The sequence below is a fragment of the Siphateles boraxobius genome, unplaced genomic scaffold (assembly GCF_051911475.1).
Source record: "Siphateles boraxobius isolate OS27281-9 unplaced genomic scaffold, OSU_SipBor_1 6, whole genome shotgun sequence".
Taxonomy (NCBI): Eukaryota; Metazoa; Chordata; class Actinopteri; order Cypriniformes; family Leuciscidae; genus Siphateles; species Siphateles boraxobius.
In genome coordinates, this window is record NW_027509186.1 from 36227364 (window position 1) to 36371542 (window position 144179).

The 144179-nt window shown below is 39.2% G+C and overlaps 5 protein-coding genes across 6 annotated transcripts in view; 1 reads left to right on the forward strand and 4 right to left on the reverse strand.

The window, feature by feature from the left end:
- Positions 1 to 5515: 5515 nt before the first annotated feature.
- rab38a (RAB38a, member RAS oncogene family) lies at positions 5516 to 13912 on the reverse strand. Its single transcript, XM_077207089.1, has 3 exons — positions 13382 to 13912; positions 10215 to 10495; positions 5516 to 6372 (listed from the first exon to the last, which is right to left on the reverse strand). The coding sequence occupies exons 1-3, from the start codon at positions 13581 to 13583 to the stop codon at positions 6220 to 6222; spliced, it is 636 nt and encodes a 211-aa protein (XP_077063204.1). The 5' UTR covers positions 13584 to 13912; the 3' UTR covers positions 5516 to 6219.
- A 2637-nt stretch (positions 13913 to 16549) lies between these two features.
- On the reverse strand, positions 16550 to 26273 carry ctsc (cathepsin C). The gene is made up of 7 exons (XM_077207045.1): positions 25889 to 26273; positions 24940 to 25085; positions 21772 to 21935; positions 21470 to 21625; positions 20398 to 20513; positions 19125 to 19256; positions 16550 to 18365 (listed from the first exon to the last, which is right to left on the reverse strand). The coding sequence occupies exons 1-7, from the start codon at positions 26040 to 26042 to the stop codon at positions 17866 to 17868; spliced, it is 1368 nt and encodes a 455-aa protein (XP_077063160.1). The 5' UTR covers positions 26043 to 26273; the 3' UTR covers positions 16550 to 17865.
- An 18072-nt stretch (positions 26274 to 44345) lies between these two features.
- Positions 44346 to 119021, reverse strand: grm5b (glutamate receptor, metabotropic 5b). Its single transcript, XM_077209075.1, has 8 exons — positions 118358 to 119021; positions 88997 to 89246; positions 57490 to 57725; positions 53549 to 53795; positions 53178 to 53346; positions 51773 to 51899; positions 49322 to 50261; positions 44346 to 46075 (listed from the first exon to the last, which is right to left on the reverse strand). The coding sequence occupies exons 1-8, from the start codon at positions 119019 to 119021 to the stop codon at positions 45130 to 45132; spliced, it is 3579 nt and encodes a 1192-aa protein (XP_077065190.1). The 3' UTR covers positions 44346 to 45129.
- A 10967-nt stretch (positions 119022 to 129988) lies between these two features.
- tyr (tyrosinase) lies at positions 129989 to 139108 on the forward strand. The gene is made up of 5 exons (XM_077207072.1): positions 129989 to 130825; positions 133145 to 133361; positions 133437 to 133584; positions 134901 to 135082; positions 136978 to 139108. The coding sequence occupies exons 1-5, from the start codon at positions 129989 to 129991 to the stop codon at positions 137214 to 137216; spliced, it is 1623 nt and encodes a 540-aa protein (XP_077063187.1). The 3' UTR covers positions 137217 to 139108.
- Positions 138808 to 144179, reverse strand: part of nox4 (NADPH oxidase 4) — a 31042-nt gene continuing 25670 nt past the window's right edge. For both annotated transcript variants that reach the window (XM_077207028.1, XM_077207029.1), the window contains 6 exons: positions 143813 to 143891; positions 142613 to 142732; positions 141820 to 141928; positions 139893 to 139961; positions 139617 to 139717; positions 138808 to 139521 (listed from right to left, as the gene is read on the reverse strand). In XM_077207028.1, coding sequence (XP_077063143.1) covers positions 139401 to 139521; positions 139617 to 139717; positions 139893 to 139961; positions 141820 to 141928; positions 142613 to 142732; positions 143813 to 143891 — 599 coding nt within the window. In that variant the 3' untranslated portion in view covers positions 138808 to 139400. The remainder of the gene's footprint in view (positions 139522 to 139616; positions 139718 to 139892; positions 139962 to 141819; positions 141929 to 142612; positions 142733 to 143812; positions 143892 to 144179) is intronic.

The following is a 144179-nucleotide window of genomic DNA, read 5'->3' on the forward strand; positions in this document are numbered from 1 at the left end:
TGGTGGAACCTCAGTTTCTACGGGCCGGTGTTCCCCTAGAACGAGTTTCCAGGCATGTTGTTGTCTCCACAGATGCCTCTTCCACGGGCTGAGGCGCCATGTGCAACGGACATGCTGCCGCGGGCTCCTGGACAGGACCCCAGCGCCTTCTGCTTGTCAATTGCCTCGAGTTGCTGGCAGTACGCCTTGCCCTGCACCGTTTCCTCACGTTGCTCAGGGGTCAACACGTACTAGTCCGTTCAGACAATACCGCGACTGTAGCGTACATCAACCGTCAGGGTGGTCTACGCTCCCGCCGTATGTCGCAACTCGCACGCCACCTCCTCTTATGGAGTCAGAAGCACCTGAGGTCCCTTCGTGCTATCTACATTCCGGGAGATCGGAACTTTGCAGCCGACGAGCTGTCACGGTTTCGGCCCATCTCCTGCGAATGGAGACTCCATCCCCAGTCGGTTCAGCTGATTTGGGACCAGTTCGGGGACGCACAGATAGATCTGTTTGCCTCTCACGACTCGACCCATTGCGCCCTGTTCTATCCCCTGACTGAGGGCTCTCTCGGCACGGATGCACTGGCGCACAGCTGGCCGCGGGGCCTACGCAAATATGCGTTTCCCCCAGTGAGCCTTCTCGCACAGACCTTGTGCAAGATCAAGGAGGACGAGGAGCAGCTCATTCTGGTTGCGCCGTATTGGCCCACCCGGACCTGGTTCTCCGAACTGGTACTCCTCGCGACAGTACCTCCTTGGCCAATTCCTCTGAGGAAGGATCTCCTTTCTCAGAGACGGGGCACCCTTTGGCACCCTCGACCCGATCTCTGGAGGCTCCACGTGTGGCTCCTGGACGGGACGAGTCAGGTTTGAGTTCCCTGCCACCAGCGGTGGCGGCTACCATCACTTCCGCTAGAGCATCGTCCACGGGACATGTCTATGCGTTGAAGTGGAACCTCTTCGTCAACTGGTGCTCTTCTCGTCGAGAAGACCCCAGGAGATGCTCGATCTCTGTCGTGCTTTCCTTCCTGCAAGATGGGTTGGAGCGAAGGCTGTCTCCCTCCACCCTGAAGGTGTATGTGGCCGCTATCGCCGCATATCACGAAGCAGTTCAAGGTAAGTCTCTGGGGAAGCACGACCTGATCGTCAGGTTCCTGAGAGGAGCGAGGAGACTGAATCCTCCTCGCCCTCCTCTCGTTCCCTCTTGGGACCTCTCAGTGGTCTTAAATGCCCTGCAGAGGGCTCCCTTTGAGCCTCTGCAACCAGTTGAGCTTAAGTTCCTGTCTATGAAGACAGCGCTCCTGGTTGCATTGGCCTCCATCAAGAGGGTAGGGGACCTGCACGCATTCTCCGTTGACGAAGCGTGCCTGGAATTCGGGCCCGGTCACTCTCACGTGATCCTGAGACCCCGGCCTGGATATGTGCCCAAGGTTCCCACCACTCCCCTCCGGGACCAGGTGGTGGACCTGCAAGCGCTGCCCCGGGAGGAGGCAGACCCAGCCTTGGCACTGCTCTGTCCAGTACGCGCTCTCCGCGCTTACGTAGACAGAACGCAGTGTTTCAGGACCTCAGACCAGCTCTTTGTCTGTTATGGTGGGAGACTGAAGGGAAAGGCTCTCTCAAAGCAGAGGTTGTCTCACTGGATAGTGGACGCCATTGCTTTGGCTTACCAACAGCAAGGCCGACCGTGCCCCCTTGGTGTGACAGCCCACTCCACTCGGAGTGTGGCTTCCTCTTGGGCTCTAGCACATGGCGCCTCGCTGGCAGACATTTGTAGAGCTGCAGGCTGGGCGACACCCAACACATTCGCCAGATTCTATAATCTCCGAGTGGAGCCTGTGTCCTCTCGTGCTGGACCCGCTCAGGTGTCTTCGCTTGCTCGCCATTCCACTCCACGGACTGGATACGTGCGATTATTCCTTAGGTGAGCCTTCCTCTTTGAAGCCCTGAGTTCCTCCTGCACTGTTGACGCTGGCGCCAGTGTCTATTGCCTGGGCGTCGGCTAGGTGCCTCCGTGTGCATGGTTCCTCCCTGAGTAACCCCCACATGTGTATTTCCACTGTAAGCCTCCTTGAGCATGTGTCTTTCCCTTGGCAAGCCATCTTGCCCTCCTGGAGTTGAAAGTTGCCACCCCTCGGGCTGGTCACTTCAGTGTTCACCCATATGTAGCCCTCCGGCCATATGTGTATCTTAAGTCCTCCCTACGGGTAGGCATGCTGCGGCATATCTCCTCTGAGATATGCTTCCCAGTGTACCTTGGTATTCCTGTGTTAAGTAGGACTCCTTCGTCTGTGCCAGTATCACGACAAGGGGATCAGACTTTCGCAGGGCACTGGAAGACAGCTGTGAAGGTGGCGTGATTTCACGGGGACCCCCATTCGTCGTCATCCGACGTAACTCGGAGTGACTACGAAAGGGAACGTCTCGGTTACGTATGTAACCCTCGTTCCCTGAGTAGGGAACGGAGACGTTACGTCTCCCTGCCACTTCCGCTGTACCGCTGGGCAGACGCCTGAGTTCAGTCTCGGCTCCTCAGCGAAGACATACCTGCATGTTGCCGGCGTCCTCCTTTATACCCACGCGGTGGGGCGGAGATACGCTATGCAAATTCCGCAGACCCATGGCATTTCATCGCCATTGGCTCGTTTTGTAATACTCGAAGTCGATAGGTGTTCTAAGCGAAACCCCCATTCGTCGTCATCCGACGTAACGTCTCCGTTCCCTACTCAGGGAACGAGGGTTACATACGTAACCGAGACGTTTTATTTTCATGTTAATAACTGGGTTTAAAAAAATTTTATATACCTCTTCCGGGTCAAAATAGACCTGAATGCATTAGTTTGACAGACAATTACGCCTTGCATTATGTTTATTTGTTTGGGTTAAAATTGTGTAATTGAAATGAATGGATATTTTATGCATTTAAAATACATGAATATTACATTTAGGCCTCTTCCTCTTTCTCTCTCTCTCTCTCTCTCTCTCTCTCTCTCTCTCTCTCTCTATATATATATATATATATATATATGTATATATATTTATTTGGCATTTAAGGCAGTAATAAGTGGATTTGGAATGCAGCCAAATGGGAAAAAAATTGTAGTGATGTTTACATTACAAATTCTATGTGAAGTTTTCAGAGAAAGATGGAGAGAAGAAAATACATGAAAGAGATTTTCCGGAATCGTAACCAAATCATAATCATTAATTAAATGCAATAAAACCCTCACAAGATCCATGACTAGGGCATGTGTAGGCCAATCATATCAACCCACCACACCAGAGAGAGAAAGTAAATTACTCGTTGACCTATTGGTCATGCTCTAGTTTGCATATCAAATGAATCCTCCTCTCTGTGTGTGTCAGGTCAGGGATAAATTGGCCTGGAATATCTCGGAACCAATTTATTTCATTGGGAGTCTCGAGACCGGGACCACATGGCCTGAGTGAACACACACGCTGAGATTTTCTGTAACTCAGTGGATACGACAGTCCAGTTCATTGGCAAATTATACCACGAAAATCAATTAATAGTGTTTCACTCTCAACATACAACACAATTTATATTATTTCTGTCTGCAAACATCCTGCCCCAAACACAACACTTCCTTTGGTTGTGACAATGCTTTTGAAATGCTATAGGCTTGCAATACTAACCCTAACCCTGGACAATCAACTTATACTCAAAAAATATATTAGGCCTAAATTTAAGATTTATGTACGTATTTGAATTGTAAAATTTCCACCCATTTGGATTTAGACAGTTTAAACATAAACTATAATAAACATAATGTGACATAGTTGTCAGTTATACATAAATGAAACAGGTAAGAGTTAATTATTAACTATATTTGCATCTATTTGATTTTATTTAAATGCATTTAAATTCCTTAGAATCAGCGTAAATCTTTTCACTGTGAGAAAAATGACTGCTTAATTTACCTATAACTGACAAATATGCATCACATAAGTTTATTAGTAATCCAAATAGATGGAAATTGTATATGCAGTTCAAATATATAAATCTTTAAATTTAGGCCTAAATATAAACAGTTTACTACATCTTCAAATAGGATACAATAAAAAAAAGAATCAAAAACTGACTTCATCTTTAACATGCCTTCACTAAAATTGCATTCCACTATAGATGTTCATTACTATAATTTCGTCTTCTGTTCTTTATAACTGAGGAGTAAGTCAGAATTATTGCCTGCAGTTGTTGATAGGCATAGATTTAGTCTATATTCACATCATTCACTAACAGTGTCTGTCGTGCGCTGTTGTTGCTCTCAGCTGAGTTTCTTTAACCCTCTGGTGCTGTTCGGCAAGTTTTGACCGAAAAATTTTAGGTTTTGTTTTAGAATTTTTTACTCCTTTGGAATAGGACAAAACTTGGTAACGGTTTTGACACTTGCTGTGTGAACACCAAAAAAAGAAAAAATAATAATAACATAAACATGATTTGATACTTGTATTGTTCGCGGTCAAAAATGAGCGCATTATAAATGAATTGAGGACGAATTTCATCTAGTGGAAGCGTTTGGTACTGCACACAAACAAACTCTTACTGAAAGCTCATTTTTTCAAATATCAACTTCAAATTTGGAACACAGCTTTAGATTTATGGCTTTGATTTTCTTACAGTTTTAGAGTAAAACGTGTTTTGGAAAATACATGTTTGATTTAAAAATTGAAATTGGTAGTTTTGTGCATTTTTAATAACAATATGTGTCAAATTCTATAACTTTTTTCACTTCTGCAATAATATCCAAGTGTCGTCTTTAAGAAAAGACCAAATTGAAGTTGTTTCTGAAGAACAGAAGAAACTTCATTTTCAGGTCCATGCTCAAAAAGTTAATAAATGGATAATAACTACTGAATAAATAAAATTTAGTAATATAAAATAAAATAAAGAATATTATCAAACTAAAATATAGTATATTTTTGACCGACACACGAACAGCAGAGGGTTAAGTGTTTAACCAGCATTGGCTTAAAAAATAAAATACACACATTTCTGGATTTTTTTTTTTATGAATTCAATTAATTAGACATACTTTTTGATTATTTCAATTTAATTAAACCATTAAAATGGAATCTAAAAAATTTAAACCGGTAACACAGAATTTGGTAAAAATTAATAAAAAGGAAATAAAATGTATTTCATAGGGCCCTAAACATGTAATATTTGTTAAACTTTGAATAAATTGTTGTTAAATGCTTTTTGATATATTTTTTTTACTAAAATTGTATTTAACAATTAAAATAGAGTAAAACAAATATATATATATTTTTATATAAACTAAAATATATATATATATATATATATATATATATATATATATATATATATATATACATTATATATAAACTAATTTGGATTTTTTTTTTTACGGAAAAACAGAATTTAGAAAAAATTTAAACAGAATGTGGGAAAAAATAAAACGTATTTCATAGGGCCCTACATTACATTGAACATGAACAAATTTAAATCCCAGAAATACAAGCGTAGAGGGAACACGTAAACACTTGAGTAAATATTGTTTATTAATACTTTAACTCTGAACCGTTTTGCTGTATACTGGGTAATACAGGGGTATTTACACGACATCACCTCATATTCTCTGTTAAAATATATATGAATGTGACACTTGATAAATAAAAAGAACAAATGTTGCCGGTTGATGGCACTGTAGTGTTTAAAACAAATGACACATTCTAAATAAGAACATTTTAGAATCATCCGTGTAACCGCACGTGTTGAGCACACCAGCAATATTTATATTCATCAATATTTTTAACACCAGCATACACAATTCATTAGTAGCAAAATATTAAGTTTCACTCTGCTCAGTGGCCAAAAAATAAAATGTTTTTAATTAGTTGGTTTTGCCTATTCAGCCATTTTCGGTAGGACAATAAAACTAATGAATTAAAAGCTAAGCAGTAAAATGTGAATGAAATGAAGGAACCTCAGATGCTCAAACTGGTCTTCCTGACGATTCAGCAGGAACTTCTCGTGAATTCTCACCGCCGCCTCTTTCTCCTGAAACATTTTCTGCTATGCAGAGTGTTCGATAAGTCTGTTACCATGGAAACCGAGACATGGTGGCGGCAGGGTTGCTGACACGGATAAACGAGAGGAGACATGAATGAGATGTGAGAAGAGAAGAACGAGATGTGAGAACGGGAAGAGAGTTCCTCTGGGACGTCCGGTCTGGATTTCAGGACTTCAGGACCTGAAACACGCTGAGCATGTTCCTCCTCGGGTGGGCTCCTGCTGCGGAGAGATGATTTCTGAAACCTCGGACTGCAACAGATCCTTCTCATTACATATAATGTGCTTCACCAGGCAGTGTGCCGCCTCATCTATATTAATATTCTCCTAGAGAGAGAGAGAGAGAGAGAGAGTCTTCACACACCTTGTCTCTGCCTGTGACTACATTAATTAGCTGGTGAATATTCATGAGTCATCATGACACACTGTAGCAGAAGAACTGTGAGTCAGCAGAAAGTGTTGATGAGACAATCACACTTCTCACACCCGATTCGCTACACATGATCATCCGTAAAACAGCCTGGAAGGTCAGACAGCAAACGGATAGTTCAAGTTCTGTCACCATTTATTCAACCTCGAGCCTTTCCAAAGACTTCTTTTCATCAATGGAGCACAAAAGGAAGAATTTAACAGCGTTTCAGCTCACTCACTTTGCCGGTCAAAGGATTTTTTAAATACTTTTTACGGAGCAAGGACGCATTTAAATTGATCGAAAGTGACAGTTATATTCTACAAAAGATTTTTATTTGAAATAAATGCTGCTCTTTTGAACATTCTGTTCGGCAAAGAATCCTGAAAAATAAAATGCATCATGGTTTCCACACAAATACAAAGCAGAAAAAACGTTTTAAACATTGATAATAATAATAAATCTCTTTTAAAGGGTAACTAAACACTAAAAATACTTTTTTAGTTAATGATCTGTAAGAATGGAGCTTCATAAATGCTGTTCATTGATTTAAGTAATTTTTTTGACATTTGGGTATAAAGTGTTTTAATTTTCAAATATATGGTGTAAAACGTATGAGTGCTGCCCTCTTCAGGTTACACGGAAATCTCCTGAATTAGGGGTACTCTGTGACGTAGGGGTACTCTGTGACGTAGGGTACTCTGTGACGTAGGGTACTCTGTGACGTAGGGGTACTCTGTGACGTAGGGGTACTCTGTGACGTAGGGTACTCTGTGACGTAGGGTACTCTGTGACGTAGGGGTACTCTGTGACGTAGGGTACTCTGTGACGTAGGGTACTCTGTGACGTAGGGGTACTCTGTGACTCAGGGGTACTCTGTGACGTAGGGTACTCTGTGACGTAGGGTACTCTGTGACGTAGGGGTACTCTGTGACGTAGGGGTACTCTGTGACGTAGGGGTACTCTGTGACGTAGGGTACTCTGTGACGTAGGGTACTCTGTGACGTAGGGTACTCTGTGACGTAGGGTACTCTGTGACGTAGGGTACTCTGTGACGTAGGGTACTCTGTGACGTAGGGTACTCTGTGACGTAGGGTACTCTGTGACGTAGGGGTACTCTGTGACGTAGGGTACTCTGTGACGTAGGGTACTCTGTGACGTAGGGTACTCTGTGACGTAGGGTACTCTGTGACGTAGGGTACTCTGTGACGTAGGGTACTCTGTGACGTAGGGTACTCTGTGACGTAGGGTACTCTATGACGTCACTCTGTCACGCCCTTGCTGCGAGCTCACCACGCCCTTGGCAGCCCCTGGTATAAAAGCATCTGGTTCCGTCAAAACTACTGTAGCGAGTCAGGAGTTGGAATTACGAGTAGGCCTATTGAAGACGATCAGGATAATTTATATTTAAAAATCAACAAACAACAAATAAAAACCAGCAGCTCTAATCACTTTTTAAGGCAAGATTCTATTCTGTGGCATTTCCTTCTGACCGTCGTCAATAGCAACGCATAACACAGCGCAAATCCATGCATCACAACGGGCGCGCTCTCTCGTTTCATTCAAATACAACATGCCGTCTTGCGTCTCCGTTTTTGATTGTATTGAAAATGAAATCAGAGTTAATTTATTGTTAACAGAGTTTGATAATATTGTGATCATCTTGTCTGGACGATTGTTTTGTACGCTGTACAAAATGGATTTATAAACAGGTAAGATTTAAAACATGCAAACTTTTCTTTGTGGAAGCTTCACGTTCATTTCAAGTGAGTGAGATAAAATATTTAAACTCAAAACAACATTTTGAAGTGTATTGCAGTGACTTTTTTCTGTGCATCTTCGGCAGACAGGGTGACCATCATCGATTAAGTTTCCCTCAGGACTTTTGTAAAAGCCGAAATATGAGCACACCCTCAGATTTGGTCCTCTTAAAAGGCAGAAAAATCAGGTGAAGGTGGGGAAGAAGACTTCAAATGACGCTCTGTTGCAAAGCTACTTGCGTCACTCCAGTTGCTCTCCATTTTAACGAGTTTGACAACAGCTGTCAATTAATCCCTCACTGCGGGTCTCAGGTGCACGCCCACTTTTCCAGCATTTTTCAAATATTGCCAGTCGGTGGAGTCAGGCTCTGACCAGGGGTTTAGTTACCCTTTAAGCTGCAAATCATCATATTATAAGCTACTGATTTCTGAAGGATCATGTGACACTGAAGACTGGAGTAATGATGCTGAAAATTCAGTTTTGATCACAGGAATAAATTACATTTTACAATATATTAACATAGAAGACATGTTTTAAATTGTAGCATAATAATATTTCACAATATTACTGTTTTTACTGTACTTGTATTTTTTATTTTCATATAAATGCAGCCATGGTTAGCAGAAGAGACTTCTTTCAAAAACATTAAAAAAAAATTTACCAATCCCAAACGTTTTAAACAGTATTTTAGTTTAAATACTTAAAGGTGCAGTGTGTAATATTGACAGCTAGTGGTTGAAATGGGAACTGAGGTCCAAATTCAAAATATTGAAGAGAGTTGTTTTCCCCCTCCTCCTCAGACTCAACGCTCACGAGAGTTGCCAGATTTAGGAGGTTTAACATGAAAAAAGCGCAATTGACAATGAAAGGCGACGAGCCGTAAACTGCAGGTTGAGTTGATTTACTCATGTTTTAATATGCCTCTGTTCATAGAGCTTTTTCTATGGATGCTGCAGCTTTTTAAGTTTGTAATGAATCTGCGATCTCTGACCCAGTTTGTTTGCTGGCTTCCATCACAGTGTTTTCTGCCAACTGGCAACCAGGGGTGTTGAAATACTATTGGTTAAAGTGGCAGTGGGCGGAGTCACACACACCAAAACAAAAACAGACATTCCAACACAGAAAACACATTTCAAAGCAGAATAACTGGCTGTAGAATTGTTTTTCAGAGAATCAAACTTAGCATGTTTCCTAAATTTCTAACTTTACTACATTAAAAAAATATTACATACAGCATTTTTGAACCTTTCTTGTCATTTAAAGGGATAGTTCACCCAAAAATGATTCCATAATTTACCAACCCTCAAGTCATCCTAGGTGTATATGACATTCTTCTTTCAGCCAAACACAATTAGAGTTATATAAAAAAATATCCTGACTCATCTAAGCTATATAATGGGAGTGAATGGTAACTTACATTTTGAAGCCCAAAAAGCGCATCCATCCATCATAAAAGTAACCTTATGACACCCAGGGGTTTAATAAAGGCCTTCTGAAGTGAAGCGATGCGTTTGTGTAAGAAAAATATCCATATTTATAACTTTATCAACTATTCATTAACTCCAATTATGAAGCTTGGAAGAGCCAGGATATATTTTAATATAACTCTGATTGTGTTTGGCTGAAAGAAGAAAGTCATTTACACCTAAGATGGCCTGAGAGTGAGTGAATTATAGCATAATTTTCATTTTTGGGTGAACTAACCTTTTAAGGAGTTTGCACATTCATAAGCTTCTCCATGTGTCCGAAAGGTTTGAAATGACATGAGGATGAGTAAATGATGACAGGACTTCATTTTTTGGTGAATAAACAATGTCTGAGATTCTTGACCCAATGAGTGTGCGCTGTGTGATATAAATGAGTCTTTCAATTAAGCCACAAACAGAATAGAAACTAGATATCCTAATTAACCTCTGTACACATTGATCTTGAATCATCTCAAATCAGTGTTTGTATCATTATCAGCTGTCTATAAATAAGCTCTTCAGATGTTCGTTACCTTGGCTGAAGTTTCAAACCATCCCACGAAGCCGTTCTCCTGGCAGAACTGCTCCATCTTGATGCCGTTGTTGGTGAGGACGTCTCTGCCCTGATCGCACTTGTTGGCGAGCAACACGGCCGCCACGTGTTTCCCGTTGGATAAACTCAGCTTGGCGTCGAGATCCTCCTTCCATTTCGTTACCGCCTCGAACGACGACGGCCGCGTGACGTCAAAAACGATGAAAGCTCCCATGGCCTCTCGATAATAAACCCGCGTCATGTTCCCGAAACGCTCCTGGCCTGTGGAAGCGATGGAGTCGGAAGAAACCACATGAGAGACACAGTCTTCTGTAACAAACTTATACACACATTCACTGACTACAAATACAACAATGAGATGTTTATTATCAGTTGAAGCCTTAGGTGAATTTGAGAGGATTTCAGTCTTTTTTTTCTCCCTGATCCATGTGATCGCACTTTGGGATTCTTGTACACATTTTCCACGGGTCCGAGCTAAACCCTGGATATCATTAATGAGGAAAAGCACATTCCAGCAGCTCATATTGATCAACTCCACTGAGCTCCAGCCTCACGCCGTTGAACTTAAAGCTCTGATCTGGGCCACGACTCAATGCTCAGGATTAGTGTCAGAAGTTACTGGAGTGAAGTCTGAGAAACACTGAAGCAGAACACCACAAAACAAAAGTCAGAACACTCTGTTTTTGCGTTAAATCTTGAAATTATACAATCTAATTTAAATTAAAAAACAACTGCTCATTCTACATGTGTAGCAGCATCATTGTTTGCATCATGATTCATATGTAGTGGTTGCTTCTAATTCCAAATGGCTTCAGATATTTTTTTTGTTTTTATTATAGTGCAAATGAACAACAAATAAATCTGAAAAAAAACGGCAACCTGTATCGGAATTTGCTTATAAAAAATTGGATTCCGCCATGAAAAATCATAATCGAGACACCCCTAGTAAAAAAATATTAAAGAAAACATTATTTTACAAATTTAAAGTCCCCCAATGGTGAAAATCAAGGTTTTAATATTTTTTATTTGTGATGCTTTAAAACAAACCATGTGCAAACTCATAAGTCAACACCATTGCTGAGTATTTTCTCTTTAAAGGGGTCATTTAATGGTACATGCACTTTTACAAGTTGATTGTACTGAAATGTGTGTTGGCAGTGCCTGTACACAACCATCATATAATGATAAAAATCCATCCAGTGTTTTTGTTTTAATCTCCTTATATGTTTTCCCCTGACTCAAATTGAGCCGTGCGATCTTGTGACGTCACTAGATCGGAAGCCCCTCCCACAATTGATAATGGACTGCAGTGTTTCAACACAGACCCGCCCTGGGTTGCGTTTCCCAAAGCCAACTATGGTCGCAAGTTCCGTCGTTACCAATAGAGTTCAATCGAAATTGCGATCATAGTTGGCCAACGATGCCTTTGGGAAACGCACCCCTGAGCGACCTGTCATCATAGTCCGCCATTGTTGATACACTGGAGCAGAATGGCGTCTAAACGGTTGTGGTGTTCTGTTCTTGGCTGTAATAATAAACACAGCAGTCATTTTAATGTTCCTAAACCGCTGAAGACGCAGTGGCTGAGTTTTATTTTTGAAGGGAACATTCCCAACGATTAACGTGAATGCTTTTATGTTTGCGCAGATGTGTCCTCGGAGACTCCCGCTGCCATTCTTGTTGCAAAATATACCCTCAACTGTTGTCAAGGCAACAATCCACTGAGTTCAGAGGCGGAGTGAGCAAAGCTCATTTTCATTTAAAGGCATATGCACTGAAACAGAGCTGTTTTTGACCAGGTAAAATGAGTGTTTTCTTACAATACTAATGAGAATTTTTAATAAAAGTATATTACAAAGTTTTCATTTAGACCCTAAAGATTCATATTAACTTGTACAAAAATGGCCTTATATGACCCCTTTAACACTGCAGTGAACCAAAGACAGTCTCAAAAACACGGTTTGAAATCGTTGGTGTTTCTGACGTCACAAACTACCTTGTAACCAATCAGATCAACATGTGATCGTCAACGAGTGGATCTCTGAGCCGCTGTGAGTGAGTGGAGGCGGGGGTCATTTGCATATTCACAGAATGCGTTCACTAAATGGGGCAAGGGTATAGAGTTACATTCAAGCTATTTTAAGGCATGGAGAATTTTTGTAATTTAAATATGTAATTTTGATGATCAAAGATGAGTTTTAAGGGATAAAATGATCGACAACAGGGGGACTTTAATAAAGTCTTTTCACTGTAAAATACAGTTTTCACAGAGCAGTGTGATTTTTTTCTAGATTTCTTGAAAATTAATTTGTAGTTTGTAATGTTAATATTAATGTAAATTATAATAAAAGTTTTAAAATAAGGTAATTTGGCCTGCACATGGTTACACCCATGAGTGACATTCAAGCTATTATTACAGGAAAAACATTTAAATCAAATAAGAGTTTTAGGGGATAAAATGATTGACTACAAGGGAACTTAAGATGTATGATTAAAAGGTCAACATAGCATAATATTTTTTTCTGTAAAGCTGCTTTACAACAATGTGTAGGCTATTGTGAAAGGCTACTACAAATACATTTGAATTACATTACTTTCTACCGTGAACGATTTCACAATGACAAATCATGGTCCTGTCTGATGTCCCTGTGCATTTCATCTCCCATTTACAATGACGTTCCTGTATTCCTTCTTTTGAAAATCTCCCTCACATGAGCGGCGAACACATGACCGCGCAGAGCGCGCGCTCGCGCGTGAGGAAAGTTATTCAAAAGAGACTTGAATAAAACAATGCGGCATCGTAATTAGATTACAACATATTTGAATACGATTGGCCCACATAGCAATATTAGACCAAAATATTATAAAGTGCCTTTAATTGTGTATAAATAATTTGTCTGTTTATCTATAATACGCAGAAAATATTATATAAGTTCTTCACATCTTTCTGTGACAAGTCAAAAATAAAAACATTTTCTTTTTAAATCACGCACATAATAAATAGCCTATGGCCTACATTTTAGCCTACTATATAAATAAATACAATTTATATTAATATATTGTGTGATTTAAATTAATTTTAAACAAACTTTGTCCCAGAAGAAAAGAGTAAATCATTCAATGAAATTAAAAATAATTAAAAATTACCGGCTATGTCCCAGAGCTGCAGTCGGACGGTCTCCTGCTCGAGGTTCAGGACTTTGAGCGCGAAATCCACGCCGATCGTCGCGCGGTAGTTTGGTGAGAAGTTCTGGTGCACGTAGCGCTTGATGATGCTGGTTTTCCCCACACCTAGATCCCCGATCACCAGGATTTTATACAGGTGTTCCTTCAGGTGATGGTTCTGCATGGTTGTGTGAGATGGAGCCGAACATGGACGCGTGTGATCTTCAGTAAGACTCTGAGGGAAGAGAAAGAAACGCCCCGCGGAGAGAAAAGTTCAAACTTGTGACTCGTCAGTCGAGCATGAGACCAGAGACGTGAGGGGTCGAGAAGAGCCTGGATAAACTTAAGAAATTCAGAATGGTAAGTATAGTTTTCTAAAAAATAAAATAAAAAGATAATAGTTAGGTACTACTAAAGTTAGACTGGACACTAAGAAAAAGCATCAAAACTTACAAATGCTCTGAAATGATCCTGATAAATGTTTGTAAGGGTGTGAGGACCGTCTATGCCCCCAATAACTGACTAGTTTTTTACACTAATTATAGTGCAAAGAGTCTTTAAATGTGGAAAGACTGAAGTGTAGGCCATATTATAAGTTTGTACCGGCTACTACCCTAAAATATACCATGTCTACTGACTGTTAAACAAGCTGTTATCAGTTAAATAAACGGATGCTTTTGGACATAATGTCATAGTACCATGGTATTTTTTGAGTAGGACATTTAGTAATTATTCAGTACCATGGTGGTATCAACACAGTACATTTTTGTAATCGGTTGCAATCATAGTAAATTTACATGGATCTTCTTACCACAAGAGTGGTTAGAGATTGTGCCGTTTATCAATACATGTAAACTGAGAAATTATAATTCATGTAACGCCTCCTCAAAACCAAATTCTGAAGCTAGCGTCCTTTAAGCTCTAAACAAGTGGTCTTCCCAGAGAGATCATGTAAGCTGTTCGTAACGTAACAAATACCATTTCCGGATCCAATTGAGAATAAGTTTAGAGTAAAATCTCAACTGCTGTTCATTTATATTACACATTTAAGCTAAACGTTTAATAACTCATTGAGTGCACTATAGTGTCCAGGCTCATGGCATCCCGGACACCAATGGGGGTTATGTTGTGCATTCGGCAATCCGTATAAGAACGTTACAAATCACACTGTACAACACTGATCTAATAAACTTGGGTACGACATGTATGTAGACTTTATATGATGTCATCATAAAGAATAAAAGGTCATCGGCATGAGCTAGTGGTAAAAACAGAGTAAGATTAATCACATTTTGGCAATTGTGGTTTTTAAGTGCGCTGAAAAAAGAGAGAATAAAGCAAAACAGTCATGGCCAGGGAAAAGAGGCCACCTTGGCATGCCAATTTTGCAAATGGAGCTTGAGGGAAGTAGTTTTAAGTTTTAGCGCAGTGTCGTGTTGATCAATACGACATTTCATGTTGCATTTTTATTGGCTAGTCAGTATCACTGTCACACTGTGAGATGATCATGCCTTGTTCTTTGAACCTCTCTCACTGTAAGACCACTGTTTCGCCACGACTGGTCATCTTTCATCTGGGAAAGCCCAAAAGTGTACCGGGCATAACAAGGGTTGCATCGCTTCCCGATAAGGGTCTTTTGTCTGCGCTCCGCTAGATATAGCCTAGAGCGGTTTTTCTCAAGATGCTTTAAAAGGAGCTACTTAAAGAGGAGCATAACCAATGTCCATCGCATATGCAGATTGATATCTAAGAGCTTATTTTTCATCTTATCACTGTCATTTGGATATTAAAATTGAATAACACTCCAATAAAAACTAGCTAGGTTAGCGGATTAAAAAAAAATCCATAGACTATCATTCATACTGCTGTTAACACTTTCTCTGACAAGCGGATGCAATGAGACCCATTTTCCGGTTTGTTCACGTGACTCTCGACAAAGCCTATATTCTAATAATTCATAAAAGAATCTTTAAAGGACAAGTTCAGTATTTTACACTTAAAGCCCTGTTTTAAGATCGTTTCTGATGAAATAGAACGGTTAAGATTGAAATTTGGACAAATGCTGCTGTCCCGAGAATTTTCGGTTTCTGTGGTAGCAGCACCTCGACAATGGTTTCATAGGTGCAGCTTGAACAATCATTCATAAAACTTTAGTTTACAAAGACGTGAAACTCACCGAGTGGTCTGGGGTGTTCACTGCTAGGCTCACACAAAAATCGCTACAAAAGATACTTTCCAACAGGTTTTATCGCAGTTTTTGTCCAACTCCGTTGACTTGTATTGGATGTTCTGTGAGGTACGTTATTACTCCGCCGACAGAAACGAAAACGGGGTTGTTTGTATTCTTTCTGTAGTTATGCAGTCGCGGTATCGTAGGCTACGCTATCCAAACATTTGCAAAGGTGCATTATCGCCACCAACTGGGCTGGAGTGTCTATTATTAAAGCTCTCAACGGAGGAATGTCCGGTTGTGAGGCGTTTGAAAAATAGGTCCACAGTTTTACAACGAATGGCAAAACACCTGTTGGAAAGCATCTTTTGCAGCGATTTTTGTGTGAGCATATCAGTGCACACCCAGACCACTCTGTGAGTTTCACGTCTTTGTAAACTAAAGTTTAATGCGTTTTATAAATGATTGTTCCAGCTGCACCTATGAAACCATTGTGGAGGTGGGGGGGTGCTACCACATAAACTGAAAATTTTCAGGACAGCAGCATTCGTCCAAATTTCAATCTTAACCGTTCTATTTCATAAGAAAACAGGGCTTTAAGTGTAAAATACCAAACTTGTCCTTTAACATAAAAAGCTGAAATTTCATTATGAAGATAAAGGTTAGGATCCTGTTTTTTCAGTAGTATCACAGCACACCGCGAGTTTATATTAGCAAAGTTTGTCGTTGGCTTTTGGCATCTGATATAGTGTTTGGACCTGGAAAAGCGATGCATGACGTCAGACTTAACAAGCAAATAGTTCTGATGCAAATGTCAGTTGCATTACATCCGAAATGATTAAAACCCACTTAAATTCAATTTGGTCAAAGAGTCAATTTGAATTGGATTTTATATAATTTATGGGTGTAATTTATACCATTCTGATCTCATGTATTAAGCATTGAGGCAACACAAAGTCAAGTACACCTGAAGTCAAACGTATCATTAAAAGCAACTTTATTAAAGATCATGAAACAGACACAGATACAAAGACAAATATTCCATTTTAACCAGGCAAATAACCTGACAGGACTCAAAATATAGTGCACATCCCTTTAGTCTATTTCTATTCGAAACCAGAAGTATGGATTTTCCTGAGGACAATTGCCAACTTGATATTCTCGGAATACAAAATGAACTTGTCCAATTAAAACAGTGGTGCAAAAATGTATGCAGAAGAGTGCAAAAGTGACATTCAGAGCTCACATGGATCAACGAAAATCTAAAATCCCTTTTTTTCTAAAACACACTTTAAGAGGTTAGGCTTATCACCGCACCTTAAGGCACCCAACTTCCACTAGCGCAGATCCAGCAAGAGAAAATTAAATTGCCAATTTCTGTCATTCACAGTTTTGGGGGAAATCCACACTAACAGAACAAAAACAAAACAGGACAGGAGGTCTCTTTCTCTAAGAAGGTCAGTTGCAACAAAACAGCCAAACGCATGTAGGTCTTGCCTCTAGATTAAGCTCAATTTAAAGCCATAAAAAGACTAGACAGGGTTGTTTTTGGCCGACAGCAACAATTGGAAACACACGTGACCCAAGACAAAAACATGACAGACTGAATCATAGCGACAGTTTTTCCAGGTATGCAGGCGGCTCAGTGGAAAAGAGGAAGATGGCATTTGGGGGATTTTCAAGCTCTAAGATTCATTCTCATGTGGATCTGTGCAAAAAAGAACATCTTGACTAGATACTGCGAGTTGAAGGGACGGAAACAGAGTGGCTCCACTATTGTTGTGTAAAAGGGCCGCTGACAACAGAAGGGTCTGTAAATGGCACAGATGAAGAAATTGCCCTGAGGCCAGCGACAGGAAAAGTCAATGCTCTGGAAACAGAGCTGACGTCAAATGTTACATGGAACCAGACCAAAGAGGAGAACCTCGAAGCTTAAAAATAAAATAAAAAAACGCTGAATTTGGTTTAATGTTTGAGAAATTAGACTGAATTAAGTCTATCGGGTCTTGTAATTTCACACCGTTTACTATTAAAAGGAACCTGAAAGAGAGAAAAATGAATTACAAGACAGTGAAGTTACTATTCTACATGGCTTCTTTCATCACCTAACCTGTGCTGGAGGTCATGGAGAAAAATAAACAGGTTTTCAAGAAGTTAACAACTTGGCAACACAGTTAAAACAAAAAAAAAAGCACCGTTTTCCCTTTTTTTAGGCTGCAGAATTGTGATTATAAAAATGCTCTGAAATATGACTTTGACTGTGCTCGTTTCAACTGACCAATTCGTTTACATGCACTTAAAGCTTGGAGATTGGTGTAGTAGCTACAGCAATGCTCTCAATGGCACACTCATCCGTTCCACGACGGATTTTGAAAAACCCGTTCTCGCCCCAGTTGGATCCCCAGCTGTTCTTCACGATCCAGTATTTCTCCCCGGTCTTATGGCACTTCCCATACCCCACCAACAACACGGCATGATTGGTCAGCTCAAAGGGATTGTTGGAGTCGCGGAGGAAGGTGTGATGGTAGATGCCCTCTTTATAGTTCATGAAATCTGGGTACACCTCCAGTGCCACTCCCATGGGTCCGTTCTTGACCAGCTCCAGCATCATGGCCTCCTCGCTGCATCCCCCGTAAAAACCGCCCACATAGTGATACTCGGAGGCATAGTAACGTGTGCATTTCTCAGGTACTTTGCAGGGAGAATCAGCTCCGGTGTACGGGAAACAGTTCTCCTCCACAATGCCGAAGTCCTGGATGTATTTACCAATCAGGTACGGAAAACCTCCATCACAACCTGCACACAAGACAAAACCCTTAGAAGTCAAAAATAAACTGTACTTTTTTCTTTTTCATAATTGGGCAATTAAATGGATGTTCTGCATTTTAAATGTTATACATTTGATTATGATACACTGCATGATTGCAACAAAGTATACAATAATTTGTATGGTATATAACTAATAACAGAATTGTTGCCATTAATAATTATTACAACCATTATTATTAAAAACAATACCATTCGCACAAAAAAAATGAATCTAAAAACGAACATAAACATCCTTTCAAGCAGAGTTTGTTCATTCCTCTCCCAATTTGAATGTAGTTAAATGGAAAAAGCGTTTATCCCGAACCTTTACACACCAAACAATTATTTCTTTTCATTAAAGCTTTGCAATGTATAAAAGCATACATGTCTATATCCCTAAAGAAATTTACTAACACTACCACTACTACTACATAGTTTAGGATAAGGGTTAGTTGCATGTAATGCATAAATTACTGTTGTTACTATAGTAAGTACATGTAACAAAGGCACTGTAAAGGCAACTTTCTTTTCTTACAAAACCTACAGGGAGGGAGGCACAAAGTCAAACATTTGTGCAATGAATCCATTCTGATCTCAATCGGATTGTGTAACCATAATCCTGAGGGTATAGGAAAAGCAAACAGTCACAGTTTTATAACTGCAAATACGCAGACAGGCCCTCTGAAGTTCAGCACAGATACGGGTCATATTAAACATTTGCCTCAGGGCTTCAGTGCATGATTTTACCTTGAGAATACTGGGAGCAGGACACCACTTGCTGAGGACTGAACACTGGCTGCTGGGTGTTGTTCGTCTGGATTCGGACTCGAGCTTCAAGCATTCCCATAGTGGCAAAAGAGTAACAGCTGCCGCACTGAGCTTGAGAAAGAGAGAGAAGAGAAGAAATCACTTACAGATGAAGGACAATTCACAACCTCATTTCCTCATCCTACAGAAACATCCTTTAATCCGCTCTCCGTCCTTCTCTAATGCATCCAGAACATCTGAAGGAGCTCTTAACAAAAGGCATACACTATCGGACTCTGAAAGGAAAGAGCCACTCCAGACACGGCCACCAGCGCCTGAAGAGCAGATCATCCACTCGCACTTATTTCTCATGTCTTCTCTCTGAAATAAGTGCGTTTCTCTTCGACTGTACCAGCAAGCTAGGGAAGATGAGACTGTAAACCCAAGAGCAAGTGGAAACATACAAATCCAAAACACACTGTGATACAAACCTTTCCAGGGTCAAAAAAGGTCAGATATGTTACGAAAAAGTCAAGGCTTTAAAGTGCACAAATTAGTGACAACACCCAATCAACTTGCTAAAAAGGACCGCAAAACTTCAGTACACAATATTTCACATTTAAAAGCTGGTAAAACATCCACTAGCCTAAAATAAAATAACTAGCAAAATGTTTCTTGCCAAAAATGCTTCCTCCTTTTAATACATAGCCAATTCTCAATGGAGATACATTTATAAAAAATGAAAAAAGTTACACCCTTTTATCCAAAAGATGGAAAACTTATACATCATAATAGTAATACTACTGATATAAGACAGGCATTAAAAACATCCCAGCACTTTTTATGAGGGCAAACAGAAATGGTGGCTTCTCCAGAAACTTAAATTCAATCATTTTTATACACTTACATTTTAAAATAAATAAATTATTAAGCTTTATAAATAAATAAAAGTTTGTTGGGGAAATACATGAGAAACAGCCAAACACAGAATAGAGAAAGAGCTTGTAATTTCCTGGTAGTGTTTCTAGCATCATTTGTCAGGCTGTTCCAGTAAGAAGAGCTACATCACTGTCAATAACACACACACTCCTAGGATTTCAGATTCAACACAATCAATAGTAGCATATTGAGGTTTATCCCAGGACTGACTCAACTGTAGGTGGTAAAGCACTGCCTTGAAGACGTTTTTTTATATAGTGACATGTTCAGCTCTGAGCAAACACTGACTGAAGCAACCGTTTTGGTTGCAGTATTTCTTCTCACACACACACACCTTGGTTGCGGACAGGGCTGACATAACTGAGTCCGTTCACGTTTCTCCAGTCCCATTGTTCTGGAAGACCAGCTGCCATCTTACTGTCTGCAGCGACAGTCACAGGCCTGATACGGCTGAGAGAGAGAGAGAGAGATGCGTTTATATTTAAAAAATAACTTTATTCCATACTATCAATTTTGACAAATTCCAAAACAACAGTAGACAAAAGTAAACACCACAATGCAAAAAAAAACAAAGAAAGTTAAATCCCCTTCATCACAGAGCAGAAAATATTTTTATAGCACCATTCCATTTCAAAAGATGTCATAGCATTCATTAATTTATAGTACTTAAAATCAACAACTCTAGACTTGACATAGGCTTTAAATAGACCATATATTGTCCCGGTCTATTCTATTTTTCCTACTTGTATTGAAAAATATTTGTTTGTATACTAGAAAGAGAGATAGAAATCATTAATTGCCCATTTATCTTCATAATACAATTTTGCTGCTATTATTATTATTAGTATGTAATATGGAAGCTTGTTTCCACCACAGAACACATACAAAAAAAAAAAAAGGTAATTGAGAGTTTGCATCTCGCAAAAGACTTCTTTTCTCAAACTTGCGTGATATAAAAAAGTCAGTCTTTATTTCCTCACTATTGGACTTTATAACTTGCAATTACAAGTTTATATCTCACAAGAAACAGAAAGAAAAAAAAGTCAAAATTGCGAGATAAAGTCGCAATTACCTTTTAAATTGTTTTATTCCGTGGCGGAAACAAGCTTCTATTCTGTAATCAATCGATTAATTTGGGGATGTATTTTATACAGTCAGTCAGTTTAGTGAAGTTTTGTTCATGCATTAACTGAAATCCACACGGACTAAAAGACTTAATTTTTTTTATTTAATAACATCAGTTAATCAAAGTGAGAATAGATAATAATCGAGAAATCATTATTTTTTGGCCTAGCCCTACTTCTAAATAAATTGCACCAGATATTTTGAGCTTGAAATCAGTTTTAAAGGCATCAATTATTCATTTACACACAGAAGCCTGACTGCGCCAATGAAAGTGTGTGTACCGTGGGATCTTGGAGGCACGTCCTCCTGATCTTCTCAGCATCTCCTGTATAGTGAAGGTCTCATAGAGACTGTACGACGTCGCTTTCCAGGACTTCTGGACGGAGTTGATTTGATCCACAAACTCGATGTTGTTTGTGTATGGCAACTTCATGAGCCTAGAGATCATATAAGACGTTTGTTACCAATAAACATCAATCATTCATTCATGCAGTGCAGGGGAGATGAAATCACATGAGATCTTATCAAGAGAGACAGCGAGATAAGAGGCAATCACAAACACAGCTGACAATCAAACACTCACAGTTGGTGATCGAATCCAAGCATGTGATTGTGGTCGATTCGGGGTGGGATGGGCTGCACCTTCTTCCCAGTAAAACAGGCCCAGTTATTCCCCAAAACATCATGAACCCAACCAGGCAGCGTCTGATCGCAGTAACTGGTCACCTGTGAACCCTGTTGGGTGTACTAGACACAGAGAGAAAACAAATAAAGTGACACTTTCATTTAGGGTCCAATTCTCACTATTAGTTGCTTACTAGCATGTAGATTACATTTTGCAGATGCTTTTAATTTATTTTATCCAAAGTGACTTACATTGCATTTCAAGGTACACATTTACATTCTTATCAGTTCTTGCATATTATAGAATATTGGCTGTTTATTAGTACTTAAGCACATATTAATGTATGAAAATATTCTATAGCCTTAATCCAACCTAAATTTAACTACCCTACTAACTATTAATAAAGCAGTAATTAGGAGTTTGATTCAAAGGTCATAGTTATAGTCAGAATTGGACCCTTAACTAAAGTGTGACCAAAAAAAATACTTGAAGACAGACATTTTATGTAATTCCCAAGCAACATCATGATACAAGGGTTTGTAAATTTGTATGTGAAGGCACGGTTCTGTTGAGTCCATATGGTTTGGACTGTTATTGTTAACTGAAACCATCAAAACTTGTGCAGAGATATACAGACCAATACGTCAGCATGTTTTACTAATTTGTTCCCTTGTTTTAAAGGTGCAGTCGGTAAGAATGACTACTAGCGGTTGAAATGGGTACTGCAGTCCAAATTCAAAATATCGGAGATCGTAGTTTCTCCCGCCTCCTGCTCCTCAGACTGGACGGCGCTCACACATGTTGACAGCACATGCAACAGGAACGAGCGCAATCGACAATCAGTAAATTGGCAACATGCATTATCACATACCAAAACAAAAACAAATATTCCAGCCTGGAAACGCACATTTCAAAATAATAAAAAAATGGCTTTAGAAGTTTTTTATAGAGAAACGAGTATGTGAACTTAGCATGTTTCCTCAATATATGCAAACATTATGGTATCTTTATGCTTTAGTAGAGTGAAAAAAAAAAGTTACATACAGCACCTTTAAGAAAATTGTGCACACAATATAATAATTTGTTCCCTCGATTTACTAAATTGTGGCCACGTTGTAAGAATTAATTCAACATGACAACGATAGTAGGGCTGCAACTAACGATTATTTTGATAATCGATTAATCGGACGATTATTTTTTCGATTAATCGATTAATCTGATAGAAATTAAATTAGATTTTTTTTTATTATAACTAAATAAAACCGTAAATCAGGGTATTTATGTGTAAAAGTGTACTTTAAAAAGTGCAAAAGCGACACATTGAGTTTTACTTATATCAATATTTGCATTGTTTTTAATGATAATTGCTGATGGCAAGTTGACATTTGACAAACATGATTATTGTTAAAAAAATGATATCCATCATATTATGTTTTAACACAATTTTTGTTAAAACAAATTTACACAGACATGTTGTTCAGATGTGAATATCTGAACTAAAAACATCTAAAATATATAATTCATTTAATTTTTATTTAAAATTAATTATATATAAGGAATATAAGGATAAAGTATATTATATATATATAATATATAAAAGAATATAATATAAGGATAAATTGATTAAATAAATATAGAAAGACTGAAAACAATTGTGTGAACGTAGAGCCGCAGTAGATCGCGTTTGAAAAACAATTAAAACTTAGTAGACAAATGCTATAAAAAGAGAACGGAATGGAGGTAACGTTACCCAGCAAGCTAACAGGCTTGAGTAAAGGACAGGAGAAATTATGCATTAGTGCACAAGCATTCGCTGAAAACCACTGAGTACAGTGACTAAAAAACAATATTTTACTGCTGCTGTTATTAACTGCCTTTGTATTTAATGCTTCACTTTGTAAACACCGTTTTAATTTAACCTATTTCTGCGGTAGCGCTATTTTAATCCATCACTTACGTTGCGAGCGAACTGATTGCACAACCTGATGCTCGAGACAAAATACAGACATCCCGGAAGTCCCGGGAGTCTCCCGCATATTGATTGCGGCTCCCTGACGCCCGCGAATTAGTTCAAACTCCCGAAATCTAGAGCGCGCAAGCAAGAGCGCACATGCGAGACAGAAGAGACTGCTCCAAACAGTGTAGCGCGCGCGCTCGGCAGAGCGCCTGAGGGAGAGAGACCTTGCGTGTGTGTGCTTACCAGTAAACGCTCCCCGTGACGTAAGCAGACCAACTAATCGATAATGACATTCGTTGACAACGATTTTCATAATCGATTATAATCGATTTTATCGATTAGTTGTTGCAGCCCTAAACGATACTAAAACAAGGGAACAAATAAATAAATTGTGCGAATTAACTTAATTCGGTGTCACAATTTAAGTAAAATACCTGAATGAATTCTTAATTTGTGGACACTAGGTTGTAAAAATACACGCATTTGTACCATTTGTACCATGAATTTTTGGTAGGTCTTTCGGTACGCATGTGTACACAACTATTAACCAACAATGATCGCAATAAGCTCTGTGTTTTGTTACTTGAGAAGCAAAGTCTCATATGTCAAATTCTGTCCATTTTATCACGAAATTCAAACAATAAATGCCATTGACGCTCTCTGATGTGACGTGACTGATCAGTTCAAGCTGCAAATGAATGCGATCATCCCTTCCTCTTTAATACTAGTTACAGAATGAACATGAATGAGTACAACAACTGAAATAAGTGGAAGTAATAAAATGACAAACTAAAGGAGAAAAAAGCTAAAAGATATTTTTTAAAAAACGATAAGAATGACAAAAAGCACAAATTGATAAAACTTAAACTAAATTAAAAACCGTAACTATAGATTAAAAACTGAAAATATAAAATTAAAAGCCAATGCAAAATATTACTAAATACTATAATAGTCATAATACTAAAAAGACCAGATCTAGTCTTAAAAGAAAAAAGATAGTATTTGTAAAATCATACCACATTTATGGAGCTAAAAACAGCTGTCCAGACCAATGAAACACAAAAGAGCTGATGTCAGAATTTCCCTTCTCTTGTGAAACCCCAGTCATCTGATCAGCCATGTGATCTGAGTCATGTCATCTGAGACTAAAAGTGTCTCATCACGCTTACCTTGAAAAACCCGAACCATTTGTAGTCATTGATCACCACTTCAAACCCCTGGTTATAGATGAGCGTGAAGAACCCAGTGTGTCCGAGATCATCCACAGCTAGAGACAACTTCTGCAGGTCCACAGTCACCGTTCTCACCGGCTTCCCTGTTCAACAACAGTCAACCAAGTTTATATTAGAGCATTGAATGTAGAGAACACATACTGTATGTAGAACATTGAGTAATTAAAAGTTTGTTTAATACCTTTAGGTCTAACACTATTGTAGTTAAATGGAGTTTAATTGGTTCCGTAATATAAAAATACCAGATTAATAATATGAACAATAAGCCTTGTGCAAGGGAATAATATTCTGAGTAAGTTTGATACCTTTAGTTCAAACGGTGTTGTAGTTTCATGGTTTTACAGAATTTAATACACTTAAAATTCCAAAATTATCATTAAACATAAAATGCTAATTCCAAAAACAGAGCCCTGTGCAATAAAATGGATTTTTTTCTTAAGATTTCTATTAGTTTGATATCACAATATTATACATTTTAATAGTTTTTTAGGGCTAATATACATTTTATTTTTCTTGAAATTAAGCCTTGTGCTATGAAAAGGGTATGTTTATGTATGAGTTGGTTTGGGCCGATGAATTCCCGTTAAAAAAATTCAAAGATGGCGCTGCGGCGAATAAGGTCTAATAGTCTACTCATGGTATAAATTCAGTAGTAGCATGGTACAAATTGTGAGGCTAAAGTAATTACCATTCTGATCTTATCACTGTAGGCTACTATGGTACCAAAACAGTCGCAGAGTTGTGTTGTTGTAGGTATAGTAATGCATCCAAAACAATAGGGCAATTATATGAAAAAGATGCACAGACTTTTCTCAACACAAAACCGAAAGTAAATTTGAACTTCCTTGTTGAAGAGAAAAGCGCACTGAAGGTCGTGTGATCTGACCTGTGCTGGAGCAGTCGATGGTCCGGTCCTGACCCACATCAGACACACTGAAGATCCAGGTGCCCAGCAGGTCCTCATAGGTGCAGTTTGCAGGAGTATCGGCCGCGGACCCGCCGATCAACACAAACAAAACAATGACGGAGAGCGCGCGCATCCTTATGACGGCCCGACTGCAGATATAACGGTATAAATGATCGAAAGATACAGCGCGCAGGGTTTTTTTTAATAATGATCGGACGCAAGGAAACTGGTGTGTGTCCTTCTCGTCCTTCAGCGTATCTGCAGGACGGAAACTCTCTGTTGTTGAACAGCCGCGTGCTAATGAACTTATACAGCAATGATCATATGACACAAGTCATGTGACATGCCAGCAAGCGCGCGCACAAAAGTAATTATCACTTCCACAAAAACCCATTTATCATACAAACAGACGCATATGATATATCACACACATAATAATTAACTGTCATGACATACACACATTAACTCAATCACATAAGTATACACTCACACACAAACACATGCATACACATATAAACCTATTCATCACATGAAGAGAGACAAACACATTTATTTGGTCATGCACATTGACAGGACACTGACATAATCACAACAATTTACACACAAAAACAACAACCCTATTTCAGTCTGAAATAATCACACTACAGAAGTAAAGTTTATTGTAAATGTTGTTTCGTGTTGAATTTGAATGTTTTCACCAAATGTCTCCAAAGTATCTTCGAATTAAAAACATTTAGTGAAGTGAAAATGCATGACCTTTGAAACCTGAGTCACACATTTCTGATTTTATAACTGATTTATCAGCAAAACAACCAAAGGACATGTCAGTGAGGATTTACTCGTTTCACTTCTCACTCATTTAAAATGTTTGATTGGTCACTAACTGTTTTGGCCCCTGTGAATGAAAGTTTCAGCTCTTTGCTTAAACATTTCATTTTTTAAGGGTATGTTTAAACGACAACGATGTACTAAAAACTGAAGCAGTTTTCCTTTGTGTTTTTCACGTACAGGCAACGACGTTGTCAAAACAATCCGCAAAAAACGACTTAAAACTCTTCGTTTCCATTCATTTTTGTGACGCGCTCCACAAACTTCACGAAGGGAAACCGGGCTGGCAGAGAGTGCATCATGAATGCTTTCTTTATTTTACAAAAAAAAAAAAAAATGTTTTTTATTGTGAGTGTACGTAAGTAAATTATATGAATTATGTCTTGCTCGTATCTGTATGACCGTAAATAACGGAGTATTTTAAGATGTTTCCGCTGTTATAATGAGTTTCTTGCTCATCTTTCCATGATTTCTTGAAAAAGTGTAATATTGAACCTTGTGCATCTGCCATGGTCAACGCATGTTAATGAACTCTCACTCGCAAAAGAAAAATGCAAAAACTAATCTCTGCACAAGTTTTATTTTACCATTTATTTTGTAGCCTTTTGATATAATAATACTTACAATCATCAGCCCTACAAAACAATTAAAAATAACCGGTGCAAGAGTTCATTCTGTTTATTTCTTAGCGCTTAATAAAAGGTAGCTGTACTGTAGGTGGAACAAACTGTAATTTCCACTACTGTCTGCTCAAAATAAATGAAAAGAAACCTAGCATTGGGGATTTATTGCTTTTTCCTGTTGTAACGAACTCGTATCGAACCGTGACTTCTGCACTGTTACACACCTACTTAATATGCATGTGCACAACGTCACTGTATCCACAAATGTGCGTTTTTTTTGTGTACACGCAGACAATAACGGTATTCATTTAAAAAACTTGCACTTTGAAACCCTTTTTGTGAAAAGTTTTCAGGCCCACAAAAAGTAGTTGTCGTGTACATGAATGTCCAAAATGCATAAAAGGTTTTCAGCTTTTAGTTGAAAATGTTGTCGTGTAAACAGCCTCGTAAGGCCACTGCTCATGTAAACATTTTATGCAAACAAAAATCAGCACACTACCACTGCGGCTAACCAAAATACATTTAAAAACATTCAGTTTTTTTTTTAAACTATTAATCATTTATTAAATAATAAATAATGATTTTATAAATAAAATAGTTTATTCTTTAGTGAAGTGTTTTATCTGATCGTGCACATGCCTAAAGTTTTTAGATGTGCGCATAATACTACTTCGAAACCATTTTATGCAAAGCTACATTTTGTGCTTTTTAAAAAGTTTATTGAAATGACCCTGGGTTAACATATATTATTTTAAATCCACATTCTCCATTATCGTCATGTTAAGGTCAGTTTAAAACCACGTCAATAAATACGAGTTCTGGAAAATCCAACACTTTAGCATCATAAGCAGCATAAACTTCTGATGGCAAATTTGGAATTGAGATAAAAGTCGTTAGACATTGTGTGAGTTGCAACAGCTTTTCTTCAGTAGATGGTTTGATTTTATTGCGCTTCCATAGACTCTCATTTCCTCGATTTGAAAAGTAATGATGCAGTTTCTACTGAACACAGTGACAACCAATCATAAACTTGTCAATGCTTGCCCCATTAAATATTAATGTGCTTTGAACAGTTACCAGAACAATCAGATGCAAGTTTTCAGCACCTGAGGGTTGAAAAACATCCAAGAGACTTTCAGTAGGATGAGAAAAAAAAGGCTTCTTCCGTAGGGGGCATAAAACACACACACACACACACATTAATTCATTAGAAGATTTTTAGCAGCATTGCACACATTTTGACCTTCGGGAACAATAATGTGCCCCGCTGTTATATGAATGCAAACTTCCTCGGGCCAATAGTGGTTTAAACACGTAATGATGCAGTAAACAAACTTAATGTATGAAGTGTTCTTTCTTCCTAAATGCTATTGGCTGATTAAATTTAGAGCTGTTTAAGACAGAAAAGGCCATCTGACGTCCCCCTCTGAGCTCAGCTGTCTCTTCTACTGAATGAACAAGCTGGGGCTTTTAATGAGCCTCATTAACCAATCAGAACAGAGGGGGGTGGGGGAAGACAAAGAGGAGCAATTACCACAACGACTATGATTCACACGCTCCATCCCAACAGCCCAGAATAGACCGCACAGAAATGCTCAAATGCACAGGAATTAGTCACTCAGGCTATTTAGATACAGCACTGCAGTGAGTGTGTGTGTGTGTGTGTGTGTGTGTGTGTGTGTGTGTGTGTGTGTGTGTTAGGAGGAAGACAGTGATAAACAGAAGGAAGTGAGAGTTTGAGTGTGTCCACTTTAAAACAGCTGTTTTATTTGGAGTCCTGGTGTGGCACTAGGGTTTCGTCTGCCAGAAAATTGTTTTCAATCGTTGCCGTATCAGTGACACTAATGAGAAGATTATTTCAGAGCAGTTTCCTGTCGCTGTGAAATATAAAATGGGAAATTAATAGAAGAGATCACACTCGCATACTGCACTGCATACTATTCATCAAATAATACATCAAACAGAATGCAGGCAGTAGTTGGCATCATTGTTGTCATATGACATCATTATTTAGCATTTTTAAATATCTTAACTTTTGGCAGCTGGATCAAATAATGAGGTGAAAGAGATGTCACCTTTGGTTCAGTCGTCACACTGGACATGATTGCATTCTGGGATAAATTGGGATGGGATTCCCAGCGCAGCATGCTCTATTGTATACTGCACATATTGGTAAATGTGGTACATTTACATTCATGCATTTGGCAGAATGTGAAAAAGTAGTGTGCTTATGTACATTGAATGTGCACTTGTAGTGTAGGCTACTTCAAATCATAAAAGTATATTTTTAAAAAACTGTACTTGCAGATAATATAATATTAATTAAATAAAAGGCCATTGAAGTGTACTTAAAGTGAGTACTCTAGCATGACTATGGGCCCTATTTTAACAATCTAAGCGCACGGTCTAAAAGGGCCGTACACATCGGGACGAATATTGGCGCGTTATTCGCCAGCGTTTTTCAACGCGTTTTTTGTGTTCACACCCAAGCGATTATCGCTGACGATGAGCTGAGTGGACATGCAAATTCATTCCCTGACATTAGATGGCGCTTATGTACATGAAAGACATGAAAACCTATGTACATGAAAGACAATTAAGTGAAATGAAACTCACCATCAAGGCCCATTTGCTCTGCAATACCACTCCATAACAGTTCTCTTTTATCAATATTTTTGTAGTCACTGTCGCGTTTGTCATACAGTTCCCTTATGTTCCGACACCAACGAGACCAGCAGCTCTACATTTATCTTGGCTTGCATCTTCCTCGTCTTTTTCCCGGCAGTGTGTAGACGTTTTGTGTTTGAGCGCCCCCAAGTTGTGTTTTACTGTAACTTCAGAAACTCCAGACACGTGAGCAAAAGCGAGGCGTTAAACGTCGGCGAATATCGCTCGCGAAATTCGTCCCTGGTGTGAACAGGCCTTAAAGCGCAGGGCGCAAGTGCACTTTGTGCGTGTCCGAATCTACTACTAGTCTTGTCTCCCATTCCCTTTAAAAGCCAGTTGCGCTCGCGACATGGCGGATTCGTTATTTCCATGGCGGAATTTGCAATAGGAAAAACTGAACTTCTCTAATGAGGAAACTAATCTGCTTGTGCGCGAGGGGCAATCTATGGGACAAAATGTACGAGCATTGTGCTCCCGCATATAGACACACATTACTAACAGGCTCTTTAAATAACAAAAAGAATACTGAACTAGTGTGAACAAGGTGTTTTCAGGCGCATTGTTGGCACGTTGCTATTTTGAGGTAACTGAAATAGGCTGCACCATTGACTAACTGATAAACCTGGTCTAAAGTCAATGTCTCAGTCTATTTCAGTTTCCTCAAAATAGCAACGCGCCAACTTTGCGCCTGAACACACCTCGTTTTTAGACCAGCTGCCCATGGGCGCACAGATGGGCACAAATGCATTTGCTACGTGGCGTAGGACGTGAAAATGATAACTGCGTCAGGCTGATATTAAAAAGTTTTAATTTACATTTTAAATAAATAATTTAATCTTTTTTCATGCTTGAAAGTAGGCCTACACTTATTTTGATCTGTTGACCAACATACTAAAGCACATAAAAAGTATTATAATTTTAACTGTGTGTATTATTTGATATCACATTTAAAGTTAATATATTTTAAATGTACTACATTGCAAAAGAAAATTCTCATAATTATGAATTTACATATAAAGATGTAGTTAAGTCCTGCTTAAATGGTTCAACTAGTTGCATTTAAAGTCCCCATGTGGTGAAGTTTTTAATGTTGTTTATATGGTGTTTTTACTGTTTTTCTCCATTGGTTTGGCTCATTTCTTGAAACAGAAATTACATTCTCAAAACAACATGGACAAACCTCCAAACCACTTGGCAATTGTTCACAACAGAATTGAATTTCTCATTCATTTCATCAAATTGCAAATGTCTAAGTACATGTCTTAATGTCTCAATACATCTTTGCAAATGATTAAGTCCTGGTGCCTACATTTAGCACAATTTCCAAGTGAATAGATCTTGTTGATCTAAACTGATTGTTGATTCTCAGTCTAATGGTTGTTCGCTCCAAAACGTGTCAGCGTCATTTCATTGTATAAGTCATCATCACATGCACAATAGTCTGTTCAATTGTCAAAATTAGGCAAGAACATAATACCATGAATACCATATATGAATCCCTTGGAATATTTGATGAATTTATTACAGCAATTGACAGTCAGGTGAAACTAAAACTTGACTAACGAAGGAGGAGTTTCACACATCTCAGATGACCAATCAAACAGTATGTTTAGTTTCCATGACTGTGAATGCTGCCAAACATGTATGTAAAGAGCTTGACCATGCAGGAGTAGTACAATTTCTGAACATGGAGGCACCTGGCCAAGAAAAATAAAAAAGGGCAACTACCTGCTTGAGGAAGAGGAAGAAGAAGAAGAGGAGGAGGAGGAGTAAGGGTGCGTGGTGATGGAATAGGGGGAAGAGGCCGAGGAGCACGAAGACACCATGCTGTCCCGGATGAAATTCGGGCCACAATTATAGACCATGTCATCAACCATGGCCTCACAATGGCGGAGGCAGGTCGCCGAGTGCAGCCTAATGTGCCTCGCTCTACAGTCTCCTCCATCATCCAAACCTTTCGCAGGGAAAACAGGTATGTGGTCAGTCAGTGATGGAATTATATGTTGTAAAGGACAGGACACTGTGCATAGAGTAAGAAATATATTTATTTACACATTTACATATTCATTTAGTGTGTGTGTGTGTGTGTGTGTGTGTGTGTGTGTGTGTGTGTGTGTGTGTGTGTGTGTGTGTGTGTGTGTGTGTGTGTGTGTGTGTGTGTGTGTGTGTGTGTGTGTGTGTGTGTGCAGGAACTCTGATAGAGTAAAAGAGCTGCGGTACCAGTATGTACATGTAAGTCAGTTACTGGTTGTCCATCATTATAACCTTTTTACAATTAAACAGTGGTTCCCAAACTTGTTTGGCTTCAGTACCCACTTAACCTGATTTGTGTATCCAGGTTATCCAGGTATGCAAGTATTTGATTTATCTGACTTCAACATTTTGCCTAACAACTTCAGCTTACTGTAAGATGCAATTATCATTATAATCCTTATTTTGAAGAATAATACAATAAGAAAAGTGGTCAAAGAGCTGCAATTAGTACCTCCCATGTAAATCTATCTAATACTGTGGGTTTTACTGTTACATTTCAGTAAGTCTAGTCATTGATGATTTTACCCCTCCCCTTTCTGTCAAATACCCCTCTGCATTGGGGTACATGTACCCCAGGTTTGGAACCACTGGAGTAGTGGCCAGTAGTATATTGAACTTGTGGAGAACATAGAACATTCCTTTGTAATTGTCTGTAACTGTTGTGTATGACTCTTCTGTATGACTGATTTGATGTTTTCTTTTTTTACGCCATTGTAAAGAATAATGGCATTGGAAGGAAACAAGACCCATCACATCCTCGTGTTTGTGGATGAAGCTGGCTTCAACCTGGCCAAGGGCCAAAGACGTGGCCGTAATATTTTCGGCCACCGGGCCACGGTGGATGTCCCAGGCCAGCGAGGGGGCAATATAACTATGTGTGCTGCCATATCTGAGAATGGTGTGGCCACTCACATCCCCAGTCTTGGCCTATACAATACACAGAATCTCCTCAAATTCCAAGACTGCCTTCATTTTTAGATCCCTGAAAATGAGAGAGGTCTCGTAGGCCCTCACCAACCACAATATGTAATTGTAAGGGACAATGTGGATTTCCACCGTGGCCCGCTCATCAGGGCCTGGTTCACTACTCATCCAAAGATGGTCATGGTGTTCCTACCACCTTACTCTCCTTTCCTCATTCCTATTGAGGAGTATTTCTCCGCTTGGAGGTGGAGAGTGCATGAGCATCGGGCTCAAGATCAGAGGTCCCTGCTCCATGCAATGGACGCTGCGTGTGAGGATATTACATGAGATCAGTGTAGGGGATGGTTGCGACATGAACGCCATTTCTTCCCTCGTTGCATCGCAAGGGAGAAAATACGCTGTTATATAGACGAGAATCTGTGGCCAGACAGACAGCAGCGTGTGGATGGCCAGGAGGGTGTGGACGGTGGCCAGGAGAGGGAGGGTGAAGACAGCGACCAGTGAAGAACTGTAAGTTGTGAAACTCCAGCTTTATTTACAGCACTGTAGGCTGCATATCATTTTCATGTTTTTTTGTTTGTGTGTTTATATTACAGTATATTATGCTGTATACATTTTCTTTTTACTCTGATGTATGGAAGTTACTTTATGTGTGTGAATGATGATGGATACAATTTCCTTGGCAGTATGAGTGCAATTTGTGATGTCAAACCTTGGAGGCTACTCTTACCCTAAAATCACATTTATTTTTTTCAGTTTTATACACAATTGTTTTCTGTTAGCTAGACAAAAAACAGTACAGTAACCATTGTCAATGAAGGACTGGGCTAAGACTGAAAGGTGGACATGAGGGATATTTCAATGGTCCTCTGCCATAGCGACAAAACATCTAAACATTTTACACAATGCCAAAGGGACGAAGCATTTTGGGGGCACTGACCGTTTAAATGAGAAGGAAATTTAGTTTTGACACAAGGGGGGAACTGGTTTGGGAGAGGTATGAGCTTTTGCAGGTGAACCATGGTGTTGTGCCGAACCATCCACCTTATTTTGGCAAAAGCACCAAGAGTGTTGAGAACATCCGGTCTGTTTCCAGAAATGAGCCAAAGCAATTGGGAAGGATCTTTGCCATTTTCGTGGCACTGACTCTTTATATGGGACAGGAATTTAGTTTTGAAGCATGAGTGCAAACAATTTTGGGAGAGATATGAGCTTTTGCAAGTGAGCTATAGTCTTGTGCTTAACTGTAAGACTGTTTTGCCAAATGATCTTAGAGGTTTGAGAATGTAATTTCTGTTTCAAGAAATGAGCCAAACCAATGGAGAAAAACTGTAATATGCTTTAAGACAAACCATGTGTAAATTCATAAGTCAACACCATTACTGAGTATTTTCTCCTTAAAACTGCAGTAAACCAAAGACAGTCTCAAAAACACGGGTTGAAATTGCTGGTGTTTCTGACATTACAAACTACCTTGTAACCAATCAGATCAACGTGTGATCGTCAGCGAGTGGATCTCTGAGCTGAGTGAGTGAGTGGAGGCGGGGCTCATTTGCATATTCATAGAACCACGTATACTAAATGAGGCAAGAGTGTAGAATGACATTCAAGATATTTTAAGGTGTGAAGAATTTTTTTTACCGGAAAAAGTTTAAATATGTCATTTCGTGATCAAATATGAGTTTTAAGGGATAAAATTATTGACTACAGGGGGACTTTAATTTACCGTAAGTTTAAACCACAATACATTTTCAATTGTCCCCCTGTAGTCAATCATTAAATTCCTTTAATTCTATATAACATGCAATTACATGTCTGAAAACAATACATTTAGTTCACAATACAGTTTACTCTTTTTTTTAAAGTATATTATTTCCATAATAAGTACTCTTTTTAAAGGTACATATAGTACTTTTAGAGCACATATAGTACAAGTTAAATTACACAGATGAAACAGGAAGCAAGCAGCATTTAAGACAAATGCAACAGCATTACACTCTCGTCTGGAGGAGCTTCAAGTGTGTGGGCACTTCAAATTAACAGCTGTGTGTGTGTGTGTGTGTGTGTGTGTGTGTGTGTGTGTGTGTGTGTGTGTGTGTGTGTGTGTGTGTGTGTGTGTGTGTGTGTGTTTGTGTGTGTGTGTGTGTGTGTGTGTGTGTGTGTGTGTGTGTGTTTCTGAAGTGGTCTTATATGTGATTAGTGTGATCACCACACATTTTCCTGGTGCGTGTGTGTTTGAATGACATGTGATCTCGGGGTCTTGAATTCAAAGTGTTGCCGTTCGTTGCTCTCGCCCACACGTAATTACATAAGCTTGGCATCTGCTGTCACTCCAGTACAGTGTTAAAACACACAGATGCATCTCACCCCAACACTTACTATTTTATGCAGTGTATTAATGTCAATTTTCTGTAGGCATAGTGAAGGTGCATCTGTCAAAATGTGCACCGAACAACCAGAGACTGTATCCCACAATGCAATGCATTTCTATTATGTTGCATGAACCAGAAAGTAATATTAGCTATGAGTTTTTAACATCTCTGTCTATATTATTTGATCGTACTAGGGCTTTGAAACGATTAATAACATCCAGCATAAAAGATTGTGTTTACTAATATATACTGTGTATAATTATTTTGTACATATAAATACACACATGCCTGCATGTATATTCACTGAGCAAAATTATAAACGCAACACTTTGTTTTTGCCCCCATTTTTCATGAGCTGAACTCAAAGACTTTTTCTATGTACACAAAAGGCCTATTTCTCTCAAATATTGTTCACAAATCTGTCTAAATCTGTGTTAGTGAGCACTTTTCATTTGCCGAGATTAGACAGCATGATTATTGCACAGGTGTGCCTTAGGCTGGCCACAATATATACTGACCCCGTTTATAATTTTGTTCAGTATTTAAGAAATATTTGCAGGTATATACTGTATATATATTTATATATAATTTATAGTAGTCTATATATAAATATTTTTCTTAAATATATACATGCATGTGTGTATAATTATTTTGTATATATAAATACACACAGTACACACATATAATGTAAACATAAACTTAAATTTTGGATGCAATTCATCGACTTGACTGCCAAAAGTAAATACTTTTTTTTTTCACTAAATGCAGTTTTAAATTGCAAAGAACTGTATTTATAACTTGCTCAGTCAGGTCATGTGACCTCAACACTGGTTTATTTTAACATACTACATTATACAGTATATATTGTGCAGTACGTAGTATGCTAGTCCTATACTGAACATATGTTCAGTCACATGCTCGCTCACATGAGTTTGCCGTGTGTGTGTGTGTGTGTGTGTGTGTGTGTGTGTGTGTGTGTGTGTGAGAGCGCGCAAGCGCGCGTGTGTGTGTGTGTGTGTGTGTGTGTGTAGTGGTTACATACGAGCTGGGAAGTGAAACACACAGCTGAAATGATGGAGTGCACTGCTGGTCTGTTTGTTAATGATCTGGGCTGGTAAAATAAAGGTCTCATGCAGGGCTAGAGTTGCTGAGATACGATCGTGAGTGAGAAACAAAAGCTCCAGGGAAGCTGTTTTTGCAGCACATGCAGTGCTTTTGAGCAAAAGACCTCTACTGCATGACAAATCCTCAAAATAACTAATAAATTAGCAGCTAAAAATTTAGTTTGTTCTTCAGTATCGTTGATACTAGAGGAACAGAAATGAAACACAGAGTATTCGTCCCCAAGGCCAGACTCTTCCATTTAAAGGTCAGTGGCCTCATTTATAACCGTTGCATCGCACAAAACAGGCCCTGAAAGAGGCGTACGCCACTTCCCACGCAAAAGTTGTGATTTATAAAAACTAACTTGACAAGAAAATTTGTGCACCTGCACGCAAACTCTGACCAATGCGTACAAATGTTTTTGAGACGGAGCAGACACCGATGGTGAGCTGAGGGACTGACGACAGATGAAGGAAAGCCACTTTAAGGGCCCCTATCATACATCTGGTGCAATGCAGTGCCAGGCGCGACGCAAGGGCTTTTTGCTAGTTTCAGCCTGACGCAGTTTTCATTTTCACGTTCTGCGCCACATTGTTTAAATAGCAAATGCAAATAGCGAATCCGCCATGGCGCGAGCGCAACTGGCTTTTAAAGGGAATGGGAGATGAGACTCTGATTAGTTTATTGCATGTTACGCCCAAAACACACCCATCACTCATTAAGAGAATAGGGGAAACCCTTTTAGACCATGCACCGCGCACGCCGACCATTTTTCCCGTCATTAAACTAGCAAAAGTGGATTCGGACACGCACTAAGTGTGTTTGTGCTGTGCGCTTTAGACCATGCGCTTAGATCGTTAAAATAGGGTGATAAATCTTCATTATGAGTCCTAATCATAAATAGAGTGCATGTTCACAATAACAGTTTAAATAAATAAAAGAATGATTTAAACTTTTACATCTGATACACACATTTAGTTTAAATATGCCATTCTCATTAATGAAGTTAAGCACTTAAATGACATGAAATCATTTACAACACTTTTTATATTCTAATAAATAGAAATATTTGTAGTGGATGTGATGCTTTTAACACTTTTCCTTTGGCATGCTGTGTTTTAATGTTTTAACTACAGCGAGCATTCCTTAGCGCATGATAATAGCAGAACAGGTCTGAGAAAATATTTTTGCGCAAATAATGATCAATAATGCACAATAAGGCCAATCTGTTTCTATTAAAAGTACAAAGCAATTAAAAATAATATTTGACCCGTGGAAAAGATTGAGAAAAACCTTCTCTGAAATATATTTTATGCTATTTGATTTATTTATTCAAAAAAAAGGGAAGGATATGCTACTAAATTATTTTTAGCAATGTAATATGACGGCACATCCGTATCTATTTTCCTAATGTCTTGTACCGTTAAACATGGTATCACGTGGATGAATATGCATATGCAAATGATATGCAGATGACGATATGCATAGTAAAACGAGGCGTTGTAAGCTCCATATATGGTTATTTCGTAGAGGAGACGCATGTTCGCACAATCTTCCGCTGACTGGGATTTATAAAGGGAATTTTGCGCAGGTTCTGGCGTACGATTGGTTTTATCTGTCCGAATATTTTTTGGCATACACCATTTTTGGCTTTTGGGCGCATGTGCACTTTTGGTGAGGATCCTACGCACAGATTTATAAATGAGACCATTGGGCAATAATATGTGAATAATATCTCTGTTTATATAAATCCCAAATCCATTGACAGTGTTGAATCTTTTCGATTGGCTGCAGGCGACGTCCTTCATATCAACATACTTTCAATCCTCCAAAGAGAGAGTTTTTTTTCAAATATTGTCCCCTGCTTTCTGTCTCTCTGCATTTTTGTTTATTTATATATTTCATGAATGCTTCGGATTTGTCAAGTCACAAGGGCACAGACTGGGAAAAAAAACCTATATGGGATTGAACGGCTCTACATGAGAGGAGAGGAGCCAGGGGTATTTATGATGCCAAGTCTTTAAAAGAGAATGAAAACTGGATAATGGAAACTCCCGCCCACTTCTACTCAAGCCATGGGATGTGTATGTGTGGGGGTGAGAGCAAGACATTAGTTTGAGTGATGGAAAATTATACTGACGCACTTTCATTCATATGTTTATCAGTCTGTTGCTGCTTCAGAGTTTGGACATTTTTCTCCTGAACCGAAACTATTATTACGTAAATTGTTCAGTTCAATTCAATGTGACGATTTACGTAAGAATGGTTCTGCTCCTGTGTGATGAATGAGGCTCATTGTGGAGGCTGGTGGATATTATGAGCTCTGATACGGAGAAATACATTAACAGTCTTAACTCAATAGCATCGTATTTAACCAGTCAACCAATAATAACAGATTACAGCCAACTTATGATTCAGATAAAGTGCAATATCTCAGACGGTCGTCCATAAGACGGAAGATGTGTAAAGAAACAAAACGGCCCGCGATTAGATGATCATTTACTGTTTTACACATTCTTTAGATTATCATACAATATAGGAAGATTAACTTATTGACGTTTTTATTTGTTTAAAAGAGACAATTAACCAGCTTTCCTGTAGCTCAAACAGTAGAGCATGTGATGTCAGGGTCATGTGTCCGAATCCCAGTGAATGCATGATAATATGCATGCCTTGAATGCACTGCAAAGCAGCTACCAATTTTGAAGCCCAAATAAAGCACATCCATCCATCATAAAAGTAATCCATACGACCTCAGGGGGTTAATAAAGGCCTTCTGAAGCGAAGCGATGCGTTTTTGTTAGAAAAACCATATCCATGTTTATAACTTATAGTTTCCGGTAACGCCTGTACACAAGTCTGAAGAATCGTGAACCGTCGACGCGTCTCGCGGTTCAAACAAACAGGGCTGCGCAGCAAAATCAAGCTCCTCCCACATTTCTCTTTAAATATTCTCGTTTCAGACTTCTAATTCGTGCCGGTTTTGTTTCGCACTATCCTCTGTGCTTCTGCGTTCATCAATACGTCATGTGTCGGGTCAGAGGTCACTCTTCCGCCTGTACTCGACTCGTGTACGGCTGTTACGGAAGCCAGTGATTATTTTTCTTATAAAAACGCATCACTTCGCTTCAGAAGGCCTTTATTATCCCCCTGGAGACATATGGATTACTTTTATGATGGATGGATGGATGCACTTTTTCTGGTCTTCAAAATCTAAGTTACCATTCACTCCCATTATAAAGCTTGGAAGAGCCAGGATATTTATTAATATTACTCTGATTGTATTCGTCTGAAAGAAGAAAGTCATTTACACCTAGGATGGCTTGAGGGTGATTAAATTATGGGGTAATTTTCATTTTTGGGTGAACTATCCCTTTAAGTTCTGCTTTTCCAAGTAGGAAAAGTCAAGAGTCATTCATTCTCAGAGATGGGTTGACTTATTCAATGTTTTTAATAATGACTGGAAAGATTTAATACCACACCAAAAAGGTTTTCATGTCAAGAAATAGAAAAAAAAAAGTACAGCAGTAGCCTAAGCATTTTCTCACATTTTTATTTTCCCCACAAAGCTGCAAGAAACTGGAATATCAACAAATGTCAACAAAAGTCATCTTCAGTACCACGTCAATGCTGATCAACAATCCACATAATCTCTACATCAGAGAATCAGCAAACACAAGTCCCAATATATAGATATAGATATAACAAAAATATAACCGCTCACTTGAGAGTAAAGAATTAGACACAAAAAGATGTTAGCACTTGAGATGGAGTCACAGAGTTGGTTTCATCCTTCAGTCATGAACCTGTGCAAACACTAAACGAGTGTGTTTCACACATAGCACTAATAAAAGATCTCATGTACTCCAGCAAGCATCATGAAGTAGCAAAATGTAAACATCAATGTGAGTCTACTATAGGCAGCAACATTGACATTCAACCCAGAGCTCCTACAAATGTATCTGTCATGTTCATAAACACACTTAATGAAGAGAAACCCGCTAACAGAAACTGAGAAAATGAAGAAATCGCCTTCCAGGGGTAGATTTATTAATATTTCACAGGGTCTTTCAAGCTTCATGTTTTTGATCTCGCCGAATGAAATTTAAGCCTTTCGTGACAAACCGCAGCTGCTTCGTAATGTACCGCAATAAATCTGAATAATCTCTCCGGCTGCTTCTGTGTACCTGTAGCAAAAACACTAAAGCTTATTACCAAAATGACACATGTGTTATATATCATCTGGAATATTCCACACAGGTTTATGATTTAATATATACGACCCCTGATTTATGTTATTACAGTAAACAAAAACAAAGAGAAAGAATGAATTACGCTGACCATTATTTTCTCACAGTATAGTGAGATGACGGTTCAGCCAACTGAGATTAACGAGATTTTAAAACCTTTAAAATTAGAAATCGTTACTTAGAAAACAGCATCGCGTCTGTTGTTACGTCAGCAGTTCGTTCATCTAACAAACACTATCCTAATCAGTTTCAAACGACAAACAATGTTTGCTCACACTGATCTGCTGCACAATCATAGAAGATATTTGAGTCTTAATATACAGTTATGCGTAGCAGCATTTTCAGTCCAGTGAGATGTGGCAACACCGCAGAAAAACACTCACCGAAAGATATCGCTTTATCGTGTCGTGTCCGGTTTAGGAGACTGTTTACACTGGAAGTGACTGTCATGGATTAAGCATCATATACTCATTATTATAATGTTAAAGTATTGCTACAACATATAGTTAGCTGGTCAGTACTTAATTAAATAGGCTATATAACAAAAATTATTCACAAAACAGCAAGTAATTCAAATGCGCGATATTTTTAAATGAAATAAAATTAATTTATTTTTAGGAGAAAGTAAAGCTGCTGACGTAGGCCTGGATATGCAGACTATGGATGCTTGTTTCTGCCACACACACACACACAAAAAAAAGATAATTGCAACTTTAATCTCAGAATTCTGATTTCATTTCTCACAATTGCGAGTTTATTACTTACAGTATTCTGACTTTTTTTCTTAGAATTGCACGTTTTTTCCCCCACCAATTGGTAGAAATACCATCCAGAATTGCGAGAAGTTAACTAGCAATAGCGAGAGAATGAAAGTCTTAAAGGGAACCTATTGCCCCTTTTCACAAGATGTAATATAATTCTCTGGAGTCCCCAGAATGTGTCTGTGAAGATCATAAATAGCTTGTCAAGTTTGGGTGTGAGAAAAAACACGCCGTTTTGTGCGTGTCCCTTTAAATTTAAACGAGTTGCTGCTCTGTTTATGATTTATTGGGATTATAAAAAAAGAGTGAGTATATTTTTACCATTATAGGCTGCTTGTTTACACACACTGTGGACACACAACTCTGTTCAAACACCTTATAAAAGTGAATTTTGCATATTAGGTCCCCTTTAAAAAATACTTTATTTCCCTTAATTTTTTTATTCCGTGGCGGAAACGAGCTTCCATGGTTTTAGTGTAGACAGAAGCATTGATTTAAAAGCGAGTGATCTGGTTTTGAAACACGTGTCCGGTACTGTACGTAGATGTGGCCTGAATCCCCGAAATATGACAAAAGAGACGGAGGAAGATTTCTCATTCACAGAAAGAAGTTTCAAATTGATTAGAAAACTTCTAAAGCCGATGTGCTTTGTATATGCGTATGGTTTGTATTGCTTTGAGTCCCAAAGTCTGGTATATTTATAATATTTATATTTATAATATATAAAAAGGATACTAATCACCATAAAAACGATTCATATCATTATGTTACGAAAAACACACATTTGGCCACACCTTCTCCCTCCCCCCTTTGGCACTAAAATCTCTATTAAGATCTATATTACTTGTAAATTTCTCTTTTTGTTTTTCATATAATTGCTAGACACTTGAGTAGCCTCACATTCATCGAAGCACGTTCTGTACACAAGGGAATGGTAAGAAAAGACATCTTTAGACTCGTAAAATCTCCTGTTATTTCGTCCTCGTGTAAAATGACTGCAAATGTTCAGCTTTAACAATAAGACACTGTTAAAACTTTACTAGACTTGTTGCTGTCCGCATGCCCTTGATATTTACACAATCAATAGGAATGATCAATCAAAATGATTAGAATGGCTTCATGGTGAACACATAACTCATATCATTTATGATTCAAAACCTGATGATTGATTGATAGATAGATAGATAGATAGATAGATAGATAGATAGATAGATAGATAGATAGATAGATAGATAGATAGATAGATAGATAGATAGATAGATAGAAAGGAAAAGAAGCTGTTTAAGATTAAATAAAAAAAAGCCCTTCTGATAGAGAAAAGTATAATTTAAAGTCAACATGAAATGGAGTTTGCAGCCCATTAGGCCTACTTCTGTAATGTGACATAATTTATACATTTGTTCAGTTATTTTTCGTGCACAGATACATTTGTTCAGAAGAACACCAGGAATGTGTTTTAAGAAAGTAAACATTTTCATTCCATGTTGACTTTGACTGGACCAAAACGTTGTTGACTGAATGATTTGATTTGATACAGATCAATGATATGAACCACAGTGAACAGGTTTGTTAAGGGTGATGTGATGTCACTTCACCCACTACCATCTTACAAAATTGAATTTGTGTCTGTGTAGTTCATGTTCAGAGTTTCATTCACTAGTTTGCCATTAACATTAAAGTAAATTAAAAAGTACCATGGTATTCTTGGAAGTACCTTGGAGTACCATGGTATTACCATCTGATACCATCACTATGACATGGTACCACAACGTTTCGGCAAGGTGTGTTACAGGATCTGGCTCCAGAGTTTGGTCCCACAATTAAATCAACAAAAATAATAATATAAAAAACTAAATGCAGGTTAATATTATGAAAACATGTCCAGGTCACAGTTCACCCCAAAATTAAATACAATTAATATGATTGGCTGAATTAATGTATTTTGCAAAAATAAACTGAATAAATAAAAATACATCTATTTGTTTATTTAATATAAATAAATGCATAATGAAGGATCTAAGGATTCTCAATAATAATCTGTGTGTGTGTGTGTTACTTTAAGAGAGCAAACATTTAACACAACGTGTTGTTTTACTTTCTTTGTTTTTTCATGATTACATTTTATAATCATTAGTCATTTATGTAGTTGTCATTTGATTCATCATTTAATCATTTATTAATAATATTATTTGATTTATATAATTTATGTTTTAATATTTATTCATAATTGTATTATTATAATAAAATTATGTCTTTTTATATTACTTATATTACTTATTTCCTTGCTCTTGCGATGCTTGCAGGGATTTGTCTGACGTGGAGATCCATTCAATCTAACAATACATAAAATCTATTTATTTAAATTTGTACAAATAAATCTATATTTATAAATAAATGGCTGCGGCTATTGCTTATTGGGACAATAAAGCCCTCCTTACACCTTCCCAAAACCCTAACTGATAAACACTCTATTATTAAACACACGTTAGACACTTTATTTCCACTTTTTGAATATTTTCAAAATTTTTATTGAAAATTAATGCCTCTCCGATCTGATATGAGACGAGAAAAGGGAGATTCGAACTTGGGTCGATTTGCGTCAAAACTTCCTGTTACGCGTCTTACCTCTTTACTATTGCTACAATTGACAATCCAGCATCTTCCGTAGTTTTGTCTGGCCCAATCAGACGTCAGTGGGCGGAATTAGTGTAAATAGCCTCTGCCAACAAGGCGTGTAAATAGACACTCCATTAATAAATATATAATTTTTAGCCAAAAGAAATTAAGCCTGTTAATCCTTAACCCTAAAATCATTGCATTGTGACATTATTTTCAAAAATGACCACCTATGATCCTATAATAGGTTTCATTTTGGGGTGAAATATAATATGGACAGGTTTCGCTAGATTCACCCATATATGCTCTGTTCCTGAAAAAGGCAGGTAGAAAATGGGAAAAAATGGAAGAATTAAGAGAAAAGGGAGAGAAAAAGGAGAAGAGAAAATCATGGACAATGACTGATGTTTCTGAATATCGGTCTGTTTGCTCTCTCACACCGTCCTGTGGTACATCAAACAAAGCACTTTGTTCAAAGATTGCGTTTGAATCTTGGAAAGCATCGGGGATGTCACCTCAGACTCTTTAATTATTACAGTGTACCAGCAGTCGTGTACGAGCGAAGCAATATGTAATTAAACAGGCTTTTCCCTTTGCTGCCATGTCTTTTTCCAGCCCTTAATAATCTCATTGTTTGATGATGAAAGTAGCAAAAAAAAGGCTCGTAATGTCTGTGTATGGGAACACCCCCGTGACGCAGGTGGATCTCCCTGTGTGTTCGTCCTCCAACATCCTTTTGGGGGGGACACCAACATATCGTAGTCATAGAAACAGCACTAATTAGATGAAAGCCATGTTTGTTTAAGGCCACTACCAAAACAGACCAACGGAACGCCAAACTAGACGAACGATTGAGAAACTACTGCAGGTCTGATGTTGGAGATGTTTCTCTGCAGGGGCGGCAGAGCCCGGTTTTGCATTGGTCCGAAGGTGAAAACATGTAAACACACACACTCAAGCCGTGTCCGTGTCCGTGTCCGGCAACATTATTTACGCCATTTAGCGCTCCATTCTTCATTCTGTTGTCCGCCATGCTGGTCCTCATAATGAAGACGAACTCTGGCTGTAGTGTCGGAGCACCAGGCAATCATATTTTGGGACAAGGGGAAGTGCGGACATTTCGGCATCCGACACGGGAGAACTTGGCGAGGCGCTTCCCGACCCGATGGAGTCCCTGAAGGGGGAGGGCGGAGTCAGCGCTAGCAGTTCCTCAAGCTCAAGCTGATTGGACGGTGACTCCATAACCGAGGACACGCCCACTTTAAGCTCCTTCCCACTGGTCGTTGGTGACGTTCTGAGCCGCGATGAACCGGAAAGATGGCAGGAGGGTGCGGGTCGACCCACGTTAGGCTCCACCGGTGGGAGGGGCTGTATTTCGGCATAGGTCGTCATGGTGGACGGCATTGAAATCTCTCGGGACAGGCGGTAGGCCGGAGGACAGCAGGGCTCCTGTGCGTGAGCGTGAGCAGAAGCGCTGCTGGATAAAACCGCGGTGCTTCCCGGAGGAGAACTGGTGAGCATCATGCTGTTGAGCTCGCTGATGTTAGCGGTGAAGCGGTTCACCACGCAGCTAATCTGCTCCATTAGAGAGCCCTGAGACGCACTTCCGCCGCACGAAACGTTACCGCGATGCTGAGGCTGACACATGTACGTGGAGACGCTCATGACCTGGGCGTCATTGCTTTGCGCTAAAGAAATACTTGCTCTTTGGGTTACGGTGCTGATTGGCGAGGGTGTCTGGGGCCGGTAGGTGATGGGGTAGCGCTCCTCCGCTTCAGTGACCTCATAGAGCATCTTGTTGTTACTGTTGTCGGCGTTGATGTCGCTGCCGCCGCAGTAGCGTCCCTCAGACGTTTTGGAGAAAGGTTTGATCACGGCCGTCTGATTGCTTTCACGCTTCTTGATGTGGAAGGAAAGACGCTGCCACAAGTGGCTGCCTTTGGAACTGCACTCAGTCTGGGCCCAAGTCACAGACTTCCCATTAGAGCTGAAACAACATTTAAAATATTTATAGTTAAAAATGCTTACAAAAAACTATCTATCTATCTATCTATCTATCTATCTATCTATCTATCTATCTATCTATCTATCTATCTATCTATCTATCTATCTATCTATCTATCTATCTATCTATCTATCTAGTATATCTGAACACAGAGATTATGTGGTAAATTATCAGGTAGTGTTGTCTAAAGTACCGACTTCGTTACCAACTCAGTACTGAAATTTAAAAATGTGACAATACCAGCATTTCCCTCTAGCATTTTGAGGACTGTGGAATGGATTCTTAAACACCTCTGATTGGCCATTGTGTCCACGCGCTCAACATATATGTCTCTGATTGGCTACTGTGTTGACGCTTCAAAAACATGTTGTCTTTGATGCTCTTCATCGAGCGCTTACACAGATACACACGAGTGTTTGAAAACGGCATATATCAGCGGATATATTATAGATCCGCTGATAGACGCCTGCTTTCAAACGCTCCCGTGTGTATCTTTGTAAGCGCTTGGTGAAAAGAGTCAAAGATGTCATTGATCGTTGTAGACGATCAGAGACATATGTTGAGTGTGTGGACACAATGGCCAATCAGAGATGTTTCAGAATCCGTTTAACGGCGCTTAAAATGCTAGAGGTAAATGATGGAATAGTCACATTTTCTAATTTCAGTACTGACTTGCTACCAAAGTTGGTACTTTTTGACTACTCTACTATCAGGCAGTGTGGGCAGACACACTTACAGGTGATGTAAGCGCTTTGAAAAACATATGCATTATTATATTATTATAAACCTGGAATGTCTAAACCTCCTCCACCAACCCGTTTCAGGCATCAGCTTCCAAAGTGTGTCTGAAAAGTGAGATAACACACTTCTAAATTAATGTTTTTTCTTTTTGTTCCCATTTTAGTGAGCTTGTCACATTTGTAATGCATTAGTTACTTTGACTGTCGTGTAATGTAGGGATCTGTTCATGAAAATGTTTGGGGATTTGGAGATTCAAAGAGATGACTTTACCATCGAAGGAGTAGCTAAATGACAATTAGACATTCAACCTGAATTATCATAGTAACATAAATTGCATTAACTTATTGATGACATCATGCCCTCGTACAGCAGGCAGAGCAGGTTTCGCTATAGTTGTTGCCTGTGTTGCATAGCGTGTACGCAAGGCTTGACATTGACTTTTTCACTCACCAGCCACTGTGGATAGTGGTTTTCCAAAGTTACTAGCCACTCTGCATTTTCACTGGCCACAATTTTGACATGATACAATGGGGAAAACCGCCATATAGATATTTTTATTTATTATCTCATAATTTGGCAGCAGGTATATTACGTCACTGTTACTTTAAGACCTGATGCACTGATCCATTATACTGTTACACATGCGTTTTCTTTCTCAACTGTTTACATTCACTTAAAACATAACTGACCGCGTTTATGTGAATACTTGCCAAGACCAGCATTTTGGCATTATTTTGTGTGTATTTGACTTTTTAAGTGCGATAAGCAGTGAAAAAGAACTCAATTTAGTCCTGAGGCGGCTTTACGGGTGTGAGCACTTTGAGGTCGCATGCCGAAATTCAAGCCCTGTAACAGCAACATTATTCATCCGGAGCGAAATAAATGAGTAATTGAAGGGAGGCAGGTTTGTGTGTGACTCGCTATCTGAGAGATGAGAGAGAAAGCACAGCTGCTATCATGTATCTATTCTGTGGAAAATTAGTATTGGAAGCGTTTCAGATATTTCAGTATCGAAATGTTTAGCTATTTTTGACAACACTACATTGCACTTAGTTTATTATTTCAGATGCCTTTTTTAAAAGACTACAATTGAAAAATGTGTATATTATATATAAAATTCAACCATCCAAATTGGCTCATAGGAGTGACTGAGTTACACGCCACAGGTGAAATAGACCTGCATTTGGCGGGTGTTAATGTCAAGCCCTGCGTGTACAGGTACATGGATGTGGGGGCGGAGGCGGAGGCATCGAGATAGGGGTGTGGTCAGTTTGGGTAGGTACGTGTTTGTTTTGGTGATTTCAAATATCAACAGCGTTTACCAGAAATCTCTAACTGCACCTTTAATACATTCATTTCTATAATCACAGGTTGTCTGAGGTAATCACTCTCTTTTTATGGATGTCAATAACTTAACAGCCCTATCATTACCACACAAACAAGACTGCACTGAGTGTCATTACAAGAGCAGGGCAACTCATTTCATTTTCACAGAACCAATGCATAAAACCTGAAATTTTAACACTACTCTTTTCTTGCTACCCAGCAAGCAATAACTGTCATTTCACAGTTTAGGTTAACTATAAACCTGATATAGTCCGGCTATGAGTAACCCACTTCTAGCCAAAATAACCTTGAATTTGGTTACATGTCGTTTTTGCGAAAATAACTTTTGAGATGTATGACATTCCAACATGTAAGCAAAGTAAACAGTGATTACAAGGTGTTTGGTATAATTTCTTCACTCATTTCATTTCTTTAAGGGTGTAACGATACCCTCATGTCAAGATACTGAACTCATAATACGATATTGCGATGCTCCAAGACATATGATAAAAGGTTAACAAAAAATCTACAGTTGATTGATTAAAATACTAAATTTGGTGTTACATTGTGGGTGTAAATGAATAGGCTTGGACCTGGTGCTAGAAACAAAGGACAATGGTGATTTCAGAATAAAAATATTCATGATTCTGAAGCTGAAAATACAGAATTACTTTTTACTTTTTACTGGTAACATCAGACATTTGGCATCACCAGGACCCACAAATATTCCCCCGTTGCATGATTATACATTATATCCAACATTATATGTAGTAGTTTAATGTAGCACTGACATTTAAACTCTGAAAACTTCATTTTTTTTCTCACACAGTAATTTTTACTTTGGGTGAACTGTACACAATAAATATTGTCACTATCCACGATACATATTGTTGCATTTTTGTATTGCGATATATTATGACACGATATATTGTTACACCCGTAGGCTACATTTTTTTGTTATCTAATACATGACTAGTCTATTCTTGGGCTATGGTTTAGACGTCTATTAAATTTTCTTGTTTTAGCCTAGACGTCTGGGCTGTGTTTGGACGTCTATTAGATGTCTTTTAAAACGCAAAATTGCTTGATGGGTACGAACGTACCTCTTTTCTTTACGAAATGTAAATCTAATATTTAATTGCTGCACAATCGAACACACACCTGAGCGTCTCTCCCGACGAGCCTCGTCTCTTCCAGAGGTTGACCAGGCTGCTGGACCGGCTGGCCGCGGATGACGACTTCCCGTCTCCCACGTGCATTCGCACAACCGTCGACGTAGTGAACGCGCTGCGGACATTCCTCTCCGGTTTAGCGAGGATAATGTAAACCTTCGGCGCAAACATGCAACACAAAGCCACGGTGGCGCTCAGACTGACGGAGAAGCACATGGTGATGGTCTTGTAGTTGGAGCCGAAGTAAATGGGTACGAAGGCCAGCCAGATGATGCAGGTGGTGTACATAGTGAAGGCGATGTACTTCGCTTCGTTAAAATTGGCCGGGACGTTGCGCGTCTTGAAGGCGTAGAAGGTGCAGCTCATGATGAGAAGGCCGTTGTAGCCCAATGGCGCCACCACACCCAAGTTAGTGGTATTGCAGATGAGGTTGACCTCGCGGATTGAGGGATAAGCATGGACGACGTCAGGAGGCTCCATCACGAAAAGAGCCACGATAATGCCCAACTGCAGGAGGATAAGCAGAAAGGAGATCACTAGCTGGGCGCACGCGCTCATGAAACGAGGTTTCTTGGTGCAGATTTTCTTTTTGCTGCCGGCCAGAATCCGAGCAATGCGATTGGTCTTGGTGACGAGGGCCGAGTAGCTCATGGCGGGCGACAGGCCGATGCCCAGCCGCTGCAAGTAGCAGTAGATCACGTGAGGTTTGGCGATGAGACAGAAGGTGCAGAGGTATCCCAGACAGATCCCTGCCAGAATGATGTAACACAGCTCCCGACTTGACGACTTCACCACGGGAGTGTCGCGATAGATGATGAAGATGGAGGTGACGAAGAACGTGGCCATCAGACCCAAGCATGAGAAGACCACGGCTGCGATGGGCTCAGGGTCGCCCCACCTCAGAAACTCCACTGGGATCGGGTCACATCCTAAAACAAGACAAGAGAAAGAGATTTAGTGGCGCTTGTAAGATTTTTTCCAAAAGATTGTGATTATTGGATTGGATAAAAATCATTATAAAATTGCACTTGAAATAGTTCACCCAAAAAATTTTATTCTGTTATCATTTACTCGCCCTCAAGTTGTTCCTAATCTGTATGAATTTCTATCTTGAAGAATATGGCTAACCAAACTGCTAATTTTCCTTTCTTTGTAAGTCAATGGGGTCCATCAACTGTTTGGTTACTGACATTCTTCAAGATTGAAAATTATTTTGTGTTCAGCAGAAGAAAGAAACTCGTATAGTTTTGGCAGAACTTGAGGGTGAGTAAATTATGACACAATTTTCATTTTTGGATGAACTAACTCTAATATTTTTTGGTTGATGAAATTATTTTAATTTATATTAAATAATAAACATACTATAAAATTCAACATACAGCAACATGTATTTATCATATAAATATTTACTATAAAAACATTTTTTTTTAAATATCCGATCCTTTAATTTATATAATATAATATAATATAAAACTTGATTATTGATTTTTTAAAAATATTTTTATAGAGACTGCACTTAAAATTCACTCAATTTCTAGTTGATGAAATATTTTAGAAAACAAATAATAATTTTAGTAGATTAGTAAATAGAATATTTATATTTATTATATAAATATTTACAATAAAAATTAAATATTTGTATTTTCTAAAATATAAGTATAATATCATAAATTAAATTAGATAAAATTATATAAGCAAATTTGTTAAAATAAATATGTAATACCTTTAAGAATGGCACTTTTGCATTGCCAGTCAACTGTATAATATTGACTTGCTATAATCATCTGGTGGATCATGACATGCCAAAACTACTATACATAGCAATGTATTGAAACCACCTTACCCAAAATGCCCTAATATTATGTAGGAGGGTGTTGCACTGGCATACATTAATTTAAAAAAGTGTAAAAATGTACAGTACGTGGTTATATTTGCTATATGATTCATCTCATTCTATCTGATGGTATAAATAGATGGTATTAAAGTGCGTGGGCTGATCACAGTGAGACAGATTTGATAAGTTCAAGTTCAGACGATTTTGATGCTGTTAACCTTTCAGCTCAATGACTGTGTGTATTCGTTTTCCCCTGAAATTATTTATTGAAATGCATTTGCTTTCTATGGCACAAATGCCTCTCTTTCTTTTTTTCTCTTTCTATTATAGGCAATGTAAGAGAGATGCAAACACGAATTTGGCAAATAAGTCGTATCCCGACTGGGATCCCAAACGACACTCCATGAAATGTTAGATTTGTGTTTGAGTATCCGTGTGCGTCCGGGGCTTGAGCACTTTACAGAATTAGATTTGCTAAACTGTATAAAGGCGGATAAACCGTGTTATTGAACCCTCAACAGGCACGAGCAGTGAATTCATGAGAATTGTGGTCAGAATTGTCATCAATCTGATCTTTCCAGTGGGTTTATGTGCTTGTGGACTCACCGGTGAGGTCATTGGTGGGCCAAGATCCCAGCTCACACGCGCGACACGTGTACTCGTCGAAAACAAACTCGTTCTCCTTGCAGGGAGTGCATGTCCAACAGCAGCTGACCTCTCCTTTACGGATCACCTGTGGATGAGAGAGAAAATCACGTGACATGCCATCATAATCTCATCAGGTTGTAAAGCAGCGATTCTCAGCGGGCGGGTCGTGACCCTGAAAGGTTGCAGTCCGGGGAAAAAAACAATGCTAAATGCAAATAGTAAAATTTTGGATAATCAACTAATCAACTTTTTATGTTTTGCCATTTTATGATCCACCGGATCGTACTTACTATTGGTAATTAAACTTGCAAGTCCTTTTAAGCTTTGCAGCTGTGATATTTAATGTATACATATATACATACACACACATATATATATATATATATATATATATATATATATATATATATATATATATATATATAATATATATATATATATATATATATATATATATAAATGAATATTAAAATATATTACTATACATATTTTAATTAATTAATTAAATACAGAATTTAATAATAATAATAATATAATGATATTTAACAAAATTAAATATTTATGTAGTAAATATAAATATTATTATAAATATAAATATTATATTTACTTTTATAGAATGTTTATTTACTATAAAATATTTATTTCTACAATATTTACATATATTTTAAATGTATGTATTGCATAATATTAATTAAAAAATTACATTAATATTTATTATTTGATTCATTATTTTAAATTAATATTATTTAATCTTATAATAAATATTGATATAGTAAATATAAATGGATTTATTTTTATAGTGTTTAAACACTTTTTTTTATTGACATAAAAAACAACAACAAAAGTCGTTCTCAACTTTTTTTTTTTTTTACTTCAGGACAATTTCAAGTGGTGACAATACAAAACCAAAAAATGTTTATTGTAAAAGTTGTTGCAATAAGTAAACACAAGGTCATTTTATTAATTAATTAATTAAGATTACATTAATGTTGAAATTCTGGTGTTCCCAAATGTAAGGATCTCATTCTAAAAAAGAAATGAGTAAAACTACACAAGTTTAATCAATTCTTCCATATCCAGACATTAAATACAGGTTCAGATGCAACTATAAATGTGGTTTGAGCCTTGATGTGTTTTATGCAGGGAATTATTAGATACAGAAAGCATGAAAACATCAAAATTAATTTAAGAAATCACTCAATTTCTATGTTTGATTTTCAATTTGATTTTAGTGTTTTTGCTGACCCACAACTTGATTTCCAATGTAAACCAGTTGAGTTTTACTTCTCACCCCACATGCATAATGCAATTGCTAAACACGATTACAGAGTATGAAACTTTGCGAGGATGACTGTTTCCTGACCTTGATTTGACCTTTATCGCAGGGTTCACTGCACACTGATTTGATGATGTCCTCTTTGTTGGGCCAGATCTCGTCGTCATTGATCTGCAAACCACTGATGTCCCAGCTGCCCACGTTTGTGTAGTCGAAATAATCTTTCCCCATCTTCTTGAAGTTCATGATCACGTAACTATGAGCCATCAAACACAAAAGTACTATTGATTTAGTGGAACGGAATGAAGATGAAGGGTGAATTTATCGAAAATGACTGATGCATTGATCCACTCTTGACTAACTGTCGGCTTGATGGATTGATTATCTTATTTATTGCTTGAGTAATTGGTGGATTGGCTGATTGGTTTGGTCGTGGATGAATGAACGGAAGCTCCTACCTCCCTGGCGAATCTCCATTCTCGTCAAAGTAAATGTTTTCCCCGGTCACTCCGGTGAAGTTGGTCTTCATGAGGAACTCGAGGAGCTTGGCGCCGTCGATGGGCCTCATGGCATCACACAGTCCCACCACACCAGGACACAAAGACTTCTGCATGTTGTGAAGGCCTTGGGCCATGCTGTAGATGGCGTTGATCACGAAACCCATCTTGGTGTCCTGAGCGTATTGCTGCCGCAGAGAATCGCGCTCTGAGAGACCAAGAGATTGAGGTTAATGAGAGAGAACTCGTCTTTTCCTGCTCGTACCCTGTAGGCCGGTCAAATGATGAACTGTGCTAATTTGCTTATGTTCTGTGAAACTGATTTCATGCATTGGAGAGACCCATATTTCCATCTCAGAGAGTGTCTTTATCGGGCTCAGAGATGTACAGTTAGGGTGACCACCATCAAACCAACCAAATGTGGGACGATTATAGGTTTGTGTGGGACAATGTGGGACATGTTACCAACACTAAAACATAACCTGAAACTGTTATATAATGTTTATCTAACTTAAGAAAAACATTTATATTCTGCCTTTCAGCTGATAAAAAATCTTTGTTCTTTAGTCGCTTCCAGAAAACACCATTACCGCGCGTTCATACCGCCGCCAGCGAGAGCGGCAAAATTCGATCTCGCCGGCCTGCTAGCGATGCCGTAGAAAGATTCGTGGACGCTCTGATGCTCTGACGTAGAACGAATGATCTGTATTTTTTAAAACTTTATTTAAAGGGGCTGCAAAGCAAACAAGCATGTTGATCGTTATTTTTGCAGAAAATTGATCGATGGAAAGAACTTAACGATTATAGTGACATGTTTGCTAACGAAATAAACCAACCGCGTCATAGCTCATTACCATAAGGTTGACCTGATTTCAACTCTCCTCGCCACTCTCACCATCCAAGATGCGCCCTCGCCGGAGCTCAGCGGCGGTGTGAACGCACAGTTACATCACAATGTAACATAACATGTCTTTATTTTACATGTCATTTAAATTCAACATCACTGAGCCCAAAGGCTGCAGGCATCATGCAGTAACTATTTTTGAAACAATTCTGACCAAGTCCTACAAAATCCAACAAAATAAATAATGAACAAATAAAACATAAAACAACATGAAATTAGATCATTGACATGTATTATATAACCTCATGTCTTCTATATTAATATATTAAACCAAAAACGTTCATATTTATTAGAAAGGATGTGAATTAAAACAACCACAGCAGGCAACAAGTTGATAAATTCCTTTAAATTTAAATTTACCGAATTATCCATTTGTTTTCTTCAAGAAACACATGGAACGATCACCGCTCCACATTTTGATTGACAGCCGTCACAACATACTAGTGACCGTGTTTACTCCTCTCTTTTCAACCACTGGATAGGATTTTAAAAACGGCTGTTGTATTTGTGCTTCTGACGAAATGCTGTTAAATATTGGTGAAAAACATAAAAAATAAATAAAATGCTTTCTTGAAAAGGCAAAAGAACGCATGTACGTTTTCTTAATATGATAATTAAAAACCAACAAACTGATGAAAATGCAGGACATTTTCTCAAAATGCAGGACATTTTCTCAAAATGCAACGTGCGCAAACAACGCAGGTACAACGCAAAGCGGGATGGGTGGTCACCCTATGTACAGTTCAAGCGTTTTAGGTCCTGCTAATGCGTTGCTGACACGTTTTGTTCCATCTCCCTGTTTCATGTATGTCATGTGATACCTTGTTCAAGTCATGTGATCCTGCCATGTGTTCACTCGTCTGATGTGTCATGTTGTAAATTGGTGCATTGTTTCATTGTTCACAGGTGTCCCTTGTCTAGTAATTAGTCTGTGTATTTAAGCCCTCATGTTTGCCCTGTGTCTTTGTCTAGTATTGTTTTGTGTAACCGCTGTTTGTAAGCCTCACGTCTAGTCTATGTTCTTGTTTCTGTTTTAGTTTAGAGTTTTCAAGCCTTGCCATGCCTTTGTTTTACGTCTAATCACCTAATTTATCAATTTATCAATTACGATTTATTGCCCAGATCTGATTTTTTTTGTATAGCTGTTCACATTGTTGTTTTGAATGTGGCCAATATCAGATTCCATTTCGAACAGAAGACGTCATACAGCATAATATAATGCCCCAAATTATCCATAATATAGGCGAGTATACAGTGCTTTAATCTTGTTTCTGGACTCTTACTACAAATCGAATCACAAAACACACTTCACCTTGTTTACACCGGTATTTTGTGGTTTGAGAGGCAAGGCGAGTTCATTTATATAGCACATTTCATACACAATGATAATTCAACATGCTTTAAATAAAAGTATTAATTATTAAATATCAAACCAAATGCATAGGAAATAAAAATAGCAATAAAAGGTAAAAAAAAATATTAAAAATGTAGTATTTAAAATTAAAGGAGGCAATATAAGAAGCAGTTGGACTACTCGAAGAAAAAGACTAGGAATAAACAAGGCCTAAAGCACTTCAGTTTTTAAACATATAATAGAGTAGGCATACAGTGAACATTACGTACATTTTATCAGCAGAATAGCATCCGCATACTAGAGTCGACTGATAGTGGATTTTACCGATAACTATAACCAGGATGGCCCACGCTGACTGATAACGATTAATCAACCGATAATTTTTAAAATAGATACTGAATAAAAATAAACATGACATAAAATAGTGCTGAACTTTATAACAAAAGTTGATAAACAGTACTGACCCATGAAAATATATGTACTTTGTTCCAGCAATTGGTTATCGGTGCCGATTAATCAGCAAAACCAATTAATCGGTCGACCTTTAGCGCATACTGTATGCATTCAGCATGATTATTCTACTATTTACGCTCAGTTTTTGCATGCATTTTGCATTTTATTGCATTTACAATGGCCCGTTGTTTCAAAATTAAAATATGAAAAAACTGCTTTCACTACTACTACTTTTACTACTATCAATATCAAACCTGCTTTGTTCCATACAGCAAAAATGCATGTTCAATGGCTGTTAAACTACTTGACAAGAGTACAAAGACATTTTTATTTTGTCACATCGAACAAAGATGAATCTTTCTAGCAAGTGTGTCGACTGTCTGCTATCAAATGAAGTATAGCTTACTTTGAAAGGCTAAACGCTTTTCGAAACTGAAGCGTACTTTGGGCTTTAATCTGTTTGTGATTGTTTATTGCAGTTGAAAGTCTTGTTTTCACGCCAAATTTCAGTTAATTGAAAACTGTTTGATCCCCTCAGCACGCTCTGGTTGAAAAATGAGGCTTTGAACTGACATTAAAAACATAATATCTCTCCTAACTGTTGCTCCTGTTGGTTTTTATTCAAGCAGTTTTTATTCAGGTTGCAGAGGAAAGTTGTGGTTGTTCTTTTCTTCTTTTTTTTAAAATAGGATTTTCAAGTTTCTTTGAACTCAAGCAGGAGCCATGATAAAGACAGCGAGACTAATGGAAGATGTGATATCTGAAGAGGAAGTCTGGATGAAAGAACATAATCATTCGTTCCTGTCTGTTCTTAGACTATTGTTACTCGAAAAGGTCACGGCTTTACTCAGTCCCATCTAGACGGCATCGTGGACACACACAAACACACACACTTGTAATTGTTTTAATATTGTAGTCACTTAATTTGTAAACAAACAAGTATTCATTACTTCAATGAGTTCATTATTTCTGCGTTAAATTATTACATTGTTTAAATTAATAATTTTTTTAGCTAACTGTGATTTTGTAGTTGCAAGTTTCTGAAATACATGACTTAGACAGTTACCTCTGATAACAGATCACTCTAAATTGTAATGTGGACTCTGTAAAGCTGCTTCGAAATTATATGTATTGTGAAAAGTTCTATACAGATAAATGTAAATTGAATTGAATTGAGTTGAATGGACTTACTGCCGCAGGTTCTGTTGTATTTGTTGTTGTCCTGCGGGTGTCCTTTGAGCCGGCAGTGGAACCGGTGCTGCCAGAACTCGGGGAACCAGGGATTTCGTGGGTTATTGTCGGGACGTAGTTTCAGGTAGTAATCGTCAAACCACTTGACGTCTGCGGACTGCAGTTTAATCGTGATCCCGCCGGCGGCCTCGCGCACGTACCCGTCAGTGACATCATACCGGTCCGCCCACCCGTCACTGAGGAGAGAGAGCAACAACATCAGTGTGAAGAATCCTGAGGAGGATCACATGCATCTTCTGCTGTCAGTCATGAGTGTGTGTGTGTGTTTGTGAGAGTGTGTGTGTGTGTGTGTGTGTGAGTGTCTGTGTGAATGTCTGTGTGTGTGCGAGTATGTCTGTGTGTGTGCGAGTATGTCTGTGTGCATGCCACGGGTGTGTGTGTGCGCCTGTGTGTGTGACCGTGTTTGAGTGTGTGTGTGTGCGCGTGTGTGTGTTTTGGCAGCGTCATGTTGAAACATTCAGTTCAGCTATGTGAAGCCTTCCTGAAACATACACTGACTGATAAACATTTGTGCAAATTAAATAGTTTTGATACAAAGTAGATACAAATTGCCAATTAAATGAACACCCGCACGCAAATGACTCATTATTTTTCTCTGTCTGTGCTGCCATTTTCCCCAGTAACCATGACAACTAGAGGCATATTTTTAAAAGACTGATAATTGTTGATGTGGAAATCTCACATGCATCTGTATGTAAGTGTAAATGTGTGTGAGACACAGAAGCAGACAGATCATTGATCCAGGACATCGGTGCACTAAAATCACACTTTAAGATTGAACAGAGGTAATTTATGAGTTCATATGTTTAAATATAATGTCAAAGGTTTATAAATAATCACATTGATTCACACATTTAAAAAATAAAAGTTTGTGCATGTATGATTTTCTAGCCAAATCCTTATGAGCATCAGAACTGAAATGTGTGATCTTTATAGGCAGTATCTTAAGCACTAAACAAATGAGCGCACTTCACTCCTCATATGAAGTGCACATATAAAGCCTTAAAATGCTGTCTGGGTAGGTTTTGTAACTGAGCTTGTATGTGATTGTATGCATGTGTGTGTTTTTTAACACGATTACACCCTTGCCGACAGGTCAGCTGCAGAAATCAACCCTGGGTTAAACTTAATACAAAACGCAGACAAAAAAAAATCACACACACCCTTCAGCCGGGACAGATAAGGACAGTCACCTTAATAATGAAACTAGTGCAAATGAGCTCACACACACACACACACACATATACATACAGTACAGATGGCATCATTGTGGGCAAACTCATTTGACACCCTGTGTGGTTGCGTGAAGGGACTGATGACCTCACAGCTGGCTGCGACACGATTGGCCGAGACTGTAGCCATGGCGACAGCATTGGAGTAGGTGCTTATGGGGGATTCCGAGGAACTCTACTGAAAATGATACATTGTTTGTGTTGTAGGCCCATATGGTCTCTGTTTATTACAGTACCATCTTTATCTCAGGTGTTTTTCTTTAAGAGGCCATATTATGCCCTTTTGCAAAGTCTTGATTTTGTTTTTGGGCTCTACTAGAATATGTTTTCATGCCTGAATGTTCATAAAAACAAATTATTTTTCCCATATTCTTCATTGTTGCAGCTCCTCTCTTCCCAGTCTGTCAGTAACGCTCTGTTTAGTTCCTGTCTCTGTGAAGCCCCTCCTTCTGAAAAGCACACTGTGCTCTGATTGGTCGGCTGGATCAGTGTGTTGTGATTGGTCAAGCGCTCCAAGTGTGTTTGGAAAATGTCCCGCCCCTTACCATAACCGGCAGTTTCAACACACTACTAACTAACACAACAGGCCACGCCCCTTTATGCTGCTTATTAATTATTTAAATGAGGAATATTGTGACTTGTTCGTTCCTGGAAGAAACTAAAGACTATGGAGGCCTTTCAGGGAGTTCAGAAACACTGACACTGATATAGAGAAAAAGGCACAAAGAAGGCATGATAATTCATGCCGACATGGCTGGGAGCGTCAGACCAACTGCAACAATAAGCAATTAAAGACATATTAAGTTGATTTCAGGCAAAATGGCTGAAAAATTATAAAATACAATCACTAAAAATATAATTTAGTGGTTTGTCACTTTTGACCAATAGGTGGCGCTGTGAACAAACTGATGTGTTGTGATCAGAGTGAGGTGAAAATGACACATGCAAAGTTTGGTATCAATATGACAAAGTATTGCAGAGTCGTTTTAGCTTCATTTCATCGAATTGACTGATGCGGTATACAAAAACAGATTTGTCTATCAACACGAAATCCATAACTTTTTGCCGGCATAGTCTGAAGATGATCTGACTCGACTTTGGTGAAAATCTGACAGATGGTCTAGGAGGAATTTAAAAAGTAGTTTTTGAAAGAAAATCAACATGGCGGACAGGAAGTTTGGCTGAATATGACAAAATTTGTACAATGCTCTTGGCATAAACCATGAAATGTTTAATTTAAATAGGCTAATTTAATCAAAAGCTGTTAGCATTTTTGGAAATTGTATTATAATTTTTTGTCTCAAAACTTTTTGAGAACATTCAGGGCAAGGTGCTGAAGACACATACTGTCATGATCCTGGTATCTTTCTCTTTTCTCTGTCTCCCTCTCGTGGTCTCTCACTCAACGCTCGTTAAACATACACTCATTACACACTCTCTCATCACTCTCAGCTGTCCCTACTCTATCCCGGCATCGCACTAATCATTCCCACACCTGCTCCCCCTTTCCGTCTAATTGTGTTTGCTTCTTCTAGTCCTCCTTCTAGTCCTCCTTTCTCCTTTTCTTGTCGTCAGATTATTCATGTACCCACTTGAAGAATCATCGCGTGCTTACCTCTCTGTCCTGTCTTGTCCTTTCCGGTTGTCAAGGTGTTACTGCTCGATGATAACCAGCTGCAGGTATTTCTTTGTGTATGCTGTTGCTCGCACTCTGAACTCTACCCAGCTCAAACTATTGCAGAGACCGGCGCCAGTTTCCAGCCATCCTCTATGCTCTGGTATCCCGAGGTATCCAAAGCCTGCAGTTCTCCTCCCGGGACCACAGTCTCTTTCTGCGCTACGCTGTCCTAGAAGGGGGATTTACGTTTCATCTCTTCAGTCCACTATGCTGCCACTATATGTTCAACATTTATTATTGACTGCAATATACTGCTCTTTTATCTTTCCTGTGGACAGCTTCCTAAGTTGATTAAAAACTGTTAAACTGCTACAGCGCATTTGGGTCCTTTCTCTCACATACCTGACAGAATAATCTGGCCAAAGCATGGACCCAGGGAGTGGCAATCCGTTCCAGACTGCTATGGAGCTCCAGGGCGCCATGCTGGGCAGACATCAGGAGGAGTTGTCTGCCGCAAGACAGGCTGTTGAGTCCTTGGCTGCCCAGGTATCGGATCTCTCACTACAGCTTCACAATCTCTGCTGCGATCCTCCTGCATCTCCGGAGATTCGCGAACCACCCAAGCCGCGGATTAACAACCCCCCTTGCTACTCGGGTGAGCCCACTCAATGCCGCCCCTTTATCACCCAATGCAAGGTTATGTTTTCTCTGCTGCCCTCTACATATGCCAAGGATCGTGTCAAGGTGGCCTATGTTCTCTCTCTCCTTACCGGGCGAGCACGCGAGTGGGGAGCGGTCAACTGGGAAGCAGAGGTGGACTGCGTCCACAATTTTTCTCTCTTCAAGGCGGAGATGATTCGCGTCTTCGACCGCTCAGTCCATGGAGAGGAGGCCAGGGAAGAAGCTCCGCAGCAGACTTTGCTATCGAGTTTCGCACCCTGTCTACTACTTGCGGTTGGAACGAACCGGCACTGGTGGCTCGATTCCTGGAGGGACTCAACTCGGAGCTAAAGGACGAGATCTTCGTTTGTGAGGTACCAACCCGTCTCGACCCCTTAATCGACCTGGCCATCCGTGTTGAGAAACGCTTTGATCGGCGTCAACGAGCCCGCAGCCTGGAGGCCGCGCTGCTCTCTACTCCATCCGCTGCCTTTCCTCCGCCCCCAGCCACTCCTGAGTCCGAGCCCATGCAGCTTGGTGGATTACGCAACTCCGTCAAGGAACGCGAGCGGAGGATAGCCAACCGTCTCTGCATGTACTGCGCTTCGGCTGGTCACTTCGTCTCCGCATGTCCGGTAAAAGCCAGAGCTCGTCAGTAGGTGGAGGGTTACTGGCGAGCGTTACTTCCTTGGTCTCTCCATCTGTACTTCTCTACCCATTTTTCTCCGCTGGCCCAGCTCTTCAGTCTCCTGCACGGCCTTGATTGATTCGGGGGTGGAGGGAAAATTTGTCGATGAAGCATGGGCCCTTGAACAAGGTATTCCCCTCATAGACTTAAAAGACTCCACACCCCATTTGCCCTAGAAGGCAGTTCCCTTCCTAGAATACAGAAGGAAACAGTTTCCCTGTCCCTCACTGTGTCAGGGAATCATAGAGAGACAGTTTATTTTTTAATTTTTCATTCTCCCTTTTCACCAGTAATTTTAGGACACCCCTGGTTAGTTCAACATAACCCCCAGATCGATTGGTCTAATGGCACTATTTTGTCTAGGAAATTGTCCTGTCATGTTGATTGCCTTGTCTCTGCTGTCCCTCCTGTTTCTTCTGTCCCTGTTTTTCAGGAGGAGCCAGGTGATTTTACAGGCGTTCCTGAGGAGTACCACGATTTGCGAGAGGTCTTCAGTCGTTCCCGGGCCACTTCTCTCCCCCCTCATCAGCTGTACGACTGTGGTATAGACCTTCTTCCGGGCACCACACCCCCGCGGGGAAGGCTATACTCCTTGTCCGCCCCAGAACGCAAAGCTCTCAAGAATTATCTCTCCGATTCCCTTAACGCCGGTACTATTGTTCCCTCCTTGTCTCCCACCGGTGCAGGATTCTTCTTTGTTAAGAAGAAGGACGGCTCCTTGCGTCCCTGCATAGACTATCGTGGGTTGAATGACATCACTGTTAAGAATCGCTACCCCTTACCAACGGTGTCATCAGCCTTCGAAGTCTTGCAGGGAGCAAGGATCTTCACTAAACTCGACCTCCGCAACGCTTATAATCTCGTTCGTATTAGGGAGGGGGACGAGTGGAAGACCACTTTTAATACGCCCCTAGGTTACTTCAAATATCGGTTTCTTCCGTTTGGTCTGGTCAACGCTCCCACCGTCTTTCAAGCCCTTGTAAATTACGTTCTTCGCGATATGCTCAATATCTTTGTTTTCGTTTATATAGACGACATATTGATTTTCTCACCCTCTCTCTAGGTCCATGTCCAGCACGTCCGTCGCGTCCTCCAGCGTTTACTAGAGAATCGTCTCTATGTTAAGGCAGAGAAATGTTCTTTCCATACGCCCTCGGTCACCTTCCTTGGTTCGGTCATTTCGGTGGAGGGAGTTAGTATGGACCCTGCTAAGGTCCAGGCAGTTATTGATTGGCCCATTCCTGATTCTCGTGTCGCGCTCCAACGATTCCTTGGCTTTGCCAATTTTTATCGTCGCTTTATACGAAATTTTAGTCAAATTGCTGCTACACTTTCTGCTCTGACTTCTGTCAAGTCTAGGTTTACTTGGTCAGAACCCGCACAGAAAGCGGTTGACTATCTCAAGACCCTTTTCACCACCGCGCCGATTCTTTTAACCCCCGACGTCATTAGACAATTTATAGTCGAGGTCGACGCTTCTGAAGTGGGGGTCGAGGCGATTCTTTACCAGCGTTCTGCCGCCGATGGAAAGGTACACCCCTGTGCTTTTTTTCTCATCGCCTCACGATACGCCAATCCGTTCGTAAAATATAGCATTTTACGACAACATTCAAAATGGCTAATGCACAAAATGGCTGACATGGGGAAATTGGGTATCGTTCGAGTCGACGGGTCGCACCAGGATTTTGTTTCTAGCCCTTACAGTTCAAAAGTTATTAGCATAAACAAAAGTGAAAGTTTGTACAGTTGGTGGCGCTAGAGAAATTGAGTTAGAGACTCCAAAATTGCTGTGGTTAATGTTCAGACTGCAAGCGTTTCTATAAGCTGGCAAATACTCAAGAACGGAAGAAGAAGAAGAAGAAGAAGAAGAAGACGAACACTAATGATTGCAATAGACTCTGTTAAACTAAACTAAATCAAACAAATAAAACCTAAAATAAAATCGTATAAAATAAAACGTTAGTTTTCACTCTATCAAAAAATACTTAACTAAAAAGACAAATCTGAAAAGCAGGAGACTTGAACAAAAGTCAGACTTTTTGGGTCAGATTTACTAAACAGGATAAATTAGCATGAGAGGGCAATCCCATAAAAGTGCCGAATTGTCTACTGACGACACGCAAGTTAAAGAACAGATGCAGCTAGATCATTTCCAAAATGACCAACACAATCTACTAAGAGCAGCGAAACATTAGCGTCTGGTGTAAGACATGCTTGTTTTCGGCGGTAAATAATGGTGACAATACCAGTGAATTGACGAGCGCAAACTTTAGTGAATCACCATGCATGATTCATTTAAACTCTCCCCCCATAAATTTTGCATCTGAAAGGGAAACTCCTACAAAGCATATGCAATAAGTTCAGCCTAAAAATAACCCTGTCCTCGCCTTTCCAGCGCTAATTTTTCACAATGTGTCTTTAGTAAATCCTGACAGTAGTTTTTTAACGCTAAAAGAGGGTTTGCACTGGAGCAAGCTGTAAGTAAATCTGTCCCTAAATGTAAAGAGAGAGAGATAGGGAGAGAGAGAGGGAGGGAGAGAGAGAGAGAAAGAGAGGGAGAGAGAGAGGGAGGGAGAGAGAGAGAGAGAGAGAGAGAGAGAGAGAGAGAGAGAGAGAGAGAGAGAGAGAGAGAGAGAGAGAGAGAGAGAGAGAGAGAGAGAGAGAGAGAGAGAGAGAGGGAAGGAGCGCTGTCACATACCAAGGTGAAGGATTAAAACTAGAGGTGACCAACAACAACAGTTCGTCATGCAAACACACTCTGTCCTGGAACAAGTGCTGCGTAGCCGAGATAACTTGAACCGTGTCGACACACAAACACTGGCAGAATGTGTTTCATCAGGAGCACAAACAGCATTTCCGAGCCAACTTCTCCTCTCCGTCAAACTCTTTCTGTCCCCAGATCTACAGTATATCACAGCTTCCCACAATGCACTCTGACTAAACAGTGTCCTGAAGAATTGTTATTTGCAGCAGACTTTTACTGGCTCCTGAGAAATATGAAATATGAACTAATGAATGACGCACACTAACACCAGAAGAATGTAAAACAGGTCAATTCTGATTTCACGTTGAATGCACTCATTTATTCTGGTTCTCTCAGAGGACGGATCTTTAATCACATCTCCATCAGGTTTTCCCAAAGAGAGCAAGCTTTGATCTCCTCCTTTCCAATTTGTCCATTCAGGTCTGAATCTGAACATCCTAGCAGCTGAAAACAGTCTCTCTCTCTCTCTCTCTCTCTCTCTCTCTCTCTCTCTCTCTCTCTCTCTCTCTCTCTCTATATTTTCAAAGGTTGGTTTCATTTTTAGTTTCAAGTTTTGAAAAAAAGAGAAAAAAAGGCCAACTTGTTAACTTTGTTATTGGAAAAGCAAAAATGGCTATTTATCTGACAAGAAAGAAAAAAAAATAGATGGTGAAGTTGGTCATGATGTAGTACAAGTTTTTAAGAGTTTAATAAAAGTAAGAATTAAATTTGATTTTCCATTTTATAAAACTGAAGAGTATAGAGGAATTTGAAAATGTATGGAATTAAAAAGAAATGTTGTGCTTTGTTAGAGATGGTGAATTAATTTTTGCTAAATGTCTTGAGTAAAATGTTTGTTAATTGTTTTTAAATTATTTAATAAAGTGTTTTTATTTAGGCCGCTGTGCCTAAAAACGTTTTCTTTTTTCTATCTTTTGTCTCTTTTACTTGTGTTATACAGGTTTAGAAGTACTAAGATAGTGTTTTGTTGTCTGTCTGCCAGTTTTTATAACTTCAGGTGTGAGGACATTAGATTTCCTCACACGGCGTCATGTTGTGAATATAAGTTTGAACGCTAGTGTGTGTGTAGTTTAGATGTAGGAGGAGGTGGTTGGCTGTGAAAATGTTTTGTCAGCATGAAGAATGAACAATGCGGTTGTTGTTTTTTTGAAAACCCCAGACAGTAACATAGTGTTGGCCCAGATCCGGCCCACATCCGGGCTGTGCGGATTCCAGGTGTACCAGATGTGGGCCGGATCTGGGCTGATACTATGTAGCGGTCTGGGGTTGTGTTAGCAAACATTTTGATTGAAAGCGGAGTTGTTATTGACAATGTTTTTGTTCCAGTGTTACCCTTGTCTACTCCGTCCAAAAAGAATTGATTATTCTATCAAACCGCCTTTCATAAAAAACGAGGCGCTTGTTCAATTGTTGGAACGATATGGCAGGTTGGGTTCCCCAATCAAGATGATCCAAATCGGCTGTAAATCGACATTACTGAAACACGTAGTGTCGTTCAGACGTTTTGTGTACATGGTACTAAAGGATAACAAAGAGGAATTGGATTTGACATTTAATTTCAATCGTGATGACTTCAACTATGTGGTTTATGCCATGACTAATAGCATGAAATGCCTTAGTTGTGGTGAAATGGGACTTCTCGTGAGGGTTTGTCCGAAAAAAAGATGAGAATTCCAAGAAAAAGTTTCAGCGGTTTCGGTTGAAATAGTTGGGGAGGATGAGGAGGTAGCACTAAAAGATAGGAGGAAAGTGCCTACAACAGTGGATGTAGTTGAGGAAAACATTACAAAAACCTGTAGATGCAAACTGAACAGATTCATCCGGTGATGCTGCAGCTTTGAAGCAAATGGGGAAAGGGCGAGTGGCAGTGGTAGATGTAGAAGAAGCTGGCATCAGTTAACCGATGGTCTAGATATGCAGTTTTGAAAAGAATCAAGACATGAAGCTGGAAGGAGATCAGTGTTGAAGCAGAACAAGATGAATGTGTTTTTAAAACACCACATAAGAGGAGATTAAAACAGAAAAAACTGAAAATAGTCAAACTGATACTGAAAGTGAAACTGACCTTTCAGAATGTAGCAAAGAAAACAATGACTCTTCAGAACAATCTTAGAGTGTAGATGATATTAAGCTCTTTTTGAGAGTTAAGGTGATGATACACAGGGCAAGTTTTTGAGCAATGTTGTCGTCAAGGGCCCACGAATTCTCCAGAAAGAAATTGATTGCCTATTTTCAATGGGAAAGTGCCCAAGCAACAATCGCTCGGCAAGATTGCTCAAAAAGTTGCTCCCATTGAAAACAATTGAAAAAATATGCCAGCCGAGAGAAAAAAACGCTTTGAAGAACACACGGTCTAACAAAGAATACAAGACATGTGCGCATTACAGAGTACTTTCCTGATTTGGAGCAATTTGTAGAAAAAGCAAAGATTTTTGATTTTTGAAGGTCTTTTTTCTGATCAAGAGGTTTACAGACTGAAAAAAATTCTCACTAAAGTAAATTCTCAATTAGGAATTAAGGATAGTGACAGGCTTTAAAATTACACTTAGGAGATGAGGGTTTTTTGTGTCTTGATTATCCTTTTCTTCTCTTTAATGAGAGAATTTTATTTTGCTTCTCTTCATTTAAATTCCGAGAAGGGAAGACAAGGTTTGAATTATATGAGTTAATCAAGGTAAAGAAAACAGACATTCTGTTTGCACAAGAAATTCATAGTGATGTTTTAAATGAAAAAGATTGGGCGAGAGAGTTTAATGGGTTTCCATTTTCGGTCATAATTCATCTCTAAGTGGCGGTGTTGCTATTTTATTCTCTAAGAACTCCATTCCAGTTTCTTAAGAAGTAGAAGTTGTAAAAGGCAGATTTTTTAACAATAAGGTCTCAATTTGAAAATGTATTTTATTGTTTTGGTTGTGTTAATGCTCCCACCAATGCAGCTGAGAGAGTGGGGTTTCTAAATATATCATGTAAAGCAGTAACACTGAAAAAGATTCTGATACAGTAATATTGCTAAAGTAAAGTAAGTAAAGTAATATTGCTCTTTTCAATGTTGTTGAAATCAAGAATCCTAATTGATTTCCGGTATTACAATGCAAAAAAGAATCTAATGTTGATTGAGAAAAGATGGTGTAAAAGATGTTCTTTGTAATAAAATGAATAATATTTTGACTTTTAACAGTATATTGTGAGTTTTTTAACTCAGCTGTAGTATGTAGCCTACTCTTGCGTGACCTTTTTTGTTGCGAATGAAAAACTGAATTGTAATAAAATGTATTTTAAAAATCAAAAATCTCTCTTTCTCCCTCTCTTTCGCCCTCTTTTTCTCCCTTCCTCTCTTTCTCCCTCTTTCTCTTTCTCCCTCTCTCTCCCTCTCCCTCTCTCCCTCTCTTTCGCCCTCTTTTTCTCCCTTCCTCTCTCTTTCTCCCTCTCTCTCTTTCTCCCTCTCTCCCTCTCTTTCGCCCTCTTTTTCTCCCTTCCTCTCTCTTTCTCCCTCTCTCTCTTTCTCCCTCTCTCTCTTTCTCCCTCTCTCTGCCTCCCCCTCTCTCCCTCTCTTTCGCCCTCTTTCTCCCTCTCCCTCTCTTTCTCCCTCTCTCTCTCTTTCTCTCCCTCCCCCTCTCTCCCTCTCTTTCTCCCTCTCTCTCTCTCCCTCCCCCTCTCTCCCTCTCTTTCGCCCTCTTTTTCTCCAATCCACTCTCTTTCTCCCTCTCTTTCGCCCCCTCTCTTTCTCCCTCTCTCTTTCTCCCTCTCTCTCTTTCCCCCTCTCTCTCTTTCTCCCTTCCTCTCTTTCTCCCTCTTTCTCTTTCTCCCTCTCTCTCCCTCTCCCTCTCTCCCTCTCTTTCGCCCTCTTTTTCTCCCTTCCTCTCTTTCTCCCTCTTTCTCTTTCTCCCTCTCTCTCCCTCTCCCTCTCTCCCTCTCTTTCGCCCTCTTTTTCTCCCTTCCTCTCTCTTTCTCCCTCTCTCTCTTTCTCCCTCTCTCTCTTTCTCCCTCTCTCCCTCTCTTTCGCCCTCTTTTTCTCCCTTCCTCTCTCTTTCTCCCTCTCTCTCTTTCTCCCTCTCTCTCTTTCTCCCTCTCTCTGCCTCCCCCTCTCTCCCTCTCTTTCGCCCTCTTTCTCCCTCTCCCTCTCTTTCTCCCTCTCCCTCCCCCTCTCTTTCTCCCTCTCTCTCTTTCTCTCCCTCCCCCTCTCTCCCTCTCTTTCGCCCTCTTTTTCTCCAATCCACTCTCTTTCTCCCTCTCTTTCGCCCCCTCTCTTTCTCCCTCTCTCTTTCTCCCTCTCTCTCTTTCCCCCTCTCTCTCTTTCTCCCTCTCTCTCTTTCTCCCTCTCTCTGCCTCCCCCTCTCTCCCTCTCTTTCGCCCTCTTTCTCCCTCTCTCTCTCTTTCACCCTCATACTCTCTCTGCCTTTCTTTCTTCCTCTCTCGCTCAGTATGTTGCATCTCATCGTCGTTGAGACAAGACGACAGATCGCCATGGCGATAGAACTATCGTTGTTTGATAAATCTGACAGCAACTTTTGGAAGAGATGTGTTTAGTTGTATTGAGTGATACAGAGAGAGTGTGTGTGTCTGCAAGAAGAAAACAAACATTCGCTGTTCCTCATCTCTCTTTTTCTCGGGAAATGCCTCATACAGGTCACACCTGCGGTTTCTGTCTCAGAGAGAGAGAGATTGTGTGTGTGTGTACAAATTCATAATGTCAGTCTTTATTAATATGCTGGGCGGGTTTGAGCAGGTGCTTAGAAACGAGACGCACCTCATCAATCAAACTCCCATCACTGCAGAAACATTCATATAACACTCATGTAACACTGATATAATGCGGATTCATGTCATATGAGCCTGGTACACAAAGACAAACACACTCACTCACTCAGTCACTCTCACACACATACACACACACTCAATCAAATACACTCACACACACACTCTCACTCACTCTCACACACACACACAGACACACACAAATTCTCTCACACATGACAAAAAATCAAAATACTTACAGTATGTAACTGTGACTGACTTGTAGATAAACTGAAAAAGCCGACGGTGTGTGTGATGAAAATCTCTTTACCACAGACCTCTCACATTTCACACAAGCGGCACACATGTGGGCGTCTGCTCTTCAACATGTAGACCTTAAACAGCTTCAGCGTGTGTGTGTGTGTGTGTATGTGTGGGCGTATAAAGAGCTTCCTGTTCGCCATGCTGAAATTAAATATCTTACATTTATTAATAAAAGCAGATAAGCATCTTCTAGCCTACCTGTGGACGTTATTGGCTCGTTTATCCGCCTGTATAGATTCCATCCGTATTTATTGTGTTTTTCCACTATATGTGTGTTTCCATCATTCCCATCAGGAGGGGAAGTGAACAGGCAGATGATTCGCCTGGACTCGTTTATTTGTGAAGGATCATATCTATCCTCTCTTTCACACACAGCTGCACCCCAAAACATCATCTGCCATGAGAAAACCATTTCATAAAACACTCACTCTCTCTCAAAGGGAAGGAAAATCACAAATGATATTTTTAATATCTCGATTGTTTATCGAGTACTGAGATTAAACGAACAGCAAATTTCCCCCGATTCTCTCGCTCCTCAGATGTTTCTCAGGAAAAGACCCGTTATCTCACTTGTGCCTCCTATAAACGCTAAAAATTAATACAAATTAAAACGCAATTGTGGCTTTTTATCTCACAATTTAGACTTTATAACTCACAATTGCGAGTTTATATCTCACATTTCTAAAGGAAAAAAGTAATTGCAAGATTCTCAGAATTGCGAAATATAAACTCAGAATTTTTAGACAAACTTGGAATTGCATGATATGAGAGTTGTGAGAAAAAAGTCAGAATTGTGTTACAAACTCAGAATTTTGAGACAAACTTAGAATTGTCAGAAATAAACTTAGAATGACGAGATATTTACTCATAATTGCAGAGCCGGACAGTAACGGAGTACATTTACTTGAGTACAGTACTTAAGTACAATTTTGAGGGATCTGTACTTTACTCGAGTATCATTTTTGGGGAGTACTCATGACTTTACTCAAGTACATTTGAGAGGCAAATATTGTACTCTTTACTCCGCTACATTTCTATCCATAACCGTGAGTACCCGTATACGTCTAAAAAAAAAAATTAAAAAAAGGAAAAAAAGAAAAATCTCGGAAACCCTCAATTTGTTGTTTCCCTCTCAAACGTGATTGGATTGTGCATGCGCCACTGATTGGGACAGCCTATCAGCAATCACCTTCAGCTTTCCGCCAAAGTCAACTCCATGGTCAGATTTTATATTACACATTAATGTAAGCCAAGCATTTGCTTTGATGTTGTTGAGTATGCGGTGTGTTTAATACAGTCAGGTTCAAATGTGGCAGTGGCGTAGCCGCGAGGGACTTCTGATTGCTTAAATTTTTTTTTACTGATTATGTGAATTACACTGCGCAAACCAAAGTAGACTACTACCCAGCGGGTGAAGAAGGGTTGGCGCTCAGTCTCCACAGTACATAAAATATTTGTTTTATTTTATTTTTTGGGTTTGCATTTATGAGGAAAAAACAATGTTATGGAAGTGTTCTCCGTTATGGACGTGAGCGCTCTGAAAGCTGCATAAAATATGCTTTAAAACTTTCACAGAGACATCAAACCGAAAACACAAAACCTTTCTTTAACCTGAATTTCGTTTTGCATTAATTGTATCTTAATTTTAATCAATGTTTCATCAACCAATTGCCTGTATTTAATAAATAAGAAGTAAATATAGCAGACGATAGATAAGAAATGGAGGCGCCGGTGCGTGAACTGGAGCTGGTCTCATAAATGAACCGAAACTCAGCATATAAGGTAGCCTACTTGCCTCACAGACATGTCTACGTTTAAACAGAACAATTCAAAACGAAAGAAAACACTTGTTTATTAATAAACAATTAAAATATCTCCTTGCTATATTTTACATAGGCTATTCATAATCATTACTTTTGCTGGTTCTTTGTGACAGCTTTTAGGTGCTTTATAGGCAGCGCCGCCCTTTGCATGTTACATGAGTCGCCACTGCATCACCGCATAATATATATATATATATATATATATATATATATATATATATATATATATATTTATATATATATATATTATATTATATTAGGGGTGGAACAGTACATGTATTCGTATTGAACCGAATCGGTACAGGCGTCACAGTCCGGTGCACGAATTTACACGGTGAATACACGGTATAAAAATAAATAAAACTCTAAATAGCGATACATTTTGCTCAATTCGCGTTTGGTCTGAACGCAGCATAATGAGCAGACTGCGATGTCAATATTGCAATGCTGAAGTGTGTGTGCGCGCGAGAGAGGGAGAGGCGCGGGCGCGATCGAACTGTGTGTGTGTGTGAGAGAGAGAGAGAGAGAGAGAGAGAGAGAGAGAGAGAGAGAGAGAGAGAGAGAGAGCGAGAGAGCGAGAGAGAGAGCGAGAGAGAGAGAGAGAGAGAGAGAGAGAGAGAGAGAGAGAGAGAGCGAGAGAGCGAGAGAGAGAGAGAGAGAGCGAGAGAGAGAGAGAGAGAGAGAGAGAGAGAGAGAGAGAGAGAGAGAGCGAGAGAGAGAGAGCGAGAGAGAGAGAGAGAGAGCGAGAGAGAGAGAGAGAGAGAGAGAGAGAGAGAGAGAGAGAGAGAGAGAGAGAGAGAGCGAGAGAGAGAGAGAGAGAGAGCGAGAGAGAGAGAGAGAGAGAGAGAGAGAGAGAGAGAGAGAGAGAGAGAGAGCGAGAGAGAGAGAGAGAGAGGCGCGGGGTGCGATCGAACAGTGGAAACATAAAAACATACTGTGTAATAAAAAAAAAATATTGTGTACAATATTTGTGTACACAAAAAAAATAAAACACAACATCGTGCTTTTGTCACACCTTGTCCTCTTGACCTCTTGTCAAACGGTAACCTACAACTGTCACCCAACCAAAATCGCACGCAAGCATGCGCACACACACACACACACACAGTTTTATTTTTAAGTTACACATTCTACATTGATTAAAAAAAGAAAATCAAATGTGTTTTTTAATGGTAGTATTATTTTATACGGAAATCAATTATTTATAATTCAGATGAGAATAAAGTTAGGCTTAATTAAAATGAATGAAAACAAATATATTGATCTGAAATATAGCAAATTAATTTTAAATTCATTCAGATACAATTACCAAACATATCGCAAGGTCTTTTTGTCTTTTTATTAATTGAATTAATAAACTAATTAAATTATATAAAACTATTGTCAGTGCACTACAAATAAACTGGTTCTATGCCTGTATTAATAAAACTTATTTAAAAAATACAAGGCTTAAGACTATTCTAAAAATGCCTTCTGCATTTTTGTTTTGCTTTTCACTCCGTTGTACCGAAAACGTACCGAACCGTGATGTCTGAACCGAGGTATGAACCGAACCGTGACTTCTGTGTACCGGTCCACCTCTAATATATACCTGTATATATGTGTGTGTGTGTGTGTGTGTGTGTGTGTGTGTGTGTGTGTGTGTGTGTGTGTGTGTGTGTGTGTGTGTGTGTGTGTGTGTGTGTGTGTGTGTGTGTGTGTGTGTGTGTGTGTGTGTGTGTGTGTTGTCCCCGCATTTAAAGACGGGACCCCCCAAAAATTAAATAAAGAAACATGGTAAAAAGATGAAATGACTTGATTTTACTTTCAATTCCTTTTACATTCTCCAAGGTATTAACATTAACATTTTTCATAACTCCATGTAGGACGTTTCTGTGCATAAATGTAAGCACTGTGGCAGTAGACTAGTAATGCAATATTTAGAAAATCTACTCTTGTACTCTTGATACTCAAGTACTTTTAAAAACAAGTACTTTAGTACTTTTACGTAAGTAGACATCTGACTGTAGTAGCCTACTTTTACTTGTACTTGAGTAAAATTTTGCAAGGGGGATCTGTACTTTTACTCAAGTAACAAAGCTCTGTACTCTGTCCGGCTCTGCAGAATTGCAAGATATAAACTAGGAAGTGTGAGAAAAAAGTCTTGTGAGTTGTAAAATAAAAATTTTGAGACAGATTTGTGAAATATAAACTCAGAGTTGTGAGTAAAAAGTCCAAATTGTGAGATATAAACTCGAAATTGTGAGATATAAAATCAGAGTTTTGAGTAAAAAGTCAGAATTGTGAGATATAAAATCAGAGTTGTGAGTAAAAAGTCAGAATTGTGAGATATAAAATCAGAGTTGTGAGTAAAAAGTTTATAGTTTGTTCCATAAACAATACTTCACGTTTATTTTTATAGCTCTACACACTCGCTGGATGACAATATTGACTCATTTGAGTCTATATAACTATAAATAAGTCAAGCTCAAGCAAAGGAGTAACTCTGAGACTTAAATCTCCCTCTGGGTGTTTCTCAGTAAAACTGATCAATAAACACTTCTAACACTGATTAAACCAAACCACTCGAACAAAACAACAGCTTTTTGGTGAATACACTACCATTCAACAGTTTGGGTCAATGAGATGTTTTTAAACAATTTAACACTAACAATTAAATTGATCAAAAGTGAAAGTAAAGACATTTATAATGTTACAAAAGATTTCCATTTTTAAAGTAAATGCTGTTCTTTTGATCTTACTATTCATCAAAGAATCCTAAAATTCAAGCAGCACAACTGTTTTCAACATTGATCATAATCATAAATGTTTCTTGAGCATCAAATCATCATATTAGACTGATTTCTGAAGGATCATGTGACACTGAAGACGGGAGTAATGATGCTGGAAATTCAGCTTTGATCACAGGAATAAATTACATTTTACAAAATATTTACATAGAAACCAGTTATTTTAAATTGTAATAATATTTCACTGTTTTTACTGCATTTTTGATCAAATAAATGCAGCCTTGGTGAGCAGAAGAGAAATCTATCATATAAAAAAACGTACAGACCCCAAACTTTTGAATGCTAGCATACAATATTACATTTCAAACAGACTCGCGATTGCAGAATCAAACCTGAGTGTTGCTGCCATGACAACATGACGACACGCCAAGATATTACAGCAAACATGTGCTGATCAGCATGAGGTGACGGAACTCAGAGGACGTTAAAGAAATCACACACACACACACACACGCGGGTCACAGGAGGACAGTGTCAGTGTGTGCAAGTGTCTCTCCATCAGATCGTTCTCTCTGTTCTGACATTTACAACCTTCAAATGAATTGTGTTGTGAGCAAACAGCCGAGATCAAACCAGATCTCCTGTCATCTCCTGTCATGTGTAAAATGTTGTGACGTCTTTACATCGGCTGCTAATTGGGTGCAAAACGAGAGAAAAGCAGCACAGAGAGAAAGCGAGGGGTTAAAGTCACCATGAAACCACATTCGTAACCCATTTTACTGCTACAGCGTTTCCTTCACAAAGCTAACGCTTCCTTTTCTTTTTGTCACTATTTCTGCTGTGACTTTTATTATATGAACACAGACTACAATTGAAAAAAAATCCTATATTAGAAATGACATTTTATAATACAAAATAAATATATAAAATAATATAATATAATAATTAAAAAATATATATTTTTTTTATTAAATAATTATTAATACATTATAATAATTATAATACATTATAATATATTAATACATTATATTAAAATACACACTGCCGTCTATGGAAGCGGCAATAATAATCCTTTCCATTAAAATTAGACGACACGTTTCATTCATATTAGATAGGTTACACATTGTGTAAGTAACTTTAAAGTTTCCTCTATTCTTCTCCCAGTTCACCGGCCACTTACTTTCATGTATTTCGGGAGAAGTGGAGAAATTCACGTGTTGTAAATCCAACAGATCCGATTCACTGAACTGCGTCTGCGGCACAAACTAACATGGTGGCGTATATAGCTCAACTATCGATCGTTATAAAGGTGTTTAAACAACAAAACACATTCACTTGCACATATTTGACAATCGGAATATCAGATATGTCATGCTGTAGCTAACAAATTTGTGAATATTTTGGATGAAAAAGGAAATAAAAGCAGATCATCAGTCATTCAGCGTTGTTGTGGCTGCGGTGTCACGTGACAAGCAAAGACGCGTCACCATGGTAACCATAAAGTGATAAATTCTAAATAACGTTGCCTTGAAAAACTCACGGGGCCCAGCCAGAATATTTTAAATGTACGTGTAAAAAGGTTAAATATGAATTTATTACAGTACTTTTTTAACTTACTATTTTAAGTACAGTACAGTTTTTATTTAACTTTTAAGTGCAATACATTTTCAGTGCTAATATTCAAACTGTGTTTTTACAATGTTTAAAGTGGCTGGCAATAATAAATATTCTTATTAGAATTAAAACTGCCTAATTTTTCAGCTGTGCATAACTGTAGCTGAATAGTCAGGCCGACTACGCTACTGTATTTTCATATTGGTTATTATGGTGGTACTTGGAGACCCATATATTTTCTGAGGAGATACTTAATCCAAAATACTTTTTTTGTTGTTTTGTTATTGTAGTAACATGAAGTAACATTTAACATGTTAAATAGGGTCGATTTTGATCTCATTTGACTATAAAGGACAGAATAAGAGCAGCATGAAGGAGTTTGGGAGTTTGGGAAGGTGTCAGAAGAGATGAAAAGGAAATAGAGAAAGAGAGAGATTGCCGTGGTCTTTCCATTCGTTTAAGTCAGGACATAATGGGCGATTGTCAAGCGTTTAGAGAGAGCTGAAAATAGAGAGCAATTACTACAGCCAGTCAAAACACTGGCCACAGCTGTCCTTCACACAGAAACACACGCTAAAACAACACAGACCTCACAAAACACACACAAATACAGTCTAAATATTTCTGTTTCTTTGATTTAAGCAACTAAAGCTATCAGCCAAAAATGAAAGTATGTGTCACCATTGTATCAGTCCAAAACCATACTTTCTTTAATGTATGTTTTTTTTTAATGTTATTTTTTTACAAGTATTGTTCATGTGATTTGTGCACTATATTCCAGGGCCGTAAACCCCCATAGACATTAGCTATGTCATCTCTATATTTTAATATGTTTTATTCAAGTAAAGATTAATAAAAAAACTAAAAAAAACTAGCATGAAATAAATGTTAAAGCAGAAATAAGAAAGCTGTATAGTAATCTCTGGATTTAAATCACTTGCTCGCACTGGATTTTGGGAAATAGTGCTTCAGCAACTGTACATCGAATGTACACTCGAATTCAGAGAGGATTGTGGGTATAAAGTAGTGAACGAATGTAGGGAATGATGTCGTTCACTCAGAATTCGGACGCCCCAACAAAATGGCCGACACCCGATATAGTGCACTATATACTGGACAGGGAGCGGTTTCGGGCACGACTCCTGTTTTTAAGCGCCTTTTGAAGTATCGCGTCAAAAACGAGAGATTGAAACGGCAAATTTTGAAAGATAATCCCTTGATTCTCAAAAAAGGTTTTACTCTCGCTTAAGGTGAAAAGAGTTAATGGAAATAATTGGAGATGGAAACGCATTTGCAGAATAAACGCACAATAAACCAACGTGAGTGATCGGCTGTTTCCTCATGATACCAACACCACCTCTGTCCACTCGAACAAGCTGATGGAAATGCACCTAATTCACATTTGTTCGATTTTTTTTTTTTTTTTTACTTGGAAAAGATTTGCTTCACGTTTGGATGAAAACCCAGCTATTATAAACCAAGTCCTCCCCAATAATTAGAAAATTCAAAATTGCCCCCCCACCCCCCCAATATTTGATATTCTTGATGCTGCCGCTCTGTTTGTTGCAAAAGACATTTTAAAAATAAAATTTTGAGGCTGGTTTGCCTAAGCAGTCTAACCGAGCTCATCAATGTCAAAAGGATTGAGATGGCCTATCATTTGAAATGGTCTTAATTTTTGGATTTTCTTATTTTGACAGAAAACCAAAGGGATCCATTAAAGCTTCTCTTTTATTGACAACAGCCGGTTTATCAGCGCTTCTCATTATAAGATGGTTGCTGCATGTTGAGTTCCCGAATGAACACTATAAGAGACACAAACTCAGACGCTGTTTCTGAAATTGAAGACTTCCCGACTATAGAGGAGAACTGAGCCTGGATTCTCCGAAGGTTTTTTCTTCATTCTGTGACAGTTTGGGTTCCTGCCACTATCGCCTCTGGCTTGCTTAGTCGGAGATACTTAATACTCAACAATATCACTGATCTGACAGCACTGACACTATTGGATGAGAACCCAACTAAGCTGGATGATGACATCACTGTTTTCTGCAGCGCTGCTGTATAGATGAAATTAACTAATTAAAAAATTAATGATCTTACAATGAATCAACACTGAACTGACTTTAGATAAACAATGACACTCTTTTCTTTTAGATCTGCTGTACAGCCAAAACAAACTTTGTTCCATTATTTTCCTGTTATCTCTGTAAAGCTGCTTTGAAACAATCTGTACTGTATGATGCGCTATATAAATAAAGGTGACTTGACTTGACTATTATGTGAAAAACATTACGCAAATATAGTAGTATATCCAACTAATTTCGAAAACAGTAGCCGAAAAGGTCCCCGGATGACGTACTTCCGCTGGGATTCTGAATCACACGTTCGATGGACACTTTACTATCCCATAAAGCCAAGAGAGAGGATTAATGAATGGCAGTGAAGTGACACAACGGGAAGGTCACGTGAAAGTAACAACATGGCATTTGTAGTATGTCCAATTGCGTTCATACTAACCATATTCATACAATACAGAATGTACTTTTTTTAATGTAAGTAAATTTAAACTCAAATGTAGTTCCTACTCAGACAGTGTGAGATTTGGGACGCAGCGAGAGACTCGTTTTTATGCCGCTGCATTAAATACATAGCCTAGGATACACAAAGTCACATGGACTTCTTTTTCAGTGCTAGTTTTTTGACATTATTGTATCCATTCACTTTTATTGTATGAAAAAGAGCAGTGTGAACATTCTGCTAAACATCCCATTTTTTGTTCCACTAAAGAAATTAAGTCGGTCGTAAAGATTTGGGACGACAATAAAGTACAGAATTAAATTTTTTCGGTGAACTATGTCTTTAAATATGGTTTGTAGCATGCATGAGTTACACTCTCACTTGCTGTTCATCTTTTTATTTTCGGTCTTTAAAACAAATGTCAGGCTAAGTGGTGTGTGTGTGTGTGTGTTTTAGGCTTGCTGCAGATCATATTCATGAGGTCAAAAATTCATGCTGTGTCCATCTGCACACACACACAGTAAAATCTGACAAGACAGAAAAACAGACTCAGTCATATGAGACTGACGGTGACACACACACACACGCACACGCACACGCACGCGCACGCACACGCGCACACACACACACACACACACACACACACACGCACACGCGCACACACACACACAGTAAAATCTGACAAGACAGAAAAACAGACTCAGTCATATGAGACTGACGGTGACACACACACACACACGCACGCGCACGCGCACACACACACACACACACACACACGCACACGCGCACACACACACACAGTAAAATCTGACAAGACAGAAAAACAGACTCAGTCATATGAGACTGACGGTGACACACACACACGCACGCGCACGCGCACACGCACGCACACACACACACACACACACACACACACACACACACAGACTCAAGTTTGGCAGACAGATTACTGGAGGATGCTGACTCAAATACTGAAATTTGCAACACTCACACTGGTGACCCACAGGGTTTCTCACACGCAAATATTTCTGTCACTTTGATTGGCAGGCCGGGAAACTTTGACACTCACACACATCACTCAACACTTTCAGACATTCTCTCTCTCTGTCTTCTTCTATTACATCCTTCAACAAACAATAAACACCTTCTTAAACTTTACTCTCTCTCTCTCATTGGAAGCATTATACAAGTCGGCTTCATTTGGATAAATTAGCAAATGATCCAGTTCAAAAAGTCGCTACATCAACCACATTTTATGTTTTATTTTGAATAGCAATAAAATAAACGAATACTAAATATACTGTATAAAAATATATTATTTAATCCAATTTATTTTTGATCTGGCACAAAACCAATGTGGGCTTTCAAACTCAATAAAAGAGTTTTACAATATTTTCTTAAAAGAAAATCACCTGATCACTTGATCAAAAAGAAATATCCCTCCTTAAAAGCTCCAATTGTCACAGTCTTCGTCTGCACCTGTCTGTCTTAGTCTTCACTACACTTCCCAGTATCCCCTGCCATCATCACCTGCATCTGCGCCTCATCACCTTCATCATCATCACCGTCACCTGTTGTCCTTGTCATTATCTGTGTATTTAAGTTCTCTTCTCACTCCTTTTCATTGCTGGTTATTGTTTGTGCACTAGCACACTGTTCTGTTGATTTGGATCTTTACTATTTGGAATAAAGCCTTTGCTATTTTGTATCTTCGCTTACCGTCATCTTCTTCATCCACCCGCGGTCCGTGACAGAATAACCAGCCCAACAAAGAGTCAGCATGGGAATTCTTCTCACCCCGGTTAACCCAGCTCACTCTCTACTCACCACTTTCCAAGACGGACTATCTATAGAGGATTACATCGCCGAATTCCTGGAACTCTCTGCTGGGGTAAGCTGATCAGATGATGTCTTTAAATCTGTCTTTTGGTTGGGCTTGGACAGTCATCTGTACCAGCAAGCCCCAGCAGCAGCTTTTCCAGGAACCTTCGCCAGTTACCTTCGATCACGTGTTGTGGTTGAGTAGGTCAGCCTTCACCGTTGGTGAGGCTGAGGATGACATCACCACTCAATCACACACACCAGCCATCTTCAGCACGCCTCCCGTCTTCATCCGGAATTCAGTCACCGGCCCGCCAGAGCCCTCATCACTGGTCCCGTCCAGTTCAGAATCCTCACTTCTGGTCCTCGTCCAGAATCCGATGGAGCGGGATTTAATATACTTTTTCACTGAGCCTTCACCGCTGGTTCCGTCCAGCACAGAGCCCTCACCACTGGTGCCGTCCAGTCCAGAGTCTTCACCGCTGGTCCTCGTCCAGAATCCGAGGGAGTTGGATTTAATAGACATTTTCACTGAGCCTACAACGCTGGTCCCGTCCAGCCCAGAGCCTTCACCGCTGGTCCCGTCCAGCCAAGAGCCTTTACTGCTGGTCCCGTCCGGCACAGATCCTTCACCGCTGGTCCTGTCCAGCACCGAGCCTTCACCGCTGGTCCCGTCCAGCACCGAGCCTTCACCGCTGGTCCCGTCCAGCACCGAGCCTTCGCCGCTGGTCCCGTCCAGCACCGAGCCTTCGCCGCTGGTCCTGTCCAGCACAGAGCTTCCTTCGCCGCTGGTCCCGTCCAGCACAGATCCCTCGCTGCTGGTTCCGTCCAGCACAGTTCCCTTGCCGCTTGTCCCGTCCAGCTCTGACCCCTCAACTGAGCAACTGACACCGTACAGCCCAGAGCCCTCGCCGCTAACGCCGTCCAGCCCAGACCCCTCGCCGCTGACACCGTCCAGCCCAGAGCCCTCGCCGCTGACGCCGTCCAGCCCAGAGACCCTTTCACCGCTGGCGCCGTCCAGCCCAGAGAGTTTTTCCCCGCTGGCCCCGTCCAGCCCAGAGACTTTTTCCCCGCTGGCGGCGTCCAGCCCAGACACTTATTCACCGCTGGTTAAGGCCAGCCCAGAGACTTCTTCACCGCTGGTTTCGGCCAGCCCAGAGACCTTTGCACCGCTGGTTAAGGCCAGCCCAGAGACTTCTTAACCGCTGGTTTCGGCCAGCCCAGAGACCTTTGCACCGCTGGTTCCGTCCAGCCCAGAGACCCCTTCACCGCTGGTTCCGTCCAGCCCAGAGACCCCTTCACCGCTGGTTCCGTCCAGCCCAGAGACCCTTTCACTGCTGGCGCCGTCCAGCCCAGACACTTATTCACCGCTGGTTAAGGCCAGCCCAGAGCCTTCTTCACCGCTGGTTTCGGCCAGCCCAGAGACCTTTGCACCGCTGGTTCCGTCCAGCCCAGAGACCCCTTAACCGCTGGTTCCGCACAGCCCAGAGACCCTTTCACCGCTGGTTCCGTCCAGCCCAGAACATTGAGCTGACCCAGTCACTCTCCCCATTAATTTTTTTTGGGGGGGCCATAGACCCTCGCCGTGGGCGCCCAAGGTCCCACGGCCACCAGAAGGGTCCTCAACGCCGCGGCCGCCCGAAGGGTCCTCACCGCCGTGGCCGCCCGAAGGGTCCTCACCGCTGTGGCCGCCAGCAGGTCCTGCTCTGCCCTGGCCGCCCGCAGGTCCTGCTCTGCCCTGGCCGCCCGCAGGTCCTGCTCCGCCCTGGCCGCCCGCAGGTCCTGCTCCGCCCTGGCCTTGCTCAGCTCCGGAGGCTTCCGGCTCCAGATCCGCCATGCCCTCGGCAGCCTCCAGGGCGCCCACCCCCCACCCCATTGATGTTCTAAGGCGCGAGGTCGCGCCTGTTTGAAGGGGGGCGTTCTGTCACAGTCTTCATCTGCACCTGTCTGTCTTAGTCTTCACTACACTTCCCAGTATCCCCTGCCATCATCACCTGCACCTGCGCCTCATCGCGTTCACTCCAGAAACCGTTAAGCTTTGAGCGACTGATGTGTGATGATGTGTGATGTGTGCGACAGATGTGTGATGATGTGTGCGACTGTGAGCCACTGATGTGTGATGATGTGTGCGACTGTGAGTGACTGATGTGTGATGGGTGCAACTTTGTGCAAATGATTTGTAATGTGTGCGACTGTGAGTGACTGATGTGTGATGTGTGCGACTGATGTGTGATGATGTGTGTGACTGATGTGATGATGTGTGATGATGTGAGCGACTGTGAGCGACTGATGTGTGATGATGTGTGCGACTGTGAGCAATTGATGTGTGATGATGTGATGATGTGTGGGACTGTGAGCGACTGATGTGATGATGTGTGCGACTTTGTGCGACCGATGTGTGATGATGTGTGCGACTGAGAGCCACTGATGTGTGATGATGTCAGCGACTGATGTGTGATGATGTCAGCGACTGATGTGTGATGATGTGTGCGACATGTGTGATGATGTGAGCGACCGATGTTTGATGTCAGCGACTGATGTGTGATGATGTGAGTGATGATGTGTGATGATGTGTGCAACTGATGTGTGATGATGTGTGTGACTGATGTTTGATGTGTGCGAATGATGTGTGATGATGTGAGCGACTGATGTGTGATAATGTCAGCGACTGATGTGTGCGACATGTGTGATGATGTGAGCGACTGATGTGTGATGTCAGCGACTGATGTGAGCGACTGATGTGATGTCAGTGATTGATTTGTGATGATGTCAGCGACTGATGTGTGATGATGTCAGCGACCGATGTGTGATGATATGAGCGACCGATGTGTGATGATGTGAGCGACTGATGTGTGATGTCAGTGACTGATGTGTGATGATGTCAGCGACTGATGTGTGATGATGTCAGCGACCGATGTGTGATGATGTGAGCGACCGATGTGTGATGATGTGAGCGACTGATGTGTGATGTCAGTGACTGATGTGTGATGATGTCAGCGACTGATGTGTGATGATGTCAGCGACCGATGTGTGATGATATGAGCGACCGATGTGTGATGATGTGAGCGACTGATGTGTGATGTCAGTGACTGATGTGTGATGATGTCAGCGACTGATGTGTGATGATGTCAGCGACCGATGTGTGATGATGTGAGCGACCGATGTGTGATGATGTGAGCGACTGATGTATGATGTCAGTGACTGATGTGTGGTGATGTCAGCGACCGATGTGTGATGATGTGAGAGACTGATGTGTGATGTCAGCGACTGATCTGTGATGTGTGCGAATGATGTGTGCGACTGATGTGTGCGACTGATGTGTGATGATGTGAGCGACTGTGAGCGGCTGATGTGTGATGTTTAGTGAAAGTTTGTGGTAGTTCATCATCAGCGAGAATCCTGGAGGCAGAACGAGATATTCATGGTAAATCCAGAAGCCTCTCTTTAAAGTCTCACTCAGTCTGTTCACATCCCTCTCTGACTAAATCTGAGACTGGGGGGGGGGGGGGGGGTGTTGGTATGGGTGACAATTCTGTTGCTATGACAACAAGCCATTCCGATGTTGTTCCGTCTCCAGCTTATAGTGCAGAACTGAAGGAACGAGAGAGGACACGGAACAGAATAGTTCTGTCGATCATTTCCCACACACACACACTTGGACTGTCATTAATCAGTTCGCGCTCAGTGTGTGTCTGTGGGGTAAATGCTGTGGGCAGGACAGGGCTAATGCATGTCACGCGGGCCATAGAGATCAGTGTTGGGAGAGTTCAGCGAGACTGGTCCATTAACGCTGACACACCAGTTTCATCTCTTTAAACCCTACAGGCTGCTCGTGGCAGAAATGAGGAGCGGGCAGATGTGTGTGTGTGTGATGGGCTTGTGTGTGCCAGATCCTCCAGCAAGAGCGTAAGAGGATCTGGGATATTCCTACTGTCACACGTTAGTAATCCTTCAAGCCCCGCCCACGAAACCTCACAGGTTGACCACGCCAAACATGAAAACACGCAAGAAACTACTAAAAATGAGCAATTAAAAGAGTGCAATTCCTGTTCCAATAACAGCACCAAAAGGAATAGTACAAATAACTATATTTTTTACATGTTACAAGAAAAAAAAAAAAACACAATGCTAAGGTGTTCTGGCTGGTTGCTAGGGCATTGCTAAGATGTTCTAGGTCAGGGATGTCCAAACCTACTCCTGGAGGGACCATTACCTGAAGAGTTCAGGTCTAACCCTAATCTGTTTTCAGATTCACTAGAAACTTCCAGAGGTGTTTTGGGTCTGGCTGCAGGATGTTGGCCCTCCAGGAGCAGGACTGGACACCCCTGTTCTAGGTGGTTGCTAAGGATTTGATAAGGTGCTATGGGTGGTTGCTAAGGAATTGCTAAGGTTGCTAGGATGTTGCTATGGTGTTCTTGGTGGTTGCTAGGGCATTACTAAGGTGTTTTGGATGGTTGCTCAAGGGTGTTGCTAAGTCAAGTCACATTTATTTGTATAGCACTTTATAAAATACAGATTGTTTCAAAGCAGCTTCACAGTAAATAATGTGTTCTTTTTGGTTCCCTAAGGCATTACTAGGGTATTCTGGGAGGTTGCTAGGGCATTGCTAAGGTGTTCTGGGTCTCTAGGGCATTACTAAGGTATTCTGGGTGGTCGCTAAGGCATTTCTAAGGTGTTCTGTGTGGTTTCTAGCTTATTCCTCCTTATTAAACCACCGTCTTTGTGATGTTCTGGTATCTAGATAAGGCCATCCCAAAAATGTGTGGGTGTGAGTGCGTGTGCATTCTTGAGCAGATGTTTCGTTCTGTCATACGTGTGTGCGCTCCAGAAATGACAGACCTTGAGCTTTGAGACGCTTTGATCCTCAGTGTTTCATCTCTGGCCTTAGATCAGTAGTCTAACAGAGGGGCATTTACACACATACTTCTCATTTTTAAGTCTGCCTTTTAGTATATACAACCAAATTAGAAATTAAAAGTGTGGATGCCAATTGAACATGTTAATTTTAATTATATATATATAAAAAAATGCATGAATGCATGTAGGATTCCATTATAAGGGATTTTTCTAACCATTTGAGAAATAAAATTAAAAAACATGAGCCATGACGCAACTCTAAACGCATGTAAACATAGACTAAAAATGAACAATGATGTGTGCAATTCAATAATTGTTCTGAAATACAGTGCAAATAAAAAGACTGCTGGTTAAAAATCATCCTGTTATAAATCAGTTTTTTTCCTAGATAATTTTGCACAAATCTCTGCTGCCTGCTCTGTCTTTCACTGGCTTTCGTCCTGATTTCTCTGCTCTCCGTCTCTCTCAGCTGTTAAATATTCCTCTCACACTTTCGGCACTGCCAGGAGGAAGAGGAGGATGACGAAGACTTGACAGCTCCTCCGCATGGAACACAGACCACCGCACAAACATCCCATCCTGCCTGAGAGGGAGGCAGACAGGAAACGCATCATAAACACTGTCAGGGCCTTTAATGATCATGAAGTTTCCTCTATTTGCTTGCAGTTTCTAGACTGTCCTGTGTCTGACCTGAGACATGGGCTGATGCCTATACTGCACAAAAACATGGTAAGAGCATCTCAAGTAGCAAGCTCTAATCTGATCGTCTGGCTTCAGGCAATTTCCAGGAGTCGGGAAGCACAGATTTTTATCATTCCACCGGGAAACAAAGTCATGTTTATGAGTTCCCAATGCTAAAATGAACGCTTCTGTGGAAGAACTATAGGATTTGGCAAGATTTTATATAATCCTATATTGACAAAATCAAAGTAGATGCTATGTTTAATTTGGAGATGCTAAGGTGTTTTGGGTGGTTGCTAGGGCATCGCTAAAGTGTTCTGGGTTGTTTGCGGTAGCATTCCTAAGGTGTTCTGGGTGGTTGCTAGGGTGTAGATAAGGTGTTCTGTGTGGTTGCTAAGGTGTTAAGGTATTTTGAATTATTGCTAGGCACTGGGAGGTTGCTAGGGCATTATTAAGGTGTTCTGTGTGGTGGCTAGGGGATTGCTAAGGTGTACTAGGTGGTTGCTATGCTGTTGCTAAGGTGTTCTGGGTGGTTACTAGGGCATTACTATGGTTTTCTATGAGGTTGCCAGGGCATTACTAAGGTATTCTGGGTGGTTGCTAGAGCGTTGCTAAGCTGTGGTAAGTGGTTGCTAAGGTGTTCTAGGTGGTTACTAGACTGTTGCTAATGTGTGCCGGGTGGTTGCTAGGGTGTTGCTATGGTGTTCTGGGTGATTGCTAGGGCTTAGACCTTTCTAGGGCTAAGACAGTACAACCAAAAATAAAACAATTGTTATAGGTTATGATATATGTTATTGCAAACCCGTATGACTTTATTTCACTACTGTATGTTCTGAAAGAAGATATTTGATGAACTGTTTTTGTCTTTATAAGGAAGGTTTTTCATTATATATGCTTTCCTGTAGCTCAACTAGTAGAGTATGACGCTAGCAACACCAAGGTCAAGAGTTTAAACCCCATGGATGTATGAACTAATAAAAAAAATGTATGCCGTCAATGCAATTTAAATTGCTTTGGATAAAAGAATCTGGCAAATGCATAATTGTCTGGCAAATAATTGAAAAGTTAATCGGGTCCAAAACAACATTGGACCCCATTGACTTTCATTGTATGGAGAAAACTTTTTAAAATGTTCTTTTAGAGCAAATAAAATAATTTAGGTTTGAAATGACATGTAGGTGAATAAATGATGACAGAAGTTTCGTTATTAAAATTAAATATGGAATTAGTTTTAGACAGAAACATGAAAAAACAAACACACCTTTAGTCTATTTTATCTTACTGTTTTGTATTACTGCATGCCACACACACATCATGAATAAAGGATTAGATCACCCACAGATCACACACACAGATGAAGGAATAGATCACCCAAAAAAACAAAATTCTGTCTTTATTTTCAGAACTTAGGCAGAAAGATTTCTTGTGAAAAAGGGAATTAAATTTCAGTCTGTTCCTCACAGAAAGCTAGTGCACATGTTCTGCGGACCAATTTAATTTCTGTGCTGTTTTGTGGTTAGCTCAGTCAGCTCTTGTTGTGACTCTTCAGACCATGTGACCTGAGACTACAGCAGTAAACGCAGTAATAACGGTGTGTGTGGCCAGACTCAAAGAGAAGAGACTAGATTGTGAAACACATTTTACCTGAAGATAATGCAATGATGATTACGATGATGGTTATGATTATGAAGATGACAATGATGATGATTGATTATGATGACTGTAACTTCCTGAAGTTTCTCATCTGGACTGAGCTGCTGATGCTGAAAGAGTCAAACACAGAGATACTCTCACACACGCAAATGTTTGTTTCACTGTATTAACTGAAATTTGTAATTGTTATTCAATGAAAAACTCAAAATAGAACACTGAAATACTACTTTCATGACACTTCTGTGGTGTTTTTTGTTATTTTGGAGCTCAAAATATAAGTGATTAAAGAAGAAATGTCAAAAAGAAGTGCAATAAAAGTGAAAAGAAAATCTTTTGGAATTATCAGCACATATAAGTTTGTTAAACGTGCGTTTTTGTGCAAATCAAACAAAAATAATATTGATCACTCTAATGCCCTGTTTACAGCTGGTATTAAGATGCGTTTTGGTTAATTTCAGGTTTAAGCCGGGTTTAAAATGTTTTGAGCTTGTCCACTTACAGAGGTTGTTGAAAACGCATTGACCGGATTGCTTTCATGTGCTCGAATGTGTTCAAACAGCCTTGAAGCAAAAATGCCACCAAAACGAATAAAAATGCTTCCAAAAACCAAGATATGGTGCAAAAAAGTCTCTATAAGTTCGTTTTTAATATTTATAACCAATATCACACTAGCAAAAGTGCTGTGTTCCCAAATGCAAATGTGATATTGATTTTATACAACAATTCAATAAACAATAAGTTAATATGCTATTAGGTGACTTACATTGTAGGCACATATCTTTCCTCTATTTTGCCAACGAAAAAATAGTTCCAAAAAGTAAAGTCATTTCACGTCTCCGAGCAACACAGTAGCAGTTTCGTTACTGAATGAATCCGTGTTATTGAACGAATAGTTCTAATGAGTGACTCGCGACTCACTCAATCACCTTTGCTTTATCCCTGAATGAATCAGCCGTTTTGAATGAATCGTTTGATTGAATGATTCAATGATTAATTTGTTACGGCAGTGATTTGCCGCCACCTACTGGCGTGTTTAGTATTACTTTATTTTAGCTGAAGAACCCTGAAGGACAAAGATTGAAAGCTGTTTTTGTTTTCGGTTGTGACTGTAACAATAGTTGTTGTTAAAGAGAGAGAATGTGTTTATAAATAGACTATTAAGAGGGAAATATGAGATAACATTGTAAATTCAACGCATTGCATTAAATGTTTTTGTCTGCATTATGTAAATCGCGTGAAATTATTTCATCCATTAGAATTGAAAGATCTGAAAATGCCAAAACATGCACCCCCTCATAGACCCTCCCCTTGAAGAAATCAGGACAGAAGGGGTTGAAAGTGGACAAAAGAGACGGATTAGGTGTAAACGGGAATGTGTCTCCCTGATACGATCGGCCAAAAAGCATCTTAACTCTTTCCCCGTAGTTGACATAATTTTCCGGCTTTCCGTGTTTTCAATGTTATACGGTAGGGGGCGCTAATATTCAACTTCTGAAGGAGTACTGAATCTCCGGATTAAAACAGGCAAAAAGGAGCAGAATCAAGCGATAAAAGCATTGCTTATGCACGCTGCACACATCTTTTATGAAACTTACCAACGTTCAAGTCTTGATAAAAACAGAATGCACGAAGAATGAATGAACGTATGCATTACAAATTTAATCTCCAGTTGAAGGCCAAGTAAAATCCCACTCATTTCTCCATGTTTTCCCGCATCCACTCGTCCACTGACCTGCCGACCAATAGGAACTCTCCGACGAGGTTCTGGCGCCTCATGGCCATGAGGATGTTTCGTACGGTCATGCCCTCACAGAAACACGCCACCACACGAGCCTTGGGAAGGTACTTGCGCAGTTTCGCCAGCAGACGGTCGAAGTTTTGCTCGCCGGCGTTACTCCAAATTTTATCCGAGTGAGCGATACAAATCCCTTCCTTTCCCGCCATCTCTTTAAACGCCTCCATCCCACTCTCACCATAGTTACCTAGAGAGAGGGAAAAAGAGAGATAGTTATGTATATATTTATTTTCAGAATGAACAGGTAGCCTACTTCATTTACGGGCCATTTTTAATTAAAATTATTTTTAAAGTAAACCCATCAGCAAATTTATTTTAGTTTAGAGACTCTCTCATATCTTGAAGAAAATTTAGATTATTTTTTTTTCATATTCTAGAGCAAATTTAATCTCCAAAGTATAGCTCAGAAAACATACAAACACAGCACATTGTGTTAAGGTGTGAAATACTGAAACTGTGATGTCAGACTATACAGCTGTGTGGATTTACTGAAGTTTGCAGAGACAATATTCACTCTTCCAGTGTCTCTCCTGCTTTCCCTGATGGAGAACTTGAGGAAGGACAGGTGTAAAAAAGAGTAATTCATCTCACACACATAAAATACGCAAAAAACCAACCACACACATACACGCACTGATACACATAAATGAAGCTTTGGTCAGGTTCTGACGTGGTGGCTCTGGTTATTGTGGCTACGTGTAAATTCTTGTAATTAGTCTCACAGTGAGAGTAGCAGACACGAACAGATGGCACACACACACACACACACACACACACACACACACACACACACACACACACACACACACACACACACACACACACACACACACACACACACACACACACACACACACACAATCACAGTCTCTGTTCATAAAGGCCTTCACTTCCTATCAAAGATCATTGAACAGAGATCATTTTCTCAGTCATTGAAATGACTGACAACTAAACATTCGATTAAACTAATGATCTCTATTTTTCATGGTCCCATAATATCCTTTAGGAACACAACAGATAGTTTTTGAAGCAGAGATAAAATATCCGTAACTTAAGTAATGACCCACAGGAAAATAGTTTTGAAATTAAATGAAAATTAAATGAAATAATATAACTCAACAAAAAATATGGACTGACAATTTCCAATGTTTTCAGATGAGATACTTTACAGTAAATTAATAGGACTTCTCTATATAAAAAAAAATAAATAAATAAATAAATAAATAAGATATATGGAGAAATTGGAAATTGTCAGTCCATGTGATACTTTTGAAATTTTTTTACAGGAATCCTCAATAAAAATATAATAAAATAAAATAAAGTAAAATAAAATATGGACTGACAATTTCCAATTTTTTCAGATGTGATACTTTACAGTAAATGAATAGGACTCCTCTAGAAAAATTAAATCAAAAATAATATAAAATAGAATATAAAAATGTTATGTTAATTCTTACCTTAAATTTGACTTACCAACAACAGTGAAAATTTAGATTTAGCAACAATAAATTACACATGAATTTAGCACAGAATAAAAAATTATATTCCATATTTCCTGAAACATTCCACCAATTTTTTACATTCTAAAATTTCTTTAAGAAAAACTAAAAAAAAGACACAATTAAAGCACAGAGTCATTAAATGAATATGATTAGCATTGCTCAGGTCATTTAGTTTGTATTTTGATCGCATACTTTAGTATCTTGACAAACCCAAGCAGTTTGAGACACTGTTGAGATTTCTAGAGACACGTACGAGTCTTTTCTTCAAAGAAATCAGTTGAGTAAAAGTCTTGCATGCTGTGTAGGAGAAATGATAGATTTCTCATTAGTGATTTCCAAAGGGAATGGACGGATAAACACACCACACACACACACACACACACACACACACACACACACACACACACACACACACACACACACACACACACACACACACACACACACACACACACACACACACACACACACACTCACAACACACACACACACACACACACACACACACACACACACACACACACACACACACACACACACACAACACACACACACACACACACACACAGCTCCACCTCAAAGTGCTGCACTCGCCCGGCTGGATTGTGAATAAATATTACAGCAGAAAATCGAAACATCTGAACGTTAAACGCTGCCCTTTCCAAGCAGTGCAGGAATACATCAGATTCAGAGAGCATGTGTGTCGGTAGAAGAGTGTGTTCTGGGAACAGTTGTGTATCTGAGTGAGTGTTGACATGGATGTGCTGTAGTGTGTTTCTCTGTAATTACCACAGACACACTGGAGCTGAAGAGAGATGCTATCAGGACTGTCTCTCTCTCTCTCTCTCTCTCTCTCTCTCTCTCTGGCTGCGCTTCAGCAATCTGGACTTAATCGTTGCAATAGGTGAATGAATGTGTAGGCCTTCATTCATGATTCTGGCCTCAAAGAGGACTTATTTTACATGTTTATTTTTATTTAGTGTGTAATGTTGCCGTTTGAGCATTATAAAAAGGTCTGCGACGGACAAAGTCTCTCCAGCAGGAGTTTTTCTCTATATCAGTGTCACTTTCCATTAACCTTCAAATTGCGAAAATTGAAAATACACCCAATGGAAACATCAATTTCACAAAAACTCCCATATATCGCCAAAAAAAATTTTTGCGCTCGCATGAGGTGGATTTTCAGGGTGTTTGAAAAAGGAATATGTCACAAAACTGCAATGGAAACATTTTTGGCGCATTTACAGGTCATCTGACGTAGCTGGCGCAGTGTGTTTGGACAGAAGACTAGACAGAGTTCTTCATTAAACTCATAGACTCAAAGACAAAAGTATTATGGGAATACTGGACTCTAAATAACAAAGAAAAGCCACAATCAAGACCTTAAAGTAGATAGAAGGAAGAAACACCTCTTATGTGCCACTCACAAGTATAAGGGGCTTTCCTTGTCATTAAGGCCTTGTGCCCACAAAAGCGTTTTTTTCACGCAGCTGGCGTATATTTCCAATTGTTTTCAATGGGAGCGCCGCGTTTTTAGAACGCCATGAGCGTAACGAGGCGCTGAGCATGTATTTAATGCTCAAGCGCTGAGCGTTCTGCGTTTTTTACTGGTCGCCCAGAGTTGAAAATGTTCAACTTTGGGTAAAACGCAGAGCTCATCACTGTCACTTTTTACCCAGCCGTCCAATCACAGTGGAGGAGGGGCGGGACAAAAACCACACCGACCAACTGTCACAACATTCTTTCTGTACAACGACGTCAACCAGCAGAGCTAACCGAACAAAATGGATGAAAAATAAATTTTTAGTATAACAAATTATCAGTGAAATCAGTTACAAGTAAACTGTGCTGCGGATATTCTGTATCATAGCAACGAAACGTCTCAACTGAAAAAACGCTGCGCTGCCAAAACGCTCTCAAGCGTCCAAAGCTAGGCGTTTTCAGCAGAGCGTCCAGCGTTTTCAGCTGGCTAAAAATGCTTTGGTGGACACGCGGCCTAATGCTTGGATAAAACGGCTAAATATAATTCGATTAAAAATAATGGCTAGTGCGATGGCTGCGATATACATAAAACTACCAACATCGGTCGCCATGATTTTTTAAATGATTTATCGCGAGAGGAAAAAATGATATATTAGCCACATAACATAATTTAATGGAAACATCATCATTTCACAATCGTTTCTTTATCGACATTTAGAAAATTTTGCAAAAGTTTTGCGCAAACCTGTAATGGAACCGCGGCTAGTGTTTCTGAACTCCCTGAAACGCCTCCATTGTAGTCTGGAGTTTCTTCCACGAATGAATGGCACAATATTCCTCAATTAAATAATTTCTGCATTGTTTCCTTCTGTTGTTGCTGAGCATATTTTTGTTCATCGTCATGGTTACTCATTATTTCAAACCTGATCCTTGTTTTGTTTATTGAGTTCATTACAACATCTGTGTCTGAAATCCCCCATACCACTAAATAAGGCCCTATTTAAGTGAACAGCTATTTGTATTGATGCCCGAAACCAGTGGATGTCATCGAGTGCACTCAATTCCACAATACAACGCAATAATGAGTGTACAACCAATGTACGCTCCACGGCTAGAGAATAGCCATAATGCACTATGAGAGTCGTGAACCTAATGAATTCCAGCATCTGACCAGAAGAATAATTATCCATCAATTCATTTTCCAAACCGCTGGTCCAATGTGGCTACAGCGTAATATCACACATAGCTTTTTAACTGATTATTAAATAGTTTAATTAAGGGTTATACATAGTTTCCAATGACAGAGTTCAAGATAAATCTTTCCATTACTGCTGCCAGTTTGCTAAATTTATTAATCAGCACAAACTACGCAAAAGCGGCGCAATCAGTGTCCGAATTCACACACTCGTTTTCAATCACTCCCTCAAGTGAACTATATTAGTGAACTAATGTAGGGAATAGTGGATGAGGGAATAGGGGGCGATTTCGAACACAGTCCTTGTGTATATATATATATATATATATATATATGTATATTTAATTGTCTACTGTTGGCTGTGCTTGAGCACACTGTTTAATTACTCTCTTTCATTAAATTAATAAAGTTCACGCTGCTATTAGATCAATTTTGCCTCTTGACATCTTCCTGTATGACTTGATGTTAAAACAACATCTCATAACAAACTCCTCCGGGACTAATTTATTTTACAAGAGAACGTTCTGTGACTGTTTTCTGAAAGATGGCACCAACTAAAATAAAATAAAATAAATAAATAGCTGAAGGATGTTACCAACTATAGCTGAAACTGCAACTGTTAATCTAATTTCACATGCAATGAGATTAGCCAATCACAACAGAGCTCATTTGCATATAGAAATCACAGTAGGAAAATCCACTTCAATTCTGATTCTTAGAGATCAAATGATCATGAAAACGTGCAACTGACATTAAAGTGGAGTTCAGGGTGAAAAACTAAAATGCAGCAGCAGTGTAAAATATGAGCTCTTTAAAATATAAACGCCCTAAAAGCTGTCCTGCTGCTCATGTATTAGAGAGTGAGACAGATGCAGTTATCTGTGAAAGGTCTTTCTTATCCCATTACATTACTGTGAAGTATTTGCACTAAATCAAGTGGAGTATCCAACGGCACCAGATGATAAAAATCCCCCGCCGCGCCACGCTGTCTGAAAAACGTCCCATGGTGATATCATCTGAAATACATCTCTTAAAACGCATTTCCCCTCTCAGCTTTAACACTATAATTTTTTATGATTTACCCATGTTTTACATCAAAATCCTACAAGCGTTTGTGGTTTCTGAGGAACTACTGCCGATACCTCAACATGAGCAGATGGCATATACATGTCCGTCTCCACAGGACACACACACACACACACACACACACACACACACACACACACACACACACACACACACACACACACACACACACACACACACACACACACACACTAACACACACACACAGGTATAGTCTCTACTCACTACGTTACTGTACATATCATACTCTGTGATTATGCTAATGCCATTCAATCTGTATTACATCATAATCACATAACCCCTCCTCTCCTCTAAGTCTCTAATAGTCGGGTTCATTTTCTCCATATGGAAATTGATTTTGAAATTGACACCTATCAGATTTAATAAAAAGCAACACACGCCTAAATAGCTCATTAGCCACGCCCACTTCCATGAAGCAGCGAATGACGTGATCTAATCGCTCAAAATACTGAAATGTTTGTATAGCCTATATATGCACATTTTGCAATAAACCTATTGTTTTTATACATATACTCAACATTTGTGAATGAGTAGTTTTATATTTCTCCATCGTTTTTGATTCGATTATGCTACAGTATTTGCAATGCTTAATGGGTTTGTAGTTCTTTCCCTCACTAAAGCCGTTAAATTTTTTTGCTTCAAATCAAAGTGTGTAGTGTTATGATTCTCTTTGAAGCTGGTTGGTTTGAATCATGGCTTATAACTCTCTAATGAAGACTATTTAAAAATCCCTATGGGAAAAATTGATGAAAAAAATACTTCAGCGCTGCTGAAAAAGGGGGCGGGCACTAATGCACTGCATTGGCTGGCTTAAGTGATTGACAGGTAGAGGGAAATCCATCAGCCAATAGTTTACTGGTTTGCTCGCATCATTTTCAAGCAATATATCTGGAAATGCTTTCCCATTATGTTTTTCAATAGGGATTTTTAAAGAATTTAAAGTCTTCAGCCAAACCAACAGGCTCATAAAGAATCACAATATTACGAAACTGATTCAAACCAATCTGTATATCTTCATCTCAGAGAAAAGAGAGAAACACTTTCAGAGAGAAGCACTTTCTGGTTGCTCTATCAATGTCATTCGGCACTAAGGGAAACCCTAAAATGTATGTGTTTCTGCATTATTGTAAGTTATTCTAAGTGCACACACACACACACACACACACACACACACACACACACACACACACACACACACACACACACACACACACAAAATCAAGTTCACATATACTATTGTTAAAAAAGTTTGGGGTCAGTACGATTTTTTTAAAAAAGAAATTACTATTTTGATTAAGCAGGGATACATTAAAGTGATCAAAAAAACGTTTTATAATAACATTTATAATGTTACAAAATACTATTTATGTTTCAAATAAATGCTGTTCTTTTGTACTGTTCAAATATTAAGTGTATATAATAAAATGTATGACAGTTTACACGAAAATAAGAACTGTTTAATAATCAAATGTTTTTTGAGCATCAAATCATCATATTAGACTGATTTCTGAAGGATCATGTGACACTGAAGATATCACAGGAATAAATTACATTTTACCGTATATTCGGAATTAAACTGTGTGTTTTGTGTGTGTGTGTGTGTGTGTGTGTGTGTGTGCGCGCTGATGTTCAGGGGATCGAGAGTCGAGTCATATTTACACAGCGCTTTATACACTACGGATCGTTTCAAAGCAGCTACACTGTGAGAAACATGAAAATAACAGAGTTGATGTTGATCAATTATGAAGCAAAATGTCTCGTCTCATGCATCCCAAACGTTTGACTACCGATCGACATCTGGCACACATTGCAGCTTATTCTGGCCAAAAACAGCCCACTTAGACAGCGATAAACTGACTTAAAAATGACCCGACCTGACCCGAACGTGCAGATAATTCTGTACACTACCGTTCAAAAGTGTCTTCTGCTCACCAAGGCTGCATTGATATTACAAATATATGGTAAAGTGTAATTTATTCCTGTGATTAAAGCTGGATTTCCAGCATCATTACTCCAGTCTTCAGTCACTGATCCTTCAGAAATCAGTCTAATATGATGACATTCTTATTATAATCAGTGTTGAAAACAGTTGAAACCGTGATACATTTTATTTTTCAAGAATCTTTGATGAATAGAAAGTTCAATAGAACAGCATTTATTTTATATAGTAAAAAAATTGTAAATAAATAGTTTAAATTGAAATAATTTTAAATAAACATTATAAATGTCATTAGTCACTTCTGATCAATTTAATGCATCCTTGCTGAAAAAAAGTATTAATTTTAGTTTTATTAAAAGAAAAAACGACTGACCCCAAACTTTTGAACGGTAGTGTATGTCATTATTTGTCGTTCCAAACATGTACGTCTTACTTTTTTCTTCAAAATAAGAGATTGAGATTTTTTGTCCATAAAATTAAAGTCAATGGACTCCAAATGTTCTTCGAGGTTTTATTTTTGCAATGAACGAAGTGTTTCAAACTAAACTCATGATTATTTTTCAAAGATCTTATGTTATAAACTTCACAAACTTAATCAAATGATCATCTACATGTTCCTCAGAAGAGCTCACTGTTCAGAGGAGAGTTACGTTTAAAACAGTTGCTAATTCATTTCTCAAAAGGATGAATATGCAAATGAAGACGAGCCATATCAACCAGAACGCAATCAAAACACTGTTTCCATTAAAAATACACTGTGACATCTTAGAAAAACACAAGTACTGAAATCCTGCACCGAGGAAAATTTAGGTGTAGGATTTACTTTTATCCCTCAGAAAATGCAAGTAAATTTCACAAATTACTACAAAAAACAGCAAGTCACAAATTAAATGTGAAATTTTGAAGTACAACAACTATAATCATATTAAATGCCAATTAGATGAATGGGAAGAGACATTAAGTGTTAGAGTGAAAACTTTATAATTCATTATCAAGAATGTAGTGAGAGAAAAAGACACGCATCTGAAGGACGACTGGCAGAGAAACAGATCAAATTAATGAAGTAAGAAAATTGAGAAAGAGAAATGCAGATTAAAATCGGGATACACAAATGTGCACACAAATGTGCACACAAACACACACACACACGCACACACACACTCAAATACAAACACTCAGACACACACACAAACAAACACTCAAACACAAACACTCAAATACAAACACAAACACACACGCTAATTCACACACACATCATTCACTCTCATCTGATCTCTTGAATTAAAGGGATGATTATTTAACAGCAATGAAAAGCTTTTCTTTCATCAGAGCAGAAAAGTGAGTCTTTGATTAATCTCCATACAGAAGTGACCTCGTCCATTTGATCTGACCACAGAACAGCAGTTAAAGGAATAAAAGAGAGAGAGAGAGAGACTGGGCAGATTTCCAGTTCAATCTGAACGAGTGTAACTCAGGTCAATGCTACCGGAGACGACTGTGATCTCAATAACACAAAGAGCATTTCTCCATATCCTAATAAACTCTAAACCAAACAACAAGCATCCGGAACGCCTGGAAAAAAATAGATCCGCGCTTATTATTTTGATTTGGTGAGACATCGTGGTTAATTGCCGTGGCGAATACACAGAGAAGACTCGTTTTTATGTGTGTGTGAATCCTTTTTAGAGGACTTTAATGAGAAAAGTACACCAAAAAGTTAACTTTTTGTCATTGTTTATTTGCCTTGTTTTTCCACGCCTGTATAACTTTCTTTCTTCAGTGGAACACAATGGGAGTTTCATGGCACTTTTGTCATGAAATCAAAGTAAATGGGGACGGACCAAAAAATAATTTATTAAACTACTAGTCATTAAACTACACTCTCAGAAAAAAAAGGTACAAAAGCTTTCACTGGGACAGTACCCTTCAAAAGGCTTCTAATATGTACCATTTAGGTACTAATATGTACACTTTTGGTACCAGTATGTGCCTTTGAGGGACTAATATGCACTCTTTAGGTACAAAGGTGTACTTAATATTTATTACAAACCATGAGATAGCTTAAAGGGAAGAACATACGATATTTTCCAATAATTCAACGAACCGGAGTCAATTATTCCGCTTATACTGCGGTGACTACACCTCAAGACATTGTTCAGATGTTGTATTTCAAGACTTTTGTCAGGTTTCTGTCATTAAACACTCTTTTGTGCAGGAATAATTTCTTATGCATCTCATCCCACGCCTCCGTTGCTGATTCCAAAACGCCATTTTAGAGCTCGGGACAGAGACTTGAGCCACTGATAGCAGACTAATGCAGTTATTAATGCAGTTATTAGAGAGAGAGAGAGAGAGAGAGAGAGAGAGAGAGAGAGAGTGTGAGAGAGAGAGAGAGCAAGAGAGAGAGAGAGAGCGAGAGAGAGAGAGAGAGAGAGAGAGAGAGAGAGAGAGAGAGAGAGAGAGAGAGAGAGAGAGAGAGAGAGAGATTGAGTGTGTTCGGCAGCAGCGTCTCTACTAGTGAAACTGTAAGTTTATCTGCTTCAAGAACAGAGCCGTTATTCCCTCGCTAGTGAGAAACGTCATGTAACTTTTAAGTTGATAAACTATTTCACTGATAAAATCATCAGAGCAGCGACGACAACAAGTTTCTGCTTTATGTGTGTGTGTGTGTGTGTGTGTGTGTGTGTGTGTGTGTGTGTGTGTGTGTGTGTGTGTGTGTGTGTGTGTGTGTGTGTTTGAGTAGGAGAGAGAGCGAGAGAAAGAGCATGTGCTTTCCATGCATAATAAAACGTAATTTTGTCGCAAAAGAAAACATGGAAATAATTTGTCATTTTTATCCTATTGTTTACTATATTTATTGGTTTGCTCAGTGTCGTTGTGGGTTTTGGTTTGAAACTGAAGGGATATGAAACTGCAAATCGGTCAAGACCTGCCTGGATCTACTTTATCCGTGTGTTTCCCTGAAAATAATCGCACACCTTAGAACATGTGTAAGAATCATAAACTTTTGTTGGTCACAGCTTATTTCCTGCAATCACCCAACAGCCAATAGAAAAATCCTATTGGGTTTTTATCAAGGGAAATTTCTGGGTTGGCCAACAATAATACATCATCACTATACAGGACTGTCTTTTCAAGATCCTGAACATTGATATGTAAATATGTGTGATCCTACGGTATGCTAATGAGCTCAATGTTGTGATAATGTAACCATGGAGATTTCAGAACACTCATTTTTGCTGTTTTGCCACACTGAATAGAGCTTTGCTACTCTAACGTTACACTAGCATCGAATTTACAAACATCAACTGCAAAGAAACAACATCTGGTTTTATTTCATATTCTGCTGTTTTAATATTCAGCTTGGCTTCCTGTTCTCTCTCTCTTCTCAGACTCTGAGTCTGGCCACTTCTCTCTCTACATGTTTGCTTTAAATGATTTTCTCTCCTCTGATTTGCTTGAATAAATAGCAGCCTTCCGTAAAATGCTGATGTCAGGTGTGAAGACTATAGCCTGTCCAATACCAAACCAAAGATTGTACTCAAACGACATGACAATTCAATCTAATATACAGAACCACAGCAACTCTGCTTTCACTTCTTTTATAGAAAGAAGAACAATATACATGTCTGCAGAGAAAACAGAGCCATTGTGCAGAAGAATACAGTGCCTGGAAACCAACATAAAATCCAAACTGACACTATTTACTTTCTGAAAAACAAGTTTTTTTTGGTAACACTATAGTTTAGGGTCCAACTATTAAATATATTTGCTTATTAGCATGCATATTACTGGGATATTGACTGTTTATTAGTATTTATAAAGCACATATTAATGCATTATTCTGCATATTCATATTCTATATCCTTAATCCACCCAATACCTAAACTTAACAACTATCTTACTAATTATTAATAAGCAGTAATTAGGTTTTTATTGAGGCAAAAGTCATAGTTAATAGTTAGTTAATAGTGAGAATTGGATCCTAATATAAAGTGTGACCACTTTTTCTACTTAAAGATTTCACGTTTAACTCAATGTGTTTCTTCGTAAATATTAGTGAAGTTTACTAGCAATTTCTGAGTAAATTAAATCTGAAATTGAGAAATACAATTGACTGAAATAGTCTTTTCGTTTGAAACTTCGAAAAAAATCTTCTTTTTTTTTCAGTGTATAAATAAATTTCCCCCAGTGTAATCCCTCTGATACTGTCAGGGATATTCACTCACTGCTCGTTGTTTTTGTTCATGTTTCCTGCCATCATTAGTTACTATGGCGATTCATCTGATCAGCACACCTGTTAGTCTTTTAGTTTGTTATCGGTGTGTATTTAAGTTCCTCGTTTCTCTGCCTCAATCGTCAGGTATTGTTATCACATGCTGTTATGTTACCTGTGGATTAGCCTGTCTGAGTTTGTCTGATTGAATACCATTATTTTTTTATTCATCTTCATCTGATCATCTTCTGTGGACTTTATTCACGGCAATCGTGACAAAATATAGGAAATAAGTTGTTCCGCTGAAAGGCCATACGGGCTATTGCTCAATGTTAATAAATAGTCAAACAGCTATCGCTTTCACTGAATATCCGTTTTCACTTCATAATAAAGTTAATTGGGTTGCAGAGACGGAGACTATTTTGCCACATGAATAAAGTTTTCTTTTTTCGTTTACAGCATTTAAAATCTCTCAGGGTCTTTGCATTGTTCTGATCCAAAATCTCTGAAAACATGTGTTGCCGGCGCCAGGATTCATCAGCACCGGCTTCAGAAGATCAAGTGAGGGAAATTACTCATGGCTGAAATTACTGTTGGCTTGAGAAAGGATCAGTCTGGACCGCCAAAACATCACCACAAATGCTTATCTTTCATATGAACTGCAATTTACTATAATATAACATAAAAAGGAATAAACAGTGATGATTAAAAACTAAAAAAAAAAATCTAGAAAAAAAGAATCACACTAGAATCAAACAAACTACAAATTGACAAAAAAAGAGAAATAACCAAGCCTCTTACCTGACACCCCGATTTGAGCTTATGGAAAATTACATATTTTAGTGATTTTAATTCATCAATGCTTTATACTGTCCTAGTCATGTTTTTTTTTTAAAGACATTTAGCATTTTTTGATCAAGTAAAAACAAGTAAAATAACTAAAATAATAATAAAAAACAATTACAGAAGCTTAAATGTATTTTAAAGAAAATAAACTGCACTTTAAAACAAGCAAAAACGGTTCCTTTAAAGGTTTTACAAAATTTACAATTTCAGAAACATCAACGTGTACCATGAAGAGTCGTTAACTTGTAAAACTAATGCTAACTACACTGTCCAGCATAATTAACACATGATCATTTATTATAATCACGTCATGATGCAGGCAGTGTTTAAATTAGCCCAGCATAACATGTTGTTAAATATTACTTTTTTTCAGCTGATGTCAACATTGGATTACATATATGTTTATGATAATGTGCTACAAGGCTGTTAATTGGCATAAACGCATGTTAAGAGCTCTCCATTAATAATCGCTAAAAATCTGTCACTCACTTCAGTTCACTGCGGTCTCACAAAGTTCTGTTATAATCAATGAAACTGTCAACACTGCGCATTGAATCTCTATGTTTTGATCTTCGCCATTTCCACAAAGGTGCAGAACACAGGATTTGACGTGTGAATCCATAACTTGTCTTGTAAACCTTGCAAAATGTCAGGTTACATTTTGTCACGGTTTGGGTTTTGTTCCTTGTTCCTGTTTCATGTATGACATGTGATCCCATGTTCAAGTCATGTGATCCTGCCATGTGTTCACTCGTCTGATGTGTCATGTGGTTATTGGTTCATTGTTTAATTATTCACAGGTGTCGCTTGTCTAGTAGGCTAATTAGTCTGTGTATTTAAGCCCTCATGATTGCCCTGTGTCTTTGTCTAGTATCGAATGTTTCTTGTCATGGTTGCCTATCGTTGTTCTTGTTTCTGTTTCTTGCCTTGCCTTGCCTTTGTTTTATGCTTGATTATATTTTTGAAGTAAAGTTGCATTTGGGTTCTCAACCAGCCTCCAGTGGATTCATTCATTACACATTTTAAGAGAAATATTAAACACTTTATACAATTATACACGTTCCAGAAACAAGAATTCGATCCTTTTCACGGTTAAAAGACTGTCTAGCACCAACTCTTCCTTTTTTCTTCTTCTTCTTCAAATTATTGCACTTACGCACTTATCTCTAGATACAATACAAATAACAATTTATCAAAACATAATCACTCTTATTATAAGGAAAAATATACAAAATTGTTATGTCTCTAACACTCTTATTTACATCGTGTGTATAAAAGGCTCAGACATTTTTGGGTGCCTGCCGCTTTAAGACTCTTCTTCTGTGGTTACGGTGAAGGTAGTGCATGTTGGCTATAGTGGGAAGTCTGGGAACGGAAACAAGTTCAAGTTTAACAGTTATAGTTTAGCCCACGTACATAGGTTGATTAGCCTCTTTAGTTCATCCTGAGAAATCCAGCTTTCAATATTCCATGTGTTGAGTGAATGAAGAGAAGTAAGTGACTGTTATTTTGTTGTGTTTATGTTTCTATATCGTATATTGACTGTGTATTAAGTTAACGTGCCCAGCGTGATGAGTGATATTTCTAGTGTAAGAACAATGTTCATGCTGTAAAACATTGCTGGAAATAAGTTAAATTTGGTGAGTTTTCTGATGTCTAAGTTACGTAGTGACATTTATAACATTGAGTTAAGATTTAATATCGTGCTCAGGAGACCATGTGCGGACGCTATTGTGTAGTAGCCCTGTCTGGCCTGAAGGTGTCGCCTTTTCTCCTTCTGTTAACCCCTTTTAATACAGTTTGAAATATAAACTGGTCAGTGAGATAGGTGAAGCTCCTTATATCTTTCCAAAGAGGGATATCCTCATTTATGTAATTGTAGATTATGTTTAAAGGGGCATAGCAATGTTTATTGAGATATTTATGTTTGACGATCCTGATTTGTATTATGTCTGTGGATTTATTATTCATGTTGCATAATAATTTAAGTACTGGAACTGTTTAAAATGACAGTACCTAATTGTGATTTATTTTGTTTTTATTAGACTATAATGACAATACTGGATATTGGAATGTTCTGATGAGTACTGCTGGAGCTCAATACAGTTAAAGGAAGAAATTACATCTCCTCGTTTTTATTCCTGTGTCCTGACCGATACACCATCCTGTTTACTGGCTGAAAACCTTGATGAACTAGCCCTACTTGATTACCTCAGTAACATCATGTCTACACTTTGTTATGATGAGCGGATTCGCGAGTGTGCAGAACAAAAACAAAAAAAGTGGATTTTGAGTAACTTACTGAAAACACATATGATTGGCCATTGCGTTCAAGAGTTCAACAGATATGTCTGTGTTTGGCTACATTGCTCAACGCTGCAAAAACACGCTGTAAATAAAACTATATATCGCCAATGCCATGGGCCGGACCTGGTCTGGATCATGAAGTCACGGCATGGCCACAGAGATCAAGATAGATGTTTCTGTACATGTCGTAATGCATCAGCAGAGTTAGGATGCCAGTAAACAGCCCACAGCGGATCAGGGTGTGAGACAGCATATTCAGAAACACATTTCCTCAATCCCACAAGGGCTGGAGATGATCACTGATTCCTTATTAAGAAATAAACTGCAGCTAAAAACGTCTGTTCTGTTTGTGTAATGAGTATTCACAATAAGAAATCGAAAGTAACCCAATTTACTTTCTTAATAAATGTCACCGCTCATATTGCGCATGATTCATCAGTGCGCATTATTCCAAATAAAAAAAATTGCTTTCTTGAAAATGCAATAACTTTCTCCGATCTCTCCAAGTAATTTCCGGTTGATGTAATCAAGTACACATGGGTGTGCAAAACTTGTGGCTGTGCCAAGTCCCAAGTTTTCATACAATTATAAAAAATCATAAATTTTAATAATTATCAGCTTGTTTTCCATTCTAAGCTTTTTACCATACAAAACATAAGATAAAGGATTAAAATATATTTCTAAAGTTTCTAACAAGATGAAATACAGACCATTCTATTCTGTATCTCATGCATTGGATGGATCTGTTCAGAATAAACCCAAAACATCACAGCTGTCACCTGTCTGATTATACTACACAGTCTCATGAAACTGCGTATCATATGAACGCCAAAACTGCGTATCATATGCACGCAAAAACTATTTTTGGCGTATAAATGGCACAAGAAATAACATTTGTTGTATAGATGCGCACTTTCATGAGGTCGGGCTGGATTATAAAGCAGGAAGTGCTGCACGGGAAACAAAGGCAGATTTTACACAAGAAAGGCTGTAATACCTGCAAGACTCCACCCCGTTTTAGCAGAAATGTAAAGAAGTAGAGGTGAAAATAGCATGGCAACAGATCCATGACCCCCTGGAGATGCATGAAATATGAAATGCATATGAAACACACGCTAAGAAACACACCTCAGAAGGACAACCTCTAACATAATGAACAGATCTGATATCCTGAAAGATTGAGTCAATGTTGTTGGTTGAGCCGCTCGAGATGCTCACACACACAGAAAGCACCACAGATTCAATTTTTAACTTACAAATGGCTTGCTTATAGTTGTCTCTTTTTTAATAAGTATTTTAAAGTCCCCCTGTGGTGAAAATCAAGCTTTTAATGTTGTTCATATGTCTATGTGGTGTTTTTAATATGCCATTAGACAAACCATGTGTAAATTCATAAGTCAACACCATTACTGAGTATTTTCTCCTTAAAACTGCAGTGAACCAAAGACAGTCTCAAAAACACGGTTTGAAATCGCTGGTGTTTCTGACGTCACAAACTACCTTGTAACCAATCAGATCAACATGTGATCGTCAGCGAGTGGATCTCTGAGCTGAGTGAGTGAGGGGAGGCGGGGCTCATTTGCATATTCATAGAACCGGTATACTAAATGAAGCAAGGGTAAGACTCTTAATTTTTCGGAGAGACGACTTTGTGCCACGCGACGCCGACCACTGCAGATTTATTTTGATCAAGAGAAACGTAGGCTATAAGTCCAAATACAGTGTTGTCATCTCTTATTTACGGTAATTATGAAATATGGCCTATGCCTGTTTTTGACAGTTTTTGCGAGATTCACCCCGTAAGAGACAATGCACTCACACACACAATCATTATTTTTTTTAAATTAGAAAATAAAAGGAGCCAGTGCAACTAAACGAGGCAGGACTGTATGTTCTTGAATGTCACTGGGTCCTTCTGATCATAAGTCTGTTATGCAGCACTGTGTGTGTGTCGTTGAGAAAAGGTTGTGAGGTTGTTGCTGCTGGTAAAGGTTGTTGTGGCTTGTTAAGGGCACATTCTGTGTCTCGTTAAACCGGGTGTGTTCCCGCGCTCATCGCAAGCCCGCTTTTATTCGTCTCTCTCGCTCACTCCGTCCACCCACGCAACTCACAGTTTACAATTCAAATGAAAAGGGCCAAGAGTGAAAGAAGGTAGAGAGGTTGCCATGGAGAACATGCCGGTTTGTCATTAATAATCATTCAAAATATTCTGATTCACCCTGAAGTCTGAGAAACAAAGAGACGCGCCTCTCCTACAGGACCTATGATATCCAGCGCATAAGCAAGTGCTTGCAGGTGTCTGCGAGTGTGTGTGTGTGTGTGTGTGTGTGTGTGTGTGTGTGTGTGTGTGTGTGTGTGTGTGTGTCAGACAAGAAGAGTCTAACCTTGCTTCGGATGATTTCATAAAACCTCGGTTATCTTCAGGTTTCAGCACAGTTGGATGCAGAATAACTGCAATAATGGCAGGAGCTCTTGGAAAGAAAGGTTCACTGGGGTTCTTCACTCAATTGTAAAGAGCCCTTTATGCCAACAAGCTTCTAAATAAGGAGAAATGTCTTAAAAGATTGCATGATACTTTCAAATTTAATGGATAACTTCATTTTTTTCCTATTGATCAAGTATGTTTACAAGCGGTTTAATTCATAACATTTGATTCAAATGAAAAATCTCAGCAAGGGAAGTTTGGGACATGTTTGTCTCTAAAAATATATATATATATTATAATATAAGTTATATTTTGAATAAAACAAATTTATTTTAGCATTTTAACATAATTGTAATGACTATAAGGCTCATTTCATTAGTATAATGTACATTTATTTACATTTTACATTTAGCTGACGCTTTTATCCAAAGCGACTTACAATTGCTATATTTGATTGGACAAAATGGCGGCGCACATAGTTGCTGCGGCTCGGTGCTCTCTCAGTTGGTGCTATAGTTTGCATTGTTTTTTCGTGTTTATATATGTCATGAGTGTTTTCTGTCAGGCCAATAACATCTATGGTCGGCACGATCTCCTTAAGATAGGAGTCTGTTACGAACAGAATATTACAGCCAAGTTTCTCCACACACACAATATACCGGAGGAGATAGCACGGCACCCCGGCTCCTCGTGGATTATCATCCCCGCCGGAAAGAGGCGAAAGCGGCGTAGAGAGAGGAGGCAGAAGCGGGGCTGCAGGGCTGGCCAATTCGCCAGGCTACGGAGGCTATTTCAGCCACTTAAACCTCCGCTTCCCAGCCTGTTTCTCGCTAATGCGCGATCACTTGTCAACAAAATGGATGAGTTGAGGCTAGAGATTGCCAATCAACAACACCATAAAAGATTGCTGTATTCTGCTTTTTACGGAAACCTGGCTTCACCCACTCATCCCGGACTCGGCGATGGAGCTAACAGGCTATACCGGGCAGCGACAGGACAGGACAACAGAGCCCCGGTAAGAGCAAAGGAGGGGGGCTGTGTGTGTACGTGAATAACAACTGGTGTACTAACACAGTAACTGTGGACATTCACTGCTCCCCGAACTTGGAGTATGTGTCTGTGAAATGCAGACCCAATTATCTCCCGAGAGAGTTTTCTGTTGTCATGATAACAGCTGTTTACATACCACCGGATGTTAATGCTAAACTGGCTAGCAGTCATTTGCATAGTAGCATTACCAGCCAACAGAGTAAATATCCTGACGCTGTACACATTATAGCGGGCGATTTCAATCACACAGACTTGTGCACAACTAGAGGAAATAAAACTCTGAATAAGGTTTACTCTGACATCAAACTTGGTTATAGGGCTAAACCACTACCCCATCTGGGCCAGTCTGACCATTTGTCTTTGCTGTTAATTCGTGCATATGCCCCCCTCAGGAAAAGTACGCCCAACATCACAAAAACTATAACAATCTGGCCTGATGGAGCCATGCACCGGCTGCAGGACTGTTTTGATAGGACCGACTGGGAGGTGTTTTTACATCGAGACCTGGAGATGTTTACGGAGAGTGTACTGTGTTACATACGTCACTGCATAGGCACTGTTACCGTGGAAAAACAGATCCGGGTCTATCCCATTCAGAAACCCTGGATGACTAGGGAGGTACATCGGCTACTGAGGGAGAGGAACACTACCTTCAGGTCTGGTGACCAGACACTTTACACTGTGGCCCGGGCTGACCTTAAAAGAGGCATCAAAAGGGCCAAGTTGGATTATCGGCGGAGGATTGAGGCATATCTGGGAAGTAATGACAGCAGGCGGGTGTGGCAGGGAGTCCAACAGCTCACCAATTACAGGTCCACCGTAGGAGCAGCTAAGGGTGAGGCCTCGCCGGCAGAGGAACTGAACACTTTCTTTGCCCGCTTTGAGGTGGAACCAAGTTCAGCAACACCACACCCCAAGGTCCATAGTAACTTCACCTTCACTGAGGTGAGGCGTACACTACAGGCCGTGGACCCGAAGAAGGCTGCTGGGCCAGATGGCATCTCTGGGCGTCTTCTAAAAGAATGTGCAGATCAGCTGGCTGCCTAAAAGATCCCCCTGCCTAAAAAACATATATTTCCAGCCTCAACGACTACCGGCCAGTAGCACTCACCCCAGTGGTGATGAAATGCTTTGAAAAGCTGGTCCGGGGTCACATTACATCATGTCTGCCAAAAAGTCTGGACCCACACCAGTTTGCATACAGAGCTAATAGATCCACAGAGGACGCCGTAGCTACAGCCCTGCATGCTGCATTGTCCCATCTAGAGCAGCAGGGGAGCTACGTACGGATGCTCTTCGTGTACTATAGCTCTGCGTTTAACACCATCTTTCCTCAAAAACTGATGAACAAACTGATGGACCTAGGCATTCCATACCCCACCTGTATGTGGATTAAAAGCTTTCTCACTTGTTGCACCCAGAGGGTGAGAGTGGGCCATCATACATCTACGGCCCTTAGTCTCAGCACCGGCTCCCCACAGGGCCGTGTATTGAGCCCCCTGCTGTACACTCTCTACACGCACGACTGCACCTCCATCCACCACAATAACATCATAGTGAAGTTTGCGGACGACACTACAGTTGTAGGGCTCATCACTGGAGCAGACGAATCAGCTTACAGAGAGGAGGTTAAACATCTGTCGGTGTGGTGTAGGAAGAATAACCTTCTCCTTAATACTGTAAAGACCAAGGAGCTGGTGATTGATTACAGGAGGGAAAAGTTTGACATCACACCACTCATCATCAGCGGGGATCGGGTGGAGCAGGTGTCGGACTTCTGTTTTCTGGGTGTGTACATTGAGGAGGGTCTGATATGGAGCGTAAACAGTGTGAAGGTGCTAAAAAAGGCCCAACAACGTTGCACTTCCTGAGGGTCCTCAGGAGAAACGACATCACTCAGAGACTGCTGTTGTCCTTTTGCAGGTGCTCCATAGAATCTATCTTAACATACTGCCTATGTGTTTGGTTTAGTAGCTGCACAATAGCCGAAAAAAGGCTCTCCAACGGGTCTTTAACTTGGCCCAGAAGATAGTCGGTTGTCCCCTCCCTACAATGGTTGACCTTCACAGTGCTCGCTGTGCCAAAAAAGCTCAGAGCATTATTAAAGACACTTTCCATCCCGGTCACTCCTTGTTTGAACTGTTGCCATCAGGCAGACGATACAGGACAATAAAAGCAAGAACAGACTTAAAAACAGTTGTTATCCAACAGCAATAACCACCCTTAATGCCATAAAAAAACATTCATAAAACAATACTATATAGTTAGATTGTGCAATAACTATGACAGAATGAATGGTGGTGGGTGTGTGTATCTCCAATAACATGGGGAGGTTTTTATTTTGTTTTTATTTATTTTGATTTATTGATGCACCAACTGTTTGGCACTTTTAATTTCGTTGTACAGGTTACAATGACAATAAAAGATTACATTACATTATTTCAAAATTAAAAAAATTAATTTGCTAAAACTAAATCCCTAAAATGATGGGAACCTCAGGAAAGGTTCTATATGATGTGCCTGACAGAACCACATATAGTTATAGAACCTTTTCAATATAGAAAAGTGTATCTAATAATTATATCAGTTTCTTTTGATTTGAACATGATCACACACATGCTGCAATACACCGGTTACAGAAACAAACTAAGAAACATCATAAAAGGTTACAGACAGAAAAAACTGTTTTTACTTTAATAATCAGATGCTTTTTGTATGTAACAAGTTACATTACTGTTATTTTTGGAATTTTTATTTCTATTTATAGCATGTACTTAAATAATATGTTATACACTTATGTACACTCTTAAAAATAATATATTAGACTGTTATAAATAGTAAGATAATATGTACTGAAAAATGCAACCGAAAACGTCTCCCAATGTCAAAAAGCTAGTCATATAAGCCAAAACGAATTAGCCAAAAATTGACCTGAGACTCAAGTGTGTTTTCATCGCTGGGTAAAGATGCAATCCTGCATGACAGTTCAAATATGCTGTTGTAAACTCTCAATTCTGAGTTTATGAGTAAAAGAGAGGGGGAGAATATTCATTATTTGCATGAGCACATCTTAATATTCATGTCATAAGATTCTTATTTACTACTTACAACCTAACACACAAATAAAATGAAATCACAATATATCCATTACCAGTTTCAAATGCAGAAAGATAAACTAATTATTATCAAAACATGATGTTAGCTAACTGCATGATGTGTATTTGTCACGTTGGTTGAAGCAGAGGAGGAAGCAGGATCATGTGCAGCAGTCTTTATTAAATAAACTCAAAACTTCACAAACTCTGACTCAAGAACAAGACTAGGGAACGGCACAACCAACATATACAACGTTAAGAACTGACAAAAACTGAACTAGACACAGGGCTTAAATACACAAACAAACCGGAGAGCTAACAAGATAAGAGACACACACCTGAACAGAACTAACTAATCAATATGTAACCATAAAAAACGAACAGGCAGGGGCGGAGGAAGACTAAACTGAACTACTAAACTGATAACCAGAGACTGACAAGAACAGAAATCAAAACAGTCTGCCAATGTTACAGTATTATTAAATGTTGTATTATTGGACACAGTCACTGATAACAGATCACTCGAAATTGAAATGTAGAAAAATGCTTTTTCTGTAAAGCTGCTTTGAAACGATATGTATTGTGAAAAGCGCTATACAAATAAATGTTAATTGAGTTGAATCAATTGATCACTCGTCTGTATGTGCCATAAATAAAATAAATAAAAGGGCATTTCAGACCTGCATTTCATTTGCTTTTCTTAAAGGTGCAGTGTGTGATTTTTAGCGGCATCTAATGGTGAAGTTACGAATTGCAACTAACAAAAGTTACGGTGGCCGACAGGAAAATATGTCATCGTCTGAGACAGTAGAGAGTAGCCAGTTCAGCAATGAGGTTTCTTTACAAGGATAAATTAATAAATTATGTTTACTTAATTATTCAGTAAAACTATATGTTATTGTGAATATTATTGTTACTTGTTCATCATTGTGTTAGTGTTTTATTCGCTGAACTAAGCTTGCTTCCTTGTAAAGCTCAGACCCCGCGGGCCGGGTCGGGCCGATATTTCCCGCCACTATCCTCTCGCCGGGTCCTTGATCAATCATGTCACGTGTCATGCGCAGCGTCTCCTCCACTCGCAGTCTTGCAAGCATCACACACCAGGCCTGCTGCTATAGTGTATCTTAAGTGGAACATGGAGCTTGAAGAAGTAAAGAAAAAAATTAAAGCAGGAGAATTAACTTTGAGCAAGTTTGGAGGAAATGGAAACATTTTACACTAGTCGTGGGCAGTGACAAAATATGTGTAGGCTTTGTCGAGTGCATTAAGTGTGGCACGCTGCTCTCCTATGACAGCAAAAAAACGGGTACATCTGAACAGACACATGAAGCAGGCTTGCCATGACATTAAAAAAATTCTCTGGCGTCGCCCCTGGTTATAACGGCCCAGGTATTAAAAATGGTCGGGTTCAAATCGGGCTCAGGCTCATAATTCCAGGTAATTTGCCGGGCCGGGCCGGGCTCGGGCACAACGTGCACAGGCTCGGGTAGGGTCGGGCTTGATTTTTTGGGCCCGATCTAAACTCTACCTCCTTGCACAAAGAGCAACATAGTTAAGAAACGCGTTTGTCCGTTTAGGGCCACTGTAGAAACATGTCGGCGCATTTCAATGTAAGGGAACCCGCGGTGTATGTAGAGAGAAACTGCTCATTCTAAGGTAATACAAATATAACGGTTCATTAAGTAAGGTCTTTATACACCACTGAAAACCTCTTTTTCAAGGTAGTGAGGAAACGCGCTGCGTAGCGCTGTGTGTTCGCTGTCGGCTACGCTAGAAACATGACTACACAATATGTCGACCTCCATAGAAGGGGGCGCCCGCGGTTATGGAGATATAAATGTCTCATTCTAAGGTAATAAAAACATAACGGTTCATTATGCAAGTTCTTTATACACCACTGAAAACATAGTTATGGATCTTATATTGCATTTCTGTCAATAGATCCTCAGAAATATTATACAATGCACCTTTAAACGGGGACTAAATTGTAACAATGTTGCATTTTCGTCTTAGTTCAATAGCAACACTTCAAATTGGACCAAAGATTTCAGATAAAATGCACCAAAATTACCAGGTAGTTTTACAAAGCATAAGCTCTCAAACAAATGGTGGAATTCTGAAAGGTTCTGCAATGATGTCATGGTTCTAAACGGAACTCACTCAACAATGAAAATTCCGTCATCATTTTCTCACCCTCATGTCGTTCCGAGCATGTATAACTTTATTTCTTCTGTAGAATAGAAACAGAACAACACCATTGGACCCCCACTGACCCCCTTTGTGCTCCATAAAAGAAAGAAGGGATGGAATGACATGAGGGCAAATATATAACGAAAGAATTTTCACTTTTTGGATGAACGATCTCATTAACAGGTTCCGTTTAGAAAAATGACATTATTTGAGAACCTTTCTGTAAAATTCCACTGAGAACATTTTTGGGTGAACTCTCAATTTGAGAGCAAGTGTGTTTGATGAGCTCCTCGAACTGAATTGATCCTATTTCTCTTTCCCATCATTCTGCTCTTCTCTGATATTCTTCTCCTAATCACACTATTTGGGTTTCTCTCTGTCTCTCTCACTCTCTCTCACTCTCTTCCAGAGCTCGTCTCATGCCACTTTTTCTGCTTTTAAATTCCACCAAATTCAGTTAAACTATCTCTCTCTCTCTCTCTCGTCCATCCTTCAATCACTCTATCCACAGCTGTTTCTTCCTGAGAGGAGAAGAGAGAGAACGAATGAGACGCAGACAGAGAGAGAGACGGATGCGAGCGTGGGAAGAGAGATGAAGTCCTTGAGATCTTAAGTGAAGGTTACACTCCACCAGATCACTCACACACACACACACACACACACACACACACACACACACACACACACACACACACACACACACACACACACACACACACACACACACACACACACACACACACACACATATTCTGTACTGAATGCTGATTACGAACGAACACAATGTCTTCATTTCCCATGACTACTGTGTGCATTTTCCCAGCATGCTTTGCTGGTGTCTCATAAAAGACATGGCAATAACATGCCACACTACGTCATCATTGGCGTCTCGTAACAGATCAAAATGTGTTCAAGTTAAATATGTGCATATTCAAATTGCACAAATGAGATTTAAGAGCAATGCCAGAGGTGCCGATTTTAAGTTAACTATATTTCAAGCTGTTCAGGCTCACACAAAACTACTGACAACTTGGAATATAGTGCACAAGAAATATGGACTTTATGGTGTCATTTATTTTTAGCTTCACAGCCTCTTAGACACCGTTAATTTACACTGAGCAGCGTGAACATTGTTCTAAATGACTTGTTTTGTGAAAAAATAAAGTTACACAGGTTTGGTGAGCGATAATTGAGCGTTAAATTCATCCCAAAATTAAAATTCTGTCATCATACTTTTACTTACACAAAACGACAAAAGCATGATTTTAAGCAAGGAAGAGTAAAATATCTTGTAAAAAATGCTTTCAAATGCAGCACACACAAATACTGCTCATTATATTATGTTTAAGTCTATTTTACACACACACACACACACACACACACACGCACACACACACACACACACACACACACACACACACACACACACACACACACACACACACACTCAAATACAAACACAAACACACACGCTAATTCCTGTTCAAATATTTGGGGTCACTAAGATTTTTCTTTTTTAAAGAAATTAATGCTTTTATTCCACAAGGATGCATTAAATTGATGAAAAGTGACAGTAAAAACATTTATAACATTACAAAAAAGTTTCTATTCATCAAAGAATCCTGGCATAAAATGTATCTTCATAAAATATTAAGCAGCACAACTGTTTTAAACACTGATAATAATTCTTGAGCAGCAAATCATCTTATTATACTGATTTCTGAAGGATCATGTGACACTGAAGACTGGAGTAATGATGCAGGAAATTCAGCTTTGATCACAGGAATAAATTATATTTTAACCTATATAATGTATAAATGATAATAATATTTCAGTATATTAAAGTTTTATACGGAACCACTAAAGGGACATTGTGATGGAAAATATGAGATGGGAGGAAAAGAATATTTCAATACTTTTGCATTCTCTGGCAAAGAACTTAAAATGCAAAGTATACACACACACACACACACACCTTTAAAAAAAATACAATCTCTATCTATTACGGCATGACTCTTTGTTTTGTCTGTTCATTAACAAGTATCTTGAGGTGAACAACATGTTCTTTTCTCTTCTTTCTCTTTATAAGTGTGTGTGTGTGTGTGTGTGGGTGTGTGTGTGTGTGTGTGTGTGTGTTTGTGCGTGTGTGTTTGTGCGTGTGTGTGTGTGTGTGTGTGTGCGTTTGTGTGCGTGTGTGTGTGTGCGTGCGTGTGCGTGTGTGTGTGTGTGTGTGTGTGTGTGTGTGTGTGTGTGTGAGAGAGAGAGAGAGAGAGAGTTTTACACTCTGTGCCATCTTAATTAAACAAGGGACACATTCCAGGTCCTCCGCTTTGGGGACCAGACTGTAAAAGTGCTTACAACCCTGAACCACACACACACACACACACTAGTTTTCGGGTATTTTTGTGGGGACTCTTCATAGACATAATGATTTTTATACTGTACAAACTCTACCTTCTATCCCCTTACACTAACTCTACCACTAAATCTACCCATCACACACATACACACACATATACACACATATACACACACACACACACACACTAACCCGACCCCTAAACCTACCCATCACACACACACACACACAAACACACACACACACACACACACTAACCCGACCCCTAAACCTACCCATCACACACACACACACACACACACACACACACACACACACACAAACATACTCCATTTCCCCCTTGGGAACCACTGTCTGACCCCCACATTGTAGGTGATCTCAGGTTATACTATCCTTGTGGAACATTTAGTCCTAATGTATTGTAATATAATGTAATATAAACTTGTACACACACTCACACTCACACACACACACACACACACACACACACACACACACACACACACACAAACACACACACACACACACACACACACTCACACAAGCCTCTGGAGTCTTAGAGATCTGATGTGGAGTGGGGGGGCGGGTGTTTCTGGAGCCGTGGAATACAGTGGAATAAAAGGAGAGCGAGTGAAGAGGGGGAAGGAAATACATCGTGTGTGTGTGTGTGTGTGTGTGTGTGTGTGTGTGTGTGTGTGTGTGTGTGTGTGTGTGTGTGTGTGTGTGTGTGTGTGTGAGAGAGAGAGAGAGACAGAGAGAGAGTTTTACACTCTGTGCCATCTTATTTAAACAAGGGACACATTCCAGGTCCTCCGCTTTGGGGACCAGACTGTAAAAGTGCTTACAACCCTGAACCAAAACCAATTATTTGTCATTAATAATCATTCAAAATATTCTGATTCACCCTGAAGTCTGAGAAACAAAGAGACGCGCCTCTCCTACAGGACCTGCGATATCCAGCGCATAAGCAAGTGCTTGCAGGTGTCTGCGAGTGTGTGTGTGTGTGTGTGTGTGTGTGTGTGTGTGTGTGTGTGTGTGTGTGTGTGTGTGACAGAGGAAAAGAAACATGTTAGATGTAAGAACAGAGCCATAAGGCTGGAGCATTAGAAGAGCAGAGTAGAGATATTACTACAACTGAGATAGAGCCCTTGATTTAAAAAAAAAAAAAATTCTTAAACTGCAAAAAAAGAAATGGTGAGTAGCCTAAATGAATAATACTAAATTAAATAATAACAAAAAACATCTGACCTGAAATACAAAACTGGAAAGCTCTCCCATTCCCAATTTCAGTTGCTCGACTGGTGCAGGATTTGCTCACAAGCCAATCACCTGAGCTGTAAACGTCATGTGACTAAACCCTCTGAAGCTGCAGGAAAATGACATCATCTTGACCACTCTGATTGACTGATGACATCACACAGTCTCAAATCCAGAGTGACATCACAGACAGCAGACGGTAGTATACAGTCGTCAGTGTATTTCAGTCCTTAATACGGTTACATTCACACACACATCAGACACTCAAATGCTCCGCTCTCCATTTAAAGATATAAAAGTCAGAAATGCTTTCGGTTAATGAAGATTTGACAGATGAACACCTGGCTTGATTGGACTCTTGTCTGGCCAAAAGTGATAAGACTTTTCAGTTTTACTGCCATCTTTGTTCAGTGGCATTGATGACTGGAACTGTACGGGAACACAGGCTTGACTCTCGTTGCACGTTCAGATCGTATCCCAAACTCTACTGTAAGTTGCTTTGTGAACGCGTTTCGATACTCACACATACATAAACACAGTTTTCTTTCAATCCTGAAAAATGACAGTGTGAATGTAGCCGGTGAAAAGTTGATTTCACACATTCAAGAGTCTTTCGCTCTCTTTACACGCATCCACACACATACTTCTCAGACATCTTAACACACAATTCCCATCGGACACTAAAGAGTCCACACTGACACAATTCAGATGACGCTTCTGAAACAGACACAGTGTGTGTGTGTGTGTGTGTGTTTGTGTGTGTGTGTGTGTGTGTGTGTGTGTGTGTGTGTGTGTGTGTGTGTGTGTGTGTGTGTGTGTGTGTGTGTGTGTGTAGCACTGCTCTGATGCAGGATAAAGCAAAAAAAATCATGTTTTACCAGAGTTGAGAGTTTGCAGTCTGAATTGAATGTGATGAGAGAAAAACGTCACAATGCAATAGACAACCATTGCATGCCTTTTCAGGATACATGTAAGACGAACAGCGTGACCAGAACAGTCATAAAATACACACAAGTTGAATCAGTCAAGTGAATTACTAGCTGAATCTCAAACAAATTCATATTCTGATCCGATTTCTCCAATGAACTAATCAAAAGGAATCACAAGTTGACTGAGTCTAATAAATGATTCGCTAGTTCATCTATGACTTTTACAGTATGTTCCACTTCTTGTAATGAACAGATCAAAAAGATTCACAAGCTGAATCATTCTAATGAATTAGGTAAGTACTTGTTCAAAATAAGTACCTCTAGAGAGTAGGCAATTTTGGACGCAGCTTTAGTCATTGAATTCACTTCACAAACAAAAGACTATTATGATCTGATTCCTGTAATGAATTGGTCAAAAAGACTCACAAGTTGAATCAGTTTAATGAATTGGTCACTGAATCCACTTCACAAACAAATTACTCTTATGATCCGATTCCTGTGATGAATTGATTAGCACAAGTAGAATTATCCGAAAGAATTACTCGCTAACTCAAATTCAATAAAAAATATCACTTATTACCTAATTCTTATAATGAATTGGTCAAAAAGACTGACAAGTTGAATCATTCTACTGAATTATTCATTGAATCCACTTCACAAACAAATGACTCTTATGATCCTATTCTCATATTGAATCAGCCAGAAAGACTCATAAGTTGAATCAGTTCAATAAATTAGTCACTGAATCCAATTCAAAAACGAAAGACTCAATTCTTATAATGAACTGGAAAAAAAGACTCACAAATTGAATTGAATTAGTCATTGAATCCAATTCACAAAGAAAGACTATTATAGTCCCTCTGTGGTGAAAATCAAGCTTTTAATGTTGTTAATATTCCTATGTGTTTTTTTAATATGCTTTAAGACAAACCATGTGCAAATTCATAAGTCAACACCATTGCTGAGTATTTTCTCCTTAAAACTGCAGTGAACCAAAGACAGTCTCAAAAACACAGTTTGAAATCGCTGGTGTTTCTGACGTCACAAACTACCTTGTAACCAATCCGATCAACGTGTGATCATCATCGAGTGGATCTCTGAGCTGAGTGAGTGAGTGGAGGCGGGGCTCATTTGCATATTCATAGAACCTCATATAGTAAATGAGGCAAGCAGTTATATTCAAGCTATTTTAAGGCAAAAAAAATCAAGGAAAAAACTTTTAAATATGTAATTTTGGTGATCAAAGATGAGTTTTTAAGGGATACAATTGTTGACTACAGGGGGACTTTATGATCTGATTCTTCTAATGAATCGGTCAAAATGACTAAAACTTTTAAGCCGAATGAGTCTGAATCCAGTTACTGATTATTAATTATAGAATGTAACACAGTGCACTCACCTTCGGTGTGTATGGCAGATACATAGGTCCAGTTGTATCTCTTGACTATGTCCACCATGGCTCTGGCCTGCTGGGCGTCCGAAGGCACGACCCTCATGAAGTACTTGTACAGTGATTTGTCGCTGAGGTCCATACTGGTGGCGGAGTACGCGATCTGCGGGATGTTGAACAGCTGCAGTAAGTTCTGCACTTGAATGGCCACTGAACTGGATCCCGGTCCGATCAGCCCCACGATTGGCTTCTTCCCCTTCATGGGCGTAGCGCTGGGATCCGCGCACCTGGTCCCGCCACCGGCCTCTTCGCTTTCGTCCGCGGCCACGAGCGAGTCGCGTATGAACTCGATGCTTTGCTCCAGGGCCACGGCGGAGTGCCAGCAGGAGTCTCGGATCTCGCAGCCCAGCGTGACGTTGGGGAGGATTTTGGGGTCGGCGTTGATCCGGTCCAGGGTGTGCATCATGGCCTCGACCCGCTGGATGCCGTACTGCTCCCGAACCGCCCCGCATTTGCGCTCGTGCACTTTGTCGGCCGGTGGCTGGTGGTGCACCGAGAAAAGCGCGCCGATGATGATGTCACCGGGGATGTGGGCGACGACGCGCCTCTCATTAGTTTGGGCCGCCGTAGCAAGAGACGTCAAACGCCATAGCAAAACGACGAGAGGGAACATTTTGGAATAAATCAGAGGGTGTCTTTGTTCCCGTTCGGTTACTCACACAGTAAGCTACAGTCACAGTGATGCTGCTGATGAGATGAGGAAGATTAGTCCAGCTGCTTCGTTCCTTCTCCGAACGTATTGACAATTATTGACTTATTAACTCCGAATTGAATTATCAACTTACTAACTCCGTGTTTTACTCCACCAAAGGGAGACTCTGGGATCCTGTGGCTTTGAAATGCGCTGTCATTTGTCCGAGAGCTTCTACCGCGACCCTGAGCCGGATGCTGGGTCGTTGCCGTGGCAACCTCGAGCTGGGGACGGCGTGAGATGAGGGGCCTCATAACCTTGAACGAGAGGAGATGGACATAGCAATATTATTACATGCACACACAACAACAACACAGGGGAAATGTTGAACACAAAACGAGCAAGAAGGTGGCGGGCCGCACACTGAATTCAGTACAGACCACAGAAGTCTATCAAAACATTTTTTTTTGTTTTTCGTGATTGCATAGTGCAAAAAGTGCAACGTGAATTGTAAACAACTGAACAGTAGAAACGTTTCAGCACATTGCTATCTTCAGCCTAGAACTAACCACACGCAACCGTCTTAAATTTTAAGTTCAATATTTGATGACACCATTCTATTGCATTCTGGTGCTGCAGTGAAACTGCAGAAAAAGAAAAAATTCTAAGTTGTAAATAAAACAATTATTGGAGTATGTTTTACTTGACAATGCTATTCAATATTTTGTTAAATTCAATGTTACTTGCCATTTCTTCATAATTATTAATTGAGAAATTTACTGAGTTTCCACAGCTTCTTTTCAGTGAAACAATTTTCACTCAGAATTATTAGTAACTTTCACAATGAATTGCATAAAGAAAGACTAAAATAGTAAAATATACTCCAAAATTCCTTTGTTATAACTTTAGAAAAATAGTCTTTATACAGCGTACATGGTTGGAAGTTCTTCTCTGATGTAGATGTTTCAGTGCGAAGTGCGTGTTCTATGAAACAGTCGGTCTGAAAGTGCAACAGAAAAGACAACGTTGTTACAAGGCTGTCAAGAATAACCGAGAAAGCTTTCAAGCCCTCGACACAAACCAAAACCACTTACACTGGCTGTCAGACTCATTCATTCCAAGTGCGGACCACATAGAGACCAAAAAAGAGGTGACAATTTTTCAGAATAAAAGATGAATGGCACTGTGTGGTTTTCACAAGCAACTCCTTTTGGCCTCACAGCAATGGCATTGGAATAAATAAATCAAAATTCATTCCAAACCGCAGATTGGACCATTGGTCCTCGTTAAAACATGCTATACGGGGTCCATTAGAGAGGCACTCTGTCACAACCAAAATGCTGTCTCACTTTCGAATGAAACATTATGGCAAGAGCTGAATGGAGGGGAAAATAACTAATGCATCGCAGAGAACCATCATTCTGCCTCCAGCATAGACGAAACAATAGGAGGGGAAACAAACTGCAATCCCACAAAAACCTCGTCAATATCAGGCATTCGCGTTGAAATCATGCTGGCATTTAATGCTCACTTCATTCAAATGAATGCAAATGTCAAGCTGATAGGGCAGAGAGCTCCACTCAATACGGGACGGATGAGAACGAACGACCTTGCCATTGATAACCGGGAGAACGGGAGCTCGCGCTGTCCGCGGTGCTGAAACGCAACACACTGCAGTGGCCAAAGCACTCCATGTGCTCACAGTCAAATATATCTCATAAACAACACCTCAGTCTCTAAAAGGTCCGATAGATATTGCATATTTAACATTGCAAATATGCTTAATAAGTCATATAGAACTGCGTACATGTGCAATGCAAATGAAATTGCACGTAATGGATTCCCAATAAGTCTTGCTGTTACCCATGCAACTGAGATGCTCGCGCTCGGTCGATAATCTGCAGAGAGAGAGAGAGAGAGAGACAGAGAGAGAGCGTTCCTAATTCCAGAACATCATCGTTTCCACAGACCCAAACTCACGGAGAGTGTGTGTCCGCGCACAGGTTGATGTTTTGGTGACGGTCCTTCTTACCTGCCCCGCGCCTCGATTCACTAAGGTTACGGATGATACGCGTGCTTCCCACAGGTGATCCGTCTGAGATTTGGGGGTCGGTAGCCCGGTAAACGGCGGGGCACCGGAGAGCCACAGCTGTAGTGTCGTCTCGTCTTCTTGTCACGCACTAACACTGCCGAAACGCGATCAGGCACACACATCCCAGTCCGCGACTCAACCCCTCCCACCCGTGAACCCCGAGACTGGCTGCATCCAACCAGCCGTGGCACCTGCAAGCCCGAGCTTCTCCTCTAAACAAAATCACGTCAAATGCTGATTATTTTATCATTGCATGTTTAAAAGTGAGATTTTAAGGGGTAAGTGACTCACCAACCGTGGATTTGGATGCTTGTCTGCTGTTTTTGAAAGCTCGAGCGCAGGTGTTGAAGAGGGTGTCTGCATGTGATTGATAAGGTTGTCAATATCCATTCCTCTTTTTTTTTTTTTTTTTTGGAGCTTCATTTGTGGGAGCACGATCACAATTGCTTTTAAAATGTGAGGGGCCCCAAACCAATCCCGTGGGGTACCCCGCCTCTAACAGACACCGACCAGCAGAAGACCACCACCTTGTGGCACTTTTGTAATCGGGACTGAAAGTCTAAGGGATGATGTTTGATTAATCCAGTGGATTTAAAGCTGGAAAGGTCAGAAACAGTCTGAATGAACACCTATGTGAATGTATAAGGAAGTAATGTGATAGAAAAGTAACTGAATTTTGTTGTTCAAAATTAAAGGGATAGTTAATCCAGAAATGAGCATTTTGTCATTGTTTATCCATCTTCATGTCCAAACCAGTATGATTTACTTGCTTCTGTGGAACATAGAACAAGATGTTTTGAAGAATGTGGTGTTTTCTATATTTCTTCTTTTGCGTCACACGGAAAATAAGTGAGGTTTTTGAACGACATGCGCACTAAATAAATAACAGATTTTTTTTAAAGAAATACCTCTTAAATATGTGCAGATTATCAGATTTTCTCAGGAGACAATAAAATAAAAAAGTGTGAGTGATGGGTGATGGGAGTGATGGGATTCCAAAAAGGTAGCCTAATGTGTGAAATAAACAAAAAATACTGTATTATGATTGGGTTGGTTTCGATAACATTCACAATAAAGCCATACAATTTTCAGTCAGATAAGATAATTACCAAGATCAATAATTAAACATATAATTAAACTTAATTGCCCTGCCAAAGTATGAATAAAAAATAAAATGTTTATTTCGAGATATAGCCTATATATATATATACACATACATACACACACACACACACACACGCACACATTATTAGTCATGCATGAAAGTAGCCTAACTTCTAGACCTACTTGTGAGAATACATAACCATAAGGGTACAAGAATGTTATACATTATAGCAAAAATTTGAATTAAGTGACTCATCTTACCAGCAAATTTATTTTCTGGGATCTATTCCAAGCCAGCTTGATGTTGCGAAAACATCCACTTGATCTGGAAGAAAGCTTCGATTAATCCACTTTTTACCATGGCAACCACAGATTCTCAGCTGCATCGCGAACAACCGCTGCTTCATTTTCCCGCTCATTTTCACGTGGCAGTTAAAAACACAAAACGACGCGAATCTCAGATTGATATATGGTGTGTAACACTTGTCTTAGCCTAACCGTGTATCATCTTCATATGAGCGGGCACGAGTGGATGAAGCGGTGGCAGGTTTACAGGATGGTTTTTTTTAGCCAAAGTAGCTTTGGGTTTCGCGCGGGATTAAATGTGCCCGCCAACTGCGCGCGGGATTAACGGCCATTAAAAGGTAAAACCACTCCGGCAGCTTCCTGTGAGGTTTACCACAAAACAGATAGCCTTTCTCGTAAATCTCTCTATATAAGCTCTCTCTGAATTTCACATGAATTAAGCATATTATAATTTTTATTAAAAAACACCATTATTTTACACATTATTTAGATTATTTTAGAAGCAAGACCATTGGATTTTTTTATTAATCACCCAAGCAGTTATCAATTATTAAATATATCATCTTATTAATACTAAGACCATGCAACACCAAACCGTTGTCAAATGTGAATCATGTGATCCATCAGTGAGTCGGTTCAGTTGACCGATGCTTGTTCATCCAAACGCTCAGAGATGCAGCAACAGCGCTGGAATGCTGCTAATAGCATTATGCTTGTTAATTATAGAATTAGCATGATTGAGACCGCGGAGTGAAGGCTTGTAATAAATTACGCGCAGATGCTGGAAAGCTTCCTAAATGCTTCTTAGAAAGTACAAGAGTAATTGTTCAATGGCTTCTGGGGTCAGGTTACTATGGCAACCGCTCCCAATCGCTCTTAAAGGCGTAATGACGAGTAATCAGAGGCTCAAGTGTGTAATTGAGGCCTCACGCACATGCAAGAATACACACACAGATTAAGACAAGCAGACTGCAAAATAGCCAAACACTCAATTTCAAACAAGTTCCGAACACAAGCGCGCGCGCACACACACACACACACACACACACACACACACACACACACACACACACACACACACACACTTGTCATTTAAACACAGAAGTCATTCATAAGGACATGTCAGCTTCCTGAATTCCTCTTTAACTCCCTCACACAAACACACACTCGCGCGTGGGAAGAGCCGCTTGAACTGGTGTGAGAGTGTGACTCAGTCTGATGGAGTCGCATCAAAGGCTGTGAATTCTAGAGGGTTTTAGAAAGGGCCTGAACCCCATCATTAGGGCTTGAGACCCCCTCCAAAAGGTGCGTGTTATTTAAAAGCAAGTATTCTATGTTCTTCTCAACAGCAAAGTTTCAGAAAAGACAAAAGTCAAACGTAGTCAGCGTGCGCATTTAATTTGGAACTAAAATAGTCGAGTTCTGAAGTGACCATGGCAACAGTAATCATAAGGATAGCGCTGCATGATTAATCGTTAAAAGATCGCGATCATGATTCAAACAACCACAATATCTTATTCGTAAATGACAACCATTTTACTTTGTGCTTTTGCACTTCTGCTGAGCCAGAGAAAGCATTTATCATATATTGAAATATTATAATTTAATAAAAAAAATATGATGATCATATATAGGTAGCCTATTAAACAGCTTCACAAACAGGCTTTTCTACCAACCAGTATCGTTATTTATGTGTTAAAAATATTCAAATTACCACAGAAGTACTGGGTCTATGGAAGCGATCAAACTAGACAATCTTAAAAAAAATTAAAATAATCATTCAAATTAATTAAACATTTTTAGGCCTACATTTACTGCAGCAATTCAAATTTTGCCGGAACCTCTAGGAATAAACATATTTAAGTTCTAATCAAAGTCGTGAAAAATAAAACAGGTCGGTTAGCTACTAATTTAAAAACTGGGACGGATATTATCAGATGGTATGCTGCTATTGTTATTATTTACCACTTCATTATATATTTACTTATATCAGGTCAGTGTTGTTATTGTTATAGTCCCCCTGTGGAGAAAATCGAGTTTTTAATGTTGTTTATATGTCTGTGTGGTGTTTTTAGTTTGCTTTAAACAAACCATGTGTAAACTCATGTCAACATCATTGCTGAGTATTTTTCTCCTTAAAACTGCAGTGAATCAAAAGACAGTCTCAAAAACACAGTTTGAAATCGCTGGAGTTTCTGACGTCACAAACTACCTTGTAACCAATCAGATCAATGCGTGATCATCAACTCATCATACATTCAAGCTATTTTAAGGTGTGAAGAATTGTTTTTCAAGGAAAAAAACGTTTAAATGTTGTTTTGTGATTAAAGATGAGTTTTAAGGGATAAAATGATTGACTACAGGGGGACTTTAACTAAAACTACCACTATTGAAAAGCATTTTGTCAAATGAAAAACTTTGTTTAACTGAGTTTGTTGCCATCCAGGCAACGTTTATAATTTCTAAGTATTTCTAATTTCTAATATTTCTAAGTACTAAAATTACTAAAACTAAATGAATGAATGAATTCATTAAAAAGTTAAATAGAGCTTTTCTCTTGATTAAAAAAAAGCACATACAAAAATGACCAAAACTTAAATTAAATTAAACTTTTAAATGAAAACTGAAAACATAAAAATAAAGCTAATTCAAAATATGAATAAATACTATAATAGTATACAGGGATTAATGCTAAAATTATACTAAACATAATATACTTTAGTTAGATGGGCTGCATGAAACAAAACACAAAAGAGTGCAAAGATGCTTTCAGATGACGTCACAATCCTTCTTACTTTGTGATCTCTCCCCTCCAGCTCCATTATGTTATTGTAATGGCAAATGTTCACAATCCAATCTGTTCCTGATGGATAAAATCAATTCCCTACATTCATTATTGTTGGCTATCTGGTTTGACTTGTAAATATGTGTGAAAGACAGAAGCCTCAGTGCTGGTGAAGTGGAGGACAGCGGAGATGTTGTGAGTGGGCGGCGTGTGCCGAGAGGGATTATCTTTCTACAAATATAACAAAACCCATAAAAATGACACTAAATCAATTATTCGATGGTGTCTCAAAATGACATTGACATAATCTCTGTTGCCATAGAAACACTGATGATATATACAGATTCCTGTGTCTGAAATGCTTCTACCAATAAGTGATGGCTGTAGATGAAGCTGTTCTGTCTAAACACACACTCAATTGCAGAATTTTTTTAAAATTATTTTCCCCCTCTTTTCAGGGGAAATAACTATGGATTTTAGTTGCAGTAAAAAAAAAAGCTTTCTAACTCTAAAACGGTCTTAATTTTAAGGAGAATTAAACCCTATTTCCGGAGACCCGACTTATCAAACATCTTAGCTAATCAAGGTTTATACAAAACGAACTTTCAAAATTAAACCTTTCCTGAGATAATACACTACTGTCCAAAGTTTGGGGTTGGTGAGATTTTTTTAATGTTTTTGAAAGAGTCTCTTCTGTCCACCAAGGCTTCATTTATATGATGAAAAATACTGTAAAAACAGTGAAATATTATTACAATTTAAAATTACTTGTTCTGGCAATAAGTTAAACTGTAATTTATTCCTGTGATCAAAGCTGAATTTTTCAGCATTACTCCATATGATCCTTCATAAATCATTCTAATATGATGATTTGGTGCTCAAGAAACATTTCTGATTATTATCAATGTTGAAAAAAGTTGTGCTGCTTCATATTTTTGTCGAAACGGTGATTCTTTGCTGAAGTTCAAAGATCAAAGTTCAAAAGAACAGCATTTATTTGAAATAGAAACATTATAAATGTCTTTACTGTAATTTGTCAATTTCATGCATCTTTAATGAATAAAAGTATTGATTTCTTAAAAAAAAACATACAAAGTAAAACATACAGTGTATAGAAAGTGTGACAACTAGCCCTGGTCTTGCCCTTTTAGTTAAAGTCCCCCTGTAGTCAATTATTTTATCCCTTAAAACTCAACTTTAATCACCGAAATTACATATTTAAGTTTTAGTTTTCCTTGGGAAAAAAATTCTTCATTCCTTAAAATATCTTGAATGTAACTCTTAACCCTTGTTTGATTTAGTATACGTGGTTCTATGAATATGCAAATGAGCCCCGCCTCCACTCACTCACTCAGCTCAGAGATCCACTCGCTGACGATCACACGTTGATCTGATTGGTTACAAGGTAGTTTGTGACGTCAGAAACACCAGAGATTTCAAACCGTGTTTTTAAGACTGTCTTTTGGTTCACTGCAGTTTTAAGGAGAAAATATTCAGCAATGGTGTTGACTTATGAATTTGCACATGGTTTGTCTTAAAGCAAATTAAAAACGCCTCTAGACACATAAACAACATTAAAAACTTGATTTTCACCACAGGAGGACTTTAAAGCCTTTCATAACCTGCAGTTTCCACTGTGCTCTATTTGACACACTTGTTTTGTATTTTACCAGCCTATATGGATTCATTCATCCATAACTGAATCACCATACAGAGGTCAAACACAAGCCCAGCTCTGAAGCTCTGAAGTGTCCAGTCTGGAAGAGATGAGCCTACAGAAGAATTACTGAAGAGAACAGACTCATTCAGTGAGTATCTTGAGTTGAATCTAGTGGTGACTGGCTAAAGTTCAGCTCACACTGCCCTCTGTAGACCACTCGTGGTATTAAAGTCAAATTCAATGCTTGTGAAGTATTTGGAGTCAGACAGCGGGCCAATAATGATGTTATATATAAACTAGTAGAGTCAAATATATCTGGTTGTTTTTATCATGCTAAGATGCAGCAAAACTTTCCATAAAAACGACCTTCATTGAATCTGAAATGAGTTTGTGTGAATATAGGCTAAACGATGCAAGAGAACTGTGGTTTCATCCTCTAATAACATCTAAATTTCAATCAATATAGAGCAAAGTTTTTGTGAATCATAACAAGAATGATCGCTATAAAGATAACTATATTAGCGTCACACCGGCGGACAATATTGTTGTTTAATTCAAGCATGCTGCAGTTTTTTTGTCTGACGATTCACCCCAAAAAATGAAAATTCGGTCATTAATAACTCGCCCTCATGTCGTTCCAAACCCATCCATAAGACTTTTGTTCATCTTCAAAACACAAATTAAGATCTTTTTGATGAAATCTGAGAGATTTCTGTCCCTCCATTGACAGCTAAAACTGACACTTTTGAGGCTTCAAAAAGTTCATAAAGAGATCATAAAATTAATCCATATGAATTGAGTGATTTAGTCAATTTTTTTTTGAAAAGACTCGTTTGCTTTATATGATAAACAGATTTAGTTTAGGCTTTTATTCACATAAACATTGATCAGCGAACAGAAACAGAAGTTCAAATGTTCTGCGTAATGAACCTCATTGGATCTTGCTGATGCTCAAACGTGAGTAAATGACAGAATTTTAATTTTTTGGGTGAACCATCCCTTTAAAGCTGTCAATGTTTTATTGTTCATCAGCTGAAAAAAAATTGTTCTAAAAAATGATTTCAGCAATATTGTTTCTCTGTGCTGTTATCGTTTATAGCTGCGATGTGAACTCTGCTATTCTTTTATATTGAGCAAGATTTTGGGAACTAAAGGGGCTTTAAAAAGTGTTTACACTGTGACTTGAATATCCATTTTTTTTAGACAAAATATCAAAGTGTCATCAGAACTAACTACTCAATTTAATTTCACAACCACAGTGTCAAAATACATTTTATTGTTAAATTTAACAATCCATTATATTTTTCTTGAAAAGCTTTCTTTAAAATGAATGCAAGTCTGGATATATTTTCATCAAATGCAATTGCATTCTGACATTTTTTAGTGGCTAAACACTTTTATGGGCCACTCTTCGCATTATGGCTGAAATGCACAAACCATATGATTGTGTGTGATGAAGCCAGACTGCAGAGAGAGAGAGAGAGAGAGAGAGAGAGAGAGAGAGAGAGAGAGAGAGAGAGAGAGAGAGAGAGAGAGAGAGAGAGAGAGAGAGAGAGAGAGAGAGAGAGAGAGAGGCTACAGTAATCCTGTGACGCTCATTCCTCTTTTGCGCGCTGGATTATCTGGACCTCGTGCCCAATACGCCAACATGTGACGGGCTTATGATTTGAGAAAGCTAAGAGCACTATATGTGCAGCTTCCACAAAAGGCACATGATAAAACAAATGACACACACATTTAAGCCTGAAAACATAACAGAGGAAAGATTTTTAAAAAAAGGGCTTCAAAAGTACTTGTTTGTATAATAACAGATTTTGGACATGTGCAATACATCCAGGTGCAGTGCAAATAACTGAAACAGGGTTTTCCTCTAAAACTGCTTTGGAACAATATGTTTTTTCAGAAACGCAATATGAAATTAAATTGAATTCAAATTTGTAAGCCGCTTAAGATTAAAAAAGGGTCTAATAAAACCAACAAACAAAGACCATGGTACATTAATATGGTAATCATTCTATACCACTGAATTACCATTAAATAAATGTGCTTTTGCATAAAGAGCTAAATATGGATGTGGCCATGAGCAAATATGAATAGAAAAAAAATGGGAATAAAAAAGAAATCTATACATTTTCAATGTTTTTGCCACTAATAAACTGCTGTTCAAAGGTTTGGGCTCAGTAAGACTTTTTCAAGCAAGGATGCATTAAATTGATCAAGTGGCAGTAAAGACATTTATAATTTCAATTTCAAATAAATGCTGTTCGTTTCAACTCTCCATGCATCAATGTAAGTATCAATGCTTCCACAAAAATATAATCAGCACAACCATCAGAAATGTTTCTTGAGCAGCAAATCATCATATTAGACTGATTTCTGAAGGATCATGTGACACTGAAGACTGGAGTAATGATGCTGAAAATTCAGCTTTGATCACAGGAATAAATTACATTTGACTATATATTCACATAAAAAAAACGTTATTTTAAATTGTAATTATATTTCACTGTTTTTACTGTCTTTTTGATCAGATAAATGCAGCCTTGGTGAGCAGAAGAGACTTAAAGTCTTAATGACCCCAAACTTTTGAATAGTAGTTTATATGACAATTATACAAGAAAGGTCAAATACACATTTAAACTTGCTAACATTTGATGGTTATATAATGCATAAAACGAGCACACGCGGTGATTTCCAACTCCATTACACACCAACATGGCGTAAACGCAAAGACAAAACCTTATTAACTGTGTTGACTTTGCTCATTTCGCCTGGCAATTGAATTAAAATGGATGATGTTTCATGAAAGGAGTGAGAAATGATCTCACGCTCGACTCGAGCACAAGCATTCCTCAATCCCGAGACTAAACGCGAGCGGGGGTCACCGCTTTTATCCCAAGCATGTGATACGGGGGTTGTAAGTGTGTGTGTGTGTGTGTGTGTGTGTAAAGAGAAAGAGAGCTGAATGAAGATCTCCGTGTCTAATGTGTCTCACTCTCTTTATGAAGCTCATCATGTCTTCCTCTCTGCTGGTGTTCTTCTTCCTTCAGTTCTTCAGTCAGTCTCTCCAGCAGTTTCCTCGGCCTTGCACTTCACGGGACGTCCTGCAGAGCAAGCGTTGCTGTCCGGTTTGGCCGGGCGATGGCTCCGTGTGCGGATCCCTCTCGGGTCGAGGCTTCTGCCAGGACGTCACCGTGTCGGATCTCCCCAACGGGCTTCAGTTCCCTCACTCAGACGTGGACGACCGCGAACGCTGGCCTCTGGTGTTTTACAACCAAACCTGCCAGTGCGCCGGCAACTACATGGGCTTCGACTGCGGCGAGTGCAAGTTCGGGTTCTTCGGTGGGAATTGCGGGGAAAGACGGGAGTCGGTCCGCAGAAACATCTTCCAGTTGTCCGTGACCGAAAGGCAGAGGTTCATCTCGTACCTAAACCTGGCGAAGAACACTATCAGCCCTGATTATATGATCGTGACGGGCACGTATGCGCAGATGAACAACGGTTCGACCCCCATGTTTGCAAACATCAGCGTGTACGATCTGTTCGTGTGGATGCATTATTACGTGTCCCATGACACGATGCTCGGGGGTCCCGGGAACGTGTGGGCCGATATTGATTTTGCGCACGAATCTGCCGCGTTCCTGCCCTGGCACCGGGTTTTCCTGCTGTTCTGGGAGCATGAGATCCGCAAGCTGACCGGGGACTTTAACTTCACCATCCCATACTGGGACTGGCGGGACGCGCAGGACTGTCAGGTGTGTGTGGACGAGCTGATGGGGGCGCGCAGTCCTCTCAACCCAAACCTGATCAGCCCGTCCTCGGTGTTCTCCTCCTGGAAGGTAAAGTCAAGGCAATTAATCGCGATTAATCGCATCCAAAATAAAAGTTTGTTTACATAATATATGTGTGTGTTTACTGTGTGTAATTATTTTTTGTATATATAAATACACACATGCATGCATGTATATATTTAAGAATTTTAATTTATTTATATATAAAATATAAAATTATATATAAATATACAGTAATATAAATATTTCTTAAATATATACATGCATATGTGTGTATTTATATATACAAAATAATTATACACAGTAAACACACACATATATTATGTAAACACAAACTTTTATTTTGGATGTGATTAATCACGATTTATCGATGCCCAGCCCTAAAGTCAAGTCACTTTCATGTATATAACGCTTTTAACAATATAGATTGTTTCAAACCAGCTTTACAGTGATAATAGGAAATTAATGGAACAGAGATTGTTTTGGCATTACATCAGTAAGTTTTCAGCTCTCAAAAATCATTAGTTATTAATTTAGGGGCCGCTAACACAACACCGTTTTACTGAAAACAAAACGTTTAATGTGTTCTGGCCGTTCATTTGCACGACAGCGGTGTTTGGCGGCTCGAGAATGCAAACTTTGAAATAGGTTCCAAGGTGCAAGTTTTGAAAATTGTACATAATTTTTAACAATGAAAACAAATTCACTTCACATTCTTACTCAAGAATACAGTATGTTTAGTTATTTATTCTTCTAGTAATGTTTGTTCTAGTCAAATTTGGTCAAAAACTCAATTTCACAAATGCTTTTTTTCTCTTGCAGAAATCTAAACTAAAATCCCAATATCATCATCATGTTTTTATAGTAGCTCTTGGGCAAACAATGAGAGTAATGAAAGTATTACATTCAGACAAGGGAAAATTATGTAAATGAGGGTAGATAATAGTCTGTAATATTATTTAAAATGTGTTTAAGTCACTTTTCAGGATTGTGAAACTTGATGCGAACAGCGAAACATTTAAACAATGTAAACAAAAAAATACAGTATTTAACAAAAATTATGATACAAATAAATGATGAATTTAAAAAAAGAAGAAGTTAAAATTAAAATAGTACTAAATCTGAAACACATGCTTGTTTACATGCTTCCTTATAAATAAATTAATAAATAAATAAAAATTAATAGAGGGAAAATTTGTTCAACTTAGCCCTCAATTAATTGTGAGTTAGTTCTTTTTTTTTTGTTATATTGAAATGTACTTTGATTCGATGGATTACTTCAGGAAAAAAGCTGCAGAATTTATAATTTTATTTAAATTGTGAAAAATATATAAAAAAATATAAAAAATATATACATATATATATATATATATAAAATAAAAATATATGTATATATATATATATATATATATATATATATATATATATATATAAATATATATATATAAAGGTTTTTTAAAATATATCTTATTTATTTATTTAATCTACATTCTGTATAATTTTTTTTCTTTTAACATTCTCCGTTCAGTTCCGGTCTATATGAACAAACACATGGAAGAGTGTGACGCTGTAATTCAATGAAAAGAGCTCATTATCTGTGTTTAATTTAGCCATGTGACAGGGCTTTGTTCATATTACTGTAGTTTAGTGAACTCGTCTAGAGCGGTTCTGATGTCACACATTCCCTTGAGAACGAATGAGTTTGCTTGCGTTTATAAAGGTGTGATTGTGTGCCGCCGCCTCGAGCGCAGCGCTGTGTAACGCCTGATAGTGAAGTTCAGGTGTGTAGTGGGTCACGAGTGTGTCTGGCCCCTAAAACATCCATTAACCTCAGTATCGACCCGCTCACAAGAGCCAAAGCTTCTTTATAGAGCCTTTAAGGGGTTTAGTGGTTCCCGTCAGCCACACATAATCTACTAGTATATCATGGCAATGATTTTTGCATTGGAAAACACTCATATTTTCTTCAGAAAGAGTCAAATTCCTCGTCCTGGTGTTTCCTCCATCTCTCTCTCTCTCTCTCTCTCTCTCTCTGTCCCTCTCTCATCTTCATCTGTGAGCGTAGGCGTTCGTGCGTTTCGACCAGCGGGAGGTGAAATGGCATCCAATTAACATCCGAGAAACGAGCAGTATTAGTATTAGTCACGGAGACGGTTGATGGTTGTGCTGCTTCATATTTTTGTGGAAATCATGATTTTTTTTAAAGGTCTCTTTGATAAATATAAAGTTCAAAAGAACAGCATTTGTTTGAAATAGAATCTTTTGTACCATTATAAACATCTTTACTGTCACTTCTGATCAATTTAATGCATTCTTTTTTAGTTAATGTCTACTGGTGTTTAATAAGTGTCCACTATACCTGTGCAGGTGATCTGTTCTCAACCCGAAGACTACAACCTTCGTGAGGTTTTGTGTGACGGGTCGCCCGAGGGACCGTTACTCCGTAACCCTGGTAACCACGACCGGACGCGTGTCCCGCGGCTGCCCAGCTCCGCTGATGTGGAGTCGGTCCTGAGCCTGACGCAGTACGAGACAGGAGAGATGGATCGACGGGCCAACATGAGCTTCAGGAACACGCTGGAGGGTAAGAGTGTGTGAGGAGTGTGTGAAGAGATGAACACATCAGGCTGTAAACACTGAGCACGTCTCACCTGTGCAGGTTTCGCGAGTCCTGAGACGGGGTTGGCAGTCACAGGCCGCAGTTTGATGCACAACTCTTTACACGTCTTCATGAACGGGTCCATGTCTTCAGTGCAGGGCTCCGCCAACGACCCCGTTTTTATTTTACATCATGCCTTTATTGATAGGTAAAATGCATACACACACAAACATGTACACTCACACACACGCACGCACACTCATCCATGCCACACACATACACACACTCACACGGGCACACACACACACACACACTTGCATACATACACGTACACACACACACTTGCATACATACACGTACACACACTCTCACACACACACACACACACACTCTCACACACACACACACACACACACACACACACACACACACACACACACACACACACACACACACACACACACACACACACACACACACACACACACACACACACATACACTTGCATACATACTGTACACGTACACACACACTCACAAACGGGCACACACACACACACACTTGCTTACATACACGTACACGTACACACACACACAGACACAAACAAACAGACACACACACACAAACAAACACACACACACTCACACAAACAAACAAACACACACACACGCACACACGTTGCGTAGCCAACATTTCAATGGTATTTTGATGCATCACTCACCCATAAAACTGTGCACTAGTCCTGAATGAGACCTCATATCATAAAACTTGTAAATATTATATATATTAATTCAGGGATTCACAAACTTTTTTTCTTGTCAGGTGAACTCCTTTAAACTTAAATACATTTATTTGAAGTGCCCTTCAGATTTTATATTATATTTCAATAATTTTCAACATATTTGCATGTTCACAATTCTCTAATGGTCAAATGTCAGGCTGGTAAAACAAATAACAAAATAGTATACTTTTTAGTGTTCTATTTTTATTTACAGTTAAGTGCTGCATGATTTGTTCAAAGAAATATATATACAGTATATATATGTGTGTGTGTGTGTGTGTGTGTGTGTGTGTGTGTGTGTGTGTGTGTGTGTGTGTGTGTTTGTGTGTGTGTTATACATCTTTTTTAATGAGTTTTACTTTTTATTATATTTATTTTATTTTTACTTTTTATTTAATATTTTCAGCTTTTCAATGGTTAGGGGTTTTCAATGGTTAGAAGAATATAATTAAATTTGAGATAGTTACAAAATACAGTGGTAGCTTCTGTACTGAAAGCAGCGCTGCTTATTAGGCTTTAAACAGAGGCCAGATGAAACTTCTCTGAGGACAGTCCATTCCCTTCAGATACACACTCAGATAAAACCCTTCTGCTCTGATCACATCAATGGTCTATTTTACTGTAAGAGGGAAAATTACACCGAAAGGTGACGGATGTGCAGGTATGATGAGCACAAATACGATTGACTCGATGATGTTTCCCACTGATGTTCTGATTGCATCTGTTGTGCTTCTGTGTTTCAGCATCTTTGAGCAGTGGCTGAGGAGACACCAGCCCCCCCGCACACACTACCCCACCGCCAACGCCCCGATCGGACACAACGACGGGTACTTCATGGTCCCCTTCATCCCGCTCTACAGAAACGGAGATTATTTCCTGTCCACTAAAGCCTTGGGATATGAATATTCATATTTACTGGACCCAAGTGAGTTATTAGTAAAAAGCCTGGGCATTAACACACATTTCACGATTCGATTCAATTTGATTCAATTACAATTCAATTAGATTTGGTATCGATTCATTTGGATATATTTAAGGTACACGTCAATTTTTCTCAACTGTGGGGGTTGCATAAAATGCTTAGACTATTCTTACAAGTTAGTCATATTATATATAAATAAGACTGGTCATAACTTTAAGTCAGTTGCATAAAAAGGTAAGATTGTTCTAAATTGAATCTGAATAGTAAGACTGATAAGCCCTAACTAATTTACACTACCGTACTTATCAGCTTTATTTACGCAACTGATTTCTATACAAACATTTAAATTGCACACAAGACAGTTTTTATAATTATAGCTATAATAACTTTTGAGTGACATAATTATGTCTATTCCAATTCATTTTTTAAATACAAACAATTAAATGGTGGCTGTCATTAAGGCTTTTTTTCATAGCCGATTTATACAAATGTATTATATTAAAGAACAGGTTAAGGGTAAAAAATATAATGAATATGTAATATAGTGCATATATTTAGCAATATGCTCTTCTCTAGTTTTCTAGACAACTATAAATGGCTTTCCTGAGGTAAATATTGTCACGTGACAAACATGTATGGGTTTTGGCCCTTTGTTTACACGACAGCGGCTTTCTGGGTGCCTGAAAACGCAAACTTTTGAAAACGGGTTTCAAAGTGCAATTTTTTGAAAACGGTCTCTGTGTAAACAAAAACGTGAATCTCTGAAGACAATGAGGTCATGCACATGTTCAGTCTATAGTGTTTAATCGCCATCTAATGGCCTGGCAGCAGAATACAGCGTTTTTTGTCACTTTTTGCGGATCCATGTGATTGAGGATCATTTTGACAATGGTGTCATCTGTACATGGAAAACTCACAGGAAAAACTTCTCCATTTTAAGCATATCGTTGTCGTGTACACGTACACTAAGTCTTCCGCAGTTGAAACGCCAATTAAGTCATTACATGAGACATTTTAGTAAGTTGTACTGTGTCTTTCAACATACCTTCTGATGGTCATTCATGTTTATTTGATACTATAACTTAGCCTGGGTTTCCCCATGCTGCCTTGCGCGCAGCGCGATTTTATTCACGCTGCTAGGCAGCCTGGATTCCATGTACCAGATTTTCGCCTCAGTGAGGGGACCAATCACAGAACAGGGAGGGAGCAGCAAGACGATGACGATGTCTATGCGACACACCGAAGCAGTTTGATTATACCTATGGATCCAACATGGCAGCAGACGCGAAGTTACCTTTCAATGCAGCCTTAGATATTGTTCTAAGTAGTTTAGTTAAATCTCTGACCCATCGTCTTCTTCGTCGTCTAATTTCTGTTGCTCTACATAAATCATCTGGTATAATTGAAACGATTGGCTATGAGCTACGTACAGGCGCATTTGATAGACATTCGTAGCACCCAATAAACGGCTCTGGGCATTCGTTACCACGCCTCAAATTCGTGAAAATGAGGTTCCCAGACCCACGTCTCAATGAGACTCGGTCTGACGTTAGCCAGGCTAACTATAACTAGTAGTAAAGAGTAAGAGATGAAGCGGCTACAGCGATCTGTCACGACACATTAAAGAGCGTCAAAGGCAGCGACATTTACTGTTTGAATTTCGTCATAAAATTTACAGAATTTGAAAGCTGAGAGGTGCGCTAGCCTACAAATAATAGTAAGTTTAGTGAAGTTTTGTCCACGCATCAACTGAAAGAAGCAGAGATGGACTAAAAGATCAATTCTTGGGATTTTAGAATCGATATTGGTTGATCATGAAATATTTTAACCCAGCTCCAATTAGCATAAATCCAGGTACTTCCGTTAGCCTTGTGTTCATTGGCTTCAATCTGTCGCAGGTCAGCGGTTCATGCAGGAGTTTGTGACGCCGTATCTTCAGCAAGCTCAGCAGATCTGGCGCTGGCTGCTGGTATCAGGGATCCTGGGGGCCGTCGTGGCGGGAATCATCGCTACGATCATCGGCGTGTCGTGTCGACGGAGGACGAGGAGGCGAAAGGCGTCGGGATACGGGGAGAGACAGCCGCTCCTGAACAGCAGCGAAGAGGAGGGTTCAGCTTCATACCAGACTGCACTGTGAACCTGAGTGTGTGTCAGCGAGGACAGACTTGTAGTTGTAGTGTACGTACTTGTATGTACTTGTAGTGACGGGGAAAACACACGACAACTGGGGACATTCGAAAATGTTTAACGTGAAAAATGTTAACGTGGCTTAATGTACTAAGACAGTGTTATTAAAAGACTCAGTAATGAAGTATACCAAGTATACCAGACATCATACTAATAAAGTATACCAATGTACAGAAAAATCGAGGAGCACAGAAAATGAACGCAACGCATTTAATTACACGTTAAGTGTTTTCTTATAATGGTTTTCTATAGGAGGAAAACGCTTAACGTGTAATTAAACGCGTTGCGTTCATATTCTGCGCTCTTTGATTTTTCTGTGCATTGGTATACTTTATTAGTATGATGTTTACTGAGTTTGGTCTTTTAATAACACTGTCCTAGTACATTAATCCACGTTAACATTTTTCACATTAAGTGTTTTAGAATGTCTGGACAACGGACAGTTAACCAGGTCATGTGACACACGAGACCAGATATCGCCTCTAAACCTCGAGTTTACTCATGCAACAAGGGCTACGTTTACAATCACACAAGGCCGTACTGTTCTTGCTATAGAGTATGCATAATATGCAATACTGTTCAAAAGAAGAAATTATACTTTTATTTAGCAAGAATGCTTTAAATTGATCAAAAGTGACAAAATATATTTATAATGTCGCAAAAATTCAAATACATTGCTGTTCTTTTGAACATTGTATTTGGGGAAGGACACTGAAGACTGGAGTGATGATGCTGAAAATTCAGCTTTGATCACATAAATAAATTACATTTCAAAATATATCTTCAAATAGAAAAGTTATTTTAAATTGTAACAATATTTCACTGTTTTTGATGTATTTTTGATCAAATAAATGCAGCATTGCTGAGCAGAAGAGATTAATTTCAAAAACAAATCTTAACAACCCCAAAATTTCCAATAGTAGAGTAAACACAACATTAGTCAAAACGTGCCGTATAAAACCAGAATAAACTGAAACTAGTGCATCACATAATGCAATTCGCTTCACTTGACTTTCCATTTCCAGTGCGATGAACGAAACCAGAAGCAATTTCTCCCATACATTTTAACATCTCTTTTTCTCCTCAGGATTTTTTTTTTGTTTTAAAACAATTTAATTTAAATTGCAAAATAATCATTTTAATTTCAGAGACGATTGTAAATGCACAATAGTGAGGTCAGATTACCATTCTCGAAATGCATATTGTTTACATTTACATTTATCTGACGCTTTTATCCAAAGCGACTTACAATTGCTATACATGTCAGAGGTTGCACGCCTCTGGAGCAACTAGGGGTTAAGTGTCTTGCTCAGGGACACATTGGTGTCTCACAGTGGATTCGAACCCGGGTCTCTCACACCAAAGGCATGTGTCTTATCCACTGCACCATCACCATATTGTTGCATAATGCATTATGTTTCACATTGCAATTAATAAGCGGTGTACAGTCTACACCGTGCAGTGAGCTTGTATTGGTCTCGTAGCTGATCTCGTCAGCCAATGATATTAATGGTGCTTCAACAGTCACTGTGACACTTACGTACTGTAGCTTTATATTTAATATGCATACAAAATAATATTAAAAAGACAAATCAGTGATTAAATTAATTATTTGGCAGTGTTATTACAATAACAGTGCAGTTAATTTGGGACACTCTTATGAGCAAATAAATCTTAATAATAAAACAGCAATACAAATATCAAAAAACTATTGTGCCGTACATAATATCAAATAAATATTTAAAATGAATGAGAATGTATACTTTATGGTTTATGTCCGAGTTTGTGTTTGTAAAGGTACAAAATACACCAAATTGAAAGCCAATAAAACGTGTGAAATGACATGAGGGTGAGTAAATGATGTAATCTTTGGGTCAACTAGTACTTTTTAACCCTTTTTATATGGGAAGACGAGTTTTTACGGGTTCATGTAGACAAACTCCACATGCAGAATTACAAATATTCCTTGAATAAAAGCAAAACTGCACATTTTCCCTGTTGCTACACGGTTCACTGGCTCTCAGGCTCATTGTCCGAGGATTTGTTTTTAGATGAGCGTGAGGAAGAATCTGCATTTGTCCTCGATCATTCCTCAGGTTTTAAGGCATTCATGGATTGGTCAGTTTGCGCTCCCTCAGCTGAAGGACTCTTTGTTGTACTCAAAGGCAGTTCCCGAGTGTAGGTTTGAATTGCACAGTGTGTGTAACGCTTTCGAGATCCCTTTGGGTCCACAGCAGAAAACCCCCACTCTTTTACTGCAGGACAAACACAAGCAGTCATTTTTCATGATTGCAATCATTAAAACGGCTCGCATAAATACATTATTTCAAGCTGCAGTAATCATACTCACAGCTGATTGGCTCTTCCTATTTCCTGGAAAAGGAGCCTCCACTTTGGTCGACCAATCCGAAGCCTGGAGCTCAAGAAACGGTAACGTTCCTCACCGATGCTCTTCAAAACACACAATGAGGAAAAACTTCAGTATAATGATAGAAGGTGAAGAAATGCAACTGATAATGAAGCTATGCATTATAAAATAATATTTGACAAGAAAAATGAAAAGAGCTTGCATAATTTAAGGTAATACAAGTAACTAGCTAATAAGAAATGAGCTTAAAGTGCACACCTGTAATCCCTGAGTGTTACTGAGGTAGAGTTGAACATTCAGATAGTCTGGACGATTGTCCCGCCACAGCTGCAGACACACAGACACGGAAATATTAACCTTGTAAAGCCTGAATGAAATAACAGTCAGTGTTTCATTTTCGGAAATATATTTGATCTATCAGTCTTCCATTACTCAAATGATATAATAAGAATATGGAACTCAAACTTGAGAAAAAAAACAGCTCAATTTTAATCAGAGGCCCAAAACATGCAGTTTGGTGCAGATGCTGATATTTATATGGACAAAAAGTACGGTGAAATTCTGATGCTTTCAATGTAAATTAACGAGATCTTTATAACAGTATAGCAGATACTGACAGAAAATGCACATTAATATCATTCGTCGCTCTATATCTGCTAGTAATGTCTTAGTAAGATCATATTTAAATGCTTAGTTTTATGATCAAAGCTCTGTAGTTTTAAAACATATAATGCAAAACAATGATGATTGAGAGATGAACAAATAAACCTTCATCAAAAGCCTGATGATCATAATTGAGATTTTTCTAAAAAGTTTTGTCTGGATAATCAAGTAAAACTAATTTGCTTTCTGAGTGTTCATCTTGAAATATTACTGACAATATACAAATTTTTCTTACAAAAAAAATCAGTAAAATCCTTGATCAAAATCAGTAAAGATTATATCAGTAAAGCACAAGATTAAAGGGATAGTTCACCCAAAAATGAAAATTCTGTCAGTATTTACTCTCCCTCATGTTGTTCCGGCCCCGTAATCCCTTCGTTCATCTTCTGAACACGAATTAAGATATTTTTGATGAAATCTGTGAGCTGGATCACTCCTCAATACTAGTCCATAGGCTTCTTCAGGGATTGAAACTTGCCAGCCCCAAAAGTTATTAAAGACATTGTTAAAATAGTCCAAGTGACTACAGTGGCTCAATCTTAAGTTTATCAAACGACGAGAATACTTTTTGTGCGCAAAAAAAACTAAAATAACGACTTTATTTCAACTATTCATTTCCTTCTCTGTGGGGCTCGAGTCAGTTCACTAGTGTAATAGTGTACGCTTCTGTTGTTGTACGTCACACGCATCACACACATGACCAGCGTCGGCCAATAGTGAGCCTACGTGTGACGTAGCTCTACGCTATCACACTAGTGAACTGACTAGAGGCACACAGAGAAGGAAATAAAAAGTTTAAATAAAGTCGTTATTTTTGTGTTTTTTTGCGCACAAAAAGTATTCTCGTCGTTTGATAAACTTAAGATTGAGCCACTGTAGTCACTTGGACTATTTTAACGATGTCTTTAATAACTTTTCGAGGCCCGGCAAGTTTCAATCCCTTAAGAAGCCTATGGAGGAGTGATCCAGCTCTCAGATTTCATCAAAAATATCTGAATTCGTGTTCTGAAGATGAACAAAGGTCTTACGGGGTTGGAACAACTTGAGGGTGAATAAATACTGACAGAATTTTCATTTTTGGGTGAACTATCCCTTTAAGGTGGACATTAGAACAATTATAATAAAAGGATCTTTAATTGCCTACAAAGTGTAAACTATCCCTCAGACGACAGGAGGCATGTAGTGGATTGTGTGTAACGGGTTTGTCAGCAAAGTTTTGATCATGTTGATCATTTACAGGCCTTTTGTGTATCAAATATAATACAGTATGCTATATAGGGTTAAAGAGGATTATTCAATATCAGTGTAACACTGAAGTTACAGAATATTAGCACACATCACACATTAACAATGTATAACATATGCCAGTAGGTGGCAGTATAGCCTTCAGTAACTTTCATGCATACTGCATACATTTTATATGTTTTGTATATTATTTTTCAATGGCATTCACACATTTTAAAGTGTCCAAAATGTGTTTTCAGATCAACTGCGAGTGTGTGTGTGTGTGTGTGTGTGTTACCCTCTTATGAAGGTCACACAGTAGATCAGCAAACCAATAGAAGGACTGAAGGTCCCTGCAGACCCAGATGAAGTACATCCTCCTCAACTTATACTGACGCCAGTCTTCACTGCAACACACACACAAACACATTCACACATACTTTGCTGTGGATTTACCCTCTTTGTGCATACATGTGTTAAAAGTCTAAACACATGGAAGTTTTTACATGGCTATATTCGGACAGGCATAATACCATTACTATTTTGTGTGTAAGAAGTGCATAGTTTTTCTGTATGCATATACACTGGGATGATCCATCCCACAATGCAATGTGTTCCGGTCAGAGTTTCCATTTCCAGTGTGATGATTTTTTTTATTTTTTTTTTTATTTGAGGCATATTGGATCAAAATTGTATTGAAATTTGCATAAATGCAAAACTAAGTATTTATGTGATGATAAACAGCACTTACTTTATTTAGACATGTAGAATACTACTGTTTGAAAAGTTTAATTGCATGCTGATTCACATTAATTTATTTTTTAAATTAACTTTATATATATATTTAACATGTATGCATTTGTCAGATGCTTTTATCCAAAGTGACATATAATGCATTCAAAGTATACATGTTACAAGTTTGAACCCATGACCCATTGCTTCCACCATTTGAGCTCCAGGAATGCAGTATGCAGTGTGTACTGTGTGTGCAGTTTGTAGTAAGCTAGTCATCCGTTTAGAACACAGCCACAGTGTTTAAGAATGATCTGATGTCACAGTTAGCATGACTGACAGGTTTTCTGACCACTCACAAGAGAGCTTGTAGAACACAGGCGAACGGCGTGACTCCGATCCCTCCCGCCACACACACGCTGACCTCGTAATTAAACACCTCCTCTGACGGACTGCCAAACGGACCATCCACGTGCACCCTGGGGCGGGACAAGAGAGCAGAGCCACCAATGAGATGAGAAGTGTTGTGTGTGTGGGCAGAAAAATGCACCTCCATACTATTTGTGCTGTTTTTTCACAGTACGCATAGTATGAGTGCATAGTATGAAAATTCTCAGTATGCATGGAATTCCATTAGAATTCCATTTCAAACATAATGGAATACTTTCATTCTAATTTCTGCATACTACACAAATAGCTAAATTATGTTCCAAGAACGTTAAGGCTCCCTTTAAGTTATGAAAACATTATTTCTAAATGTAAAAAAAAAAATGTCTTCCTTATGGGAATGTTAAGGAAATATTCCATTTTATCATCTTGCAAATATTATGATAACATTTTTTTTGTTCTCTGAAACAAATAGCAACATATAAACGCTAGATGAACGTCTAACTAAAACTTTTCAGAAAACAATGAATATAGTTTTTGTACTAACATTTTGAGAACATTATTAAAGACCAGAAAACTATTAATGTTAATGCATTCTTGTTCAGAACTTTGACAGTTTTGTGCATTCCATGGAGAAAATTAGCATACTGTGCACAGTATGCATACTGAAACATTAGTACAAGTAGTATGCTATTCAAAATCAATCTGTCAATCATCCCATCAATAAGAAAATACTGCAACAGCCCCTGAAGGTTTTCCACTGATAAAACCAGAGTAGGAAGGAAGCTTGCACACAACAGAAAACTAAATACACATGCACAAAAACACACAGGATGAGGATGTGCAGTAATTTCCCACTGTAGACACACAAACACACACACACACACACACACACACACACACACATACAGAGAACGACTGCATTACTGAAAAAAAAAAAAAACGATTTTATGCATGGAAAGGATGTCATTGATTCTGATTGGACGATGAATCTTGTCAAAGCCTGTCACCTGACACCCCGCTCACACAAAGCTGGATAACTGTTTTTTTCCCAGGAAATTATACGTCAGGCGACCGTGACACTTCACCTCCCAGTATACAGTGTTGTATACTGAGGAATCATGACCTTTATGAACGCCACTGAAACTTTTCCCACAACACAGCAGACTTACGTGGGATATCGCCTCTGTTGCATCATGGGAAGGATCTCTGAGCTGTCCGACTGTTGAAGCAGCAGCAGAGAAAACCTCGCTGAAATTTACAGACAAAAAGTAAATCAATATACGCGAACAAAAAATGTATATCAACTAGATTTTTAGAAAATGTGAATGTTGTTCTGGGTGGTTGCTAGTATTTTGCTATGTGGTTGCTAAGGGGTTCTAAGTGTATTAGCACATTACTATGTGGTTGCAAAGGGGTTCAGGGTGGTTGTTAGCACGTTGCTATGAGGTTTCTAAGTGTTTTAGTATGTTGCTATGGAGCTGCTAAGGGTTCTAGGTAGGTGTTAACACATTATGTGGTTGCTGAGGTGTTCTAAGT

What these genes read in the sequence shown, in the direction of transcription:
- rab38a (XM_077207089.1), bottom strand. Translation starts at nt 13,583, where the DNA reads ATGCAGAACCATCACCTGAAGGAACACCTGTATAAAATCCTGGTGATC. An exon ending in GCAGCTCTGGGACATAGCCG is followed by an intron (nt 10,496 to 13,381) that starts GTAATTTTTAAT and finishes TCGCTTCCACAG; the next exon opens with GCCAGGAGCGTTTCGGGAAC. An exon ending in GGTTTGAAACTTCAGCCAAG is followed by an intron (nt 6,373 to 10,214) that starts GTAACGAACATC and finishes CTCTCTCTCTAG; the next exon opens with GAGAATATTAATATAGATGA.
- ctsc (XM_077207045.1), bottom strand. Translation starts at nt 26,042, where the DNA reads ATGCGCGCGCTCTCCGTCATTGTTTTGTTTGTGTTGATCGGCGGGTCC. An exon ending in CGTGCCTCCAAGATCCCACG is followed by an intron (nt 20,514 to 21,469) that starts GTACACACACTT and finishes TCTCTCTCTCAG; the next exon opens with CCGTATCAGGCCTGTGACTG. An exon ending in CAGCCCTGTCCGCAACCAAG is followed by an intron (nt 19,257 to 20,397) that starts GTGTGTGTGTGT and finishes CTCTTTCTCAAG; the next exon opens with CTCAGTGCGGCAGCTGTTAC.
- grm5b (XM_077209075.1), bottom strand. Translation starts at nt 119,021, where the DNA reads ATGTTCCCTCTCGTCGTTTTGCTATGGCGTTTGACGTCTCTTGCTACG. An exon ending in ATCTGCCATACACACCGAAG is followed by an intron (nt 89,247 to 118,357) that starts GTGAGTGCACTG and finishes CCCTCTCTCTAG; the next exon opens with GTAACTATGGTGAGAGTGGG. An exon ending in AATGGAGATTCGCCAGGGAG is followed by an intron (nt 53,347 to 53,548) that starts GTAGGAGCTTCC and finishes GATGGCTCATAG; the next exon opens with TTACGTGATCATGAACTTCA.
- tyr (XM_077207072.1), top strand. Translation starts at nt 129,989, where the DNA reads ATGAAGCTCATCATGTCTTCCTCTCTGCTGGTGTTCTTCTTCCTTCAG. An exon ending in CGGTGTTCTCCTCCTGGAAG is followed by an intron (nt 130,826 to 133,144) that starts GTAAAGTCAAGG and finishes ATACCTGTGCAG; the next exon opens with GTGATCTGTTCTCAACCCGA. An exon ending in CTTCAGGAACACGCTGGAGG is followed by an intron (nt 133,362 to 133,436) that starts GTAAGAGTGTGT and finishes TCACCTGTGCAG; the next exon opens with GTTTCGCGAGTCCTGAGACG.